The sequence below is a fragment of the Poromitra crassiceps genome (genome assembly GCF_964638095.1).
Source record: "Poromitra crassiceps genome assembly, chromosome: 21".
Taxonomy (NCBI): Eukaryota; Metazoa; Chordata; class Actinopteri; order Beryciformes; family Melamphaidae; genus Poromitra; species Poromitra crassiceps.
Window position 1 is genome coordinate 11,559,284 of NC_139638.1, and position 128,026 is coordinate 11,687,309.

At 42.9% G+C, this 128,026-nt stretch overlaps 5 protein-coding genes across 8 annotated transcripts; 1 reads left to right on the forward strand and 4 right to left on the reverse strand.

The window, feature by feature from the left end:
* Positions 1–33,149: 33,149 nt before the first annotated feature.
* Positions 33,150–58,173, reverse strand: slc30a5 (solute carrier family 30 member 5). Its single transcript, XM_083657921.1, has 16 exons — positions 57,772–58,173; positions 56,905–57,027; positions 56,594–56,660; positions 55,140–55,225; positions 54,279–54,366; positions 52,889–52,976; positions 52,711–52,787; positions 51,127–51,297; positions 48,783–49,071; positions 44,382–44,590; positions 42,447–42,604; positions 42,206–42,335; positions 41,440–41,677; positions 35,814–36,040; positions 34,015–34,143; positions 33,150–33,428 (listed from the first exon to the last, which is right to left on the reverse strand). The coding sequence occupies exons 1-16, from the start codon at positions 57,840–57,842 to the stop codon at positions 33,258–33,260; spliced, it is 2,322 nt and encodes a 773-aa protein (XP_083514047.1). The 5' UTR covers positions 57,843–58,173; the 3' UTR covers positions 33,150–33,257.
* A 3,573-nt stretch (positions 58,174–61,746) lies between these two features.
* LOC310795205 (annexin A1-like) lies at positions 61,747–72,597 on the reverse strand. 3 transcript variants are annotated; one of them, XM_083657270.1, is made up of 12 exons: positions 72,512–72,597; positions 72,267–72,348; positions 71,855–71,960; positions 71,494–71,588; positions 70,765–70,878; positions 70,372–70,462; positions 69,348–69,484; positions 69,150–69,243; positions 68,032–68,127; positions 67,203–67,261; positions 65,801–65,923; positions 61,747–62,020 (listed from the first exon to the last, which is right to left on the reverse strand). In XM_083657270.1, the coding sequence occupies exons 2-12, from the start codon at positions 72,336–72,338 to the stop codon at positions 61,964–61,966; spliced, it is 1,044 nt and encodes a 347-aa protein (XP_083513396.1). In that variant the 5' UTR covers positions 72,339–72,348; positions 72,512–72,597; the 3' UTR covers positions 61,747–61,963. The 3 variants fall into 3 exon arrangements, with proteins under 3 accessions (XP_083513396.1, XP_083513397.1, XP_083513395.1); XM_083657271.1 differs by having other exon boundaries at positions 72,267–72,369; positions 72,512–72,526; XM_083657269.1 differs by lacking the exon at positions 72,512–72,597 and having other exon boundaries at positions 72,267–72,430.
* Positions 72,598–74,925: 2,328 nt separating this feature from the next.
* Positions 74,926–95,589, reverse strand: tmc2a (transmembrane channel-like 2a; the record flags this gene model as incomplete). The annotated part of the gene is made up of 20 exons (XM_083657309.1): positions 74,926–75,248; positions 76,104–76,215; positions 77,264–77,342; positions 78,199–78,324; positions 79,320–79,559; positions 80,446–80,513; positions 80,660–80,788; positions 81,602–81,760; positions 81,927–82,106; positions 82,785–82,973; positions 83,861–84,008; positions 86,176–86,318; positions 87,013–87,111; positions 87,404–87,510; positions 87,619–87,700; positions 87,799–87,889; positions 88,383–88,544; positions 94,476–94,962; positions 95,287–95,325; positions 95,559–95,589. 20 exons carry the CDS (start codon positions 95,587–95,589, stop codon positions 74,926–74,928), a joined length of 2,994 nt encoding a protein of 997 aa, XP_083513435.1.
* Positions 95,590–102,276: 6,687 nt separating this feature from the next.
* LOC310795486 (AN1-type zinc finger protein 5-like) lies at positions 102,277–110,908 on the reverse strand. 2 transcript variants are annotated; one of them, XM_083657542.1, is made up of 6 exons: positions 110,661–110,908; positions 107,226–107,407; positions 106,894–107,038; positions 104,928–105,034; positions 104,623–104,751; positions 102,277–103,814 (listed from the first exon to the last, which is right to left on the reverse strand). In XM_083657542.1, exons 2-6 carry the CDS (start codon positions 107,377–107,379, stop codon positions 103,666–103,668), a joined length of 684 nt encoding a protein of 227 aa, XP_083513668.1. In that variant the 5' UTR covers positions 107,380–107,407; positions 110,661–110,908; the 3' UTR covers positions 102,277–103,665. The 2 variants fall into 2 exon arrangements, with proteins under 2 accessions (XP_083513668.1, XP_083513669.1); XM_083657543.1 differs by lacking the exon at positions 110,661–110,908 and adding an exon at positions 108,759–108,769.
* A 5,779-nt stretch (positions 110,909–116,687) lies between these two features.
* ccnb1 (cyclin B1) lies at positions 116,688–120,715 on the forward strand. Its single transcript, XM_083657481.1, has 9 exons — positions 116,688–116,743; positions 116,999–117,130; positions 117,327–117,446; positions 117,687–117,878; positions 117,980–118,138; positions 118,318–118,554; positions 118,920–119,060; positions 119,295–119,405; positions 120,332–120,715. Exons 1-9 carry the CDS (start codon positions 116,723–116,725, stop codon positions 120,434–120,436), a joined length of 1,218 nt encoding a protein of 405 aa, XP_083513607.1. The 5' UTR covers positions 116,688–116,722; the 3' UTR covers positions 120,437–120,715.
* Positions 120,716–128,026: the final 7,311 nt, after the last annotated feature.

The following is a 128,026-nucleotide window of genomic DNA, read 5'->3' on the forward strand; positions in this document are numbered from 1 at the left end:
TAAAATCGACTAAATATCAACGTCTGATGATGTTAGAATTTAATGTTGTGTGGACGTTAATATTGCAATGTTTAACAGACGTAGGATTGTGGTTACTTAAAAACATATTTTAAAACCAACAAAATATAAACGTCTAATGATGTTGGGATTTTACGTTATATTGACGTTAATACTGGGACGTTTAGAAGACGTTGGATTTTAGTTTCTTTAAAACACAACTTAAAATCAACTATATATCAACGTCTAATGATGTTAGAATTTAACGTTATGTGGACGTTAATGTTAAAACATTTAACAAACGTTGGATTTTGGTTACTTAACAACACAGCTTAAAATCAACATAATCTCAACGTCTAATGATGTTGGGATTTTACGTTATATTGACATTTATATTGGGATGTTTAGAAGACGTTGGATTTTAGTTACTTTATAACACAACTTAAAATCGACTAAATATCAACGTCTGATGATGTTAGAATTTAACGTTGTGTGGACGGTAATATTACTACGTTCAACAGACGTTGGATTTCAGTTACTTTATAACACAACTTAAAATCGACTAAATATCAACGTCTGATGATGTTAGAATTTAACGTTGTGTGGACGTTAATATTGCAATGTTTAACAAACGTAGGATTTTGGTTACTTAAAAACATATCTTAAAACCAACAAAATATGAACGTCTAATGATGTTGGGATTTTACGTTATATTGACGTTAATACTGGGACGTTTAGAAGACGTTGGATTTTAGTTTCTTTAAAACACAACTTAAAATCAACTAAATATCAATGTCTAATGATGTTAGAATTTAACGTTATGTGGACGTTAATGTTAAAACGTTTAACAAACGTTGGATTTTGGTTACTTAAAAACACAACTTAAAATCAACATAATCTCAACGTCTAATGATGTTTGGATTTTACGTTATATTGACATTAATATTGGGATGTTTAGAAGACGTTGGATTTTAGTTACTTTATAACACAACTTAAAATCGACTAAATATCAACGTCTGATGATGTTCTAATTTAACGTTGTGTGGACGGTAATATTACAAAGTTTAACAGACGTTGGATTTTTGGTTACTTAAAATCACAACTTAAAACCATCAGAATTTCAACGTCTAATGATGTTGGGATTTTATGTTATATTGACGTTAATATTGGGACGTTTAGAAGACGTTGGATTTTAGTTTCTTTAAAACACAACTTAAAATCGACTAAATATCAACGTCTGATGATGTTCGAATTTAACGTTGTGTGGATGTTAATATTACAATGTTTAACAGACGTTGGATTTTGGTTAATTAAAAACACAACTTAAAACCAATAAAATATCAACGTCTAATGATGTTGGGATTTTACGTTATATTGACGTTAATATTGGAACGTTTAGAAGACGTTGGATTTTAGTTTCTTTATAACACAACTTAAAATCGACTAAATGTCAACGTCTGATGATGTTAGAATTTAACGTTGTGTGGACAGTAACATTACAACGTTTACCAGACGTTGGATTTTGGTTACTTAAAAACACAATGTAAAACCAACATAATATAAACGTCTAATGATGTTGGGTTTTTACGTTATATTGATGTTAATATTGGAACGTTTAAAGACGTAGGATTTCAGTTTCTTTAAAACACAACTTAAAATCGACTAAATATCCACGTCTGATGATGTTAGAATTTAACGTTGTGGGGACGTTAATATTACAACGTTTAACAGACGTTAGATTTTTGTTATTTAAAAACACAACTTAAAACCAACATAATATCAACGTCTAATGATGTTGGGATTTTACGTTATATTGACGTTAATATTGGGATGTTTAGAAAACGTTGGATTTTAGTTACTTTATAACACAACTTAAAATCAACATAATCTCAACGTCTAATGATGTTGGAATTTTACGTTATAATGACGTTAATATTGGGATGTTTAGAAGACGTTGGATTTTAGTTACTTTATAACATAACTAAAAATCGACTAAATATCCACGTCTGATGATGTTAGAATTTAACGTTGTGGGGACGTTAATATTACAACGTTTAACAGACGTTAGATTTTTGTTATTTAAAAACACAACTTAAAACCAACATATTATCAACGTCTAATGATGTTGGGATTTTACGTTATAATGACGTTAATATTGGGATGTTTAGAAGACGTTGGATTTTAGTTACTTTATAACATAACTTAAAATCGACTAAATATCAACGTCTGATGATGTTAGAATTTGACGTTGTGTGGATGTTAATATTACAACGTTTAACAGACGTTGGATTTTGGTTATTTAAAAACACAACTTGAAACCAACATAATATCAACGTCTAATGATGTTGGGATTTTACGTTATATTGACGTTAATATTGGGATGTTTAGAAGACGTTGGATTTTAGGTACTTTATAACACAACTTAAAATCAACATAATCTCAACGTCTAATGATGTTGGGATTTTACGTTATAATGACGTTAATATTGGGATGTTTAGAAGACGTTGGATTTTAGTTACTTTATAACACAACTTAAAATCGACTAAATATCAACGTCTGATGATGTTAGAATTTAACGTTGTGTGGATGTTAATATTACAACGTTTACCAGACGTTGGATTTTGGTTATTTAAAAACACAACTTAAAACCAACATAATATCAACGTCAGATGTCGTCAGTATTAACCGTCAACCTGACGTTGACATTAGACGTTGGACTGACATTGGATTATGGTCACGGACGTCACGACCTCCATCCAACCAAAGATCAACGTCTAATGACGTTGTGTGCCAGCTGGGTATGTGTGACTTTATTTTACACACATAAAAACCAAGCAGGACTGGACTCTCTACTCTCCCATGCTAACAGTGACCAGCTAACCTAAAGCCTCAGGAGTAGGCCGAAGCCAAGGCAAGAGCAGGTATTGTGAACAGCTATGCATGAGTTGAGTCCAGCACCAAAACACACCATAACACAGGTTTAACATAACTAATGACAGTTTGTAACCAAACCAAGACAAGAGAGGAGAGGAGTGAGAGGAGCAGCAGCACGGGTCTGCCACTGCCTGCCATCTTGACCACAGGCGTTAAGTAGGGCCTGTCCCTGGTGTAGCCAATCCCCATCAGGCAATCTCCATTGGCCAACCAATCCGCTACTGGAAACACACCTGCAGGAAATCTATCAATCACACCAAAGAAACAAAGATCCTCCTACAGAAGTGAGATCTCACTCAAGTGTTACAGAAATGTACAAGGTATCCACCTTATTTTTGAATGCCCCACTGTAAAAAAGAAGCGTGGGTACAAGGTCCGGTTTAACGTGACTCATTGTTGCCGCTTGCCATTTCCTTTGTTATACTCTGGCTGCAGACCCGAATTATAAACCGGAAGCTGGAGTCCGTTATAAAAGTTATAAATATAGTCACGTTATAAACAACTAACCAACGCTGGAGGTCCGTATGGAAACTCGAAATGTGTGTTACTCGAAATGGTTAAAAGTTAAATCAATTTGGTGGCGTTTTACTGCCATGTAACATAGCTAGCCGCTAACATTAGCCACAGTTAGTAGCCGACTACCCACAATGCATTACGTTATCCCAGCACCCGAATGACACGGTTGTAGAGCAGAATGGCTCTGCTGTAAAAGGGTAAAATCCTCAGACGTTTTTTTTGTCAGGGGCTGGGTTATCTAAATTGGTTACACCGGAAATAGAACCCATACTTAACGTAAGGCAAAATGGCCGCCAAAAATAAGGTGGATAAAAGAATACAATTATGGCCTATGGCCGTAACACACACTAACTCAAATTAATAACTCATTAACTCAAATCAACTCTCAATAACTGTCAAACTACTCATCGTTCATCTAGTTTGACAGTTATTGAGAGTTGATTTGAATTAATGAGTTATTAATTTGAGTTAGTGTGGACCAGTGATGTCACTGGTCCACACTTTAACACTCAATAACTGTCAAAGTAAATGAGACTTCAAAACCGTTTACAGTTTTCTGATATACTACTGATATTAAATGATACAAAGCTGGTTGAAAATGGGCGGAGTCTTCCTTTAAGTAAGAGTAAAATTTGCTACTGCCTGCCTCTCATTTGCCATCTTCAGACTGGAGCATATGAAGGAGACTGTGCCAATCAGCTGCCAATCAGCAACAGCCACAGCAGTTCTCAATCTCCAATCTTCTTGCCAAGCCAACCAATCCAGACAGGCGATGACTCTGTAGGAGGACAGTCAAAGAAACTACAAAGACCAAAGTTCACACACTGAACAAAATGGCGATGATTCATTTAGATTTAGCAAAACTACAACACAATAGCGCCAGCTGTAACACCCCCCACCTTAAGAAAAAACATCTTTCCCCAAAGCATGTTTTGTAATCAGGCTGACAAAATACAGAATTGCAAAATACTATTACAAAATTACTCACAGAACCCAGGCCTAGGCAACACACAGGATACAGTACTCACCACCTTGGGGTTAGGAGGCTACAAAGACAACAACTCCTCCAAAAACAAATCACAAGATTTAACACGGGCAAAATATATTCACAGGCAAAATGTATTTTTTGGTTGGCAGATTCAACACTAAGAGCTTTAACACAGGAACAACTGAAACAAATTTAACTTCCACAACTTAGTTTTAGCACCACAGCAGTTTGAACGCTAACAAAACAAAGCATTTTGTCCACTGACATTAGTATGCAGGGTGGGAAACCATAAACTCACCAGGGTAGACTGCAGACATGACTTGAGCAGACTCCTTTTCGGACATGGAGATACATGAGTTGCGCAACCTCAGCCATCTCACGGTCCCTCGCTTCCAGCTCCACCTCTCACGTGGAGGGCGAGTCCCAGGTGCTCTGTCGTCTCTACCCCGGCCTCCATTTGAGCCATCGGATTAGTCTGGACTTGAGTGGGCAGCAATCGTCACCACTGTCCACTCGTCCGGCAGCAGTCCTTGGTGTGGAACGGGCAGCCTCAACCACCCCTCCCACACTGAAATGCTAGACACTGCCCCGACAACACCAAATGCTGGAGCGCAGGAACTATTCCTTTCCCACCACAGCAACCAACCATCTGCTTTTTACACCCACCTTACCACAAGGTTGGGCCAAAAGCCACACGAAAAACACCGGAAAAACTCGACTCCAGCATGCACAGCTTCCGACGCCCAGTGTCACGACCAAATTGCCACAGCCGAACGGTCGTCAACACCGGCTACCACACGAGCTCACACAGGTGCATCTGGAAAACACTAAATCACACAACAAAAAACTGTCAAAACTGCCAAGCAAAAATACTTACAAGTTGTTTCAGGAAACTGAATGTCCCAAATTTGACACAGGAACTAATGAGGCCACAATTAGATTTGGACGAGCCCCCAATTGTTATGACCCAGTCTAGGGGTTTGGATCACAACATAAACCAAATACAGACAACCATGAAAAAGTACATGTGAGTTTATTTCCACACAGTAAAAAAACATATGATGCTGGTTCGCTACGCTAATCAGCTAACAAAAACAAGCTAACCTGAAGACTAGGCCTTAGCCCATTAGTTTTAAAGGGTGTCAGCCAACGCTGGAAGAAGGCAGCAGCTATACAAAGGAATTGAACCCAGCACCACAACACATAAACATAACACTAGAATTAACAAAACTAATAACCAAACAGAGTTGGTCAACCAAACGGGAGGAGAGAGTGAGAGGAGCAGTAGCACAGCTCAGCTACTGCCTGCCTCTCATTTGCCATCTTCAGACTGGAGCATATGAAGGAGACTGTGCCAATCAGCTGCCAATCAGCAACAGCCACAGCAGTTCTCAATCTCCAATCTTCTTGCCAAGCCAACCAATCCAGACAGGCGATGACTCTGTAGGAGGACAGTCAAAGAAACTACAAAGACCAAAGTTCACACACTGAACAAAATGGCGATGATTCATTTAGATTTAGCAAAACTACAACACAATAGCGCCAGCCGTAACACCTATGGCCGTAACACACACTAACTCAAATTAATAACTCATTAACTCAAATCAACTCTCAATAACTGTCAAACTATTCATCGTTCATCTAGTTTGACAGTTATTGAGAGTTGATTTGAATTAATGAGTTATTAATTTGAGTTAGTGTGGACCAGTGATGTCACTGGTCCACACTTTAACACTCAATAACTGTCAAAGTAAATGACAGACTTCAAAACCGTTTACAGTTTTCTGATATACTACTGATGTTCTAATGATACAAAGCTGGTTGAAAATGGGCGGAGTCTTCCTTTAAGTAAGAGTAAAATTACAGACTTGAAAAAATTACTTTTAAAAGTACAAGTACCCAAAAAAAGTACTTAATTACAGTAACGTGAGTAGGCCTAGTTGTAATTCGTTCCTTCCACTCCTGGATATATGACAGTCACAATAAGCATGGTTTTTAAATAGTCAGATACACTAGTAAAGCAGATGGTTACACTGAAACCACTGTTTTGTGTGTAAAGACACTCAGGTAACATTGCCCTCAAGTTGGACTCATGGAGACTCAAAGATAGTTAGAGGACATGGCCCCAAACATGGAAGAGCAAGAAGAGGGGAAACCCAAAAACAAGACTATAATGTAGATCAAAACCTAGTAGTATATGGCTGGACCCACAGCCTGAGCTGAGCAATGTGTAACTTCATCAGTCAGTAAGTCAGTCAGTGACAGGGTATATATATAATATGTGTGGTGGTCTGGACAGGGTATATGTGTGGTGGTCTGGACAGGGTATATATATAATATGTGTGGTGGTCTGGGAGAAGCCTTAGTGGAGGGGAAGAGAACGCACACCGCAGAAAGTGTCAGTGAGGTGCTGGCAATGGAGCAAATGGTCAAGAAGAAGGGGAGAAGGGGCAACCATTATAAAGACAGGTGGGCTGATTGAATGGACAACACCTGTCCTGTGAAAGCACACCTGAGTGTGATTACAATAACATCATAGGATCAGTCATGCAGTAATAGGCTACATTTAGACAGTAGATTAATCAAAACATTGATGTCAAGGGTAGGCTGTATACCATATATCATGAATCTATGTGAATAAATAGATATATATTAATAGTAATCACAGCCTAATGCATAGAGATAAATCCTGAAACAATAAGAAAAAAGAAGAAAAGAGCATACAGTATATAGATATAAGGGTTTGTGGACTACACACAATCTGACCAACTCTAAATACAGAGCTGAAAAAAGTATTTACAAAATATACAAGATAGAAACACAATACGGCTGAAACATCAGACCTGAAAGGGTATCATAAGCTGGTGTGTCTATCAAATGAATGAAGATCCGAGTGACATCAATGTCCCTATCAATAAGGAGACAGTGTTCAGGTAATGAATGTAGAAATTCTCCCTCCGAGATAGAAGGTTGTCAAGATCTCCACCCCTGGGAGAAGCCTTCACATGTTGCTCAAGATTCAAGATTCAATAGTTTTATTGCCATAACAACCAAAATTGATTGGAATTTGTCTTGGCATGCTCAAACAGACAACACAATCACAGTAACAGACCATGAAAGACAGACAATACAACTACACATCTGCTGCAATGTATAAAAAGTAGAGGAACATGCAATCAAAAACAACTGCAGAATGCAAAACAGTATGCAATACAGTGTACAGTGCAGGGTAGGCACAGGCGGCTAGTGCAACAAAAAAAAGTGCACGATGCATTAAAGTGTCTGGTGCATTAAAAGACCAGGGGGTAAAATTAAATTGGGGTGGTGAACTGAACTGAGGAGGAGTTAAGGGCCCTCACTGCTTCAGGGTACGAGCTGTTACGCAGACGAGTGGTTCACTGCTTCAGGGTACGAGCTGTTACGCAGACGAGTGGTTCACTGCTTCAGGGTACGAGGTGTTACGCAGACGAGTGGTTCACTGCTTCAGGGTACGAGGTGTTACGCAGACGAGTGGTTCACTGCTTCAGGGTACGAGCTGTTACGCAGACGAGTGGTTCACTGCTTCAGGGTACGAGCTGTTACGCAGACGAGTGGTTCACTGCTTCAGGGTACGAGCTGTTACGCAGACGAGTGGTTCACTGCTTCAGGGTACGAGCTGTTACGCAGACGAGTGGTTCACTGCTTCAGGGTACGAGCTGTTACGCAGACGAGTGGTTCACTGCTTCAGGGTACGAGCTGTTACGCAGACGAGTGGTTCACTGCTTCAGGGTACGAGCTGTTACGCAGACGAGTGGTTCGGCATTTGATGCTGCGTACCCTTCTTCCCGAAGGAAGGGGGGCAAAGAGAGCATTGGCTGGATGGGAGGGGTCCCTTATTATCTTCAGCCCAAGCTTCAATATGCGCTCGTTATAAATATTGCATATTCTCGGCAAATCCTTAACTATGATCTTCGATGCCGTTTTCACGACCCTGTTCAGCTCTTCTCTGTCTTCAGCTGAACAGTTACCAAACCAAACTGTGATAGAGAATGTGACTGTGAGCAAACTCTCTATCATAGCTCGGTAGAAGTGACACATTTGAAACTTTGAATTTCCTGAGTTGCCTCAGGAAGAACAAACGTTGGTGGGCTTTCTTTACGATAAGGCTCACATTGACGTTCCATTTAAGAGAAGAGGAAATCATGGTCCCCAGGAATTTGAAACGTTCCACCTTCTCAACAGCCTGATCATTTATGATTAAAGGCTGGAGTTCAGCTTTATTTTTGCGGAAATCCACAATCATCTCCTTGGTTTTGGAGATGTTGAGGGTTAAGTTGTTCTGGACACACCACTCGACAAGTGAGGAGACTTCTGCTCTGTAAGCTGTTTCATCATTACAGGAGATCAGACCTGTCACAGTGGTGTCATCCGCAAATTTAAATATTTTGACTAAGTGGGAAAGCGAGATGCAGTCGTTGGTCTAAAATAAATAAAGTAAAGAGGACAAAACACAACCCTGGGGAGCACCCATGCTAATGGCCAGTGGCTTGGATAGCCTATTATTGACTTTGACCACTTGTGACCTGTTGGTCAGAAAGTCAAATATCCAATCACACATGGACTTGTTAACGCCCATCTGAAGGAGTTTATCGCACAGCCTAGCTGGAATTATATTATTAAAAGCAGAACTAAAATCAATAAACAAAATGCGTAAAGTAGAATTGGCCTCAAGGTGCTGCAGGATGGAATGGATACAGAGGGATACAGCATCCTCTACAGACCTCTTCTTCTTAGACAGATACTTGGCTACTAGCTTTTCAAATACCTTCATAATTACAGAAGTCAAAGCCACAGGTCTGTAATCGTTTAAACAGCTGACGTGTTTTCATAGGTACAGGAACAATTATAGCTGATTTAAAACAAGCAGGGACTTTACACACATTGAGGGACAAATTAAAAATATCAGTAAAAACCAGAGACAATTTGTCTGCGCACCACTTGATAGTGGCTGCAGAAACCAGGGGCCGTATGCACAAACATTCTGAGAATCCTCTCAGAGAGCTCCTAACTTAGCCTAAAAACTTCTAGCCAGGAGTCTTAGTTAGGAGTGATTTCAGGAAAGTTCTCAGAGCAACTCTGAGGAAGGAAATGAGGAGGTGTGGTTGACCCCGTTGCTGGGTATGACTCATTATTTTAGAAGCTGTGATTGGTTGATCAACAAAGAAAAAAGAAAAACACACAGTGATAGAATGGACAGTGAAATAAACCATTCATAGAATTTAGTCTGTATTAAGACATCGTGAAATTATGAATATTATTTTATGTAATGAACAACTCAAATAAAGTAATAAATAAAAAATAAAATAAAGTAAGCCAGACTTTAAAAGTAGCTACTAAATGTTTGAACACAGACTTGTGCAGTATTCACATGCTGACAGTTAATATATTTATTGATATGTTTATTTGCCATGCTGGTAATTTCAGGGGAAATTGACTCACCTGTCATCTTTCCTTGATTGCAATGGAAACACGCAGAACAAGAAAACCTAACTGGACGGAGGAGCAATGCTTACTGTTAGCACAATTCAGAGTTTGGAGAATATAATGTATCCTACCTCTCTGTCTTTTCACCATTTTCTCCTCTGCTAAAGAAATTCAGTCTCAAGCCTCTTAAAAGTCCTCCTCCATCCTCTTATCAGTTTTCCACCTTAGGAGCTCTCTTAAGGGCTAAGATGTTTTGTGAGTAACTTTTATCTTTACCAGGATCTAGTCCTAACTTTAAGGGGAAATTCTTAAAAAATGTCATAATTCTAAGAATTTTCTTAGAATTCCGTCACTAAGAGCAACTCTTGGTACTAGGAAGCTTCATGAATATGGCCCCAGGTCGGGACCAGTTGCCTTTCTAGAGTTCTGGGCCCGTATTTATCAAGCGTCTCAGAGTGCCATTTTAGTCATAAGTGCTGAGAATTTGTGAAATTTAGTCCTACTCTCACACTTAAGAATAAAAGCTTTTTATCAACCTTCTTAAGACTAGGAAACACTCCTACTCCCCCAGCTATTTAGGAGTCCTCAGGAGGTGTCCTAAGTGGTTAGGAGTTGCCAGCAGGGCAATGTTGACATCATGTCATTCAGGAGACAGAGACGTGCGCGAATCTTCAGAGAGCGGAAGGATGTACTTGAATTATTTGACAACGAGCAGTTGATCAAACGACATCGATTACACAGAGCGGGCATCATCTATGTGACCGATTTGATTAGGGCCATCATCACACCACTGACCCTTCGCAGCAATGCCATAACAGCAGAACATGTTTGCTCATCATACAGCCTATAGAACCTGGCTATATAGGGTAGTCAATTGACAGCACACCAGTTTCGAGTCAGTTGTGGGATTAGGTGAATTGGGTGGATTAGGAAACATTTAGCCTATTCTTGAGTCATTTTCAATGTAGGCTATCTTGTATTATTTTGTTGATAATTTCTTCTGAAATTATTGGTGAATATATGCTACACTCCCATTGTGCATTTCACTGTTGAATCATCTCTATTTAGGATATTCGTGCATAAGGGATTCCATTCAGCGATTGGCCATTCCTGTGTACTTGGAATTGCGTCATCAACATTTCCCTTTACGGCACACACACCTGTCGTAAATCAGCTCTGAGATTGACACTTAGGATTCAGTGCTACACCTTGCTGAAAGAGGGAGTGAGATGTATAATAACTGACTTTTAAGTGCAGCTTTTGGCTGGGAATTTTTTTGCTCATAAGTGTACTCTTAGCAGTGTTCTTAGGAGTAATTCTAGGAAGCTTGATAAATACGGGCCCTGATGTTTTAGCAGATTCCTAACTTCATGTTCCTCTATCAGGAACGGAGGATCTAGAGGCACAGTAGAGCTGGAGAAGCTAGAGTCAGCCATAGGCTGAGCCTCAAATCTACAGTAGAACTCATTTAACTTGTTAGGGAGTGAGGGGTCGTCGTCTAGGACGGCATGATTAGTTTTATAATTTGTGATCTGTTTTAGGCTATGCCAGACTCCCTTACTGTCGTTGGCATTTAGTTTAGATTCTAGTTTGGCCTTATAGCTGGCTTTAGCCTTCTTAACTGCGCTTTCAAATGTATAGGCTACTTGGCAATTTTATATTGGGCCGTGTCCCTGGACTGAAAAGCCTTTGTTCTCTCTAGGTAAAGTAGTTTAATCTCATTGCTAAACCACGGTTTGTTGTTACTATAGACAAACACAGTCTTAGAGGGAATGCAGATATCTTCCACAAAGTGGATATATGAGGTCACACTCACAGCATCAGAGTATTCATCTAGATCATTATCTTTAAAAACAGACCAGTCAGTACAGTCAAAACAGTCGTTAAGGCAGTAGCAGCTTTCAGTTTTTGACGGTAGGTTACCTGGGAATGAGGAAGACCACAGTGTTGTGGATGTGGTCCGACTGACTCAGCCACGCTACAGTGTGGCAAGCGTCGGGGGTGACCGGGATGACACAGTAGCAGCTACACATTGTTTGTAATGAGCCAAAGAATGTTGAAAATGACTTTTGCATTTTGAGATTTTGAGTGATTTGATGGTTTTGGTGGAATGCCACTGGAGAAAATATTATGTTGTGGAATGTTTAAAGCCGTTTTAGGCACGTTTTACTTTTAGACACATAAACAAATACTAATTAAAATACTCATAACTTTTGATCTGAGAGAGCTATCACAGTCATTCAAAATGTTTTATATTGGGGAGAGTTTCTAATTTATGGAAATGTCAACAAATGAACATGTCAAATTTTTACCATGTGAAGGGTTTCTGCAGGCCACCCCATGTATAGACCCATTTCACAGCAACCATTTTGAGGTCAAACTACCCAACAAATTAAAAAATATGTCTTTTATTAAAGTAGAATGTACTGTAGTAGCATGTAGTAATATAGAAAATAAGTCTGTTTACACCAGGCCCGGCCTGGGCGTGAACCTATTAGCCTACACGCTTTTGCATCAGCAGACGTGTAGGCGTGCGGTGTGATCACTTCTCACTTCTCTTTTTCTGATCCCACTCCACTTCTCACTTCTCTTTCTGATCACACCGCACGCCTACACGCCTGCTGATCGCAAAAGTGTGCAGGCATTAGCCTGCACACTTTTGCGATCAGCAGGCTCACGCCCAGGCCCCCCCGCACTTCCTGCAGCCCATAGGTAGGCACAGCGCGCGGTCGCCTTTGCTGATCGCACCTGGAGCCGAGTCACAAGCGCCTCTCCTCTCTCCCATATAGTTTTCCATTGAGAGGTCATGCTGAGCTGGTCTGCACACGGCAGTGATGAGCAGGCCAGGGGAGAACAGCATGCTTATGACTGTTTGATTTTATTTTATTTTGCACTGTAAAGACAATACATGCCAAGTGTATTTCACCTGGAGGGGAAATTAATAAAATACAATACATATCAGTGCATGGAGAGGTAAGAAACCCTGGAAGGGCTTATCGAGAACCTCACCATGTAAAAAAAAAAATATATATATATATATTTCTAAAAATATATATATATTATAACCAAGGAGATAGTACAAATAATAATACATAGATAGTACAAAACTAGGGAACAGCGTACCTACTGTTTTGTTCAGTACTCTCCTTTGGGCTGCCATTTTGAACAAATAATCAAAAAGCACTGGCACATTCTACAGTCTGACCCCTCTCTCCGTGATTCTTTTACAGCTCCTCCTCGTATTGTATACAGACGACCACCCAATCTGAGGAATCAACTAGTCAGATCACACCTACGTCAGCCCACACCCTCCCATTTTTTGACACAGATCCCAGATGGTAATTATAAATGCGGCAGATGTGCACAATGTAACTTCACGTACAAATGTAACACATTCAACCATCCTGTTACTGGGAAAAAGTTCAAGATAAAAGGCATTATCACTTGCACTACGTCAAATGTTATTTACATGATCATGTGCACCTGTGGGTTAGTCTATGTAGGTAAGACGTCTAGACAAATCAAGACGAGGATCTCTGAACATAGGAGTAACATCAGAACACAAGACTTCAAGAATCCAGTGGCCTTACATTTTGCTCAAGCACAACACCCCATTTCATCACTCAAATATATAGGTATTGAGCAGGTCACGACGCCACCTAGAGGTGGAGATATCAATCTTTTACTTCTCAAGAGAGAGGCTTTTTGGATCTCCACTTTAGATACTGTTGCTAGAGGGCTCAATGAGTCTTTTGACCTCAGACCTTTTCTGTAGGCCAACTACCCCCCCCCCCCCCTCCCTCCAATTACAGGGATACTGTATGGCATTGTTTTTCTTGTTTTTCTTTTCTTTCTACCTAGGTTATCTAAAAAAAATTTTTTTTTGATTGCTAGGTTTAAAAAAAAATTCTACCTATGTTATCTCAATTTCTTGATTGCCAGGCTTTTGAATCCTATTCATTGCATTTTGGTTAATTTTGATATTCCTTAACTTTAGTTCTACTGTATTGTATTAACTATGTTTCAGTGGTAGTAGAGTTCCATTTAATCTCTTCCTCATTGTCTTAAAAACATGTATTGTGTTCGCATTGGTTTTTTGTATTATGCATTTTGCAATATGTTATTTTGTAATGTGTTTTATAATCAGTCGTGTGGAGTATGATGACAGAGCAGGACCTATGGACACACCCTCTAAACAATTAGTGAACACACCTGTGAGCTACTAAGTGAAATGCTGTGATCGGCTGGGCTGTTCCATATATGTGAATGTTTGTCCTGTTTGTCTCCATTCTGATGAAGGTTGTTGAACCGAAACGTTATCAATAAACTCCAAGTCTTAAGTATGCTCCAGAGTGCAGACTTTTTTCTTTTCACCCCATGTATAGACCCATTTCACAGCAACCATTTTGAGGTCAAACTACCCAACAAATTAAAAAATATGTCTTTTATTAAAGTAGAATGTACTGTAGTAGCATGTAGTAATATAGAAAATAAGTCTGTTTACACCAGGCCCGGCCTGGGCGTGAACCTATTAGCCTACACGCTTTTGCATCAGCAGACGTGTAGGCGTGCGGTGTGATCACTTCTCACTTCTCTTTTTCTGATCCCACTCCACTTCTCACTTCTCTTTCTGATCACACCGCACGCCTACACGCCTGCTGATCGCAAAAGTGTGCAGGCATTAGCCTGCACACTTTTGCGATCAGCAGGCTCACGCCCAGGCCCCCCCGCACTTCCTGCAGCCCATAGGTAGGCACAGCGTGCGGTCGCCTTTGCTGATCGCACCTGGAGCCGAGTCACAAGCGCCTCTCCTCTCTCCCATATAGTTTTCCATTGAGAGGTCATGCTGAGCTGGTCTGCACACGGCAGTGATGAGCAGGCCAGGGGAGAACAGCATGCTTATGACTGTTTGATTTTATTTGATTTTGCACTGTAAAGACAATACATGCCAAGTGTATTTCACCTGGAGGGGAAATTAATAAAATACAATACATATCAGTGCATGGAGAGGTAAGAAACCCTGGAAGGGCTTATCGAGAACCTCACCATGTAAAAATATATATATATATATATATATATTTCTAAAAATATATATATATTATAACAAAGGAGATAGTACAAATAATAATACATAGATAGTACAAAATAAACAAACTTAATTGAGCAATACATCAAAAGCGGAAGCTGAAAGCCAACTTCTTTATGACTCAGATCTCAAATGCTAAAGGAAATGGGAAGAAAGTCTGGCAAAATATAAATAAACTAACTGGTAGAATAAATAAAAAGAACTCAAATGACCTTGAATTAATTATAAATGGTCAACTGGTTGACAACCCTGTCACCGTTGCGACAGAGATGAACTCCTTCTTCGTAGAGTCTATTCAGGAGATAGCCCAGCTTTCCCCCCCCTCTAATCAAGACTCCTATTGTCCAATAAATGACACGCATCCTATTTTTTCCTTTAAAGAAATCACTGAAGCTGAAACAGCCAAAATTATTGGCAACTTGAATAACTCTAAAGCTAGAGACGACTATGGTCTCGACTGTAACTTTTTGAAAGTATATGGAGATAACCTGATTTGCCCTATTACGCATTTGATCAATTTGTCTATTAAGCACTCTGTCTTTCCGGCAGCTTGGAAGCTAGCCATAGTAAGCCCCATACACAAATCTGGTCATAAAACGGACCCCAAAAATTATAGACCCATTAGTATACTACCCATATTTTCCAAAGTAATAGAAAAATTTATAACTAATCAATTAATTAATCATTTAAATAATAGTCACAAGCCCCTGCATCCTATGCAATTTGATTTTCGCTCTCATCACTCAACAGAGTCTGCCACCTTACTTTTTTTGGAAAAGACAAAGTGCTTTTTAGACAAATATAAATTTGTGTCTTGTGTATTTCTAGACCTCAGAAGAGCATTCGATACTGTCAACCATGAAGCCCTTCTAGCTAAACTTTCCCACTTTAACTTCTCCACGACAGCCATCTTGTGGATGAAATCCTATCTCTCAGATAGAAAACAGTGTGTAATGGTAAAGGGTGTTAAATCTCCCTATATAGAATGTACTACAGGACTGCCTCAGGGTTCCATTTTTGCACCTATATTATTTTCACTTTATATTAATGATTTACCAGATGTATGCCCTAGTATGAACACCTTAATGTACGCAGATGACGCAGTAATCTTCACTCCATCCAAAACTATGGAAGAAGCCTCTAACACCCTCTCTGTAGCCATGACTCAAATTCAGGTCTGGCTCGAAAAATCTTATCTTGCATTAAACACCAAAAAAACAGTGGCTATGGTTTTCTCGAAAAAACCCATCTTAAACCCACATCTTAACATCCTTGTGGGAGGGGTGGAGATAGAAACTGTGGATGAATTTAAGTATCTTGGGCTCACTTTGGACTCCACACTCTCTTTCAAGAGTCATATTAAAAGGGTATCGAACACTCTAAAATTCAATCTCTGCAATTTTAGGCAGATTAGAGCATCTCTGACTGACAGTGCGGCCCTAACCTTTCTTCACTCAATGATTTTTGCACATATAGACTACTGCCTCACGAGCTGGTCCTTCTCAGGAGCAACCACCTTGAAGTCCATCGAGTCTCTATATAAAAAGGCCCTGAAAATTTTGGATAAGAAACCTATATCTTACCACCATTGCAATATACTTCTAAAGTTTAAGCTCCTCAGCTTCGACAATTATAGAAAATTTTAAATTGCTTGTATGATTTATAAGGTTCTTCATGGGCTAGCACCACCTCCTTTAGAATGCTTTATCAAACGGAGAGCTACCCAGAACATCACGCGAAGCTCGTCGAGAGGCGACTGTGAACTACCTCTGAGACGGTCCTCTATCGGACAAAATGTTTTGTCCTATGGGGGCAGCAAACTATGGAATAGCCTACCACTGTCAGTCAGAGAGAGTAGCAGCTTTCACACCTTTAAGGGGCTGTTAAAGTCATGGCTCAGATCAAATCAAACCTGCGATCACATTTAAACCTTTTTGTTTTATGTGTTGTTTTTGTATGTCCTTGAAAGTCCTGTGTCCACCTTGGTTAATATCCCTAATGTTCCCTGTTTTTGTTTCATTTGTGTAGTGTTGTTTGTGTTTACCCTATGTGTATGTATGTGTCATTTACATTGCTGTATGTGTATGAATGCCCTACGTATGCACTAATTTTCTTATTTCTTCTTTTAAACTTTTCTGTACCTCACCTGTCAAGGGACTGCGGATGGAAATTAGCTAAGGCTATAATCCGGCACATTTACATGAAAATGTTCATTAATGTTGCACTGTCCCTGAAATAAATAAATAAATAAAATAAAATAAAAAGAAATAAAAATTACAATGGCAACAGAAAAGAAATTTGCACAATTCCATTGAGGACAGATGTTCTTTTAGTTTCCTTTTGTAGACGGGTAGGGAGGGTGAGCTGTCCATCAGGTGGATATAGTTGTTCCATAAGATAACACCTTTGTATTTGATGGATAATGATGTTCGCACCTATGTGGTGGTGACTACATTGGCAACCCCCCCTCTCTATAGAGGGTATGCATGTGATGTCACAGAGGCAGAAGTCACTGTGGGGTCACGCCCACTGAGTCACAGCAAGACTGAGCTTGAATGCAGTAATCAACCTAGATAACTGACACCTGCTGCTCAGGGAGGAACTTGACACTCATTTTGACACTCGTTCCCGATTGAGGGGGCGTGTTCCAGTGGGTGTGCATACCCTCTATTCTCACATATTACCTCTTTACACACTTCAGTTAGAGCAGTTACAGTAGACTCCTATCACACATTTTTTTGTTTTTTCTGCCTTTTCTTTCTCTTGTTTCTGTCTGGTTTCTACCCCGTCTGTTTTACTTCCTGGTCTCTGTAAAACACTTGATCAATTATGTATTTATTATTATTGATTGACACAATCAATACATCATTATGTGAGTGTAATAAAGTGCAGTGTATAAACTCTCCTCCATCATCACTTCATTTCTCAGCAGTTGTGGAGAACTATATCACACAAATCATTAATGAAAGTATGCTCTTTATACATCTTAAAGATAATATAACACTTGTCTTTACCAGTCGGCTAAAGGGCCAGCCCGATGCCTTTTCCGAAGCCTACAGTATCATGCACCCAGCACACAGGCCCTGTGAGGTGAGGCCCTTCTGGCCCATCGGGCACAGAAGGGTTTTAGCGCAGATCATGTGTGGGGCCTTAAGAGATGACATAAATGTTCAGATGCACCTACACCACAACAAATGCAGCTCACACCAAGGTCAAATCAATATATTCACATTTATTTGACATGAACCACATACAGTACACATATACATTTCAGTGAAAAAGAGTGAGAGAGGGAGGAAAGTTATACGTTTAATTTGGTCCCACAGACACAAGTTACATGATACACGTTCCATCTTTTAGGTATTTCATGGACTCCATTTGTTGCGTCATGGCCAGAACTTCGTGAAATCCTGTGCTGAGTCCAGACAATAAGCATGGTTTTTAAATAGTCAGATACACTAGTAAAGCAGATGGTTACAGTGAAACCACTGTTCTTTGTGTAAAGACACTCAGGTAACATTGCCCTCAAGTTGGACTCATGGAGACTCAAAGATAGTTAGAGGATATGGCCCCAAACATGGCAGAGCAAACAAGAAGAGGGGAAACCCAAAAACAAGATTATACTGTAGGTCAAAACCTAGTAGTATATGGCTGGACCCACAGCCTGAGCTGAGCAATGTGTAACTTCATCAGTCAGTAAGTCAGTCAGTGACAGGGTATATATATAATATGTGTGGTGGTCTGGACAGGGTATATATATAATATGTGTGGTGGTCTGGACAGGGTATATATATAATATGTGTGGTGGTCTGGACAGGGTATATATATAATATGTGTGGTGGTCTGGACAGGGTATATATATAATATGTGTGGTGGTCTGGACAGGGTATATATATAATATGTGTGGTGGTCTGGACAGGGTATATATATAATATGTGTGGTGGTCTGGACAGGGTATATATATAATATGTGTGGTGGTCTGGACAGGGTATATATATAATATGTGTGGTGGTCTGGACAGGGTATATATATAATATGTGTGGTGGTCTGGGAGAAGCCTTAGTGGAGGGGAAGAGAACGCACACCACAGAACGTGTCAGTGAGGTGCTGCCAATGGAGCAAATGGTCAAGAAGAAGGGGAGAAGGGGCAGCCATTATAAAGACAGGTGGGCTGATTGAATGGACAACACCTGTACTGTGAAAGCACACCTGAGTGTGATTACATTGACATCATAGGATCAGGCTACATTTAGACAGTAGATTAATCAAAACATTGATGTCAAGGGTAGGCTGTAAAGCATATATCATGAATCTATGTGAATAAATAGATTTATATAAATAGGAATCACAGCCTAATGCATAGAGAAAAATCCTGAAACAAGAAGAAAAAAGAAGAAAAGAGCATAATAGTATATAGATATTAGGGGTTTGTGGACTACACACAATCTGACCAACTCTAAATACAGAGCTGAAAAAAGTATTTACAAAATATACAAGATAGAAACACAATACAGCTGAAACATCAGACCTGAAAGGGCGTCATAAGCTGGTGTGTCTATCAAATGAATGAAGATCCGAGTGACATCAATGTCCCTATCAATAAGGAGACAGTGTTCAGGTAATGAATGTAGAAATTCTCCCTCCGAGATAGAAGGTTGTCAGGATCTCCACCCCTGGGAGAAGCCTTCACATGTTGCTGCTACACATTGTTGGTAATGATGAGCCAAAGAATGTTGAAAATGACTTTTGCATTTTGAGATTTTGAGTGATTTGGTTACTTTCATGTCCGTATTAAATCATGAGGAATAATTATTTTCACAAAACAAAAGGGAAAGTATTTATTTGTATGGTTTTGGTGGAATGCCACTGGAGAAAATATTGTTGTGGAATGTTTAAAGCCGTTTCACTCACGTTTTACTTTTAGACACATAAACAAATACAAATTAAAAAACTCATAACTTTTGATCTGAGAGCTATCACAGTCATTCAAAATGTTTTATATTGGGGAGAGTTTCTAATTTATGGAAATGTCAACAAATGAACATGTCAAATGTTCACCATGTGAAGGGTTTCTGCTAACCTGACGCTGCCAGATGGATGTAAATCCGTTCACATTTGTAGGTGGGATTGTGAATTTGTGGAACAATGCCACCCCCATCTGGCGGAGTCAGGCTAGGTTTCTGCAGGCTACCATATGTATAGACCCCTTATACAGCTTGTCAACATGGAGCTGCGCACGCATCGTGTAGGCAAAAAGCCCGGAGCCGCTCATTGACACAGACAGAGCTGTGTGAAAGACGCCGCTGTCAGGACTGCTCTGTGCTCACTTGCGACACACAGTTAGATTTTAGTTTTAAAATGCAGTTCTCGGCTTACTACCACTGCTTATCGCCTAGTGATAAGCAATGTTATGCATCGAAATTAACGTTGGTTAATGGGATACGTCTTACAGACCCATACCATACGCACTGGCGCTGTCAATTCGCCAAGCCTAGAGTGGCCAGCAATACATATATCGTGCATTCCTTTATAACTGGGGATAGCGTAGATAATTATTCTGTAACTTGCAAAGATATATTGTTATGTTGATAATGCACACAACTCAATAATGACATTATGTAACGTTACTTGGTCGTTCTAACCGAGTGATGTGGCTGAGCAGCCTACAGTTTCAGGCAGCTTACCTGATTATGAAGAGCACTACATTTCGGGCATTTTTAATGATGTCCTCGTTCCAATCAGTTCAACTCAATAATGACATTTGATTTAACGTTACTTGGTTGTTAACTAACCGAGCGATGTGGCTGTCACTAGCAGCCTACTACAGCATACCTGATATGAAATGAGCGAGCACTGCAAAGTCGGGCATTTTTAACGATTTCCTCTTTGGGCTTGCAACCAAAGACACCTACGGTTAGCATTAAAAGCAGTATGAGTTGACGGGATTCGGTAAAACTTTAGTCCTTGCTTTGTTGATAGTGTAACAGACTGTTCAGTGTTGTGTTGTGTTCTATTGCGTGTGTGCGAGGCTGTGTATGTTCCCTCCGGTTGCCGTAGAACAGGATATGTGGGGAGAATAAAGGTGAAGCTGGTTATAACGTTACAGCCTGGCTCTATCGTTTATTATTTTATTAACCAAGTGTGAATAGGCAGACCCGAATACTCTGCTACAATAGCTTTCCGATTCTGGCATCCCACTGTACAACACGAAGACATGTCTTGCTCGAATAGTTTTCGGACCACTGGAAAACTACTTGACAGGGCTGCGCGGAGTCTGTCTTTCTGCCTCCGTCTTGCGCATCTGACGCTGTTTGTTGTCATTGTGACGTAGGCGTATAATTGGTCTATAGACCCATTTCACAGCAACCATTTTGAAGTCAAACTACCCAACAAATTAAAAAATATGTATTTTATTAAAGTAGAATGTACTGTAGTAGCATGTAGTAATATAGAAAATAAGTGTTTACACCATGAGGACGAATCGTTATTCACTTCATCAAATGTAGGCTATAGATCTGTGTCTGTTCCAGCACTTCCAAAGTACACATTCATTAATTCTTTGTTTCATTCATTATTAACGGGTTCAATGTCACTGACCTGTCGTGATGAAATATGGGAGGCAACACCAAACTTTCTTAAATAAAAAATATTTTCAAATATATTCCAAAAAGGAAGACAGAAGGAATTAGACTGATGAACAGCTCTGGGCACTGGGCAGAAAACAGTACTATCACTGATATTAACGGTATACAACACAATACAACACAGCAGCAGCCGTCGCCGTGGGAACACTTCAGTCTGATTATTAGCTGATGAACCAGAACTAACTGTATTTTCATCCAAACAATGTTTTGAGGAATAAACATTTCACTTTTATTCAGTTTTTTTTAAGGAGATATTCACACATCCAATAGACTACTTGCACAACTCTACTACTTCCTGAAATGAGTAGGGCATCTTGGTTTCCTGTCCTTACACTATTGGATGAACTGATTAATGTCAGGTGTGCCTGATCACTGTTGTTGTGACTGCAGCAGTCAGGCACACCTGACATTAATCAGTTCATCCAATAGTGTAGGACAGGAAACCGAGATGCCCTACTCATTTCAGGAAGTAGTGGAGTTGTGCAAGTAGTCTATTCCCTCTGGTGCAGGTGCGTTGGAAAGTATCAGTTGAGTCTTGAAGGAAAAAGATCCTGCACACTGCTCTTTCTCAGCATCACTTTTTTTATTTTTTTATTAAACAGACCCAACGTTTCGGTCCACCTTTGTCTTTTTAAGATCATTGTGGCAGAAATACTGTAAAACACTTTGAAACTTGTATTCAGTTTGAAATATCGGTGGACAAACGGAGGAAAGACAAGTGTATTTGCATAACATATTTCATACACAGAGGCAATTCAAAGTGCTTAAAAGATGAAAAGAAAAGAGTACAGAGAAATGGAAAGATTAAGAAAAAAGTAGTACAAAGCAAAAAATAAACAAAAACATCAAAAAAGTCACGATGCAATTTGGACACTTCACACCTCACATAAAAATACAGTGTAAACATAAAAACAACAGCATGGGATAAGCTAATTCAGTGCAAGATTCTCTGATTCGTTTCCTGTAAGTTTGGGGAAATATTGGCATTAATATTGTGCAGTTTGCAGTAGATGTTCTAACTTCTATCTAGGTTATGGTCAATCACACCATTGATGTTCAATGTCATGAGCTTCAGCCAGGGCTTTGGTCATAGCTTGGTGAAGATCTGTGCTTGCTGAAAGTGCAGTACTGCCATCTGGTGTTACCCCAGTGCTGTAAGAGTTTTCCATTGGCAGAGGGAGTAGCACCGTTCTTCTTTAGGAGTCATTTTGCATGTAATGTTGCCCTAAAAGTGCTCCAGAGGCATCACTGATCACACAGAGTCAGTTATATACGTTTTAGGGACGGAGCTGCTGGGAAGTGATGCCAACTTTAAACCTGAGAGCCCAGTGATCAGAACAGAGTCTGTCCTCTAGTCAGGTCTGTCTTTAAACCTGAGAGCCCAGTGATCAGAACAGAGTCTGTCCTCTAGTCAGGTCTGTCTTTAAACCTGAGAGCCCAGTGATCAGAACAGAGTCTGTCCTCTAGTCAGGTCTGTCTTTAAACCTGAGAGCCCATGATCAGAACAGAGTCTGTCCTCTAGTCAGGTCTGTCTTTAAACCTGAGAGCCCAGTGATCAGAACAGAGTCTGTCCTCTAGTCAGGTCTGTCTTTAAACCTGAGAGCCCAGTGATCAGAACAGAGTCTGTCCTCTAGTCAGGTCTGTCTTTAAACCTGAGAGCCCAGTGATCAGAACAGAGTCTGTCCTCTAGTCAGGTCTGTCTTTAAACCTGAGAGCCCAGTGATCAGAACAGAGTCTGTCCTCTTGTCAGGTCTGTCTTTAAACCTGAGAGCCCAGTGATCAGAACAGAGTCTGTCCTCTAGTCAGGTCTGTCTTTAAACCTGAGAGCCCAGTGATCAGAACAAAGTCTGTCCTCTAGTCAGGTCTGTCTTTAAACCTGAGAGCCCAGTGATCAGAACAGAGTCTGTCCTCTAGTCAGGTCTGTCTTTAAACCTGAGAGCCCAGTGATCAGAACAGAGTATGTCCTCTAGTCAGGTCTGTCTTTAAACCTGAGAGCCCAGTGATCAGAACAGAGTCTGTCCTCTAGTCAGGTCTGTCTTTAAACCTGAGAGCCCAGTGATCAGAACAGAGTCTGTCCTCTAGTCAGGTCTGTCTTTAAACCTGAGAGCCCATTGATCAGAACAGAGTCTGTCCTCTAGTCAGGTCTGTCTGACAGCGGAATGTGCCTCCCTGCAGCCACTACATATATGGACAAAAATACAGTTAGGGTAATATTGTAATGTGAGCAGTAGTAACAGGAATAGACTATTATTATTTTTCACATCTCTAGGTCCCTGAGATAACTTGGTACTTCAACATAACCAATCATATACCCAATCATATACCCATAGCCACAGTTGTATCTGCTTCACTCTGTCTGACCAACTCAGCTGGCCAGGTCCTGAGTTTGAGAGAGAGATATGCAACTCCTGAGAAAGAGGAATGCCACTAACAGAGAGCTGAGTATGGATCTGAGTTGACTGGGACTGATCAATATGGATAAAGCAGCTAGTAGAGTTTGACTCTGCAAAGTCTACTTCCAAGATGATCCCACAAGAAGCCGATGGATCTCGCCTCAGGAGGATCTTCTGAGAGCCGCTTCCCAGAGAAAGAGACTGATGGTGAACCGTAAACTCAATGACTGAAATGAAAGACACAAAAGCACAGAGCATGTGACGTGCTGCATATATTTTCACCATCTGTATGAGCCAAAAGTGATGAAAATGTATAATTTACTGTTTCAGCAGAAAAGGCATAAGTGAACCTGGATTACAACTGTGCTGCTGTTTATAGTGTTTTGCCATCGGGTAATCATCATTTCATCAAACTAAAAGAGAGAATTGCTGAGCATAAATATGCAGCTCACTTAAAGCCGTAGGTATAGAGGTAATAGAACTGTCTAAAAGGGGAGGAGATCAATTTAAAAAAAAACTGCTTCAAAGAGAAACTTTTGGGATTTTTAAGGTAAGGGCCACTAAAAGTCCAGGCCTAAATGAAGAACTGGACTACCTACCCTACCTCTAAAAACTTGCAATGTTGAGTTTTGGTCTAAAGCTGTAAATTTGTAAATATCTCATTCAGTGTGTCCCCCTACCCCATTCCCCTCTCTCCCTATTCTCATCCCCTTTTGGTAATCTGTTTTTTTACTCTCAGGTAACCAGGGATGTTTGGGAACCAACATTATATTGTCTTTATGTATTTTTCTATTAAACTGTGTTTCTATATGATTGATTTTCTATTTGACAATTTGTGGTTGTTTGATGCCTATATACTTGATTGTGTACACACCCACCTGGTTAACTCCACCTGTGTCAATTATTCAACCACAACTCTGATTGGCTGTAGTAGCCACCAGCCACAGTATTTTTGTGAATGAGATTCACTACATAAAGGCTTTTTAAAAATTCTGCAAACAGTGTGCCTTGGTAGTTTTTTGGTTCTGACTCTTCACCAAGTTGAATTTACTATTAAGTCAACCATCTTTGTTTTTACTTATTTCCCTTGGATCCAATGAGCACCTGTTTTTAACACCTGCAGTCGTGAAGCAGCACTCCTCTGTTTTTAACACCTGCAGTCGTGAAGCAGCACTCCTCTGTTTTTAACACCTGCAGTCATGAAGCAGCACTCCTCTGTTTTTAACACCTGCAGTCATGAAGCAGCACTCCTCTGTTTTTAACACCTGCAGTCATGAAGCAGCACTCCTCTGTTTTTAACACCTGCAGTCATGAAGCAGCACTCCTGTTTTTAACACCTGCAGTCGTGAAGCAGCACTCCTCTGTTTTTAACACCTGCAGTAATGAAGCAGCACTCCTCTGTTTTTAACACCTGCAGTCATGAAGCAGCACTCCTCTGTTTTTAACACCTGCAGTAATGAAGCAGCACTCCTCTGTTTTTAACACCTGCAGTAATGAAGCAGCACTCGTCTGTTTTTAACACCTGCAGTAATGAAGCAGCACTCCTCTGTTTTTAACACCTGCAGTAATGAAGCAGCACTCCTCTGTTTTTAACACCTGCAGTCGTGAAGCAGCACTCCTCTGTTTTTAACACCTGCAGTCATGAAGCAGCACTCCTCTGTTTTTAACACCTGCAGTCATGAAGCAGCACTCCTCTGTTTTTAACACCTGCAGTCATGAAGCAGCACTCCTCTGTTTTTAACACCTGCAGTCGTGAAGTAGCACTCCTCTGTTTTTAACACCTGCAGTCGTGAAGCAGCACTCCTCTGTTTTTAACACCTGCAGTAATGAAGCAGCACTCCTCTGTTTTTAACACCTGCAGTCATGAAGCAGCACTCCTCTGTTTTTAACACCTGCAGTAATGAAGCAGCACTCCTCTGTTTTTAACACCTGCAGTAATGAAGCAGCACTCCTCTGTTTTTAACACCTGCAGTCGTGAAGCAGCACTCCTCTGTTTTTAACACCTGCAGTAATGAAGCAGCACTCGTCTGTTTTTAACACCTGCAGTAATGAAGCAGCACTCCTCTGTTTTTAACACCTGCAGTAATGAAGCAGCACTCCTCTGTTTTTAACACCTGCAGTCGTGAAGCAGCACTCCTCTGTTTTTAACACCTGCAGTCATGAAGCAGCACTCCTCTGTTTTTAACACCTGCAGTCATGAAGCAGCACTCCTCTGTTTTTAACACCTGCAGTCGTGAAGCAGCACTCCTCTGTTTTTAACACCTGCAGTCGTGAAGTAGCACTCCTCTGTTTTTAACACCTGCAGTCATGAAGCAGCACTCCTCTGTTTTTAACACCTGCAGTCATGAAGCAGCACTCCTCTGTTTTTAACACCTGCAGTCATGAAGCAGCACTCCTCCGTTTTTAACACCTGCAGTCATGAAGCAGCACTCCTCTGTTTTTAACACCTGCAGTCGTGAAGCAGCACTCCTCTGTTTTTAACACCTGCAGTAATGAAGCAGCACTCCTCTGTTTTTAACACCTGCAGTCGTGAAGCAGCACTCCTCTGTTTTTAACACCTGCAGTCGTGAAGCAGCACTCCTCTGTTTTTAACACCTGCAGTCGTGAAGCAGCACTCCTCTGTTTTTAACACCTGCAGTCGTGAAGCAGCACTCCTGTTTTTAACACCTGCAGTCGTGAAGCAGCACTCCTCTGTTTTTAACACCTGCAGTCGTGAAGCAGCACTCCTCTGTTTTTAACACCTGCAGTCATGAAGCAGCACTCCTCTGTTTTTAACACCTGCAGTCGTGAAGCAGCACTCCTCTGTTTTTAACACCTGCAGTCGTGAAGCAGCACTCCTCTGTTTTTAACACCTGCAGTCGTGAAGCAGCACTCCTCTGTTTTTAACACCTGCAGTCATGAAGCAGCACTCCTCTGTTTTTAACACCTGCAGTCGTGAAGCAGCACTCCTCTGTTTTTAACACCTGCAGTCGTGAAGCAGCACTCCTCTGTTTTTAACACCTGCAGTCGTGAAGCAGCACTCCTCTGTTTTTAACACCTGCAGTCGTGAAGCAGCACTCCTCTGTTTTTAACACCTGCAGTCGTGAAGCAGCACTCCTCTGTTTTTAACACCTGCAGTCATGAAGCAGCACTCCTCTGTTTTTAAAACCTGCAGTCGAGAAGCAGCACTCCTCTGTTTTTAACACCTGCAGTCGTGAAGCAGCACTCCTCTGTTTTTAACACCTGCAGTCGAGAAGCAGCACTCCTCTGTTTTTAACACCTGCAGTCATGAAGCAGCACTCCTCTGTTTTTAACACCTGCAGTCATGAAGCAGCACTCCTCTGTTTTTAACACCTGCAGTCGTGAAGCAGCACTCCTCCGTTTTTAACACCTGCAGTCATGAAGCAGCACTCCTCTGTTTTTAACACCTGCAGTCGTGAAGCAGCACTCCTCTGTTTTTAACACCTGCAGTCGTGAAGCAGCACTCCTCTGTTTTTAACACCTGCAGTCGAGAAGCAGCACTCCTCTGTTTTTAACACCTGCAGTCATGAAGCAGCACTCCTCTGTTTTTAACACCTGCAGTCATGAAGCAGCACTCCTTAGCCAATTTATTGGCATTTCTCCTCTCTACTGATTTAAGTTATGTATTGACTATGGAAGAATGGAGCTGTAAAAGGAAAAATAAATGGACAATACTTTTGACAAGAAAACAACCTTTGGACATTTGATCTTTAGTGTGAGTCTGGATTATTGTCAGTCACTGCCCACTGTGGCTAAGGAACTTTTGAATTAAGGACAAGAAGCCACTACACCATCCTTAGCAACTTATTCATTGGAAGACAGGGAAAATGCTGCAGAACTCTGATAGGATAATGAGAAAGTACAAATTAACATTGTGACATCATCAGTGACATCATTACGGACCAAAATCATCACAAATCTCACAATGTGGGACAAGAATCGTGACCAAAATCGAGGACAGACAGACGCCACTTTGGCAATTTTATGTATTATGATGATGATGATGATGATGATGCTTTGCATAAGATTTTCTGAAAAGAATTGTCTTATTAATGTGGTAAAATCAACTGGGGAAGTTTCATGGTGATATCAGTTAAAATTGTTACCCTATTCACCAGGGGTGTCTCACCTTAAATTAATTTGATTGGTGGCTCTGGCTGTAGGCTAATTAATTAGTGACCTACTGACCGTCTTTGTGTTTTTGGTGTTTGTCCACAAATGGGCGCAGGAGCTCCTGGACCGCTGCGTCCCGTCTGGGAATCCGCTCCAGGATTTGCTGCATTACAGAGATGGATTCTTCTGTTCCCAAGTGCTCGATGATTCTTTGGGCCACCTCTTCTCTAGAGATGCTTCTCTTCACACTCTGTGGGATTCTGTCCAGACAGTCACACCACAGCATCTTTTGGTACTGTTCAGCTGATAACTCCTCGATGATGCAGGTCAGCGCTTGCTTCCAGTCTGCTTCTGATATTTCCCCCTCCATCTCTAAAAACACAGAAAGAGAAGAGAGAAGTTTGAAGTGAGAAAACGCTGAAGGGACGATGAAGCTAAACACAACAACAAAACACATGGCAAGTGAAGAATAGGCTGCTCACATTTCTCCCAGGGCATCAGAAACGGTTGTCCGCGACGCGTACAGTGTTCAACACAGTGCTAGCGATACTTGGCTTATATAGGCAGCCAGCCTACTGGGAATTCCCAGGGATCCCTTTAGTACTACGCGTAGCAGGCTTGTGAAGCAACAGTGGGCAACAGAGGGGGCGGGGTGGAATTTGACAAAGTACAAAGCTAGCCAATTGAGCTCGTCCTAGGACCTATCCTACCCTTCCTGTCCTCTTCCACTTCCTCTCTACCACCAATTTTCAAAGAAGCAACGTAAATCTAGTTACTTCCGGATTTCCACGCCCACCAAGCGTCAAGCGTCCATACCATGGATGTATAATGCTCGTTTGAGATGACTGCCACCTCGCCTGGAAAGCAGACGAGAGCAGGCGAGCACAGTCAGGCGAGGCGTCAACAAGTCGAACACCCCCGACGGCACTAACTGCTGCTTTTCTTCTTCTACAGTTTGGTTTAACAGCGGTTTGTAAACAAATTAAAACATGCATTAGCGCCACCCACACTCACTGCTCAAATAACACAGCCCTTCAGATTCCTTATTTTTATTTTAATGTAGGCATTCCAGGTGGTATTTATGTAAAATATGGAGTGACAGCTTGGAATAGATATAAAATTGAAGTTTCTACACTTCACTGTGGGTTTGTGATGCACCTGTGTTGAACCAATGGGCGCTCAGCTTGATGCGTTTCTCGTCATCCTCTGTCATCCACAGTCGGGCGCAGTTGGTGGGGAGCAACTGCGGCGCCTCGCTCCAAATCTGCGCCCGCCTCGCTCTCGCGAGAGTCACGTGACTCACGCAGTCGGGCAGGATGGAGCAAGTCGGACAACTTTCTAACCATCATGCAACGGGGCAAGCAAGGCGCTGGCCGAATCTGCGCAGAATTTGCTCATCTCAAACGAGATAGGGGACCTGCCACGCCCACCCATGCATTCGGACGGAGGTAGCTCATTGGCGCATGAAGCCATCATGGGGGCGTGATTTCTAACCCCACATAGGATAAGCAATAACCACGCCCTGTGGCACCGGGATTGGCCAGGAGCATTGAAGCTTGGGAATAAAGCACCTGGGGTTTTTCATCTTTTAAAATAAAGATGTTTAAAAAACTATTGCTTGTTACATTTTCAGTGCTGTACCTTTTCTCTGGGTAAGAATTGAGCTTGAAATTAACGATACATTATATTATGAGCTATGAACGTGAACACAACACCGTTTATATTATTGCATGTTTTTGTAGATTGTGTAGATTGTGTAGATTACAATTATTATGCTTATTATTATTATTACTATGCTAAGGAAGGTAGGTGACCATAATTCATTTCAATGTCCGCTCTCAATATCGCTGTCTGTTCTCAAGAGCTATTCAGTTGGTTCATGAAATCGCTGGGCTGCGTGCCCTCCAGTGTTGCTCCTGGCCAATCCCGGCGCCACAGGGCGTGGTTATTGCTTATCCTATGTGGGGTTAGAAATCACGCATCATGGGGGCTTTTTCTTCCTGGTTTTACTTCCTGACTATGCAGCCCAAGGCGAAGTGCGCATGTGTGCCATGACGTGTCCATGACGTCTCCCACCCCTCCCCATAGATATATATAAAGGCTAGATAGCTTACCCGCGCTGCCGGCCAATGGAGAGCGACGTCGTCGCATGGCGGCCATCTTGCTACAGGGAGCTACTAGGAGTTATGAGCATCTGTTGTTGGGTTAGTATGGCAACATCATATGATCATAACTCCTAGGGAAATGGATGAAACTGCATGAAACTTTGTGCCTGAATCCCTCTCATGGCATAGATGCTTCGGTTTAATTTTGGTGTAATTTGGAGCTCATCAAAAAAATAGTGTTTTTAGTGTTTTTTTTTTTTTTTTGGTCTATCTCGGGAACGGAATATGCTTGTAATAAACCAAACCGTTTGTAAATCCGTCAAGATTTCAGCGAGTTATGAGTATTTTTGTCTGTGCAGGTCACCAGCTACCATAGAACGTACCAGAAAGGCACTGTAGCAAGATGACGGCCGTTCAACGACGCTGCTGACTCCGCCTTAAGCCATCTAGCCTTTATATATATCTATGCCCCTCCCACCCATGGATTGTATTACAAGAAGAAAATACCCCCGTATACGGCTCTTAGTGGCTTCTGAAGAAAAAAATGCCCCATAAAAAATTAGTTGATAATTAAAAGAGTCGTTTTATACTTTGAGTGACACCCGGAAAAATTTCCCCTGGGTTTAACAGCTGCCGGAGTCCCCATGCAAGTGGATGGGAATTTTCCTTTCTGGGCTGCATGGCATCACGTGACTTGCAATACAGAGCTTCGCCAGCATGTTCAAATGGCTTCAAAGCCCAGCGCTATTGCTGGGGGCTTGGTCCATACAGCCAACGGCCCAGCCACATCTACGCGTCGTTTGACGCGGGGCTGACGCTGCTGCCCATCCACTTTGTATTGGAACATGCTGCACGCGTCGTCTGGTCTCCCACGGCCCGGCCACATCTACGCGTCGTTTGACGCGGGCTGATGCTGCTGCCCATCCACTTTGTATTGGAACATGCTGCTCGCGTCGCTTGGTCTCCCAGCATGCTTTGCGAGGCGTCGAGCAGCATGTTCCAATACAAAGTGGATGGGCAGCAGCGTCACGGCCCGGCCACATCTACGCGTCGTTTGACGCGGGGCTGACGCTGCTGCCCATCCACTTTGTATTGGAACATGCTGCTCGACGCCTCGCAAAGCATGCTGGGAGACCAGACGACGCGTGCAGCATGTTCCAATACAAAGTGGATGGGCAGCAGCGTCAGCCCCGCGTCAAACGACGCGTAGATGTGGCCGGGCCGTCAGCCCGCGTCAAACGACGCGTAGATGTGGCCGGGCCGTGGCAGCATGCTTTGCGAGGCGTCGAGCAGCATGTTCCAATACAAAGTGGATGGGCAGCAGCGTCAGCCCCGCGTCAAACGACGCGTAGATGTGGCCGGCCGCAAGCGTCAGCCCGCGTCAAACGACGCGTAGCCACATCTACGCGTCGTTTGACGCGGGCTGACGCGTCAAACCCCCCCTGGCTTCTGACGGCTCGTGCACATCAGACATCTCCGGGCACCGCTCGTCCATGCGCTCGTCTCGTTCCCATCTCCCATCAGACTCATGATCAGACTGGAGCTGTGCGCATGTGCAATAAGCTTCTTCTTATTGCACATGCGCACAGCTCCAGGAACTAGTCTTGCTCCGAGTCACCGTGAGTCACCGTGCAGACCTCGCGCTAACCCCTTATTATGAGATAAGAGATTAAGCTTCATCTTCATCTTCAGCTTCATCAACAAACTAGGTTCTAGCTAGATTTAATGTTTACTAGCTACTAACTAACTAGCTACTAGCTCTCCATGACCACGTTTTTACCCTGTAGTAGAATTGTGTCTGTTACACGTCTGTATTGTGATGTAGTGTGGTGTGTTGCTGAGTTAGCTTCTTACCTTGTTTTTTGGAGGTTGAATACCCAGCAAAATACACAGTTGGCATCAGCGAAGGGGTTGAACTTTGGACTGAGGTATTTAGTACATGAACAAAAAATCTTATATTTTCATAATGGCAGCACTAATTTGCATAGTAGCATGCCACAGATACATGTGGCCACTTCAGGAATAGTTTTATTATGATCCTTGACCCTCAAAAGATGGGTCTAGACACCTTATTTGTTCAGTTATCTGCAATATTGGCTGAGATATAGTGAAAATATACTTTTTCTGTGAGGTGAGGCCCTGCTCTTCGTACAGCCCTGTGAGGTGAGGCCCTGCTCTTCCTACAGCCCTGTGAGGTGAGGCCCTGCTCTTCCTACAGCCCTGTGAGGTGAGGCCCTGCTCTTCATACAGCCCTGTGAGGTGAGGCCCTGCTCTTCATACAGCCCTGTGAGGTGAGGCCCTGCTCTTCATACAGCCCTGTGAGGTGAGGCCCTGCTCTTCATACAGGCCCTGTGAGGTGATGCCCTGCTCTTCATACAGCCCTGTGAGGTGAGGCCCTGCTCTTCATACAGCCCTGTGAGGTGAGGCCCTGCTCTTCATACAGCCCTGTGAGGTGAGGCCCTGCTCTTCATACAGCCCTGTGAGGTGAGGCCCTGCTCTTCATACAGGCCCTGTGAGGTGAGGCCCTGCTCTTCATACAGCCCTGTGAGGTGAGGCCCTGCTCTTCATACAGCCCTGTGAGGTGAGGCCCTGCTCTTCATACAGGCCCTGTGAGGTGAGGCCCTGCTCTTCATACAGCCCTGTGAGGTGAGGCCCTGCTCTTCATACAGCCCTGTGAGGTGAGGCCCTGCTCTTCATACAGCCCTGTGAGGTGAGGCCCTGCTCTTCATACAGCCCTGTGAGGTGAGGCCCTGCTCTTCATACAGGCCCTGTGAGGTGAGGCCCTTCTGGCACATCGGGCACAGAAGGGTTTTAGCGCAGATCATGTGTGGGGCCTTAAGAGATGACATAAATGTTCAGATGCACCTACACCACAACAAATGCAGCTCACACCAAGGTCAAATCAATATATTCAGATTTATTTGACATGAACCACATACAGTACACATATACATTTCAGTGAAAAAGAGCGAGAGAAGGAGGAAAGTTATACGTTTAATTTGGTCCCACAGACAGAAGTTACATGATACACGTTCCATCTTTTAGGTATTTCATGGACTCCATTTGTTGTGTCATGGCCAGAACTTCGTGAAATCCTGTGCTGAGTCCAGACATGTGCTGGAAATAGGCCTCCTTCTCCACTTGGACCGAGAGATTATTCACCCCCGCATCTTTCAAAATGGCAGTCACCTACAAACAAGGGGAAACCGCACCGTCAGAGACCAATCATATCTGTTTGTACATTCATACAGTACTGGTAGTTTCAGAATTTCTGGTCCAAAAATTAATTATATATGAATCATTCATAAACTAAACTCCAAAGCCCAGTTTGCACCAAAGATTCGCAACGAGATGAAAACGTTGCAGGGAAAGTTGCAGCGGTGTAAACTGGCCCGTCTCATCTCGACTCCAGCCAGCTGATGGCTTTGCCAGCAATATACCCTTCTCACAGGGGCCATTTTGTGTCAAAAAGGCAGGGTAAACACAGGTGCAAGCAAAACACTAATGAGGGTTTCAAACTGCCATGATTGGAATTTGGAAACCCTCATTAGTGTTTTGCTTGCACCTGTGTTTATTCTGCCTTTTTGACACAAAATGGCCCCCATGAAAAGGGTCTATTCAGCTTGTCAAGTTGCAGGGGCTGGTTGCAAGTAGTAGCCAGTCTCACTGTGAATCTTTGGTCTAAACTGGGCTTAACAACCCCAAAAATAATCAGAATCATGGGGGGAAAAAAGTAACCTGCAGTGAAACTCTTGATTCACTTATTTCTACCCACCTGTTGAACGATCCTCTGCTCCACAACATCTGACATAATCTGGAGGTGAATTGTTCCTGCAATCACACTGGCCGAATGCCTCCAGAAGTGGGGGTCTCGGTATGACAGCACTCCTTCAATCTTTTCAATCTGAAAGAACAGTCAGGAAAATCAATATTATGAATACAATGCAAATCAAATATCTTAACGAGTCATTTAATGAAGTCTTAACACATTCACTGCCAGCCGTTTTTTTTTTACTGTAGGTAGCTTCTGCCAGAGGGTTTTTTTGAGGATTCTGGCTCATTTTACAAGAGCCGAGGATTATTTTGCTTGGACTTTGTGAACACAAAGTTCACAAAAGTACTAATAGAATGTGTGCTTTCTCTGTCTAAAAGAGTTAGTTTGTAGAGTTAGTAGTTATGTAGATATTAGCCGTTGAGTACAGCATGGTTTCAGCGTCTGAGACTGAAAGCTGAGATAATCGCAGTTTTGTGAAATTCAATCAAACAGGCAGAACAGTCACTTTAACCATTTATTTTTGGCATCAGTGAGAGATCAGACATCTAAACAATATAGTTCTGAACGCCCTCTCCTTCAAACTCCTCCCTCCGTGGGCGTGTCTGGTGGCTTTCAGCAGCGTTTGTCACAAGCGAGTTTCTACTGCCTGTCTGAGCAGTGAGCAGCCTCCCTCCCTGGCGGGTGTGGATGGGGCTCACTCGTTTCTTGGGTTTGAGAGCTTTGATGAAGCTTTGTGCGATTCTAGGCTTTATGCTGCGTGTTTCAAAGTGTGTTTTCCACCCAGTCTATTTTTGGAACCCCCCACCGTTGTGCGCCCGTGTGCACCAGCGTGAAAGCGTTTTCGCCTACAGTATGAGAATGAGGCTCGTTCGTTTCTGGGTTTTCGGTTGAGCTCTCAGCTGCAATGAAGCTGCCTGCGTGCGATTGTGGGCTTTCTGCCGTGTTTCAAAGTGTGTTTCACCCATAATCTATTATGCAAATTTGCAATCCCCCACCGCCAGCTCCCAGCGCGATAATGCGCCAAAGCAAAAGCGTTTTCGCCAATCCATTTTACAGTATGAGAGAATGGTTTCCTCGCGCGTTCCCCTGCAGTTTTGGCTCTGCTTTTTCTAGTTTGGAGAGCACTGTCGCCACTTAGTGGGTCGGTGGAATGGGTTGTACACGTTCGGTGGCTCCAATATTTTTATAGGAGACGTGGGGGGCGTTGATCCACGTCCCACCGTCAATTTTTTTTTAAGACGAGATATCTCGTCATTGGCAGTCAACCGTTGGATTTTGTAAGCCGAGATATCTCGTCAATGGCAGTGAACGTGTTAAAATCATTCTTTTTCTAGAAACAAGCAAGAAAATCTGCTAATTTGGGTCACATAATTTATACTGCTGCAATTCAAGATTTATCTTGAATCATGTGACATAATCTTCATGCTAGTGGTGTGATCTACCTTACCTCTGTGAAGGAGGTTATGTTTTCTTATGTTATGTTATGTTATGTTTGTTTGTCTGTTAGCAGGATTACAGAAAAGCTACTGGGCCGATTTCGATTAAACTTGGTGAGAGGGTGTAGCAGCGGCCAAGGAAGAACCCATTACATTTTGGCACGGATCTGATCCGGGGCGAGGCTAGGGAAAAGGGACTGTAACTAGGGATAGGAAGGTCATAGAGATTCAGGATTCCAGGGGTGGGTAGGGGGAGTGGCTTAGTGTATACAATACTAAAATACAAGACTAAATCACTTGTTTCCCAAATGACAATTTTGTAGTGTAACTAATCATTATAAATAATAATTGGTGGCATCTCACCTTCTCCAGCGCGATGTTTAGATCCTTTTCGTTTTCTGGAGGAGTTCGTAGAAGAAGAACCTCACATGCGTCCTTTAGCAGAGGGATGACGCTGAGGAAGATGAGCGTGGCAATGAAGAGCGAGCAAATAGGGTCTGCAATCAACCAGCCAAACTGCCGGATGAGGATGGTGGAGATGATGACACCAACGCTGCCCAACGTGTCAGCCAGGACATGGAGGTACACTCCTGGAATTTAGGACAGAGACAGAAACAACGTGTCAGCCAGGACATGGAGGTACACTCCTGGAATTTAGGACAGAGACAGAAACAACGTGTCAGCCAGGACATGGAGGTACACTCCTGGAATTTAGGACAGAGACAGAAACAACGTGTCAGCCAGGACATGGAGGTACACTCCTGGAATTTAGGACAGAGACAGAAACAACGTGTCAGCCAGGACATGGAGGTACACTCCTGGAATTTAGGACAGAGACAGAAACAACGTGTCAGCCAGGACATGGAGGTACACTCCTGGAATTTAGGACAGAGACAGAAACAACGTGTCAGCCAGGACATGGAGGTACACTCCTGGAATTTAGGACAGAGACAGAAACAACGTGTCAGCCAGGACATGGAGGTACACTCCTGGAATTTAGGACAGAGACAGAAACAACGTGTCAGCCAGGACATGGAGGTACACTCCTGGAATATGGGACAGAGACAGAAACAACGTGTCAGCCAGGACATGGAGGTACACTTCTGGAATATGGGACAGAGACAGAACGTGTCAGCCAGGACATGGAGGTACACTCCTGGAATTTAGGACAGAGACAGAAACAACGTGTCAGCCAGGACATGGAGGTACACTCCTGGAATTTAGGACAGAGACAGAACGTGTCAGCCAGGACATGGAGGTACACTCCTGGAATTTAGGACAGAGACAGAAACAACGTGTCAGCCAGGACATGGAGGTACACTCCTGGAATTTAGGACAGAGACAGAAACAACGTGTCAGCCAGGACATGGAGGTACACTCCTGGAATTTAGGACAGAGACAGAAACAACGTGTCAGCCAGGACATGGAGGTACACTCCTGGAATTTAGGACAGAGACAGAAAACAACGTGTCAGCCAGGACATGGAGGTACACTCCTGGAATTTAGGACAGAGACAGAAACAACGTGTCAGCCAGGACATGGAGGTACACTCCTGGAATTTAGGACAGAGACAGAAACAACGTGTCAGCCAGGACATGGAGGTACACTCCTGGAATTTAGGACAGAGACAGAAAACAACGTGTCAGCCAGGACATGGAGGTACACTCCTGGAATTTAGGACAGAGACAGAAAACAAAAGCTTTTCAAATTCAAATGCTTTTGTCTTGTGCTAAATCACTACCTTTTTGTGTTTTATTTATGTACAGAACAGAATAACTGAATAAGACACAAAAAAGGAAATACATAAAATAGACTATAAAATACATTGAATAGCCTATACAAAGAATAACACCAGGATGTAAGTAACCATAGTTATAATCATAGATAAGATACAATATTGTTTATTGTTTATTGAAAGGATCCCCATTAGCTGACGCCATGGCGACAGCTAATCTTCCTGGGGTCCACAAAAAAAACACAACAAGACATACAAAGTACATGCAATACAATACATAACATAGAGCATACATTAAAATGATACTGAGCAATCAAATGCTTAGGTGCACAGTATCAGTGCAAACAATACAATAGAAATTAGAACAGAATAGGAGAAGTATTAACTACATTTGGTTCAGTCACATGGTCAGCTGCATTAGGTGTGTCTTGAGTTGATTTTTAAATGACGATTTATTTTGTGTCTGAGTTATATGAGGAGGTAGTGAGTTCCAGGATGTTATTGAACGGTAGATAACTGCGTTTGAGAAGGTTTGTTCTTGGGGTTGGGGGTATTAAGTGTCCTGAGCTGGCATTCCTGGTGTAATGTTTGTGTCTGCTGCTTATGTTGACTATCTGATGGAAGAAATATTCAGGTGTCTGATTAAATAATACATTTCTAAAAAACATGATGAGGCTAAAGTAAAGTTTAATTTCAACGGGGAACCAAGACAGTCGATCGTGCATATATGCTATATTTGTGCGTGTTGAGCAATGAAGTGCCAATCTGGCAGCTCGATTTTGAACTAATTGTAATTTGTTTATGTCTTTCTTAGCTGCTGCTGACCATATGACTGGACAGTATTGCAGATGACAAAAGACCAAGGACTGTATTACTTGACAGATAATAGAGGTTGTTAAATAAGCAGAGCACTTTCTAATCATTGCTATGCCTCTCCCCATTTTGGTTACAATGCCGTCAATATGATCAGACCATGACAATAGTTCATCCAACATAACACCTAGTAGTTTTGTCTTCTTGACCTGTTCTATCGCCATCCCTAATCTTTTGAGCCAAAAACAATACTTTTAGTTTTAGCAATGTTCAGGACTAGTTTGTTATTTTTCACCCAAATAGCCACGCTCTCTAGGTCCTGATTCAGGATGGTTACAAGTTCATTTTTAGTTGAAGCAGTGCTATACAGTGTCGTGTCATCTGCATACATTACCATGTTGGAATTCTCAATTGCAAGAGGCAGATCATTTGTGAAAATAGAAAAGAGTAAGGGGCCCAAGCAGCTTCCTTGTGGAACACCACAGCTGTTGTATATACACTCTGATAGACTACCATTAAAAAAGACTCTCTGAGATCTCTCAGAAAGATAGCTGACCATCCAAGAGAGTGCTGTTCTACTAAATCCATATTTCTTTAGTTTAGCAATCATTATATCATGGTCTATTACATCAAATGCAGCGCTGAAGTCAAGCAGCACTGTACTACCATTTTCTTGTTATCCATTTGCTTTAGCCAATCATCAGTTAGCTGGGCTAGGGCAGTGGCTGTAGAGTGATTTTCTCTGTATGCGTGCTGGGAATTAGTGATCAATTTATTCCTGGTAAAATAATCTTGAATTTGCTTGAAAACTATTTTCTCCAACAATTTGCTCAGGACAGGAAGTATGCTTATTGGACGACTGTTAGTACCTGTGAAGGCTGATTTATTATCCTTTGGTATTGGAATCACCTTTGCCTCTTTCCAAACCTTTGGGCAAACCCCATACATGAGGCATTGATTAAAGATGTGACAAATTGGAACAGATACATGTGTAGAAGCAATTCGTAACAGTTTGCCATCTAAATGGTCTATACCGGCCGGTTTCTCATTTGGCAGAGACAACAACAGCCTTTCGATCTCAGCGGTGTCAACCTGCACAAAATCAAATTGACAGTTTTTATCCTTCATCATACAGTTCTCAATTAGTGTACATGGGGAGGAGCCATCAGTGGGAGTCAAGTTCTTTCTGAGATTATCAACCTTGTTACTGAAGTATTTATTGAAATAATTGGCAATCTCAACTGGTTTAGTTAAGAAAGTACCATTAGTTTCTATAAATGAGTTTTTCTGATGTGACGACCTTCCCATTATTTCATTCAATGTTTTCCATAGCTTTTTCCCATCATTTTTTGAGTCGTTGATTTTACTCTGGTAATGTTCTTTCTTTTTACTTCTATTTAGTTTGGTTACCTGATTTCTTAATTTACAGTAGTTTTTCCTATCAGATAGAGAGCAAGATGTTTCAGCAACTTTTTTCGCCTCATTTCGTTGTGCCATGAGAGTTTTTAAATCACTACTGATCCATGGGGCGCATTTTGCCCTCACAGTTGTTTTTTTCAGAGGTGCATGTTTGTCAGCAATTTGCATAAATAAACTCATGAATATACTCAGTGCCAAATCCGGGTCCCCTTCATGACACACTGTTGACCAATTAACATTTCTCACATCCTCTATAAAAGATTCTTGCTGGAAGTACTTGTAAGACCTTTTGTGTATGATCCTACCAGCTGCCTTAGGGACCTTAGTTTTCCTTTTGAGTGCAATTAGGTTATGGTCACTAAATCCAAGAGCTATTGATACTGCTTTAGAGCAGTGTTCAGGAATATTTGTGAAAAAGTGATCTATGCACTTGGATGATGATTGTCCCTTCTTATTTGTACTGGTTCTTGTTGGTAGTGTAACAGTTTGTGTTAAATTACATGCACTAGCCACTGCAAGAAGCTTCTTCTTTAGCGGACACACAGCAAACCAATCAATGTTCAAATCACCAACAAAATATAATTCACGGTTTTCATCACTAGATTTATCCAGCATTTCACAAATAGAGTCTAAATATTTCATATCTGCGCTAGGCGGCCTATAGCAGCAACCCACAAGTATTGGTTTAGTTTGTGGCAGGTGAACCTGTACCCACAATGCCTCTATGTCATTCAACATTAAATCCCTCCGTACTTTTACTGGAATGTGATTCTGCACATACAGAGCTACGCCTCCCCCATATTTATTTCGGTCTTTCCTGAACAAAGTGTATCCATCAACCGCTAAATCTGAATTCTCAAAAGAGGGGTCTAGATGTGTTTCAGATATTGCTAATATATGAATGTTGTTTGGCTGCATCACACAACTTAATATAAAATGAGTAGAGTATATCAAGTCAGAGTATAGACCATATTGACATCGTAAACGGTACAGTGTTTCTAATTGAGAAAAAACTGAATATCAAATTGTACTTGTTCTAATACTTCTCTAAAATACTAATCCAAAATCAAGTCCATGTTTTTTGAGGAAGATGCTAGGAAAATGGGAGGTTTAAAATACATACTACAGCATGCGCTGGGACGCGTCATCAGTGATGTTAGCTAGGGTTGTAAGGTGTTTCGGGTCTCAACATCATACACCCTCGCCCAGTAGACCCAGCCGAGGCTGATTAAGACCCCAAACCGCATCCCAGAAGCAGCCGCTCAAGGATCAGCCTTACTCTGTCTGCAACGTTGCCCGCGGAAGGGTTGATCACGCCCAATCCGCTGCAATAGAGTTAGTGCTACACCGCAGTATTGTAAGACCCTTCGATGCATGGAGGGTCTAGGCCCTGTGTGGGTGACTCCAGGCCGGGCTCCTCCTACGTCTCACCAGACCCTCCTGGGGTAAAGGCAATCCTACCATGGGCAGAGAGGACGCCTCAAGAAGGCCTGTGCGCTGCATGTCATTCGCCTGCGACGAGCACCTCGCTCTAGCCTGAAGGACCCCAGGCTGCACCGATCTTTGCACAGATTTTCAGGAGGCTAATCCGTAGCGTTTGTGGATTTCTCCCTCACGAGAGAGCCAGGCTGGGGTGCTAATCACATCCCGTACCGGATGTCGTCTCTCTGACCATCAACTGTCTCTCCAGCTTGTCACCAAACTATACTTGGTTGTCACCTAGTCTATTTCTAAGTGTCACTGGCCAGGGGAGCCAGGATTCTATGTTTAAAATATACATACTACAGCATGCGCTGGGACGTGTCATCAGTGATGTTAGCTGGGGTTGTAAGGTGTTTCGGGTCTCTCAACATCATAATTTACCAGATCTTTCATTTACAATGAATCAGAATTAACTTTAGACCAATTCCTTGTCATTTGCTAAAGTATGGATGGTCTTATTACCAAAAACAAATACAGGTCCCTCTTTTTGATCTCATTTGGTGTTTTCCCCTAAAGGAAAGAAAGAAAATGACTCCTCACCTCTCATGTTGGCGTTCATTCCTCCGCCCCCTGAGCCGTGTGACTGCCCGTGTCCGCCGTGGGCGCCATGCCCCCCGTGTGAATGGCCGTGCCCCCCGTGGCTGTGCTCGCCGTGGCTGTGCCCGTGGTGGGTGTGGCCGTGGTCATGTGACGAACAGGCTTTGCCTCCGTGGGTGTGGGCGTGGCTGAAAGCACAGATGCCCACCAGGTTGACCAGCAAGCCTCCGACCGACACCGGCTGCAGGAGACAAAAACAGACGCCGCCGTTAAGACAGTTGATGTCTAGTGAGATACCATGAGACAATTAAACCCCGAAATGAAATATAGTAAGTAGGGGAGGGGCGATTATGCTTATCTCATGATACGATTTGATACAAGAACAATACAATAATAAATAAAAGTTTGATGCCAACAAAATATGACTGTGCAGAATTTTTTTTAATTTTCTGTGACACAAATTTCATGATTTGAATTGGTTTGCTAGAATATAAACTACTATTTAAAAATATCAGTACAAAGTGCAAATATTACAATTTAGATGGAGCAAGCCATCTCATTTGTGATTAATACAGCTGAATAAAATGTTGCTAATATCACAATCCATTTTTATGCCCCACAATACATATTGTCACATTCTTGTATAGCAATATATCCTCCTAGTAATTGTTGTAAAACATTACAAGCAACATTACCAAGATGGGGCAAATGTACTGTCTGTCATGTATTCACAAGCCTTTACATGAAGCTGCAGAAGCAGTTGACTTACAGTCAGCATGTCTGTGTTTATGTTAGGAGGATCCACCAATCGTGTGACGGACTCCATGAAGACAAAGAAAGCTATGACCATCAGGAACAGGCCGTTGATGAATCCAGAAAGAAGTTCAACGCGACCATATCTGCGGGGGGAAAAAGGACGATGAATGAGTGAATGTTGAATTTCTTTCTCGCCCTAAAATATTCCAGCATCTCCCACCAAAGCCCTTTCACATCTTCTCAATGGACTTTACCCGTAGGAGAAGATCCTGGTAGCTTTCCAGCGGGTCATGAGGGCAGCAAAAAGACCCAGGACTAAGGCAGAGCAGTCAAACAGCATGTGAAAGCCATCAGATATCAGGCCCAGGCTGTTGGTCCACACGCCGTAGAACAGCTCCACAAACGTAAAAGCCTGGAACATGAGGAGCAAAACATGTCACTGACAATTACGAGATCCAGACTCAAAGTCACAAGCACGCAAGGTACCACTCACTTCTACAGAGCAAACATGGTAAATGGCCTGCAGTTATAGCGCTTTTATCCAAAGTGCTTCACAATGAGTAGGTACATTCACCTAGCCTGGCTCCAGAACTAACATTCACACACCAATAGTGGCAAACTACCACGCAGGGTGCTGGCACAGCCATCAGGAGCAATTTGGGGTTCAGTATCTTGCCCAAGGACACTTCAACATGCAGACTGGAGGAGCTGAGGATCGAACCACCGACCTCTTTTATCCAAAGCGATTAGTGGACGACCCGCTCTACCTCCTGAGCTACAGCCGCCCCAAACATCACACCACTCAAAAAAATTATTGAATGATTGATTGAATTCAAGTTTCTTATGACAAAGGTTACATTTAATTTACATGCCGAAAAGACATTAAGACTATTAGGAAAGCTTTAAAGAAGGGTAGGCTCACAACAGCTGCTTGTTTATCTACTTTTAAGTTCCATGCTCATCTAATCACATTTGATTACATACAAGTTGGAATAAACTAGGACTTATTAGGATTGTGGAACCCAGCCAACAGTTTATGACACTAACAAACAGACTGTATAAACTCATACCTTCAGTGTTATTGTATTGTGTCTATTATTCTCTATTGTACCTCTAATATTCATTCATCCACTCACAGTAATTTCTGTTCTTTTTTATTATAATATTTACATGGCTCTGATAAATATGATAAAAGCATGGCATTGTTTGTCACTTTGGGCAAGCGTGTGTTGGCCAAATGACAGATGTTACGTGTTAAGTGTTATATGATATATATGATAAGATGTTACGTGTGTTTGTGTCTTGCAAGTGAGGATGTGGACTATCAGCTTATTAGCTTCCTGCAAAACAACCAGGGATGCGTCTGTCTAGAACAGTTGCAGGGGTGGGCAACTAACCCTAACCCATGCACCCCGCGAGCGCCCCCTGTGGCCCACGCTGGAATTGCAAAAAAAAAAAGAAAATACATGCAACATGCAAGATACCCATTGAATAAGTGTCCAAATGTTCATGTCATTCTGGCCAATACTCCACTTCTGTTATAACATTTCAGTCTAGAATATGGAATATCTTTCAATAATCTTTATGACTAAAAGGCTAAAAGTAATCTCATGTGTAAGAAATGACTGTTCTACATTGAAGTAAAATTTTAAATAATTAACTCGTTGGTTTTGGATTTATTTAGCTTCAAGAGTGCATTTTTGTTCTTGTGTGACCCTCAACACAGGCTTTGAGAATCCCGGGCCACTTACTGATACGTATGCTTAAATTAACCCACTCATATTCTGGTTTATTTCAAGAAAAACATTTCGGCTAGTGGAAATTCTAATTGACTGGTAACTTTAAAATCTAGCAGCCATATTGGCAGGTGGTCAAAAAAGTGAATTTCAAGCCCTGCAGGGAGAACAGGTGGTGACATAGGAGTGAGTGAGGAAAAGGATCAAATATTGGTGGTTAAGACTGAATAATGACATCACAACTGTTAATTTAAAATGAGTTATTCCTCTAAACCTGGCTTCAAATGCCCCAAATTTTTGGCGCTGGCGCCGTTCGGCCCTGAGCAAAAACTGGCCCTCTGGTAGCGAGGACATTTTTTTGTGGCCCTCTCTATCATCAAAGTTGCCCATCCCTGAGTTCGGGTAAAAAACAAAATAAAATCCATTGGGCTCTCCTGCATAAGTGGTGCTTACCAGGTTGAGACAGAGAAAATAGAAGATCTGCCTGGAGTCGTACTCCTCCAGGATCTGTTTGAGTGACTCTTTGATGAAACGAGGGAGGGACTGGGAAGTGTGCTGCAGGGCGTCTCCCATGAAGTTGTAGAGAGGCGTCCCTTCAGGTGAGTAGCCCACCAAGGTGCCCTTCTGACCTTTCCTGGATGGAGAGGAGAGGATACTGGAAGCTGCAGACAGAGACGGGGATGAGAAATCAAAGTTTATTGGTCAATATAATATATATAAAATATGAAATGGTGATACAAATGTTCAGAATGAGTCTTAAGGTCCTTACACATCAAGAGCGATGCAAATATACGGCACGAAATTGCGATGCGAGTTTTGACCTACCTGTCAATCACAGCCACAGATGTGTACACGTCGGAAGCGAATTTCTGAAAAATCGAGCGTGGTTCGAAAAAATAAACGCCGCAATAACGCTCAGCGAAACTTCGCCGTTGGTATGCACGGTTGCATTGACTGATATAGGTTCGGAAAATATTATTGATGTGCAAATTAATCGCACGAAAAAGAACGCTCCCAATGTGTAAAGACCTTTATACTGTTACATTGGGTAAGACAAATCCATCTGTCATTCAACAGTTAAAAGGAAGTATCCATGTGAAAACCACTCTAAAAAACAGGCATTGGTAATGCACTTTAAGTTAAATTAAGTTAAGTACCGGTAATGTACTTTGAAGTTCTGGGTACTTTCTTCTTCTTCTTCTTTTTGGTGGTGGTGGTATAACCAATAGACCCGTGCAACTTTCAAACAGGCTCCTCCAGTCAGTGGTTCTCAAACTCTTTTGTCTTCAGTTCCCACTTTCCCTGACTTCTGAATCCAAGTACCCCCGTTACCAGACTACAACATTTTGCTTAGAAAACTGCAAGAGAAAACTAGAGCATATGATCCAATACATGAATGATAACCAACCTTTTGAAGAAATTACAAAATAACAAATGGTAAAATGGTAAATGGACTGCATTTCTATAATAACGCTTCTATCCGAAGCGCTTTACAATGTGCCTACATTCACCCATTCACACACCGAAGGCGGCAAGCTGCTGATTTCTGTCACAGCCATCGGGAGCAATTTGGGGTTCAGTGTCTTGCCCAAGGACACCGACATGCGGACTGGAGGAGCCCTGGATCGAACCACCAAGCTGACGTTCGAGTATATACATCCAGCTGCCGTCTACCAGGCTCCAAGTCGAGGCTGATGCACAAGCATGTTTTCCGCTTTAGCCAGACTAGCAACAGAAATACCGCAATTTACTTTCAGAATAAAAGGCAATCAAATTCTCACCTTTGGACGAAAAAAAGTATTTCAACGAATGAAACAGAAAACTTGAATATAAATACTTGTGATGTTGAGATTACATATGGAGTGAAACTGCGGCTGTAAAGTATTACTAAAAATCAATATAAAGGTTAAGGATTTTATTTTGAAAGCCCTAAAGCAGAAGACCTACTTTTACATTCTAGCTGACTTGACACTCGTTCAGTAAATGCTGGAAACTCATCTCATCCAAGAGACGCTTTTTTCTTTTTTTTTCTGTTGGCATATTCTGCCATTTGGATTCCATTGGACATGTAAAGTCAGATTTCAGCCTGTGGGAAGCATTGATGTCATCAAGAGTCAAAACAATACTGTTTCCAGCTGGTGTGCTAATCAGCTGTCACTAACTGCTTTGTAACGTTTAGACCGAAGAAAAAGCCAATAGTTTGTGGATATTACTGGGTTTTTGGGCCCATCTAAAAGGGGTCAGGGATCAACAGGTTAATCCCTGGTTATGACAATTCAGATCGGACCTGGGTCACAACCCGGGACAGATGCAGAACAATTAGGCCTTGCATATTAGCATAACAAATAGCAACCCGGGTGGTGCCGTTCACACTGAAATCAACCCTTGTCCGACCCTGGTCCAGTTGCCAAGCCGAGTCGGGCAACCCGGGTTAACCCTTTCATACCCAAAACCAACCTGGGAATAACCCTAGTTGGACACTGGGTGTGAAAGTAACCCCGATTTCTTGGTGGGTAGCTTTCTCCAATCACTCTGGGCTCTGGCAACTGTGCGGATTCACAGCGGACTTTTACTCTGTTTGCATTACACAAATGTGTCCCCTGTAAACAATCAAACGATGACAGGTGGGAACTAAAATGACCTCGTCCTCAGGCAAAGTATGAACCAGTCCCATGCTGCCATCTACTGTTAAGAAGAAGACATAGCAAGTGTACTTCCTTGTCATAGAGAAACAGTATTCACCACAACTGATTACTGATTTTAAATTACAACCAGATAGACATTATATGAAAATAGGGCTGCAAGATATTGGAAAAAACTGACATTGCAATATATTTTGTTTCTGTGATATATATTGCAATATGAAAAAACACAGGAATTTAATTCCCCCTGCTGCCCCACCCCCTTCTGGGGAGAGCAGTAGACACACACATGCTTCCTCCGATACATGTGCAGACAGTTGCCAGCTGCTTCTTTTCAGCTGACAGCGGGGAGCTTCACCGGCAGGACGTAGCACGTGGGAGGATCACGCTGTTCACCAGTTCCTTTCCACCACGAATAGGCGCCCCGACCGACCAGAGGAGGCGGTAGTGCAGCGACCAGGACACACAGCCCCAATCCGGCTTCCCACCCGCAGACACAGCCAATCGTGCCTGTATGAACGCCTGGCCAAGCCGGAGGTAACACAGGGGCGCGAACCTGCGACCCTCATGTTGTTAGGTTGGGAATCTACCGCTACACTACCCGGACGCCCCTGGGCGATTGTAGATAAAATGGGAACACCAAAACGGTAATTGCAACGTTCATCACAAAATAATTCCCCCTGAGCATAACAGATTGATGGTATTTAATAGTGTGCGAGGATCTGTAAGATGAAGACTATAGGGTCTTTCACACCGGCCATGAAAGCCGAAAAATGCGCGGAGATTAGGATTCGCGGCTCCGATGTGAAAGGCATGAACGCGCGTTGGTGGGTAATTCTTGTACGCCTTTTGTCCCGGCACCAAAGGTTGTCACATCGCCGTATTGGCAGACAACCCGCCTCCACTTGAAAGGTCGTCGCAGCGAGCCGGAAAAGGTGCGAATGGTCAGCTCATTCATAAAAAAATTACAGGGGAAATCACCTCATGTATCAAGAAAGTGACGAGTGAAAGTAAAAAAAGTAGACTGATAGACAGACCTATCTCCACACACCACACTGTGCGAGGCAGCGCTTCATACGAATCGCTCATAAGATCGTGGTGTTTTTGCAATGTCAGCGTAGGTAATTATTATGTATATTAACTTTATTACAACTTTGGCATGACAATATCTGCTGCTTTACCTTAACACAGTGTGAGTGTTACAGTTACAACAGCCAACTAGTCCGCTGCTCTCGCTTCAGGCAGCCTCGCACTGTCCCCCTGTCTAGTGCAGGCTGCGGCTGAACAGAAAGCACTGAGGTGAGGTGTCAAGATTTCATCTCTGAGCTCTCTGATAGGCTATTGCTTGATGTGTAACCAATCAGATAGCGCTGTGGGCGGGACATTGCTCCAGACACAGAACTACTGTAGGAGGGGATTCTTCCAGGTGCAGCAGCCGCAAATTAGCGCATTTTTTTATTAAGTTATGATATCGGCAAACAGCCAATGAAAATGCCGATACAGATCTCCTCAGCGGACTAGGAGAAGGAGGAAAGTCTGTTGTTGAATTGAATTCGTTCATCATACAGTAGCCTAGGCTACACTAACCTATGAAAATATTAATTTGGGCTAGGAGGAGCTGGAAATCCCTCTGCTCGCCTTTCAATGCGGGAGCGGGGGATTTCACCTGAAAGTACAGAGCAGCACGGTAATGTGGCCGTGCTGCTTGGCTCGTGTGAAAGCAATTTCTGTGGCGAGGCGGCTGGCTTTACGGGACTCCTAAACGGCTATTTTTCCGCGATCTGTGTATGAAAGAGCCTTATGATTTAGATTAAATTCCATCTCAGAAGAGTCACGGCCGTCACTTACACATGATGAAGAAGAGGCCATTTACACCTGGCGTTAACATGTGTTTTCTGTGATCAGATTGCAATCAGATTGTGTTTTATCACTTGAAATGCCAGGTGTAAATACCCCCAAAACGCATTGAAGACGGATTGCAATCTGATCGGCCAAACCACCTCCGGAGGTGGTCAGGGATGCATTGTGTACACATTGAACACAAGTGTAAATGCAATGTGTCCTCTCAATCTGGATACAGCAACTTTATGCGGATTTGAGAGGACAACCATTTCTGCAATCTGATTGCAATCAGATTGCAATCAGATTGCAGAAAACGCATGTTAACGCCAGGTGTAAATGGCCTCGAGGAAGAGTCACGGCTGTCACTTACACATGATGAAGAAGACGGCGCTGACGAGCACTCCTCCGGACAGCACGTGCTCGGTGCTGTCCTGCTGGGGCGGCTTGCTCATGGAGCGCAGCTGGTGGGTCAGCGGGTGGGTCCAGAAGTTGGCCAGCAGCAGGGCGCTCAGGAGGAGGCACATGGTGCCGTAGCGGGCGCACCTGGGCGCCTCCATCTTCGCGCTGCAGATGGACTCAACGTAAAACTCCAGGATCATCACAGAGAAGATAATCATCCCAAAAGGCAGGATGAGGGACGACCATGAGTCCACCTTGCTCTGTGGTAAAGAGGGACAGAGAGAAAACATGGTCAGTAAAGAGATTCAATCAATTATTTGAATGACAAAGCGAAAGGTAAATTACCGATAAGCCATATTTGTGAAAAAGGTCTATCCCCTGCTCACAGATCCCCATCTAAAATATATCATTTATGAGAGCTAGTTATGTTCGATATATCAGCTGTCTCCACTTCCAAAAGACTGAAAACTGTTAAGAAGTGATTATTTCTAATGCATTAGGCATAAAGTGAGCAGTACTAGGCAATCAGTTGTACCTCTCATGTACCCAAATTGGCTGATTGTAGCTATAGACCTTATTCGCTAACCCCGGACAGCGCCACATTGTTGACATACCGTCCTGCAGCTGACAACTATAGTAAATGCCTTATTGTCGTTTCTGTTCCATTACAAAATAGCAATAGTGATGACAGCAATAAAAAACCCAGAGTTGTTGTTTGTATGCTGCCGTTAATGCCTGTAATAATAAACAAAAGAAAAAACGAGGTGAACAGACTTTGCTGTGAGGAGCTGTCAGAACGTTTCACCTGTCTCTCCTAACTATCCACACATCTCCTGTGCTGCTGACGTATCCTCTGTCTCGCTCCCTTCACGTCTGTGGACGGTAGAGATAGAAACAAACCACGGGGACTTTATTGCTGTCATTACTACAGCCATGCCTAACGCAGGTCACCATCGGAACACAATTGGAACGATACAGGTAACGCTAACGGCGGCTAGCTTCCTATAAACGCTGCTCTCACATAGGCTGTCACTTAACACGTTAACTGCCAACGACGTACTGATACGTCAAGCAGAATCCAACCGTTAACTGCCAGCGACGTATGGATACGTCAAAAAAATCGTTTTTTTTTTTTTGACGGTGGATCGTTGATCTGGCCCTTTTGCATCTTCTATTATACTGTTAGAGCCGCCGGGCGTGTGCAATCCATTCCGCCGACCCACTGAGTGGCGACGGTGCTCAGACTATTGAGTGTTGTTTGGCCAGAAACGCACGCATTCCAGCTGAGCTCAACCGAGGACCCAGAAGCGAACGAGCCTCATTCTCATACTGTAGGCGAAAACCTTTCACACGGGCGCACGGCGGTGGGGGCTTCCAAAGGTGGACTGGGTGGAAAGCACACTTTGAAGCGCGCAGCATAAGCCTAGAGTCACACAAGGCTTCGTCAAAGCTCTCAACCGAAAATCCAAGAACGGATTAAGCCACATCCACGCTCGCCGACGAGGGGCCGCCAGAGAGAGAGGCTGCTGCTCACTGCTCAGACAGGCAGGAGAGACTGGCTTGTGACTGACAAACACGGAGACACGCCCACGGAGGGAGGAGTTGTAAGGAGAGGGGGTGCGGGTGCTGCTATGGAGGAAATTACTGTTCAGAACTATATTGTTTATGTCTGATGTCTCACTGATGCCAAAAATAAATGGTTAAAGTGACTGTTTGATATTGAATTTCACAAAACTGCGATTATCTCAGCTTTTTGTCTCAGACGCTGAAACCATGCTGTACTCAACGGCTAATATCTACATAACTACTAACTCTACAAACTAACTCTTTTAGACAGAGAAAGCACACATTCTATTAGTACTTTTGTGAACTTTGTGTTGACAAACTCCAAGCAGAAAATTATCCTTGGCTCTTGTAAAATGAGCCAGAATCCTCAAAAAAACCCTCTGGCAAAAGCTACCTACAGTAAAAAAAAAAAGGCTGGCAGTGAATGTGTTAAGAGCTGCAGCGCTATGTCGAGAACATGGCGGCGGTGGGCGTGAGTACGTGAGTGACGTCAATCGAATAAGGTCTATACTGTAGATCAGTGGTTCTCAACCTGTAGTACGGGTACCACTGGTGGTATGCGTGGCTCCCTCCCTCTCATCATTTCATATGGTGGTAAGTTCTGGGGTGGTACTTGGTGTAAAAAGGTTGAGAACCACTGCTGTAGATAATGCTAGCCAGTTCCACAACAGATTGAACAGAAAAGTGCCCAAATAGGTGATGTGCATCTATATATGTCTCTTCTTGTCACAAATGCTCTGTCCGCTTACTTCTGTGGTCACTGAGAGCACGATGACCCAGGGCAGCAGCACCATCACAGAAACCAGGTTGTCGAGGGCGTAGAGGCGCTTGGCTCCTCCGATTTCCACCGACAACTTCCGAGAAGCGGTGTGGAAACCCACCTTCAGGCACAGGGAGACGACTAGCAACACAACCCCACCCTGATGGGCAAAATAACCCAGTGGAAACAGAAAGAAATGAGGTAAAGGAGGAAAAGGGAGATGTAACTTTTGCATGGTTCAGACCTCGACTCATTGAATAAGAGGTCCCACAAAAATCCAGCTGGAAAGTAAATTAAATATTACTAGGGATGCACCGATTGCCATTTTCTTGGCCGATTCCGATTTCCGATTTTTGAATAGTCTGACTTGCCGATACCGATTTTTGCCGATTCCGATTTTTTTTTCTAAAAACAACAATTGACAGCTTACACAAACGTTTTTGTAACTTTGTTTGAAAATTAAGATTCAAAGAACAATTCTTACATCTAATGGGGATCCAAATAAACAAATAAACAATTCTTATCATTTGCATGAAGTAGGACCATCTCACTCAAACACATCTCAAAATAAAAGTGTTCCAGGTTAGGCTACTGGACAGAGCTTTTTGTGCAAATACAATGAATACAAAATTGGATTTATTAAATTAAATTAAATTAAATCCAATAGCCTATATCCCACAGCTATCATGCATTTACTTTTCCAAAAGAAAACAGGTGCAACAGAACATCAAAATGATCCATGGACAAGGAGTTTATAGACTGGCTCCAGACCAGTCCTCTTGAGTAGAGGGGAAATGAGTTTATGAGTTACAGTAACGATCTTCAGTCTGAATATCAGGCGGAGTTTACACACAGTCCGAAGTTTGGTATGCGTATTTTTATCTGCCATCCGAAAAAATATCGTCACGCACACAAACCTGGCACACTTGTGAGTCCGATGCATTTTTATTATTATGTCCGTCGTTCTCATGTCGTTCTATTTGCAATACGAAACAAATAGTCTCTTCCACGTTACAACATGAGTGACAGGCTGAGGCAGCAGCGCTGATGTGGAATGAAGAATGCAGGTCGGGGAATGGTTATACTGGACACAATGCTCACGTTCACCTCGCCAAGCCGGCTGTGCGCGGTGGCCGGGTGCAGCAGCACTGCTTCCCGGGGAGAGAGAGCAGAGAGAGAGGGGCCAGTGAGGTGAAGCGAGCCGCTCAGACTGGACTCCAGCCAGCGGGACTCGGCCGCACCTCTGTCTCCACGGCTCATTTTCGACTTGCATGTGTGACAAACTGCGAGCTTTGTCTACTTCACTGACGGTGAAAAGAATCCACAACAGGAAGGTATGCTGGCGTGTGTGCCTGTCTCGGTGCTTTGGGGTGCGCGCACGTCTTGTGAAAATCAGCTCACTGAAACGGCTATTTAGAGTGACCGGCGCAGATCACCGATCGAGGCCGATCACGTGAAAATCGGCCATTTCCGGTCACGTGCCGATCGATCGGTGCATCCCTAAATATTACTAAATGTAGATAGTAAAATAAAGAGTTAAATGTGTCAGTTGTACCGTGTGTTGCTTGCTTACCTTATGATCTGCAACCCCTAAAAATGCGATGGCCGTGTAAAGGAAGTGAGTGAGGGCGCTGTCATGATGTCCCTCAGCTAGTTAAATGAACAGTCAAGGCAAACACAACATAGAGGAAGAATATGGTGAAAAATGGCAGACTTGGTCAATAAACAGCATTCATAAGAGGAAAGGATACGGTGCTCTGCCATCTTTGCCATGAGATCATCGTTGTCGAAGAGGAGGAGACAGATCACAGCGATGATGAAGACGGCAGCACCTCTGGTCTGCAAGATGGTAAATGGTAAATGGCCTGCATTTATATAGCGCTTTTATCCAAAGCGCTTTACAGTCAGTAGGTACATTCACCCATTCACACACCGATGGCGGCAGGCTGCCACGCAGGGTGCTGGCACACCAACGGGAGCAATTTGGGGTTCAGTGCCTTGCCCAAGGACACTTCGACATGCAGACTGGAGGAGCCGGGAATTGAACCACCGACCTCTTTTATCCAAAGCGATTAGTGGACAACCCGCTCTACCTCCTGAGCTACAGCCGCCCCTAAAGATCCAAACACCCACACTTCACATGTTATAAAGCTTTCTAACACCCACACTTCACATGTTATAAAGCTTTCTAACACCCACACTTCACATTATAAAGCTTTCTAACACAGTTGCAAAATTCGATTTCATGTTTATTTTAAGTGATAAGAATCAATGAGGGTCACCTACCACACTGGAGAGTAACTTTCTGGGATGATAAGTTTGAATGACTCAGTTATTTACAGTATTTTGGTCTTTGCCTGTTCTCAATCTTTGTCCCTGCTGACCACCGTACACCATCTCTCTGACCATCAACCAATCAAACTGCTTCAAAATTCAGTCTGATCATGAATTCTGTTGAATTTCTGTTTCATGATTAATTACAAACGTGTATAAGTAAATGAGCAAGTTTTAAATTAAAATACAATATTTGATTCTATACATGAAATAGTATTATAATTAAGGTAGTCTCGCTGGCCAGCCAATAGTGGGATTGCGATGGGCGGCGCTTAGCTTCAGTGCCCTTAGAAAATAGTTTCCAACAATCCAATTTGCCGTTTTCACCGTGTAGCAACGAGCTATCGTATAAGTTTCTGCCGTTAGCTTGATAGCTAGTTAGCGTTGTTTTTTTCACTCAGGCGGCAGGGCACTATTTACAGCGACACACAGGGAGGAGGGAGCGGAAGCCGCTCTGATTGACATGGTTGGAGCCAATGACAGAGCTTGTAATAAGCCGGGAGCGAACATCCGGCTGCCACCGAAACAGTCGCTCCAATGGGAGAGCAGAGTAGAGCAGGGGAGGGTTTATCCCAGTTATCGCCAGACTCCTCGGACGGAAGGGAGAGGAGGCTGGCCAGCGAGACTATAATTAAGGTGACAGATTTCTATGAATGTAGTATTCTTGGCAGATACATCTTTTGAGTTCACCAGTCCGTCGCCATGTGAGAGAGAAAAAGTGAATTTCTAAGAAGTGCAAGGCATGTGAATGTGTGTCCTCTCCTACCTTGGAGGGGCGGGCTCCTGAGCTGGTGAACAGTCTCTTACCTTGGAGGGCCCGCCTCCTGAGCTGGTGAACAGCACACTGAGGAGAGCGATGACGACCACGTCACTGTGCTCAAACAGCAACAACGTCCTGAGAAAGACACGAGCTAGTCTTCCATCACATTGTCAAGACAACAGCTTGTGATGCATGAGCACACAGATATAAACACAGAGTAGGCCTGGGCAATATATTAATATGATATCGATATCGTAATATGAGACTAGATATCGTCTTTTGGATATCGTAATATCATATGACATAAGTGTTGTCTTTTCCTGGTTTTAAAGGCTGCATTACAGTAAAGTGATGTCATTTTCCAAACTTACCAGACTGTTCTAGCTGTTCTATTATTTGCCTTTACCCACTTAGTCATTATATCCACATTACTGATGATTATTTATCAGAAAATCTCATTGTGTAAATACTTTGTGAAAGCACCAATAGTTATCCCTAAATATTGGTGCAAAATCGATATTGAGGTATTTGGTCAAAAATATTGTGATATTAGATTTTGTCCATATCGCCCAGCCCTACATCTCATGTGTGGCTTTGACTTACAACTGCACATTTAGCCCACTTTGTAGAAAATACAGATAAGTTATGTATCGCCATTCAGCCTAAAAATACAGAGATATGATTTTTGGTCCATATTGCCTAGCTCGAACACACCGTTAAAAATGAGTGTGCTTACGTGCTCACTTAACTATTGTGGTATTTAATTGCTATGTGATAGACACACATTCATGTGATAGACACACATTCATGTGATAGACACACATTCATGTGACACACATTCATGTGATAGACACACATTCATGTGATAGACACACATTCATGGTGAGGTTGGACTTGGGACATTTTACCTTAAAGGTCCACAGAGAGTGAGACCGAAGAAACCCAGGAGGGATATGATGCAGCTGATCACAGAATGCTTTAGTAACTTTATCCACTAAAGTGGGAAAAAAGGACACAGAACAAACAAAAAAGATTTGTTATGAGGCAGGTTGAGCTGATGACGTAATGGTGCAAGGACACAGCGTATTTCATTAAAACATTTAATAAAAACATATTCATTTTTGGCATTTATCCAACACTTCTATCCAGAACAACTTCTAATGAAGGCAACAGTAGATTCACCTTAAAGATTCTTGAACAATATTGCATTCAGACAACACACAGGCATGCAATGGTCAAAGCCTCTCAGGCAACAGATTTAATCATATTTGTGTGTCCCTACAATGGTCATCATGACATGAATGATAGAAAAGTGCTCGCTAAAGACGCAGCCAAGGATAAAAGTATCATTATTTTTCTCAGTTAACACGTTCACTGCCATTGACGAGATATCTCGGCTTACAGAATCCAACGGTTCACTGCCAATGACGAGTTATCTCGGCTTAAATTTTTTTTTTTTTTTTTTGACGGTGGGACGTGGATCAACGCTCCCCACGTCTCCTATAAAAATATTGAAGCCAGCGAACGTGTACAACCCATTCCACGGACCCACTAAGTGGCGACAGTGCTCTCCCAGACTAGAGGAAGGCAAGCAAAAAGCATGTGTGAGGAAGCCATTCTCATGAAAATGGATGGGGGAAAACGCTTTCGTTTTCGCGCTGATTGCTGGCGGTGCGGGATTGCAAATTTGCATAATAGATTACGGGTGGAACACACTTTGAAACACGCAGCATAAATAAGACCAGAATCGCAAAAGCTTCATCAAAGCTCTCAACACAAACCACAAGAAACGAGCGAGCCGATCCAGACTTGCACAGCGGCCGCCAGGCAGACAGGCACAGCAGCAGCAAAGCAGTGAGCCTGGTGACGCGAGGTTACAGACACGCTCGCTGCAGCCAAGAAGAACACATACGGAGGGAGGAGTTTGAAGTAGAGGGGGGTTTCCTGCTGTTATGGAGGAAATTACTGTTCAAAACTATTGTTTAGATGTCTGACTCTTACTGATGCCAAAAATGAATGGTTAAAGTGGCTGTTCTATCGAATTTCACAAAAAGCCGTTTATCTCAAAATAATTTTTCAGACGCTGAAACCATGCTGTATTCAACTGCTAATGCTTACATAACTACTAACTCTACAAACTAACTCTTTTTGACAGAGAAAGCACACATTCTATTAGTTCTTTTGAGATATTGTGTGTTCACAAAATCTTAGCAGAAAAGAATCCTCGGGTCTTGAAAGATGTCCTCAAAAAAACCCTCTGGCAGAACCTACCTACAGTAAAAAAAAACGGCTGGCAGTGAATGTGTTAAGACAGGAGCACATTCAGACACAAGTGGTAAAAGAGGGGGTGAAATCAACAAACCTGTCTTTTTGAAATGACTTTCCCAGAAGAGAAAGGCTTTTGAAAGAAAAGCAAAATAACAGCACTCCTGCCAAAGAAGGAGAATGATTGTCAGCATGCTGTCATTATAGAGACATGGATTCATATATACATTCATATACTATTTAATACAGTAGCTACATAATACTTTACACCTCCACACACACCAACGGTGCTGAATGTCTTTTTTATGATAACAAGAACAAAAACAATGATGTTGCACTTTAGTTACAAAGAGCTGTATAATAAAAGGACTGAAACAAACAACACATAATAAGCTTATATATACTCACCCTAATTTTAGTATGAAGATGAACTGGACGATGTGAACCACTTTGAGAATATCATACGATTCAAAGATCCCAAGAGCCTTGAGGACTTTGGAGACGAGCAGCAAAACTAAATACTTGGTTAAGCTGGAAAGGAGAAAGACAAAACCATCTCTTAGTATTGGAGCAGACTTATTATTAACGCATGTGCATGACATACTGTGGGCTAAAAGATGTTGGTGCCTGAGTTGCAGCGACTATGACAGGTTGCAGACAAAAATAGTGTAAAAAAGACATACATCGTGCACAAATATGTTGCATCAGCCCATATTCTGACTGAGTGGCGCTGTGGTGTTTGGAGAATTTGTGTGGGTGTGTGTGTGTGTGTTTACTGATATCCAAACTAACTAAATAACTAAGTACAATATTAACTCAGTGACATTAGCTCTCGTCAGAGTCCTTCTCTGCAAAGTCCTATTAGGACCTGCATGAACAAAAATATAAATGAAACATGTAAAGTTGTGGTCTCATGTCAATAGCTCAAATAAAATATCCCATCCAGGAAAGCTTATTTCTCTCAATCTTGTGCACAAATTTGTTTACATTCCTTTTCTTAGTGAGCATTTCTATTTGCCAAGAATTTCTTTCAAAATGAATTTCTGTTCAGTGAAATTGACTTTTATGAAGCTTTTACAGTTTACTGATAATGTATATCATAATCAATCAATGTCACAATGAAGAATGCTGTTTGACCATAAAAGTAGCTAGAATTGATTATACAGTACTACATCGAATCCCAATGACGTTACAACTGACAAGTGTCAAAGTAACGTTAATCCTGTGTGGATTAACGTTACTTTAAATCAACATGATACAGTCGACAGACTTTACCTGGAATTGGGCACCTCCACCATGCCCAGTTTCCCACTGGAAAGTACGTTGCTGCTGTATTTCTCCTCCATTTTCCCAGGACGCAGGACATAGGAAAACAATAACTAACGTTACCTTGAAAAAAAGCCAATGTAACGTTATAAAAGCAAAGCAAACAGTTGGTTAGCAGTAACGCTAGCTAGCCTCTTAGCTAGCTAGCTTAGTTAGTTAGCCACCTGGCATGTCAAAGAAATGTACCCAGTTTATATCCGCACCACGCGCTCTATGAAGGTCGCAGGGCAAACTCATACATGTTGTCACTTAACGTTATTTAAAACATGAAAAAAAATACATGACGGGCTTTTTCTCTGCCTCGTTTAGGTTGAATTCTACAGTCCCGAAATGAAAGAAGAACATCCCAGCTGTGCCACTTCCGGACACGGTAAACATTCCACGTCACGAGCGTGTGTTCGTGAACGTTCCTCCTGCGCAGTTGATGAGCTGCGCAAAACCTCTCTCTTCCTCCTCCTCACACTACAGGGCCAACAGCGGTGCCCAAACTTTTAATTTAATAATAATAATAATAATAATAATAATAATAATAATAATAATAATAATAATAATAATAATAATAATAATAATAATAATAATAATAATACCAACAACAATAACAACAATAATTCGTTATATATATATATATATTGTAGCGTTTCAGGTAATCCAAGTATTACCTGTAATGTGATGTGCAATAGAAGTGTCTAGATTGCACCTAGGAACTAATGTGTGTGGGTGTGTTCCTAGGGGGAAGGGGATATATGTGACCAGCGGCCGGGGCGGAGGCCAGTCAGGCCATGTGGGCGAGCTGACCGGGTGGTTGCAGAGCTAGCAGCGAAGCTAGCTGCTAGGAGCTATATTGTGAAGACAAGAATAAAAAGCCTGTACCAACTTCAAGTCTCCAGTTCCTTGGACAAATACTCACTTTGTTACATTGGTGTCAGCAAGTAAAGCGGTAACGCCTCTGATTCGGCTGAGAGGGGAGAGGGTGAGAAGGAACGGCAAAAGAGACTGGGTGGTGCGGTTTTTGGGCTCTAGATCTAGCGCTAGTAAGTTAGCTACCAGGGGTGCTAACTGCTAACTGCTAGCTGCTAAGACCACGTGCGATGGTGCGCGGAGAATGGCCATCGGTGAACGGGAGGAAAGGGGAGCTGACGGCGGGGATCAGCTCGATGCTGGCGGGCATGGAGGCCCGTGTGTTGAGAGAGGTCGGACGGCTGGTGGAAGAGACTCCTGCCTGGGCAGTAGAGGTGATGCGGGCGCTGCGAGAAGTCATGCAGCGGGTGGACTTGATGAGCGCGGAGGTAATGCAGCGGGGAGAGCGGCCGGAGGAGCCACGGAAGAGACTGTGTTGGACCTGCAGAGAGCCGGGCCACGTGGCGAGGTGGTGGCGAGGTGGTGCCGAGGCGGTCCCGGGAGACGGACCGGGTATGCGGGACAACGACATGGACAGCAGGGAGCCTGCTGGGCATGTAGCGCGATCGGACATCTAGCCAGAGAGTGTCCAGAGGCTGTCGGAGATCGGGGGACAGCGGGAGAAGAGAGACGTGCAGGCGGCGGGCAGGTGAGACTCTGCTGGACTTGCCAGTCGCCGGAGCACTTGGCCAGGGACTGCACTGAGAGTGTGGAGGCCGGAGGTGAGACGCAGGCTGGGAAGAGTGTGAGCAGTCGGGGAGAAGAGAGCGTTGTGACGGATGGGAGAGCGGTGCTGCAGGGGAACAGCCAGAGGGAGGAGAGGGACATCGTCTGCAGCGTTGTTACAGTCGGGAGAGCGACGCTCGTGTCTCCGAGTGAGCGAGAGGGGTTACCGCCGGGGGAACCGGCCCAGCCTAACCGCTATACACCCCCTAACGTTGCACTGCGGAGAGCCGAGGGGAAGATCGACGCCGGTGGTGTTCGCTCTGCTGTCCTCAACCCTGGAGGAGGGGGACGGAAAAACGAGCGGAGAGCCGAGGGGAAGATCGACGCCGGTGGTGTTCGCTCTGCTGTCCTCAACCCTGGAGGAGGGGGACGGAAAAACGAGCGAGTGCGAGGCCGGGAGGACGACGCCAGGGTCATCTGGAGAGTCGACGGGCGCGAGTGGAGACCGGAGGACGAGGATGTCGATCCGGTGCTCGTTCGTGCATTTGGCTACTGGAACAAACAAAAGGGGGGACCGAAAAGAGTGCTTCAGGTGGGACAGAAGCTGGGAAAAGGGGGGGATGGAAATGGGGTTTAAAAGGAAAGTTAAGGAAAATGTGGGGGCTTGTGTTTAATTGAGATGTGGGGGTTATTGTTGAATGGGAAATGTGGGTTGAATTTAAATGTGTGAAAAAGAAAGGAAATAATGAAAAACTAGACATTATGGAGTGCCTAATGGGAAACTAGACATTATGGGGGTACCTAATGGAAAACTAGACATTACGGAGTACCTGATGCAAACTGGACATTATGACGGGGGTGTTGGAAAAAAAGAAGGGACTAATTGTGGGGAGTTGAAATGTTGTGGGGTTTGTGGGAATTAGAATTTGATGTGGTGATGGGAAAAAATGTTGTGTTGGGTGTGTTTTGGTACAGAGGGATATGTGTGGGTTGTGCATGTCGCGTGGAAGCGACATTAAAGTTGGGTGGGGGAAATGTAGCGTTTCAGGTAATCCAAGTATTACCTGTAATGTGATGTGCAATAGAAGTGTCTAGATTGCACCTAGGAACTAATGTGTGTGGGTGTGTTCCTAGGGGGAAGGGGATATATGTGACCAGCGGCCGGGGCGGAGGCCAGTCAGGCCATGTGGGCGAGCTGACCGGGTGGTTGCAGAGCTAGCAGCGAAGCTAGCTGCTAGGAGCTATATTGTGAAGACAAGAATAAAAAGCCTGTACCAACTTCAAGTCTCCAGTTCCTTGGACAAATACTCACTTTGTTACAATATATATAAGCAACATTAAAGAAAAATAAGTACAACAGTCAAATTATTTTCAAGTCATTATAGGTTGCCTGAGGATTTATGGATGATGTGTATTATTTGTTTCTGACAGCCTACAAGGATAGTTTTTGTTTATTTATTCCTTTATTTATTGTAGTTTTTAATATATGATGTAACAGTAGCCAGCGGGTAGTGCTGTGTAGTGAGTAAACCTCACTCCCAGAGAGCCTCCTTGCTAGAGCGCCCACCTCCCATGCCGGAGGTTCCGAGTTCCCAGTGGCGGAGGACTACACAACGCGGGTTATATATAAAAATAAAAATAAAACACGATTTCAGACGGCAGCCCGTCTTTATTGTCACACGAACGCACTACAACACATGCATGCGGCCACAACACACACTCATGCTGACGGTAGCCGGTGAAATATGTCCTCTGACCCATCCAGGCTTGTCCTTTCCTCCAGGGGGCAGGCCAGGAGCAGTGGTCGCTATTTCTTTCCAGCGCCCGGGGACCTTCATTGGACCAACTTCAGATGTTGTCGTCACTGGTCGGATGACGATCTTCTGCATGTTTTTAGTGGGGGGTTATGTACGGAGGAACCCCCTGGGGGGTACGGGGAGAACATGCAAACTCCACACAGAAAGGCCCTTTCGACGAGATAGCCCACCTGGGCAGTAGGCACTGAAGATATGGGGGGGTCACAACTCCAGCGCCCACAGCGTCCCAGGTGGGAATCGAACCCAGGACCTTCGAGCTGTGAGGCGACAGCGCTTACCACTGCACCACTGTACCCCTATAATGGAGTTAAAAGAAATAATAAGCTTTTAAGTCTGTACAAAATCCCCAAGTATTGGCTTTGGGAACCATCCTCATCATCACCCTGGACTTACATGCATGTATGTTGGGGGGGAATAGCCATACAAATTTAAGATCATGATAAGCTACGACATACCAGAAGTCATGCAACAACAATTTACTCCTAACAGAAAAATAATTATTACTAGGACGGGTTATTGAACAAATGAAGCAGCCACTTATGATATAACAGCTTTATTGGAACATCAATTCAATAAGACAGAGCTAGTATATTTTGGTCACGTTATTCTTAATATCCTGAAAACAAACATGGGACTTCTGTGGCCAAAGCCGGCTGTCCTCTGCAGTGAAGTGAGACCAGATCACAGCAGCCCTCAGTGAGGTCCACACAGGGCCAGCAGGACCTTCTCAGTGAGGTCCACACAGGGCCAGCAGGACCTTCTCAGTGAGGTCCACACAGGGCCAGCAGGACCTTCTCATAGTGTCCCTTAGTGTCCAGCTGTGAAACAGAGGCAAAAGGCACAACCAGTTAAAATACTGTGACTGTGATTGCAAGGGTACAAGGAGCTAGCGTAATTACATCTACACCTGTTACTAGCCTTTTATTTGTGCTTTTGTAAGTATTTTTTTAAAGTCAGTATTGTACACTATTTTGTAATTTCCAATTAAAGTCATCTAATTTGAACTCTGTCTTCTCTCCTTTTAGAATGACACAGAAAAGATCAGTTCCTTTTTCCTAAAAAGTAACTCAGTATCTTTTACTCTGGGTAGGCTACATTTTGAATGTACAATTTTACGCTACACTTTTATTTACAGTATACCAGAGTAAAATATCAGCAAAGTAACAATACATCTACTTGAGTAGGACACGACTCTAGTTGGTACATTTTCCACCACAGAACATTAGAAACTGTTTGTATTACAAAACAATTCTGTTGCTAGGGAACCGTTTGGACCCAACCGTATTTCCTGTCAGCTATTGTATTAGCAAACACTGCAACAGGAAATACACTTTACCATTTGGAATGTTTATGTTGTCAAGTTGAACGTGTGTGTGACAGAATGTTTATGTTGTCAAGTTGAACGTGTATGTGACAGAATGTTTATGTTGTCAAGTTGAACGTGTATGTGACAGAATGTTTATGTTGTCAAGTTGAACGTGTATGTGACAGAATGTTTATGTTGTCAAGTTGAACGTGTGTGTGACAGAATGTTTATGTTGTCAAGTTGAACGTGTATGTGACAGAATGTTTATGTTGTCAAGTTGAACGTGTATGTGACAGAATGTTTATGTTGTCAAGTTGAACGTGTGTGTGTGACAGAATGTTTATGTTGTCAAGTTGAACGTGTGTGTGACAGAATGTTTATGTTGTCAAGTTGAACGTGTGTGTGACAGAATGTTTATGTTGTCAAGTTGAACGTGTGTGTGACAGAATGTTTATGTTGTCAAGTTGAACGTGTGTGTGTGACAGAATGTTTATGTTGTCAAGTTGAACGTGTGTGTGACAGAATGTTTATGTTGTCAAGTTGAACGTGTGTGTGACAGAATGTTTATGTTGTCAAGTTGAACGTGTGTGTGACAGAATGTTTATGTTGTCAAGTTGAACGTGTATGTGACAGAATGTTTATGTTGTCAAGTTGAACGTGTATGTGACAGAATGTTTATGTTGTCAAGTTGAACGTGTGTGTGACAGAATGTTTATGTTGTCAAGTTGAACGTGTGTGTGACAGAATGTTTATGTTGTCAAGTTGAACGTGTGTGTGACAGAATGTTTATGTTGTCAAGTTGAACGTGTATGTGACAGAATGTTTATGTTGTCAAGTTGAACGTGTATGTGACAGAATGTTTATGTTGTCAAGTTGAACGTGTGTGTGACAGAATGTTTATGTTGTCAAGTTGAACGTGTGTGTGACAGAATGTTTATGTTGTCAAGTTGAACGTGTGTGTGACAGAATGTTTATGTTGTCAAGTTGAACGTGTGTGTGACAGAATGTTTATGTTGTCAAGTTGAACGTGTGTGTGACAGAATGTTTATGTTGTCAAGTTGAACGTGTATGTGACAGAATGTTTATGTTGTCAAGTTGAACGTGTGTGTGACAGAATGTTTATGTTGTCAAGTTGAACGTGTGTGTGTGACAGAATGTTTATGTTGTCAAGTTGAACGTGTGTGTGACAGAATGTTTATGTTGTCAAGTTGAACGTGTATGTGACAGAATGTTTATGTTGTCAAGTTGAACGTGTATGTGACAGAATGTTTATGTTGTCAAGTTGAACGTGTGTGTGACAGAATGTTTATGTTGTCAAGTTGAACGTGTGTGTGACAGAATGTTTATGTTGTCAAGTTGAACGTGTATGTGACAGAATGTTTATGTTGTCAAGTTGAACGTGTGTGTGACAGAATGTTTATGTTGTCAAGTTGAACGTGTGTGTGACAGAATGTTTATGTTGTCAAGTTGAACGTGTGTGTGACAGAATGTTTATGTTGTCAAGTTGAACGTGTGTGTGACAGAATGTTTATGTTGTCAAGTTGAACGTGTGTGTGACAGAATGTTTATGTTGTCAAGTGAACGTGTGTGTGACAGAATGTTTATGTTGTCAAGTTGAACGTGTGTGTGACAGAATGTTTATGTTGTCAAGTTGAACGTGTGTGTGACAGGGTGTTTATGTTGTCAAGTTGAACGTGTGTGTGACAGGGTGTTTATGTTGTCAAGTTGAACGTGTGTGTGACAGAATGTTTATGTTGTCAAGTTGAACGTGTGTGTGACAGAATGTTTATTTTGTCAAGTTGAACGTGTGTGTGACAGAATGTTTATGTTGTCAAGTTGAACGTGTGTGTGACAGAATGTTTATGTTGTCAAGTTGAACGTGTGTGTGACAGAATGTTTATGTTGTCAAGTTGAACGTGTGTGTGACAGAATGTTTATGTTGTCAAGTTGAACGTGTGTGTGACAGAATGTTTATGTTGTCAAGTTGAACGTGTGTGTGACAGAATGTTTATGTTGTCAAGTTGAACGTGTGTGTGACAGGGTGTTTATGTTGTCAAGTTGAACGTGTGTGTGACAGGGTGTTTATGTTGTCAAGTTGAACGTGTGTGTGACAGAATGTTTATGTTGTCAAGTTGAACGTGTGTGTGACAGGGTGTTTATGTTGTCAAGTTGAACGTGTGTGTGACAGGGTGTTTATGTTGTCAAGTTGAACGTGTGTGTGACAGAATGTTTATGTTGTCAAGTTGAACGTGTGTGTGACAGAATGTTTATGTTGTCAAGTTGAACGTGTGTGTGACAGAATGTTTATGTTGTCAAGTTGAACGTGTGTGTGACAGAATGTTTATGTTGTCAAGTTGAACGTGTGTGTGACAGAATGTTTATGTTGTCAAGTTGAACGTGTGTGTGACAGAATGTTTATGTTGTCAAGTTGAACGTGTGTGTGACAGAATGTTTATGTTGTCAAGTTGAACGTGTGTGTGACCGAATGTTTATGTTGTCAAGTTGAACGTGTGTGTGACAGAATGTTTATGTTGTCAAGTTGAACGTGTGTGTGACCGAATGTTTATGTTGTCAAGTTGAACGTGTGTGTGACAGAATGTTTATGTTGTCAAGTTGAACGTGTGTGTGACAGAATGTTTATGTTGTCAAGTTGAACGTGTGTGTGACAGAATGTTTATGTTGTCAAGTTGACCGTGTGTGTGACCGAATGTTTATGTTGTCAAGTTGAACGTGTGTGTGACAGAATGTTTATGTTGTCAAGTTGAACGTGTGTGTGACAGAATGTTTATGTTGTCAAGTTGAACGTGTGTGTGACAGAATGTTTATGTTGTCAAGTTGAACGTGTGTGTGACAGAATGTTTATGTTGTCAAGTTGAACGTGTGTGTGACAGAATGTTTATGTTGTCAAGTTGAACGTGTGTGTGACAGAATGTTTATGTTGTCAAGTTGAACGTGTGTGTGACAGAATGTTTATGTTGTCAAGTTGAACGTGTGTGTGACAGAATGTTTATGTTGTCAAGTTGAACGTGTGTGTGACAGAATGTTTATGTTGTCAAGTTGAACGTGTATGTGACAGAATGTTTATGTTGTCAAGTTGAACGTGTGTGTGACAGAATGTTTATGTTGTCAAGTTGAACGTGTATGTGACAGAATGTTTATGTTGTCAAGTTGAACGTGTGTGTGACAGGGTGACAGGGTGACAGGGTGAGATGCAGGCAGCCATGCTGGAACATCAGAATGGCCCACACACACACACACACATCAACATCAAAGGTCTTTGGCATAGCTTTACCAGGATGTCATCCTGCAGAGTGGTTTTGTACATGGCCTTGTACTCGTCCATGATCTTCTTCAGGTCCATCTCAGAGCGGCTCACCATCACCCGGGTCAGCATGTCTTCACATGTGCCGTGGCCCTGCGGAGAGCCAGCACACACATCATCATCACACACACACACCATCACCCGGGTCAGCATGTCTTCACATGTGCCGTGGCCCTGCAGAGAGCCAACACACACACCATCACCACACACACACACCATCACCCGGGTCAGCATGTCTTCACATGTGCCGTGGCCCTGCAGAGAGCCAACACACCCATCATCATCACACACCCATCATCATCACACACACACCATCATCACACACACACCATCACCACACACACACCATCACCCGGGTCAACATGTCTTCACATGTTCCGTGGCCCTGCAGAGAGCCATCACACCCACGGGCAGCAAGTATCAATGCATGCTCAATTCTTCACTCGACAGAGATCCTACAATGTCTGAATGATGCATGTTGGATGATCATTACAAACATGTTTCACAGCCAAACTTTCTTCAAACTCACAGAACTTTATTTTAAAATCCAATGTTTGCAAAGATACAAATGATATCAGGCTGAATTACAGGGAAATGTGTATAAAATGACACACAATTATTGAGTTTTTCCATGTCATGTAATGGTGCATAGAAAATGGCAACCTTGGGTTTGAATAAAAATTCAATCATATAATGGGGGGGTCGGCTTGCGGAAAAATTAGGCCAATGCGGAAGTGCCAAAAACTGCAGTTCCTCAAATGGCCACTTGAGGTTGGCTGCAAAAGGGAGTCATTCCCCATTCATCCCCATGTTAAAATGCTTGCCTTTATAGCAAAAATAAACATGTTTACAGCCTGGTTAAAAAAAGATCTCCATAGTTAATTTCACCTTTTGTGACAACTGAAAGGAGATGGGGGGGGGTGTTATACTGTATAATTGACCCATTTAAAGTCAAATAGATGTGGGTGTGAATGATTGACAGGCCGTCTGTCCAGTGATCGTGATGCGCAGCTCGCCAATCACGGACCAATATCAGGCGGCGCTGCTGTGGCTCTATGGGAAACTCTTGGTCTCGCGCGAGCTGTGCGAGAACCAAGATGGCCGCAACCACAATGCCAAACTAGAGGCTTCAAAACGCGAGTCCACAAACCAATGACTCACTACGTCCATCTTTTTTTACAGTCTGGTTAGAACGAGCAGTATGTGACACTGTTGTATACAGAGAGAGAGACAGACATAGAGAGAGAGAGAGAGAGAGAGAGAGAGACAGAGACAGACATAGAGAGAGAGAGGGACAGACAGAGAGAGAGAGAGAGAGACAGAGAGAGAGAGAGAGAGATAGAGAGACAGACAGTACAGTGGTTGACTTTACCTTCATAGACAGGTGGAGTTTCTCGGCGAAGAAGGCAGGTTTGCTCCAAGCACACTTCACTACACACCAAATAAACAAGAACCCAAATCATCATGAAGCAAGCGCTCAGTTACTTTGTGTGTTGTAGATGTAGATCAATCTGTAGAGCCTGCAGATGTCCAAATTATTGATTTTTTACTTTTCCCTTCGTACAGTACATGAGGTCCTGTTGCCTTTGTGCCACCTGTTATAGCCAGGAGCCTACATAATACTACACAGAGAATGATTTGTGTTCACTCTGGAAGTGTTAAAAAGCAACACTATGTGCTTCTATTTGGCAGATTTAAGTGAGTGTGCAATATGGAGTTGTTTTTATCCCTATGGTAGTCTACATATACTGTATCTTTCAGATTGTTATTTTATTTCATTTTATGGTATTTTATTTGCTTCTATGTCTTAGCCTGTTTCCTATGTGTTGACGTGTTTTACATGTTATGGTTTATTTGAGCCATTCTTTGTCCCCATCTGTCTGTCTAGCTTGTCAAATCAAATCCCCATCAACCATGTTGAGATGGCAATGAAGTATTGAACTCCAAGTCCAACAGCCATCAGAGTTAATTTCACATTTTTAGATGGCTTTGAACAGCTGGCCCAAAGCCATATCACTATATGAATGAACAAACACTCCAATCAATACTTTTCAACTCCAAATAATTGTCAGTGAAAAATCAACATGTGAACATCTGCTCCAGTGTCACAAGAGAGGATTACTTTACATTTATCGTTTGTTGTGATTCAAATGATGCTGAATCTGATAATATTAGCAAAAGTGATGTGATATCACCCTCACCAATGTCAATGAGGCAGTCTTCAATGTCTCCCTTCAGCTCCATGTCCAGGGCTTTAGGTAGGTTCACATCACTGATGCTGGAGTATTTCTGGAATGCTATGAGGTAAACACAACAGGTATTTAAAGCACATATGTCATTACCGTTACAGACCGAAACAATGAAGCGTTGTGTGTGTGTGTGCGCGTGTGTGTGTGTGTGTCGGGGGGAGGTGAAGATTCCTTGGGCATGAAACTCAGCCAATAAAATAAATGTCTTTGTAAACTATGTAAACAATTTAGTTTATCTAATAAAAGATTTGCAGTTTCAAGGAGTTCACACAACAGCAGCATTTACAGAGGTTTCTTACATGTAGATTTAGTATGTATGACGAAGTCCAACCAAATCTCTGATTCCTGAAAAAGTTATTTTGAATAATCCAATTTCATGTCATACAAGGATTAAGGACACAGCTTAAAGCAGGAGTCCCCGATCTTTTTTTAGGATGAGAGCTACTTAGACAAAAAAAATAAAAGTACTAGTACTAGTACTAATAAAATTAGTCGCGGGCTACGTATTTGGCACATTTTAACATTATTTAGTTATAATGTTAAATAGCTCTATCTGATTTATATCCGAGTTATAATAGTAATGTAGATAGTTAACTATACACGAGTGGGATTTAGTTCATGAATGAATAAATAAATACATTTGTCCGACTTTATTATCCCAGTATTGTTGCTGGGTGTGTTGCTACCTGTTGCCTGTCCAAGTGCGGTTACACCTGTTTGTCCGGGTGTGTCCGTTCACTTTAAATGGAGGTTTTGTGTGTTAAAATGTTCATATGGTTTAATGTGGATTAACGTGGTGTTAGTACCGGTGATTCTGACTTAACAGGTCTGCTTAGTGCAGCTGATACATTCAAACATGTTTTAAATAAGCTAACCTTTAGAGAGCTGTCAGCTGATACATTCAAACATGTTTTAAATAAGCTAACCTTTAGAGAGCTGTCAGCTGATACATTCAAACATGTTTTAAATAAGCTAACCTTTAGAGAGCTGTCAGCTGATACATTCAAACATGTTTTAAATAGGCTCACTTTTAGAGCTGATACATTCAAACATGTTTTAAATAGGCTCACTTTTAGAGAGCTGTCGGCTGTTCCTGGTTGTGAGGATGTCGATGAAGACGGCGATGTCGGTTCCTTTTGTGTTCTCGCCCGCCTCAAACAGAGCCTGCAGGGTGATGTAACATTACAAGTTAATACATGTGCTCTTTGTTACTGTGTTTTGATGAAAGTACAATCATATGTTGAGAGTAACGAGGGGGAAAGTGTTACCTTTGCATCCCGTCTGGCCAGATCCAGGTCCACTTCGTTGCCCTCGTCCTTGTTGGCTTTCAGCATGGCCAGAAGCGCCAAAGTGAAGTCGCCACTGGTATCGGCCTTGAGGACTTCCTCCAGCTCCGCCTGGTACTCTGAGGGAGGAAGAAAGATGATTTTAAGATTGTATTTTTATATAAAATGGCCTGCATTTATATAGCGCTTTTATCCAAAGTGCTTTACAGTCAGTAGGTACATTCACCCAGAGCCGTATAATAGAAGAGTTCCGACATCTCCATTCACTCCAATGGACCAGTTTTTTTCCAGGAAGTAGAAAGTGGAACTCGAGTAAAAAAAAGCAGCAGTGTCAAGTTGCAGCAAAATAGACAGTTGGTGTTGTACTTTGAAAGGGTGTTTCATCCCTTGAATCAAACTGTACATTATCAGCTTTATTTTAGCATGCAAAAGTAGCGCAAGACCCATTCCTGGCTAATGAGTCTCGCATTTTGGTCCTCCGCTGACGCCACTCTCTTACTAGAGGACACTACATTCACCCATTCGCACACCGATGGCGGCAGGCTGCCACGCAGGGTGCTGGCACACCAACGGGAGCAATTTGGGGTTCAGTGTCTTGTACAAGGACACTTCGACATGCAGACTGGAGGAGCCGGGAATCGAACCACCGACCTCTTTTATCCAAAGCGATTGGTGGACGACCCGCTCTACCTCCTGAGCTAGAGCCGCCCCAATTATATAGATTATATTATATAGATTTTTTTATATTCATCGTTTTGACTTGAATCTGGAAATCTGTATTATTCTGTTGTTGCACTCATCATAGCTAAATGCCTAATGTAAAATGGGATGACGTGCTTTTGGAAGGCCCAGTCCAATATGTACGCAGGGAAATCTCACACAACACACACACACACACACACACACACACACACACACACACACACACACACACACACACACACACACACACACACACACACACACACACACACACAACACACACACACACACACACACACAGTACCTTCTTGAAAGACTCTCTGGATTTCACGAATCTGTTGGTTTGATCTTGATGCAAGAATCTCCACCAGGATGTCCTCATGCGTGCCGAGACCCTGTTGGACAGACCAGTAATATAATCTATAATAATAATAATAATAATAATAATAATAATAATAATAATAATAATGGGCAAAGTATTTGCAGAGCTGTCTTTAAAACAGAAATGCAAATTGCTATAGATATTTAAAATATTATTAATTTGTCAATAAAGACAATGACAGACACAGAATTAGGTCAAACTTTATAATACATATACTGTACATAAATAAACAAATAAACAAACAAACAAACAAACAAATACTTTTTCAAAATGAACTCCACCAGAGCATAACGCATGAACAACATTGATGTTTACCTTTGTGGCTTTTCTGAGTTGGTGAGCATCAAACTGAGCAGGAGTCATGAGGAGAGCCAGAGCCACATCCTCCAGGTCCGAGCGCAGTGCCGACTTCAGAGCGTCAACCAGCGCCTGAAACACAGACAACACTCAGCACACTCTGCAGCCATCAGACCTGGAACACAGACAACACTCAGCACACTCTACAGCCATCAGGACACCACCAGGTACTGCTGCCATCAGGACACCACCAGGTACTGCTGCTCAGATCTAGTCATGATGCACTTCCTCTCCAAACAGAGTCATGCTTTGCAGACAATATAAAGCGATGTCAAATCCAATTAGGAAAATACTACCAATTAAAAACAGGGTTGCAGAAGACTAATATGCAAGTAAAAGAGGTAAACAAATTGTATAATAACCAACCAAGTGTCATTTGTGTTGCACATTTGTGAAATTGCTCAAAACATTTGTACATACAGTAGTGAGATCAGAGAGGAGACACTTTACACTTCAATATCCCACTATTCTCACACTTTAATTTATGAACTGATTTGTTTATGTTCAATATGATGCCTGCTGATTGCAGCAGTGTTGGAACAGTCAGTTAGGCGATATCCCTCTGAATACAACAAATATCACAATATGTGAAATGTTGCTTTTACAACGACATAAAATGTGTTTTTCTCCAACTGCACCACCTAATGACTCACCTCCCCAGTCCAACTGCACCACCTAATAACTCACCTCCCCAGTCGACACCTCATAAACGGTTTTGATCTGCTGCCTTTGATCATTGCTTCTCGTGGCCAGAACTGAAATGATCACGTCCTCATCTACTCCTGTGAGGGGAGAACATGTTGTGTATCGATGGATTAGATGTTGTATTAGACACGACTAGTCACTAGATCACAATATGTTGTAGGCTATTTATAAAGCCTCCCCAACGTGTGGCGTTTCCTGATGTGAAAATTGTGTAAATTTTTTTTTTTTAATCAAATCAACCACTGACAAGCTCACAAGAGTGGAAGAATTAAAAATGTTTTCACAGTCTGTCAGACAATAAACCCTAAATAAATCCCTTCCTTGTGTGCACAGTTCTTCATACCTCTGGTTTCAATGGCTTTCTGAAGAACTGAAGCATCACTGCTGGCACTGAAGTGTGGATACGGAGCGACGGTCCCATAAAACTTTGTTTTTGGTTTACCCTTCACCTGCAGGAACAGGCAGAAATAACAGTCCTTTAAATACTAGGCTACAGTGATTTTGCAAATCCAGATGAATTCAATGCCACATGTAGTTTTCCGTTTTAAGTATTATTTTGAAGGCACTCGGGAGTGCTTTCAAAATAATAGGCGGCCTGTCTTTCATCAGGAGGTTTACAGGGCAGAGTGACAGGGAAGATAGGATGATGATGTGACAAACTGACTCAAGTCAAAACAACACAGAAACAATCACACACAATTTCAATGAATGCAAGAAAGATCTAAGCTTGGGGCACCAGGTGAGCTGATACTCACTGTGACAGTGTCCTCATCCTCTGGGTCCCTCTTATGGATGACATTTTTGAAGAATTTCTTGAAGAATGACATCTTTGCTTTGCTAGAAATGTAAAAGAAACAGCTGAAGAAAAGACACAAGCTGCGGTTGAAAGAGATTACCATCTATCAGCATGACAGTGGAGTTGGAGGTATTTCAAAAAGTCACATTCAGAAAAGTAGCAAACAAACATTTTCCTTCATATCCAAACATCAGAAAGTCTTACCTGCTTCTCTAGAGACAATCTTCAGCCACAGTCTGTCAATGTTCAGTAGTGTGTAGTAGCAGACTTTCGGGGCGGTTTATTTTCACATTGTTGACCGGGTGTCGTTCAGAAAGTTGGCCAATCCTGTCCCATCCTTTCATGACCAACATTCCTTCAAGATGACAATCCGTGTGCCTCCGACTGGTTGGGTGACTATTGTACATTTAAACTTGTGTTTCAAAGTTTCTACTCAAAACACAAATCATGTGGTGTACGTATTAGTTGGTATAGAACCGTTCATATGGCAAGATGATTTTCAATCGTATTGTCACCTGTTCTCTGAATCTGCGGTGAACTAGTTGCCTCAGTCTGACACCTAAACACTTTAGACTAAAGACGGTTGCTTTTGCACAACCTGATGTTCTGCATTTTTCTCTTAAGCAAACAGCAGACAGACACACTAATGTACAAGAAAGAAATGCACCAAGGAGCAGAAATGCGAGGAATCATTGGTGACAAATTCCATTGTAGTGTATGTATATTTTTTCTTTCTTTCCATTGAGGGAAGGTATTTTTTAAAGCACTAAACTAAACTAAAGTAAATGCGGAAGACAATGAAGCACAATTCATTTAGGATAGAGATCAGATTCAGAGCATTATCACTACAAAGATGTTAGTAAAACATTTAAAACTGTATTTGCAAAGTCAGAATCATACCATAAATTACAATGTCAATGTAAGGGGTGAGTGGAATAGATGCGTGTCGAAAGTGAATAAAAGAGGCATGAGACATGATCACAGATCAATTATACCTGCAACACACGAGTAAGCTCAAAGTGTAGTTGGATCATTCTTCGACGTGGATAATGAGGCCATTAAAAATCATTCAGATTAAATTAAAATAATTGTTATAACATGAAAATATGTTTACATTACATCATTATATAATATGACAGCGCCATTTAAATGAGAGATATCTCATTTGCACTCTTCCACTTATCTTGTTCGTAGCATTTACAATGTGTTTGTACATGAGAGGAGGAGCTGTGAGTGAGGTCATCACGTCACTCAGTGAGTGAGGTCATCACGTCACTCAGTGAGGTCATCACGTCACTCAGTGAGTGAGGTCATCACGTCACTCAGTGAGGTCATCACGTCACTCAGTGAGTGAGGTCATCACATCCCTCAGTGAGGTCATCACGTCACTCAGTGAGGTCATCACGTCACTCAGTGAGTGAGGTCATCACATCCCTCAGTGAGGTCATCACGTCACTCAGTGAGGTCATCACGTCACTCAGTGAGTGAGGTCATCACGTCACTCAGTGAGTGAGGTCATCACGTCACTCAGTGAGGTCATCACGTCACTGAGGTCATCACGTCACTCAGTGAGAAAAATACATCTCCATCAGAAATCATCTGTATCTAATATCTGAGTCAAACATGCGGGTACTTCTACTCCTACGTCATGCACTGTATTTACCAATGATGGAAGTAGCTAATTACATTTATTCATGTTGCTGTAATGAATAGCTTTCTTGTACTTTAACTTTTTGGAGTATTGTTTAATCAGTAATTCTATTTTACTTAAGTACATTTTTGCTTAAGTAGGCTATTGTAATTTACATTTTGTGGGACTGTATGAGCATCAAAACCTGGAATGTCATAAATTGGCCAGTAGCAGCTACTCACAGTGACAACAGTAATCTGGATTGATTTTGTGCATTTTATTTTTCAAATTTTCCAATTAAAATGATCTAGTTTGAACTCGGTCCTCTCGTCCTTTTAGAATCACATGGGTAAGATCACAGCTAACAATGCTCTCTTTTCTAGAGAGTAACTCAGTAACCTCTACTCTGTGGAGTATGTTCAGCAACCTCTACTCTGTGGAGTATGTTCAGCAACCTCTACTCTGTGGAGTATGTTCAGTAACCTCTACTCTATGGAGTATGTTTTTAATGAGCTACTTGTACTTCAGTAGATGTGCTTTACTTCTACTTAAAGGAGTTCGGTATTTTCCAACCAAGTTCAGATATTGTTGTTCTGATTAGTCACTTAGACACAAAAAGTTATGGAAATAGGGTCCAGATTGACTTTAAGTAAAATATCAGTAAAGTAACAATACTTGAGTCGAACATTTAACTTGGTAAATTTAGTTTTTCCAAGACTGTGTTGCAAAACAAAATTGTAAGTCATGGGTTCTTTATCTTTAAAAAAAAAATGACTTCAGTGGTGCAAAGTCTGAATATCTCATGGATGTCTGATAAGTCCTAGTGACTGAAACGCCACATTTTTAATACCTCACTAAAATAAACCTTTTTTTTGTACGTTTTTTTGTATGTGCCTGTTGATATGTACAGTATGTCTCTAAAATGAATGGACATTTTCTCAGGAATGAGCACAAGCTGCAGGATACTAGCTGTCACTTTCTCACAGTGTTATCTTGGAGGGGGCCCTCCTCTGCCACGCCCTCCACCCGGCGGAGGGGGCCCTCCTCTGCCACGCCCTGCGCCTGGCGGAGGGGGCCCTCCTCGGCCACGCCCTGCGCCTGGCGGAGGGGGCCCTCCTCTGCCACGCCCTGCGCCTGGCGGAGGTTGCCCGTGGCCAGGCAGCGGTCCCTGTCCCCGCGGCCCTGGCGGCCGGCTCACTGGTTCTCGGGCGTTGGGATTGGGCGATGCCAGAGCAACGTCCTTCTGCAGGTTCACACCCTTACCGGGCTTCACCTTGGTTGGCTTCACCGGCACCGGCTCTGGCTCAGGTTCTGTTTAGAGGAAAAACATCATGATGATGATAATGATAATAATGATATTCACTGAACAACATCAACAAGAGTCGCATCCTCCATGCTCACAATTGTTTTCAATCCACAAGTTGCAGTGTTTAACGCGAACCCAAGACTAGTATCACGTGGTCAGACGGGTCAGATAGGTCAGACGGGTCAGACCCACGTCAGCGCGCTTCCAGCAACGGACGGTCTGACTCACAAGTCAGCATTTCCAGGTGTTGGCAGAGGAACTCCCCTGGCTCCAATACTATCATGGCAGAAGTCCGGCTCTCTGTGTCCATTGGTGCATCATTCAAAATGTACCGCCCACGAGTTGCATCACCTAAATAAGGAGGTCCGTGGTTCGTCAATTCATATGCCTGTCACACATTTTGTTTTGGTCTTAGGGGGCGGTCCTTGCACCAGACGTAGATATCTATCTATGGCTGGCTACTGCCAGACTAACCCAAGACTAACATAACATTAGCGATCAATCTACAGGGCCTCAAGAAATGTATGATCTTTGACAGATGGTTTTTTGTTGTCAGTTATCTAGATGCTTTTCAATGTGGTCCCATACAAGTGTTCATTTGATATCTTTGGTTGAAGCTTTGGTTAAGGTTCAGACAACTAAAACGATTCGATTAAGGTTTGAGTTTTTGTAGGTTTTGGTCATATGAGATAAGATTCAATTGGTCTTTGTTTGCAGTATAACTCCACTTTAAACACTTGACAGTAGGCTACAGTATGAGCTTATTATGGAGGCTCCAGTCAGAACCATGTCAATACTAAGTCATGTTCTACTCATTGAGCTGCAGAGGCCGAGCCGCTCTGCAGGATGTTTGTACTGACCGGGCTCCGGGGGCGGGGCGAGGGAGCGGTTCGGGAGCAGGTCCTCCAGGTCCATCATGACCTGATTGGTGCTGTTGGTGTTGTTCCTCCGGTTCTTCTCTTCGTCCCGAGCCTAGACGGGGAGAGAGACAGAGAGAGAGAGACAGAGAGAGAGAGAGAGGACGGGGAGAGAGAGAGAGACAGAGAGAGAGAGAGAGAGAGAGAGAGAGAGAGAGAGGACGGGGAGAGAGAGACAGAGAGAGAGAGAGAGAGAGAGAGAGAGAGAGAGAGAGGACGGGGAGAGAGAGACAGAGAGAGAGAGAGAGAGAGACAGAGAGAGAGAGAGAGAGGACGGGGAGAGAGAGACAGAGAGAGAGAGAGAGAGAGAGAGAGAGAGAGAGAGAGAGAGAGAGAGAGAGAGGACGGGGAGAGAGAGAGAGACGGGGAGACAGAGAGAGACAGAGAGAGAGAGAGAGAGGGGGGGGGGAGTATTTGACCCAAAATGTGTGTGTTCACCCATCATCCCACAGGCGTAATCCAAGAGAAAATGTTCAACACATCTGTAGCTACATGTTTTATATGTTTTCCTTTTTAATCTCATGTGTCGGTGGTGCTATATAGGGTACTCTAAATCAGAGGTTCTCAAATGTTTTTCAGCCAAGGACCCCTTACAAGATTTGTGATTTTGGGCTAAGCTTAATTGCTTCCACGGTAATGTGCTTGACTTTTACATTGATAAGTTTGTTAGTTTAAAATGTAATCTATGAACCATTTTAGATTTAAAGCATACAATATTTCCGTAGACCTTAGAAGCTTTTGCAAAAAAAAAAAAAAAAAAAAAAATCTTCCTGAAAACTTTTCGCGGACCACCTGGCAGAGTGCCACAGACTCCTGGGGGTCCCCGGACCCCCATTTGAGAACCACTGCTCTAAATATTTGGGTCCCACATCTGTCCCTGTTCTGATGCCAGCTAGCCTATAGTTTTAATGCAAACCATGGTACCAAAAAGCTTTTATTATAAAGAAAAGATGTATTAAAATAAAATATCCCATTGTTTTAGCAACGGTGGTAGCAGCGGTGGTCATGTTGGTGCTGTGGTGGCACTCCTCACAGAGGAAACGGCACACTGCAGAATACTATAATGGAAGTGAGGGAAGAATTTCACACAATCTGGTACTCACCTCCTGCATCTTCTTCTTCAGCTCCAGGTTGGCGTTCTGGTAGGCCTTAGACGTGGTGTTCAGATAGTAGATGGCCAGTCTGTTAGAAGAGATATCAGCATCAGAAGCACAGAATACACAGGAGTCTGCTTTGCCACATCTATAACCTAGAGAGTTTTGCAGACGTTCCCGCCACACATGGATCATCTGACACATAGTGCAAAGGGACAAGAGACACACTATGGCAGGGATACTCAACTTGCTTTGCCCGGGGGCCACTTTCGTGAAATGATAGGAGGCCAGGGGCCAGTTAATAAATAAACAATATACATTTTTCTGTAGCGCATTGTAGGTTTTTGGGGTGTCAGCCGGTGTTTAGTCTGCCAATGTTGTGCACACCGGATAGTTAGTTAGGTTAAGTACATACATAAGTGCTTGTTTAGCGAGCAGACGGCGGTATTTGACAATTTAGCTGGAGGTCAGTCAAACTTTATTTCACGTTAGTTTTGATTGTGAATTAGATTCTAATTCACAATGAAAACTAAAGTGAAATTATTCGAAAATGGTCAGGGGGGCCACTCTGCAGCGTGTCGCGGGCCGCATCTGGCCCCCGGGCCCGCAAGTTGAGTATCGCTGCACTATGGGCCTTTTCCATTGGCAAAGCCAAGTCCGGATGTTATACCGTCCCGCCTGACTCCAGAGACGCACCGGAAAGACAGCCCCACGAGGGGAGCCAAGTGTGTCAACAGCAGCGCTCATCAGCCAATGCACTACAGACAATAGGGTCAGTGGGAAACAGTCAAACAGCTGAACAACAGAGCGATCAGATCTCAATGTGGACACTGGACACACACCAGGTGTAAATGTAATCAGGTCAATGTGGTCAAGCACTATCCAATCACCCAAACAGGTGAACCCTAACCCGTTTGAAAGCAGGGCGTGGCATGTGCACTCACACCATGAGCAGCACCGCTGGCATGATGAGGCCGGGGTTGGCTGCGTAGCTGAAGAGCGTCGAGATGAAGGCTGGCAGGTCCAGATTAATCGTCTCCATGACAACATCAAACATCTTCTCCTTCCCACTGCAGACATCAAATACAATCAAATGTGTGTGTGTGTGTGTGTGTGTGTGTGTGTGTGTGTGTGTGTGTGTGTGTGTGTGTGTGTGTGTGTGTGTGTGCGCGCGTCGTGATTGTACGTCCATGATGCGTATTTGCGAGTGTGCTCATAGTTCCTAATCAATGTAATTGTTTTCACTTGTTAATATACATTTTTACAGAGAGACTTTTATATTTGACATGGGTTTGTACAGCTGTTTACAAAAGTAAAATACAAGCTCTTTCAAGGTACCTAAACCAGAAATCTCCAGACTCACAAAGCCTTTCTGATCATATCTAAATTGTTACTATAAATGCAATTGTGAAAAATAAAGTTGACAGTATTCCTTTACACCCACAGCAACCAATGGTGTCACTTTGTTTATTTGACCAGCTGTTCATATGAACTTTGATTGCATGTTTCCAGAGGGATCCACAATGTGCATGCACGCACAAGGTCAAAGGTCAGTGAACATGCAGATGCTCGCCCTCATGACGCGGAGCGAAGCATAGCTGATATGCTATTAGCATATCAGCTATAGCTCCGGTCCCGTGTCGTCTGTCCCGCGCCTTGTGGGAGATGCCAGGAGACAACAAACTAATATGACGACCACGAGATTGTTTCTTTTCAAATATTAAAAGGTTTTTTGGTTTACATGAGTGATTGTTTAAATGACACTTCAGATTATGCTGAAAATTAAGCATTTTTCAATTAGTATATTTGAATTCAAGCACTTCCTAACATTGAAAACATAACAGTTACAATTAAGCATCCCCCCCCCCCAAAACATTCAAGAATGAACCCTGATTTTATCTTCTTAAATCCTGCTTACTTCTGCTGCTAATTCCTGTCTTTGCTGCCTTATTTGTATTACCTTATTGGATTTTATTTGCTGTACTTTCTTAAGTTTTTTGGCGATATGGTGTATTGTTTATTTTTATTTTGTTAATGTTCTTCTTCCTTTTATTCCTATAAATACCTGAAGGGTCCACAGTCAAATGAAGGGGGCATGGTCATGATGGTGAAGATTACAGGTAGCAGGCTGAGGAAGAGGATGAGGAGGAGTAGACCCATGTAAAAGTTGTTGGACTTGGAGGCCTTGAAGACTCTTTCATGGGGAACGTTAGTGCACATCACAGCCCAGCACTGATAATACATGGAGGACAGCAGGCGAAGCACATTGATGAGAACCAGCCCCGGGGCATAGAACGAGCCCATCCTGAAACACAAACACAACGTGACACGACGTGACATCACTATGACATGATGCCATAGGCACTATGATGTCATAGGCACTATGATGTCATAGGCTATGACATGATGCAGGCGAAGCACATTGATGAGAACCAGCCCCGGGGGGCGTAGAACGAGTCCATCCTGAAACACAAACACAACGTGACATAATGCAACGCTGACGTAGCCTAGATCAGAATGGCGTGTATGTTACAAGTGATCTACCCCACTCTAATTCTATCGGCAAAACAAAAATCATTATTTTATGTTTTCGCTTTTTCTGTGTTCTGATCATTTATTGATTGGGATGATTATGTGAAATGTAAAAAAAAAAAAAGAAGTGTCATTACCTTATCACAGTTATTATCATTAACAGGTGTTTCTTTCTGGATGTCACAAAATGCTAACAGGCTAGCAAACTTCAATGCAAACTTCTGTTCAAGAGAGGAGTCATGCTAGCATTTCCCCTCAATTTCCCCTCGGGGATCAATATAGTTATTCTGATTCTGATTCTGATTCATTTTGAGACTTCAAGAAAATATTTTTGTGTGTGATCAGGCTGTTGTTTGACAGCCATAGAAAGGTAACAATGAACAAAATATTATACAAAACACAGTTAGAATTATTAGAACACAGAAAAAGCAACAATGGTGATTAGGATGTGATCAGAACTTCCTGACCACATCTGGAGGTAGTCTGGCTCACATTGTGTTCAGATCTCTTTCACCCCATATACACCTGGTTTTGAAATGCGACCTGTATCCAGATAACTTATCCGGATACAGGTCACATCAAAAGAAAACTGGTGTAAATGGGGTGTCTGTCTCTCTATGCAAGTTTCCTCAGAAGAAAAGCAGCAAGGAGTTCCCTACCAGATCATTCCTTGATTGAAGACCAACCCAAGGACATTGCCACTGATATCAAACTCTCCATATGAAGGCTATAAGGTGCATACAGACAATGGTTTCAAGTTCAGTCAGGTCACAACAATACAGTATCTGACATTCTCACACAAAACATTAGTAATAATAAATGTTGGCTCTAGCAATATAAACCTATTTTTGATGGCTTCACTTAATGACTTACAAATCCAGCCTCGAGGTCCCAGCACCAGCAGTAGTTGAGGAAGCGGACGATGACGGCTCTGGCAAAGTCACCAATCAAGATGGTCAGATAGGAGACCTGGATGTCGGACACTGTCAGCTTCACAAACTCCTGGAACATGAACAGCACAGGGAGAGGGAATGTGCTGATACACATCTGAGATTTCTGCCATCAGACAATGATCGTTAGTTTCAGCTATGAAACTAACAGAGAGAGTTGATTCCAAATCCGACGAGTATATTTGCAGGTCCAATAAATCAATCTAAAAGGAAAGGAATTATGTTTTTGGTGGTAACAGCAACAGAGTATATTGTTCAGCATTGCCGAATACCTACCTAGTTTAATAATTAGAAAATTAGATTGTTCTTGAGCCTGAGATGAGTGAAACTGGAATGCCTCTGTGGTTATTGCTCCAGAAATATCCAAATGTATCATAACAGTGTTGATGTTAACTTATATGTGATTTGGCACAAAATTATGTCATCATTCTCATTTAAGTGACTCTGAGGCCATTTACACCTGGCGTTAACATGCATTTTCTGCAATCTGATTGCAATCAGAAATGGGTGTCCTCTCAATCCGCATAAAGTTGCTGTATCCAGATTGAGAGGACACATTGCATTTACACTTGTGTTCAATGTGTACACAATGCATCCCTGACCACCTCCGGAGGTGGTTTGGCCGATCAGATTGCAATCCTTCTTCAATGCGTTTTGGGGGTGTTTACACCTGGCATTTCAAGTGATAAAACACAATCTGATTGCAATCTGATCACAGAAAACACATGTTAACGCCAGGTGTAAATGGCCTCTATGTTACCCGTTTTTGGCAAAATAACTAGAGATCCAAACCATGCATTCCAATTTCAGCTGGTAAACCAACAGACACGAGATGTAGAAGTGTAAATCAATATGTTTCCGTTACTATGCCGACGGCCGTCTCCCAGCAGGGTCCTCTGATGACATCAGCGGGGGGCATGGGGGGCGGGGTGGCCTCGGTGTTGTTGGGGTCGATGGTGAAGTTAGCGTAGTACTCCTTCATGGCCCACGCAGAGGCGTTCATAATGGACTGCTCTTCTACCAACTGAGGGTTAGAAGATACCAGAGTTCATTGTTAGTGTGCGTTCCAGTAACTACGCACAAACAAGATCTCATTGGAATCAAGGGTCTATTTTAAAGTCTTTTAAAGTTACACACACACACACACACACACACACACACACACACACACACAGACACACACACCATACCTTGTCATTGACATCATCGAACAGGGCGAAGAGGAAAGTGTAGAGGTTTCCCAGGAAGAGGGCAAAGATTCGGCCTAGCTGCCATTTGAGGGCGATTCGAGGATGGTAGTCCTCCAGCTCAGCGATGGTCTCAAACAGAGGAGGACACACCAGGCCCAGCAGAGACATGACGATCTCCAGCTAGAGGGGAAGACACCACATCCAGCAGAGACATAATGATCTCCAGCTATGCAAAACAGGAGCAACACGAGGGAAAAATATAACCTCTTTACATCACAACAAATAAAACCCTTAACAACTGACAACACATTATTTTATTTTGTCTATCTGTCTGTCTGTCTGTCTGTCTGTCTGTCCGTCTGTCTCTCTCGTGCGCGGAGTACGCGTGCGATCTGCAGAGGTCTGCCTCGCTGTGTCTCGCTCGACCATGTCTCAGCCTTAAGGTTGACAGCCTCATTGTCTTCTTCTAAGTTTTAAGCTCAGATTTGAGAGGATTTGAGCTCTTTTTTTGCATGTTATAGTACAATGTAACGTTTGTTTAGAGCTGTTTGTTTACTAGTTATTGTTAGTAGTAGTATAACTGAATGAATGTTGAGTCCTCGTGATATCAAGTTGGTTAAACTCACTCCCCCAGTATAAAGGCACGTTAATCAGCTCTGCCCTCTCTTGGTGCAGTGATTAGCGTGTCCGCCTCGTAAGACGAAGGTCGGCAGTTCGAATCCACCCCTGGGCAAGCCCTTAACATGGGTTGCTGCAAGTACCATCATTCATAGTGTCCTTAATTTGAACTCACAGAAAGGATTTACCAACGTGCAAAATAAACATGATGTTATTACATTTCCTCATGAGCAGCATTACCTCGTTCTTCTCGTACCAGCTGAGGTCGTCCCTGCCGGAGAAGTCCTGAGATCTCTTCACCACGAAGTAGATGAGGAATCCACTCCCTCCCAGGCTGCACAGGATCATGGCGTTGGCCAGGACTCGCAGGAACCTCCTCAGGTGGATGTTCTCATCCTTCTGGTTCTCCTGCTCATCCACAATCGACTCCTGTTCTTGTCAAGACAGGCACAGAATTAACAAGGGCAAATCCGGCCCAAGACCACGCGCGTCGTGTGGCAACACCGCAGGGGCCGGCATACCTGGGTTGTGGCTAGATGGGGTACAGCCACGGATGGAGTGACGCAAAATCGTGGCAATTGTTATTACATTCTATTTGTGTTAGTCCTCGGATAGTATAATACAAGTATAATACGTGTGTGTGTGTGTGTGTGTGTGTGTGTGTGTGTGTGTGTGTGTGTGTGTGTGTGTGTGTGTGTGTGTGTGTGTGTGTGTGTGTGTGTGCACCATAAAAATAAATAAAAAAATAAATAAATCCGCCATGTTTTTAGGAATAAAATGTTCTATAAATCAGGCTATGATGATAATATATGAACAAATCCCTTGGTTAAAAACCTTCAGAGTATAGTTAGCAATAAAAAAGAAAGTGGAAATGTGGGTGTATGTAAATGCTACTGAAGTGGAGATTATTGGCTCAGAGTATGAGAAAGAGAAAACAGACTTTTGACCCTTTTCACCTGCCATGTCTCTCCTTAACTCATTAATACCTGATGCAGCATTTGTGTGTGTATCCCTTTAAGACCGCGAACCGCGTTCTTAAAGGGATACACACACAAATGAGGGATATACACACAAATGCTGCATCAGGTATCAATGGGTTAATAATCTTAGAATAAGTTCAAGATTATTTTATATACCAGCAGTTAAAATGGATCGGTCACAAAGTTAGAATCAGCCTGAAAAGCGCAGGAATAATACTTGATCTATTCTAAGGACAGCAATAATAGTCTCTTGTGAAACTGCAGAACACATTAAGTAACAAACTAACTAACTAACTGGTCAGTGAGACAGTCAGTCTTTATGGTTTCCATGGTTACCTTGAAGCTGGTGGTGATGGAGGCATACTTGTTGTCGGCGGTCTCTGGGTTACCGATGAGGTAATCCCAGCTGGTGAACATCTTCCAGGCGAAGGTGAACTGCCCATCATCTCCGTCTCCCCCACCAACATCAGCGCCGTTAGCCATGCTAAACAGAAACACAGCGCTGTTAGCCATGCTAAACAGAAACACAGCGCCGTTAGCCATGCTAAACAACATCAGCGCTGTTAGCCATGCTAAACAACATCAGCGCTGTTAGCCATGCTAAACAGAAACACAGCGCTGTTAGCCATGCTAAACAGAAACACAGCACTGTTAGCCATGCTAAACAACATCAGCGCTGTTAGCCATGCTAAACAGAAACACAGCGCTGTTAGCCATGCTAAACAGAAACACAGCACTGTTAGCCATGCTAAACAACATCAGCGCTGTTAGCCATGCTAAACAGAAACACAGCGCTGTTAGCCATGCTAAACAGAAACACAGCACTGTTAGCCATGCTAAACAACATCAGCGCTGTTAGCCATGCTAAACAGAAACACAGACTAGTAGACATCAGCGCTGTTAGCCATGCTAAACAGAAACACAGCGCCGTTAGCCATGCTAAACAGAAACACAGACTAGTAGACATCAGCGCTGTTAGCCATGCTAAACAGAAACACAGCGCTGTTAGCCATGCTAAACAGAAACACAGCGCTGTTAGCCATGCTAAACAACATCAGCGCTGTTAGCCATGCTAAACAGAAACACCGCGCTGTTAGCCATGCTAAACAGAAACACAGACTAGTAGACATCAGCGCTGTGTTTCTGTTTAGCATGGCTGAAATAAATGAAAATAAATTAAAACAAAAATCACACCCAGCTGTTGCCATAAGTGGTACAGGTTTAGCGCAGGTCGGCCCCTTCTCCCCCGCCGCCCTCTCCATATGCACAGGTTACCCCTGATTGGTCTCTCATGCTACAAATGGACACTGTGCTACAAACGGAAGGACACAAATGTCACGCATAGAAGCATAGAAGCATAGAAGCATAGAAGCATAGAAGCATAGAAGCATAGAAGCAGCTGCAAAAAAAAGGGGGGGGGGAGTGGGGTCTCATGATTTTCACCAGACAACATCAACATAGGCCTTAGCAGCTAGGTTTTGACATGCCTCATGGAACCTTGGTGACAGTAAATGTCCGGCAGGGTAAATCTCCCTGAGAGTCACAGAGCAGAGCACCCTGAGAGTCACAGAGCAGAGCACCCTGAGAGAGCAGGGCACCCTGAGAGTCACAGAGCAGAGCACCCTGAGAGTCACAGAGAGTCACAGAGCAGAGCACCCTGAGAGTCACAGAGAGTCACAGAGCAGAGCACCCTGAGAGTCACAGAGCAGAGCACCCTGACAGAGCAGAGCACCCTGAGAGAGCAGAGCAGAGCACCCTGAGAGTCACAGAGCAGAGCACCCTGAGAGTCACAGAGCAGAGCACCCTGACAGAGCAGAGCACCCTGAGAGTCACAGAACAGAGCACCCTGACAGAGCAGAGCACCCTGAGAGTCACAGAGCAGAGCACCCTGAGAGAGCAGAGCACCCTGAGAGAGCAGAGCACCCTGAGAGTCACAGAGCAGAGCACCCTGAGAGTCACAGAGCAGAGCACCCTGAGAGTCACAGAGCAGAGCACCCTGAGAGAGCGGAGCAGAGCACCCTGACAGAGCAGAGCACCCTGAGAGAGCGGAGCAGAGCACCCTGAGAGAGCAGAGCACCCTGAGAGAGCAGAGCACCCTGAGAGTCACAGAGCAGAGCACCCTGAGAGAGCAGAGCAGAGCACCCTGAGAGAGCAGAGCACCCTGAGAGTCACAGAGCAGAGCACCCTGAGAGTCACAGAGCAGAGCACCCTGAGAGTCACAGAGCAGAGCACCCTGACAGAGCAGAGCACCCTGAGAGTCACAGAGCAGAGCACCCTGAGAGAGCAGAGCACCCTGAGAGTCACAGAGCAGAGCACCCTGACAGAGCAGAGCACCCTGAGAGAGCAGAGCACCCTGAGAGTCACAGAGCAGAGCACCCTGAGAGAGCAGAGCACCCTGAGAGTCACAGAGCAGAGCACCCTGAGAGAGCAGAGCACCCTGAGAGTCACAGAGCAGAGCACCCTGAGAGAGCAGAGCACCCTGAGAGTCACAGAGCAGAGCACCCTGACAGAGCAGAGCACCCTGAGAGTCACAGAGCAGAGCACCCTGAGAGTCACAGAGCAGAGCACCCTGAGAGTCACAGAGCAGAGCACCCTGACAGAGCAGAGCACCCTGAGAGTCACAGAGCAGAGCGATGCTGCTGCAGACTCACGTGCGAATCACAACCATCAGGCTGTAGCCGAAGGTACCGATCCCCACCATGAGGTAAGACAGAGGCAGCCTGAACTGCAGCAGCCCAATAGTCCTCTGGCTGTTGTAATATCCATAGAAAAGGACTGAATATTTGCAGTATCCCTGAAACAAGAAGAGACAACATTATTGCATTTTGATATTCAAATCAGACACATTTGATAAGGATACTATGTAAGCCCATTCCTGCCACCTGTTTAAAAATCACGCACTTTCTCATAATTATGAGATACAAATTCAGAATTGTAATACATTTCTCATCAATATATCTTAGTAAGCCAGTTTACTAAGTTAGTTACTATAAGTTAGCCTACCTAGCTACTACTCTAAGTACTACTAAGAACATTTCTCAAAATTATGACTCAATTATGATTTTGAGAAGCTTCCTCATTAATATGACTTAGCATCTATAGTTTCTCAAAATGATGAGATACTACAGTAAAGGTCTTTGCACACACAGTCAGCTTGTTTTTTAATCCGTCATCTGAAAACACAGACGGGTCCCAGCTCGCAAAAATCTATTGACTGATGCGAAAAACGCAGAAAATCGAACCTTGTCCGAAAACTTAAGTGGCGGACGTAATTGGCGGACTCGGTGTGTCAATGATGATTGACACAAATGAGGTCGTATTCTTTTTTTTTCTGTGCGTCAATTTCGGACGAAAATATGGACTTGGTGTCCAAAAGCCGTCACAATGTTGATTAAACAATGAAAAAATGTTCTGTGCCAGATGATTTTTTTAACAGGCGATGGAAATGGGCTTCCATCCATAGGGTATGTCATTTATATTTGACCCACGTCAAAGTCCATGAGGGTGGAGTAGTCCTGTGCCGTGTCCTGCTCCTCTCTGGGTACAGTCTTCCTGGGAATGGACCCATAGGGAAGGCCCATCAGAACCTGGACAAAAATAATACAACTGAATCAAATATAAACAAACTATTTTTGTTGGGCCATTGCCAACTATTGATATTTGATTGCTTGTTTTTGTGAACCAATTAATATTGGTTTAAATAATTAACATTTAGGTTTAAATCATTAATCTTAGATTTGTTAAACTGGGGTTAAATTGAAATTGTGCAACACAGCTCTGATCAGGTTAAAATCTGGATTAAGTCAATCTAAACCCAGTTTTACCACTAAGTTTAGTCCACCTATAATGTGCCATCAAAAGAGAAGGAGATCACTTCACCTCTGGGATGACCACGAGTCCAAAGGTGAAACCAAACAGGACAAGGTTCATGCCGTACATCCAGCGCAGAAAGATGAAGTAAGATGCCACAGATGACCCAAAGTGACCTGAGGATGTGTGGACGTTCAACAGGATGTGAGATGCAACACATCTCCACTAGGAGGCACTGCTCAGCTGTTGTTATAACTACAGAGTTCATCATAAACACAACTTACTTTCCACCTCTTTGATCTTCCGCTCCCATGGGATACAGGCTGATTTGAAATTGTCAAAATCCCTTTGGAACTTGATCCATTTCTGGAATTAAAAAGAGGTCCGGAATTGAAGACAAACAAACAAACAAACAAACACACGAACACACAATAGAAGGATATGGAGTGTCCTTTCATTCTAACCTTTGCCATCATCACTTTGAATGCGTATAACTTCTGGTTTTGTCCTTTGCCCAAAGCTCCTTCAAACTTTTCCAGAAATGCCTGTGACTCCCTGGGAAGAGATGAGGGTGGCATGTGAGACAGGAACACCTCAGCACTTTTCAATGGGATGGATTTACGCTGCACCAACATGTATCATCATAGCACCATAGCTAGCATCATAGCTAGCATCATAGCTAGCATCATATTTGCCTCTCAGGTCACAATAGGATTGTTATCAACACCAACTCTTGACAATTAAACCTTTAAAGAACCAATCAAGTCCATCATTGTTTTTAGAGTGACGTTTTAAATTCGTATCATTTAACGACTGTGAGTTAATGGCATGTGCACATTCATAGGTCAAGACGGTAAAAGGTTGTGACATGTAACATTCGCACTCCAAATGATCTGCAAATGAAGTATATGGGGCAGTAAAAAAGAAAGTTGAAATACTATAGTATTAGTATAGTATAGTATATTGCATTTGGTTCTGTCTATAAAGGCTTCAAATGTGGACTTGGGTTGAGATCAACAATTAAAGTCCTAAACCAGCAAGCATTTACTTGAGGTATGCAAGCCTCCTTTTCATCCTCCATGGCTTGTTCCTCATGGTGGAAATCAACTTCTTCTTCTCCTCCACCTCCTCCTTCAGCTTCTCCAGCTCTCCCTCTGACATGGAGTCGTCGTCCTCATCCCCCTCCTTATTAGAGTCTGAATCAGACGAACTGGAGGAGAGAGAGAGAGAGACAGACAGCAGAGAGGGGAGGGAGACAGACAGAGAGAGAGAGAGAGAGAGAGGGAGAGAGAGAGAGGGAGAGAGAGAGAGAGAGAGAGAGAGAGAGGTGGAGGAAGAGGGTGAGAACATAATAATGAGAGAGACAGAGCAGAGATGAGAGGGACAGAAAAAGAGAAAGCGTGAGAGAGAGAGAGAGAGAGAGAGAGCACAGGGACAGAGAGAGAGAGAGAGCACAGAGACAGAGAGAGGGAGGAGAGGGTGTGTCTTTACAGTCAAAGAGGACACTGAGGTAGCAGCACGTCTGACATCCTCAGGCAGGTTGTTCCACAGTGCAGGTTCTCAAACTGAGAAGGTTCCACAGTGCAGGTTCTCAAACTGAGCAGGTTCTCAAACTGAGAAGGCACTAAAGTGGCTTTTAGTTTTCAGTTTGCACTGTGGAACGACTAGGAACAACCCCCAGTTGAGATCATTGATATAGCTAATCCAGTGAATGGCTTCAATGTGTTCAGTAAGGCTTTACAATCTATCCTACATTTCATGGGAAGCCACTAGCCAGGGTCAGGGTAGTGAGGCCAGGATCAGGATCATGTGATCCGTTTACGGTTAAACTGTCCCTTTTTCCACTAGGGGTCCTTGATGGGGTTCCAGGGGGTTCCCACTCCCAGCAAATGAATTCATTCTTAAAGGAGAATTTCGTTTTTTTTTAACCTGCAGCCCTCTCCTCACATTAATTATGATCTGACGACTCACCCAGTGATTTTCCGCAGCGTTTTTGTCCGTCCTAGGCGTTGTTGTGATCGAAATAGTGTGCAAGCCAGTCCTAGAATGTAGCTCTGTGGGGGCCAAGTGGCAGCGTGTTTTCCTCCACCTTAGGGCTGTCACTTTTTCCCAAAATAAAGTTCGAACAAACTTTAATTGCCCGAAATTCGTTCGAATATATTCAAAGTTTTTTGGTTAATAAAAAAATAAAAGAAAAGAAAAAATCAGTCCAGGCCACCGGGCATCAGCCCGACGTGTTAGCTTGGATGCTCACAGTCACAACACTGCCTCACAAACTTGGCTGCATCCAACTCGAGACAACTTTTCAGACCCTGGAGACAATCTTTCTCAGAAGAGACTAACGCGACAAATCTGGAGACTTTTTCTGACATGGGATTAACATTACCAGCAAGCAGCAGTTGGTTAATTTTGGTTCATAAAAAAAAAAAAAAAAAAATCGAACAGTCAATTTACATATCGAACACGAACCCCTCCCCCACATTCGAAGTTGCATTCGAATTTCGAATGAAAAGTGACAGCCCTACTCCACCTAAATAGACAGTTTTATTCCCGTTTTTGGATCCCTAAAGAACCAGCAGACTGCTATTGTCCCCCGGGCTCTTTACAGCGGTAAAGAGCGCCGAGCGGTAGTTGTTACAGGCATGCCAGGAATCCCATTTCCGCCTGTCGGGTCAGTGAGACTTTCCTGACGAGAGTTGTGTCTCACTGACCCGACAGGCAAAAATGGGCTGCCTGCAACCACCAGTGAAAAGAGCCCGGGGGAGAATTGCAGTCTGATCGTTCCTTAACTCATTCACCGCCAATGACGTCTTTGACGTGTTATCAGAAATAGCCCTCCCCGCCAATGACGTGTTTGACGTGTTTTTGTTTTTATTGGTGCAGCGCCTGCAGCAAACACTTGCCCAGCCTGTGACACAGACACAGGTCCCTGCCTTCAAAGGGTAGCCGACAGCACGCGATCAAACACATACCGCAGCTGTTGTTTTGAAATTGAGCAAGAGGAAAAGCAGCAAAACGGGTAACGCTTCCTTGTGCAGACAGGAGAAACGCCATTGAAACGCCCTCGGCGCGCTGCACGAGCTGGAGTCGCCTTCCTCTGTGCCAGCCAGGAGAAAACGGGAGAAAGTAATCAAGAGATGTGTTTGATCATCGGAGGAATGAGGAAATGATCGATCAGTTTGCGAGGGCGGTGAGGACGTGTTGAATAGCCGAGGGGAAAACGGGAACGATCATAGATATGACAGGGAGACATGGACGAGGACGGGTGTACCAGAACAAATCAAAATAAACACAGGAACAGCTAGGCAGCAGCGGGCAGAAGGCAGTCACAGCAGCCCGCTGTCCTTCTCAAGAGCTCTTCAGTTGGTTCATGAAATCGCTGGGCTGCGTGCCCTCCAGTGTTGCTCCTGGCCAATCCCAGCGCCACAGGGCGTGGTTATTGCTTATCCTATGTGGGGTTAGAAATCTAAAAGGATCGTGTGTGTGTGTGTGTGTGTGTGTGTGTGTGTGTGTGTCTGTCTGTCTGTCTGTCTGTCTGTCTGTCTGTCTGTCTGTCTGTCGGTGTGTCTGTCTGTCTGTCTGTCTGTCTGTCTGTCTGCACACTCACACCGAGTAAACTGTATTGTTGAATGTAAAAAAAAAGCACTTCATGTGTATATATATATATATATATATATTTTTTTTTTGTCATTTGTGTCCTAACGAATAATATTTACATGTCTGATGTCAATACAGTTCAAAATAAAAGAATTGAGAGTGAGTTATGCCTGAGATTGTGCCCTTTTACAAAAATTGCCTTTTCTCCTGTTTATTTTCTCTGGGAGACATTCTGGGGGAAAACAGGGTGTATATAAATGGCTATAAGTAGAGTACAGAACATGCTAAAAGCTCACTTTTTTTTCCTGGTGAACCCAGAGACGTACATCTTCATTTTGAGGTATTGCAAATCACTCTGGTGCTAATAGATAATTTACTGTGGGTCTTGAAAGATGACCAACAATTATGAAAATCTTTGGCCTGTGCTAAATATTGGCAGTCCTAAACTGGCGGTGAATTAGTTAAGGAACAGTTTATGACGATATGCGTCGAAAACAGGAATAAAACTGTCTATTTAGATGGAGGAAAACACGCTGCCACTTGGCCCCCACGGAGCTACATTCTAGGACTGGCTTGCACACTATTTCGATCACAACAACGGCAACAGGGGCGGACTGGGATCATAATTCAGGCCGGGCATTAGATACCAAGCAGGCCAGGCCGATACGGGCCGGCGTGCGTGCCGGCGTCCGAAGGGCGGCGGCGAAAAATTTGGGCCGTTTGAAGCTCAATTTGGGCCGTTTGAAGCCCAATTTGGGCCGTTTGAAGCCAGATTTGGGCCGTTTGAAGCCCAAATTGGGTCATTTAAAGCCCGATTTGGGCCGTTTGAAGCCCGGTTTGGGCCGTTTGAAGCCCAATTTGGGCCAAGTCCAATTTTACAATGAGATGCACCCACTTTAACCCTGAATAAAGTAATAAAACCACTAGTAAACCAGTAGGTGGCGCCTGGCCTGCTGTTCAGTGAGTGGCCTGGCCTGGCCTGCAAAAAAAGTGAGTCGTCAGATCATAATTAATGTAACGAGAGGGGTCCAGGTTAAAAAAAAACGAAATTCTCCTTTAACTGCCGCGGTTCCGGGTGTTTTGCGGTGTTGTGACGTCACCCTGATTCCTCGTATAGATGACAATAGGAACATTTAGAACATTTCGAATTTTGGACGGTTTCCACTGACTTCAAGACGGTTGACATGCTTTTTCGGGATCGTTCCGGGGCGGCGATGCAATTCTGCTACTGCTGTTATTTTGGTGAAAGTAATGCCAAAGTAGTGTAACAAGTTACTCTACACAGACAGTAATATTGTAAATTAACGTATTACTTTCAAATGAAAGTAACTAGTAATATGTAGTGTATTACATTTTGAAAGTGACTTGCCCAACACTGGATACTACAGTACATTTATTGGCAATTAAATTGGAGATAAGTAATTTTGAAGATGCAAAGTAATCAGGAATGAGTTAAGGCAATAGCGGATTGGAAACGCAACTCTTCCTACGGGTGTCGGGTGATATTATACAGTCGGTAATTTCACTTTGTCTACGACAGTGATTCTCTTATTTACATTTGATCATATTTCATCATCTCTGGCTGATCCAAATCTGAGAGTATTTTAATGTTAGATAGGATTTTATCCAGAATTCCTTGACAATCTGTATTGTACGTAGAGAGATAACAGACTGTATTGTACGTAGAGAGATAACAGACTGTATTGTACGTAGAGAGATAACAGACTGTATTGTACGTAGAGAGATAACAGACTGTATTGTACGTAGAGAGATAACAGACTGTATTGTACGTAGAGAGATAACAGACTGTATTGTACGTAGAGAGATAACAGACTGTATTGTACGTAGAGAGATAACAGACTGTATTGTACGTAGAGAGATAACAGTCTGTATTGTACGTAGAGAGATAACAGACTGTCTGTATTGTACGTAGAGAGATAACAGTCTGTATTGTACGTAGAGAGATAACAGACTGTATTGTAGGTAGAGAGATAACAGACTGTATTGTAGGTAGAGAGATAACAGACTGTCTGTATTGTACGTAGAGAGATAACAGTCTGTATTGTACGTAGAGAGATAACAGACTGTATTGTACGTAGAGAGATAACAGACTGTATTGTAGGTAGAGAGATAACAGACTGTATTGTAGGTAGAGAGATAACACACTGTATTGTACGTAGAGAGATAACAGACTGTATTGTACGTAGAGAGATAACAGACTGTATTGTAGGTAGAGAGATAACACACTGTATTGTACGTAGAGAGATAACAGTGAATCTATGACCAAAACAGTCATTCTTCTACATTCTCTAATTGTGCTAACTTCTTGTATGAAATACATGTATTTGACAATTGAAGTTGCTCCAGACCCCCTGGAACCCCCTTAACTCATTGAGTGCCAATGACGTCTAAAGATGTCAATTCAAATAGTAACGTAGAGTGCCAATGACGTCTAAAGACGTCAATTGCGTTTTTTGACGGTGGGACGTGGATCAAAGCCTAATGCATCTCCTGTAAAAATATGGGAGATGTCGAATGTGTATAAGCTATTTTACGGACCCATTAGGTGGCGACAGTGCTCTCCAGATTAGAGAAAGGTGAGGAAAAAACAGAGAAGAAGTCATGGGGAAACGGAAACCGCATCGGTATGCATCGATATGCATGAAGCATAACGTTAGCTGTGCCTGTGAACAGCAGCCAATCTGCTGCCACAATTGAGCCCCTCCGTCTCCGCTGCGATAGCCCCTCCACATGATTAGTTGCTGACACCAGCGTCTTTCTGAAAAGTTACATTATTCTCAGCTGGAAGCCGGCAACAAAAACGGCGGAACGCTGTGATAAAGCTGGGCGTAGCGCACTTTTCAGTGCAGAGCAAACGCAGCAGAGAGCCACCAGAGAGTGTGCAGTTGAGGGGGGTGGGGCACGCAGGGCAGCATACAACACCGACCCAGACAGCAGGAGGCTCGATGGACAGATTTACAAACACAAGCTAGAATATCTGATGCCCACCAGCAGTAAATCAAGACCAGCAAGAAGGTGTAGGGTCTGCGCAGCAGGGGCCAGCGCTGCTGGTTGCAGCTAAAAAATATTATTTTGCCAAACAAAATTCCTTTGTTTTCGCTGTTTTATTGAAGGAAATTATTTTTGAGGTGTCACTACATCAGAAAATATTAGCTTCAGAGTCAGTGATGTGCTTGAAATGCCTTATTTCACAAAAGGCTGATTATCTCAGCTTCTAGTTTGAAACGTCTGTTTTTGCTGAAAACAACCTATCTTCTCCGGCTGATAACTAAAGAATGGAAAATGATATCAATAAACTTTTTTTTGCTGATGATAGAAGAGAGTCTCATCGTTCTTTGTGCGTGTTCGGTGTTTACATAGTAATATCACACAATATTCTGTGGGCCTCGAGAAATCACTGAAAACGCTCTGAAAGGGCTGGCACTGGGAGCATCCGTTTTCCAAAAGTGGCTGGCACTCAATGAGTTAAGGAGCCCTGGTGGTCGTCGGAGTTGGACCCCACATTGAAAGCACTCTGGCATACCTTTCGCCCTTCTTCTTCTTCTTCTTCTTCTTGTCCTTGTCATCCTCCTTGCCTTTGCCCTTCTTTCCCTTGGCGTCTTCCTCTTCTTCTTTTCCTTTCTTTCCTCCTTTCTTCTTCCCCTTCTTTCCTTTGTCCTCCTCGCTCTCCTCCTCCTCCTGAGCCTTTCCTCCTCTCTTCTTCTTCTTGCCCTTCCTCCCTCTCACGTCCTCCTCACTCTCCTCCTCGCTGTCCTGAGCCTTGCCTCCTTTCTTCTTCCGTGCCGCTGCTCCGCGCTTCCTCTTGGGGGCGTCGTCCTCATCCTCGTCCTCATCCTCGTCATCACGCGGCTTCTTCTTCTTCTTATTCGCTCCCCCCCTGCGTCCCCGAGGGGCCTCCTCTTCCTCCTCGTCTTCGTCGTCCTCGTCGCTGCTGTCATTTTTTTTCCCCTTGCCCTTTGCCCTTGCGGCTCTTCCAGCGGGTTGCCTGTTTTTCCTCTGTCTGCCTCCATCTGTATGCAGAGCAAACACACACACACACACACACACACACACACACACACACACGCATAAACACACACACACACACACACACACACACACATGCACACACACCCATGCACACACACACACACACACACACACACACACACACACGCATGCACACACACACACACACACACACACACACACACACACACACACACACACACACACACACAATGCCATATTTGGTGTTGTGAAAGTTACAGATCACTACAAACTCTCACACTCGCACACAAATAAAACGGCATGAAAAGTGGTGAGTGACTGTTTGTGTCAACATCTCCACTTACCATCACTGTCACTGGCGTCCCCGTCGATCTCTATCCCAACTGAAGAGCACACAAGCAAGACAGCACAGGCGTCAAATACTCCAGCGCTTCAACAGACTATGAACACGTGAATCTCAAGGCCACAAATCACAATTCCGTTGTATACGATCAATGATGAAAATACTATGAGTCAAAACATTATCCATTTCAAAAACGAAACAAACGACACAATATCATATTAAAAATCCTAATCAATTCAACGCTAGCTCCCCTGTGGGCTTTTTTCAACTCACCGTCCTCGATGTCGGCACGTTTTCTAGGCATGATGGGAGATGAGGCTTACAGCTCTGTTGAACCCTGCACTCACAGCACAAGCTGCTGGTCCGCTAAGCTCGGCCTCCAGCCAGACAGACACCAGACTCAGGTATCTGGCGGTACCGTCACCAAGGCAACTGGCTGTGTGTGACCTGCTCTCCACAGGTGCTGCTGCAAATTCTACAAACGGGGCAAAAATGACATTATTTTGTATTCCTGCTCAGTTAACCCATTGATACCTGATGCAGCATTTGTGTGCGTATCCCTTTAAGACCGCGAACCGCGTTAACGCGGTTCGCGGTCTTAAAGGGACACGCACACAAATGAGGGACATACACGCAAATGCTGCATCAGGTATCAATGGGTTAAAGGAACAGATAACCCAAGAATGAAGATTCTCTCATCATCATCATGTCAGTTGAAACACAGGAGAAGTGTATCCATATAAAGACACAGGGAGGATGGCAGCCCAGCACAAGTGGAGAGGAAACAAGTCTCTGTTGACTTCAGTTGTGAAGTACTGGCTTACTTACACGATATCGCTTACTCAAGTCCACGCTGACTGCTTTTCTCTCCAGTTGTGCTGTGTTCCAACTGGCGTGAGGAAGAGGAGACCATGTCGACAGAATTTTTCATTTTCGGGTGAACTGTTCCTTTAATGAAAAAGACTGTTGCTCACCTGGAGCGAGGATGTGAGTTTGTGTTTTAGATGAAGCAGGTCCTGATAGACAGGAGTGATATACAGGAGTGATATACAGGGGTGATACACAGGAGTGATATACAGGAGTGATATACAGGAGTGATATACAGGAGTGATACACAGGAGTGATACACAGGAGTGATATACAGGAGTAATATACAGGAGTAATATACAGGAGTGATACACAGGAGTGATATACAGGAGTGATATACAGGAGTGATATACAGGAGTGATATATGGGAGTGATATACAGGAGTGATACACAGGAGTGATATACAGGAGTAATATACAGGAGTGATACACAGGAGTGATATATGGGAGTGATATCCAGGAGTGGCCCCCCGAAAAGCATCAGGAGCAAAAGAGGGACCATCACAAGCCACAGTATTCATATTCCCATGATATCAGATGCATTACCGAGCAATTTGGTGCTTTTATATAGACGGCTCGTTGGCTAGGGCTGTTATTTAACTACAATCACCCGTGAATTTATTACAATCAGCAGTTATTTTGCTACCATGGCTGCGTGTTGATGCAATGAATACAACATGCGTCTGTCTAATCAGGCAGAAAATTAAATAGCGTGTTGTGCTTGCTTTTTACTGACAGCCACTACAATTAAACGGTGATGCACTCTCACTCGTCGGGTTATTGGAGAGCACACAGACACCACAAGACTGAGACGCGCTAAACATTTAATGAAGGCTTAGGTTTCTGTGTGCAAGACCCATTAGACCCAACGGCAAATGCTTTGCACAGACTTTTCAAACACTTTCAAATATTTTGATATCTCGAATTGAAATAGTGCGGACGAGTCAGCAGACGTGACGCAGAGAGAGGATGAACGGCAGCTTTGCCCGTGTGTTTTTGTGAGAAACCCGGGCAGAGAGAGAGAGAGAGAGGCAAAGAGGCAGAACACCTCAAAGCCCCATTAAATAATAGAGTGGAGCTCATTTTTCACATCCAAATTTCTTCCATTACACAGCCATTAGCTAGCTAGCCACCAGCTCAACCAAGCGATGCATCGATCACACCCTGTCAGACTGGACTTCACACATATTGTGTTGTGGCCCTGCCTGCTCATACAGACAAATGTGACACATGGTAATTCATGTTATCTTTTATTTTGAACACTACAGGACACACTACAGGACAGGACACACTACAGGACACACTACTGGACAATAGGGTTATTGAAACAACACACTGGATTATAATCATTCAAATCACTCAAATGGAAAATGATGAACAAGGAGTTAAAGTGGGAGGACTGAAATTGGTTGTTTCAACATGGATACCCGTTTACTCTGATTACATTGATGCTGCTTATTTGATAAATTATTTAATATTTATATATTTATATTATTGAATAAAGGTAACTTGAACAGCACCTCCCAGAAGTCTAATTTGCAGAGGTGGTGACTCGAGTCACTGACTTGGCCACGAGTCAGAACTTAAGAATTGCTTGAGACTTGGCCCCGATGCATCAAGAGGAGACTTGATCACTTGACTTGGGGTTCTGGTGACTTGACTTTGTATTTTGATGACTTGAAAACATTTCTGAAGTCTTGACAACAGATTGTGTTTGTGTAAATGACAAACTGATGAGATTTCTTCCAACAAACAACTGAATTTCTAATTCTGTATGGAATAATTGAATTTGAAACTGATTATAAAAATCTAACCCATGATGCACTTACCCGGTTTTTATCCTATTATAAGCATATTGTATTGAATAGTCCTAGATCTTTATTTTTCTTTCAGATCTTAAATTGATACTGGACTCTTGATTGGTTATGACTTGACTTTACATTTAGACTCGGGACTTGACTTGAGACTGACTTTGGACTTGTCTTGAGCAAAGTTGACATGGTCACACCTCTGCTCATTTATAGTGAATGTACGATTACTGATTAAAAAAAAATATATAAATACATGACATTCTCTTTTGGGGTGGATTTCCCTTCAGATCCAGTCACCTCGCTGGTGCCACCACCAGTTTCTAAACACCTTCATGACTCAAAAACTCTCCGATGTTTCTCCATCAATAATTAATTGCATGATCATCATGAAATATGCTCCAGTGATTAAAAGTTAATGCGTCTCTGAACTAGAGAGTGCGGTAACAGTAATTTACGCGTGGTAGGTCAAGAGAGGTTCATGCACCGCACTGGGAATGGAAAAAAACCCGACAAAATCCCCCCACACACAATTTACAGGTTTTCAATGCAGAGCATTTTAAAATGTGCAATGTGTTACTTCTATTTCAGCCATGTCAGAATTTGTGAATGGTGTGGACTGCACAGACAGAATTAGTGTATCGACCTCTAACATTAAGGATGTTTATTTATGGCATTAGAACATTTATTTTATCTTTCTCCTCAAGAGTTTGATCATGTTAGACCAGTGGCTCTCAAACTTTTTCACCTCAAGGACACCTGGTCCCGACCATTCAGTCCCTCTCCCTCCTCACTGACGCACCCTTTTATTCTGTTAATTTGTTTAATGTGGTCTGTGTTGTCTTGTTTGTTCCCTTAGTTTTAGTTAAGAAATAGTTTTAACTTTGACTTTGGCGTATGGCTCCCCTCAATCTGTTACTTCCTTGAGCCGGGTTGTAACATATGAGGGGAGTCATACACCAAATTAAAAGTTAAAACAATAATGTATTAACTAAAACTAAGAGAAAATAACTAGACAAAACAAACAACAAATGAACAGAACCACAGGTGCATCGGTGAGGAGGGAGAGAGACTGAATGGTCTGAATTCGTCTTAAGCCCAATGAGTGCACCAGGCCCAGGGGCACTCAATCTTTAGCCGAACAACCCCAACATCAAGCTCCTGCAAGACAGGGTCAGGAGATTGCTAGGGTCGTCACAATTGTAATGTTTTATTACAGAAAGTGTATGAATCCATGACCAAAATAGTCATACATTGTCATTGTGTTACTTATGTTTGGAATTCTAGTGAAAATAAATTACCCTTTTTGCTGGGGTCTCCATGGAACGGGAACCCCCTTCAAGGCCCTCGGCTGGACCCCACTTTGAGAACCACTGTGTTTGACCCATCAACAGTATAGTTTAACCGCAACGGGACCAAACAGTAAATGTAATAGTCTGTTGTGCCACCTAGTGGCCATTTCATTTCTAACAATAAGAGCCACAGTGCTTTATGAAGAAAAGTCATTAAATGCAATAGTCTGGAACTTAAAGCTTCCAGAGATCATGCTTTTAGTTCCTGGGTGTAAATTGTCTTGCTACACTTTTTGTTGTTGCAACAATTTTATAATTTGACCAATCGGAGGAAAACTGACACTATTAAATTCAATGCTATGCTGAAGTTGCAAAGAAAAAAAATGGTTACCTTTTTAGACAATCCAGCAGCAGCCATTGTTGTGTGGCACAGGACAGATAGAGTGGGTCCAGTCTCCAGTCAGCTGCCGAGTCAACAGACACAATGAGCTGCAACAAAGAAACACTTGTCTGCAGTATAATACATGAATACTGGCTTGTTCTAAACTTTCTACCATATTTAATAACCTACACTTCAGTTACTTATATGTTAGGCATTTAATTGGAATGCTTACACACTTGCAGATTTTAAGCATATTATGCCTCAAATCATAGATTGGCAACATTAGAAGCAAAAAGCAGTGAGGAGTGTGAATTCAGTCTGAATTCTTCAGACCTCCTGTCAGACTAATGCTGTGAAAATAAATAAGCTGAGCAGTAAGAACAGTATGGACCAACGGAAAAGATAGAAATGGTAGGTGACTAACAGCATCCCATTAGCTCCTCCCCTTACAGCAGCCAGAAGATGTGAGACACCATTTTTTTTGTAGTAATCCTCATGGGGGATGCTGACTGAAGTGCTATTACGGTATACAAGAAACCACGTGTTGCTTGTGCTGATGACGATGATCAGCAGTGCACTGTGTGTGTGTGTGTGTGTCAGTATCTCAACACAGTGTGTGTGTCAGTATCTCAACAGACAGTATGTGTGTGTGTGTCAGTATCTCAACAGACAGTATGTGTGTGTGTGTGTGTGTGTCAGTATCTCAACAGACAGTATGTGTGTGTGTGTCAGTATCTCAACAGACAGTATGTGTGTGTGTGTGTGTGTGTGTGTGTCAGTAACAGACAGTATGTGTGTGTCAGTATCTCAACAGACAGTATGTGTGTGTGTCAGTAACAGACAGTATGTGTGTGTCAGTATATAAACAGACAGTGTGTGTGTGTGTGTGTGTGTGTGTGTGTGTGTCAGTATCTCAACAGACAGTATGTGTGTGTGTGTCAGTATCTCAACAGACAGTATGTGTGTGTGTGTCAGTATCTCAACAGACAGTATGTGTATGTGTGTGTGTGTGTGTCAGTAACAGACAGTATGTGTGTGTCAGTAACAGACAGTATGTGTGTGTCAGTATCTAAACAGACAGTATGTGTGTGTGTGTCAGTATATAAACAGACAGTATGTGTATGTGTGTGTGTCAGTATATAAACAGACAGTATGTGTGTGTGTGTGTGTGTGTCAGTATCTCAACAGACAGTATGTGTGTGTGTCAGTATATAAACAGACAGTATGTGTGTGTGTGTGTGTCAGTATATAAACAGACAGTATGTGTGTGTGTGTGTCAGTATATAAACAGACAGTATGTGTGTGTGTCAGTATCTCAACAGACAGTATGTGTGTGTGTCAGTATATAAACAGACAGTATGTGTGTGTGTCAGTATCTCAACAGACAGTATGTGTGTGTGTCAGTATATAAACAGACAGTATGTGTGTGTGTGTCAGTATATAAACAGACAGTATGTGTGTGTGTGTCAGTATATAAACAGACAGTATGTGTGTGTGTGTCAGTATATAAACACAGTATGTGTGTGTGTCAGTATCTAAACAGACAGTATGTGTGTGTGTGTCAGTATCTCAACAGACAGTATGTGTGTGTGTCAGTATATAAACAGACAGTATGTGTGTGTGTCAGTATCTCAACAGACAGTATGTGTGTGTGTGTCAGTATCTCAACAGACAGTATGTGTGTGTGTCAGTATCTCAACAGACAGTATGTGTGTGTGTGTGTGTGTGTGTGTGTGTGTGTGTGTGTGTCAGTATCTCAACAGACAGTATCTGTGTGTGTGTCAGTATCTCAACAGACAGTATCTGTGTGTGTGTCAGTATCTCAACACAGTATGTGTGTGTGTCAGTATATACAGACAGTATGTGTGTGTCAGTATATAAACAGACAGTATGTGTGTGTGTCAGTATCTCAACAGACAGTATATGTGTGTGTGTGTCAGTATCTCAACAGACAGTATGTGTGTGTGTCAGTATATAAACAGACAGTATGTGTGTGTGTGTCAGTATCTCAACAGACAGTATGTGTGTGTGTGTGTCAGTATCTCAACAGACAGTATGTGTGTGTGTCAGTATCTAAACAGACAGTATGTGTGTGTGTGTGTCAGTATCTAAACAGAGTATGTGTGTGTGTCAGTATCTAAACAGACAGTATGTGTGTGTGTGTGTCAGTATCTCAACAGGCAGTATGTGTGTGTCAGTATATAAACAGACAGTATGTGTGTGTCAGTGTCAGAACATGAGCCAAGGCCATCTTACAACAAAGGGTTCACCAAACTGTTGAGACACGACTCCCGTGGGAATGAACTTCAGCTGGATATTGTAGATTGCATCAGAGAATGTCCAAGGTATGAGGCAGCAATATTATGGGTCAAAAGCAAATTAAAGAGTTTAAACTGTGCCTTAAACAAAAGCAACAGAGGTGGCCAATCACATCTCCTGTGTGGTTAGTTAGTTGTTGCACCACAGTTGAAAGGTAAACAGTTCATCACCTTCTGTCTGTAGACTTTGCAGCAGAACGGCAGATCCGAGGCTACCCGTCCAAACGGGGAGCTAAAAGATGGGAACTAGAGGACAATGTTTGATGGCTAAAATGGAAATCAGATTAAAACAATGAAAGGCCTTGGATTCTTAATTCTATATCTCTGAACATAATTTATTTACATCATACAAGTTACTCTTTTATTGGTAATAGCACACTGCAGTATATAAATAAAGATGTTTGTACAAACTTGCATAACTAAGGGATAAAAAAAACAAACGCACAGATTAAGCAGCCAGACTAGAAATTAACGTGAACGGAACATATTCGATCTAAGTCTCGCTAAGTCACGCGGCCTCACCATACTCCCTGTCCATCCAGAAGAGCAGGGTAACACACTCCAACAGGAGAAATCTGTCAGCTCACACGTTAAAAAAATTAGAGGAAAACGCAAACATTCAATAAGGAAGTAAAAGATGAAAATATTAGTGGAGCTAACCCTTCCAAAAAGGCAAAAATTAATACAAGTTTAGGCTACTTGTCATACAACAAACCCACAACATCCTCACCACCTTCTGGAAAACAAAGCAGGAAAAAGGAAAGAAAAACAGATCATATGGCATGTTCTGTCATGTGACTTCATGTTCTGTCATGTGACTTCATGTTCTGTCATGTGACTTCAGTGGAGGGTTGAACGCTCATTTGACCCAAGCAGCAGGATGTCAACAGCCTCACTTCCTGGGTACAAACACATCACAGCATTCAGCCCTAGAGATCCATGACGTCAACAACAACAAACAAGAGAGGGGGGAACTCAGCCTGCCATGTTTCTACTGCAGGAAGAAAGAGCCAGCAACAAAAGGCATCAGACGTCTCTTTTTCAAAGTCACTTCTCACATCGAGCCGAGCCGACAAGATCCCAGCGGCTCCGGAGATGCATTTCAGGGCGGCAGCACATCCAGACTCCACGAGCGAAACCCACCGTCTGACAGGCCAGGAGGGTTAAGTAGAACCATCCACTCCAACTGTGTCCGTCGAGGTGGAGGGGAAAACAAAGTCGTCCATTTTGCTACTCGAGCCAGCAGAGTGCGACCACTGCTGGGTTAGTGCTGCCAACCAGAGGCAGTAACAGTCTGAGAGGCTAAAGTGGCCAAGTCCTTCTCAACGAGAGAGAGAGAGAGAGAGAGGGAGAGAGAGAGAGAGCGCAAAAGCGTGTCAAAAGTTTTCTCAGGACAATCACAGAACGGCAGATAAACCACATTTCTGAACAGGAAATGCCACACGAATCCCCCCCCCCCCCCACCACACACACACACACACACACACTGTTTGTTCATTACACCTGCCAACCAAGTTCAGACACAAACAAAAAGAAACTAAATGCTCTTCCATGCACTGGGGACGGGGGGGTGGATCTGTAAAAGAAGGGGGAAATAGTTCTTCAGAATGCAGGTTGGGCTCAAGTCCATTTTTTAAAGCCAAAAACTCCCCAGGATTCAACGTCAAAGTCAGAGTCCAGCTTTCATATTCATATTTCATATTCTCTGGATCCTTCATATTCTCTGGATCTTGTCGGCGACAACCACAGGGTTCTCTTTGCGAATTTTGGCAGCAGCCTCGGCTTTGTAGTCATACGGGCAGTTGTGCTTATCGGAGTAACGGTGAAGTCCACAGAACAGATGCCCACAGCGGCAGCCAAAACCTGCAACACATCAGCAAGAGACAGACTGAGCCACAACAACAGGTCAAACACATCATTAACTCTAGATGCTACCAGAGTCCCCACGATACGATGATATCACGACACTTGAGTCACGATACAATATTATTGCAATTTTAAAAACATAATCATGTCTGAAGAAGCTCGAAATATCAGATTGGGTTATCCAATAAATTGTTTAATGCTGACCTCTGTTCTTTGGATTTTAGAAATATTGCCATATATCACGATTTATTACCTTTTTTTCAACTGCAAATGATGTCCCAAAAGGGGACATAATAATCCCTTTTATATATTATTATAAAAGGGAGCATGTGGGCAATCTCTGTTCTCCATTTAAATTTTTGTCCCAGTGATGATGTCATCAGTGATGTCATAAATCACTGATGATGTCATAAGTGATGTCACTTGAACAACTGCGGCAAATGATGATGTCATAGTGACATCACTGATGATGTCATGTCATCAGTGATGTCTAGGCATCACACAACAGCAACACACACACACGAGAGAGAGAGACTGAGGGAGAGGGAGAGAGGAGAGAGACTGAGGGAGACATTGCGTGCGCGCCAATAAGCCGAGCTGTGGGCGAGGACTTTTTATCCAGACTAGACAATTTATAATAAAATATCGCAATACCTGGCATTTGTGCGATACGATATTGCTACACCAAATATTGCGATACTATGCTGTATGGATCCCCCCTCACCCCTACTAGATGCCTCCTGCAGAGTTTACAGTATCAATATATTGAAACAATGCTCACAGGTATTGTAGAAGCAATGCTCACCTGTATAGCCAACCTTCTTGCGGCACATGAAGCAGCGGTTCTTCTTGGGTTTGGGAGGCTCAGGGCTTTGGGACTCATCACTGCCAGCAGTGGCGGGTTGGGAAGTTGAGGCTGTAGGCTGAGTCACCACTGAAGGCCAAGAAAACACACTTCAATCATCACTGCAGCACTTGACTACCTCACCCCCCCCCCCCCCCCCCCCCTCACACACCTCCTTACATGTGATTCCACACTCTTCAAAACAAGATGTTCTGATACCCACCAGGCTCTGTGAGCTCCACTTAACAAGATGTTCTGATACCCACCAGGCTCTGTGAGCTCCACACAGCTGCCCGATGCTCCTTTCTCTTCACACGAGAGGCTCATCTCTGTCAGCTGTTGGGTTGTTACACAAAGGGCGGCTGAAACCCCACTATCAGGAAGAAAGAGAACAAAAAATAACACATCAGGGTTCATACACATTTTGACCAATTGATTTCCATGACTTTTCTGTGATTTTAAACCAAATTTCCATGACCATGGTCTGTTGCTATGGCCGTAAACCGTTGCGCTCTGCCTAGCAACGGTTTACAGCTGCCGTAAACCGTTTCGCTCTGCCTAGCAACAGACCCAAAACAAGAAGGACGGCTTTCCACGCTACTTCACAGGACTTTCTACACTCGCAAACATCTCTCGTTATGTTCTGACAGTTTGTTTGAAAGTAATTTTGTGATTCTGGCTGAAGTGGCTGCCGTAAACCGTTTCATTTCACTTCCTGATCTGCCTGCCCGCACACAGACTATAATCATCAAGACAGCACTCGCCGATTCACTCGGCATTGGTCTCATCTACTATTAGAGGTAAGATGTGAGGCATCAATATTACATTTAGACTGTTTAGACTGCTAGAGTTCTAACGAAGACTAAGAAAGCTGATCATATCACTCCAGTTCTTAAGTCCTTACACTGGTTGCCAGTGTGTCAGAGAATAGATTTTAAAATACTGTTATTAGTCTATAAATCACTTAATGGCCTAGGCCCAAAATACATAGCTGAATTGCTCCCACGCTACGAACCGTCTAGAACTCTTAGGTCAACAGGGTCCAGCTTATTAACTGTCCCTAGGATCAAATCAAATCACGGGAAGGCTGCATTTACCCACTATGCTTCTGCTAGCTGGAACAAATTGCCTTAAGACCTCAGATCTGCCCCAACCTTACTTACTTTTAAAAATAGACTAAAGACTTTTATGTTTACCGTCGCTTTTAACTGCTGACAGCTACTATGCAAACCCAATGAGTCCTCTATAAGTTTTAGCTCTTTCTGCAACTGCTGCGCCTGTTGCTTATTGCACTTTTTATACTCTTTTTAAAGTTTTGTTGTGATGCTTTTAAATGTCCATTTTATTTCTTCTTTTCGTTTATTTTCCTGTCAACCATTTTATGTGCTTAATGAAGTTGCTTAATGCACTTTTTATACTCTTTTTTTAAAGTTTTGTTGTGATGCTTTTAAATGTCCATTTTACTCTCTTCTTTTCTTTTATTTTCCTGTCAACCATTTTATGTGAAGCACTTTGAATTGCCTCTGTGTATGAAATGTGCTATACAAATAAACTTGACTTGACTTGTTTAACAATCGAAAATCTTGCTCGTAGCTGCCTTAAATGTATAGAGATGAATTACTTTGACATTTCTAACTATTGACAACAAGAATGCATTTCAATCAACTTTTTCTGACATAAAATGCTAAGTTAAATGAGCCTGAGGTCATGTTGTGTATCTCTCTCTCACACACACACAGACACACACACACACACACACACACACACACACAGCTCACGAATGTTGATGGCTGTGTGTTACATTGGCATTTTGATGGAGCTTCTGGTTCGTTAGTTTGACTCGTGAAAATCCATTTGCTCGCGCGCGCGCACACACACACACACACACAAACACACACACACACACACACACAGGCATCGTTCGAACCCTGGGAATTCATGCATTCATGACCTTTATACATTACGTCATTTGGCAGACGCTTTTATCCAAAGCGACTTACAATAACACATTTTTGTCAGCAATAGAGCAATCAACTATGCAACACAGTCTATGACAGCTACAACTTCTGAAGGAATAGTGGTAAAAGTTTAGCTCGGGTTAGTTTAGAAGTTGTTGTTTTTTTATATGGCACCGAGGCACCAGTGAGAGATGATAGGGGATGTGACTATTTGGCAGCCTGTGTATGTGAACACACCTGCTGCCAGGTAACATGAAACTGACCGCCCCCTCACCTGAGCGCTCCGGGGGCACCAGCCTCTGCTGCCACCTCCGCAGCAGCAGCAGCAGCAGCTGCAGCTGCAGCATTGTTGAAGGTGGCCTCTAACCTCTGGATGGCGGAAGCCTCAGCTGTGGGGCCACTGGACACAATGCTGCCACCTAGGGGGAGACAATCGCAACAAAAACCATGGTCAGACTTTTGGGGGGGGAGGCTGTGCAGGTGCAGAGATATGACTACGGTATGTATTATTATATTATATATATTATATATAATTATTATATTACTATGTATTATTGTACAAGTGGAACAAACGATGGAAAGAGAAGAAGACACAGGAGGCCCTACCCACTGCACTCCTGACTCCGCCATTGTTTTGTCTTGACAGGTGCTCCTTGTGGCAGACCGAGCACATGCCATTGGTCCTGGGGTTGCCATAGAAACCACAGCCATTGGCACAGAGCATAGGAGGAACTGGGCTCTGATTGGTCTGCTGGGCCATGATGATGTCTGCTGCCTGGTAAGCTGACCTGGAGAGCCAAACGAAGAAGAACCTTTAAGTGACAAGTGTGTGGATCAAATCAACAGAGGGGAAGAAAGAAATCGGGCCAAGAGACTTGCTGTGTCTGTTGTGAAGCTGGCTACTTGTCGTGGACTGACTATGTCACGTGGTGTCTCCATGGAGATGATTTTCGCGATCCAGGAGAATCATGGCGGAGCTGGGGGTTCCCCCCAAGCGCCAGTTGCCAGCTAAAAAGCCGCCTACTGGCCTCTGTCTGGCCGGCTGCCCCTTTAGATTTAAAAATGTGGGGGAGTTTGGGCCGGTAGTGTCAAGCTGTTCAACTGAACATGATGATGTGAGACAGTAGAAGTCAAACTCCTGCTTATGCTCCCGGACCTCCCAAGAAGGTCCAAGGTCCATCCCTTAGCCGGCTAGTTTTCCTATCTGGCTGGCTACTTGGCTAGCGAAAACTGTTCAACCAAACAACTCATCTAAAGTATGGGAGCACTTATTCTGCAGTAAAAAGTAAAAAGTGTGTTCGCTGCAAACTACGTAAAATCGATCTTGCATGGCACGGAAGCACCACGCTCATGAGGACAAACGTAAATGTAACATGACTAACGTTAGCCATGGATGACCGGGACTCAACAGTCAAGCAGGGTAATTGGTTAAGGTAATTACTAAATCTTTTAATTAAGTAAACAAGATTAGACACATGTGCTTTGCGATTTGAAATGAGGAAACATTCATCTCACGTCAGTCTCGTTTAATGTTCTCTAATAGCCGGTGTTTGCTGCTTGTGATCCAGCTCGATGTGTCTGTGTGTGTGTGAGAGAGTGAGAGTGAGAGAGAGACAGTGTTACTAATAAGTAACAAATCATGTTATATCATGTAGGTATATCAATATCACTATATCACTATCACTTAGGTACTAGTGATTTACGTTCTTTTTATTCTTATTTATAATGTTTAATTATTGTTTAGACACTTTTGTGCAATAATATTGTCAATTTTCGGACAACATTTGGCTTTTGAATAAAATGATGGAAATAAAATCTGCGCATTTGCTTTTATCCGATTCAGCGATAAATCGAATCAATAATTGACAGATGAATCAATTACCAAAATAATGGTTAGTCGCAGCCCTACTTTGCATGGCATTGAAACTCTGGCCCCAGCATCATTCATGAGGAGTCCTTGGTAATCCACGGGCCAAGATGGCCTAAACTCTTCAGGCAGTCTTGGCATGGCTGCTGTATTTGGCCATAAAGTCTCACTCAATCAACTGAACACACTGAGCCTACACTGTGCATCATGAGGGAGCAATTATTTATAGGTGCAGCGACAGCTCAACATCAGTCACAGGCATTAACACATACCCAGCGGCAGGCAGCGCCACCGATCATTTTAGCTTCATCAGCTGATGATCTTGTCATGTAATCAACAACTGCATTGTCCTCGTCTACAAGGTCACCAAGCGAGACAGGTGCCTTCAAAACAGTTGCTGGCATCGTGGAAACAGCCGAGCATCGCCGACAACAGGAGCCAATTTACTAGTATCCCTATGGTAACCTGGAAGAAAACAAGCAAACTGATGCTGTGACACTTTGGCCTCTGGTTTAGTTGATTTAATGGCAGAAGCATTAACCCATGATATAGTCTCGGCTCCCAGACAATTGGAGATCTCTCCACCTACCAATAGTCTGGGAACTCCTTGTCCTTCGGGAGCAATTTGGGGCTCACTTAGTATCTTGGAAGAGCTGGGGATCAAACCGCGGACCTCTTTTATCCAAAGCGATTAGTGGACAACCCGCTCTACCTCCTGAGCTACAGCCGCCGGGGTAGAAGTTGTCTCAGTTCTACGAAACAGCAGGAACATCTACAGGAGAACTCACACCAAACCGTTCAGGACAAGTCGCTCTCTGGTGAAGTGCGTCAGAGGTTTCCCCTCCCAGAAAGTCACCACCACACTAGTGCCATCTGCACCTTCACGTGTCTGTCAGCCTGCTGACTGTGGTGTTCCGTGGATCACATGCACCAGTGTATTGGCTTTCCTCTGTCACAAGAGTGCAATGTGACACGCTGATATCAAGGCACACAAGCTCACCAGCTAGCACAGCACAGCACAGCACAATAAAGACTATTTATAGGCAACCTTTGGAGACCCGGTAAGGTTCGGCGACATCACAGAAACAGTAACTGCAAACAGCCGGATTGTACGCCGATCGAGGCACGTTTGCCATGGTGACACAAGCCAAACTGATTCATAATCCTAAATTGTTGCAGCATGCCAACAGAACACACACTACTTGGTAACGTTAACTAAGCTAGCTAACATTAGCCCCGGGCCATAACGTTCGTTATCACTAATCATTCACCAGATCTAAAGTGAGTTGCAATGCAATGTAAGCTTAATACAGGTGGCTGGCTGTCTTCCACCCCGAACCCAGCTGCAGTCCTCGGATGCTTCCTGACAAACACCTGGGCCACTCATTGCTATAATCCACTGAGTCATGCTAGCGAGCTAACACTACTGCTAACGGGCTGCTTTACTGCGTTAGCATTTCAATCCCAAACACTGACACCGGAAAACATAATAGCACATGAGAAATATGGAAAATCCTCAAATTAGTGTTGGGGGGGGGGCTTAAATCTTAAATGATGATTTATCCTGCTCGCATGCTAACCTAAGTAGCTACCTTGTGAGTGAGGCTTTGTGCGCAGCTAACGCTAGCTTGCTAATACATGTTAGCATGTCAGCTAGATTTGATAGCCATCTTATTGCTTTCGTTTGATCCATTCTAATAATTGTTTTTGTCCCAATCACCAACGGACTAGCCTAGCTAACGACGTTATAACTAACGTTAAAGACGAAATGCCTCGGTAACGTTAACCGGTGTTAAATTTGGAACGGTATCTTCACACTGAAACAGTGGCTAATGTCAAGTAACAAGCTAAAGACTGGCGGTGCCGCTAACTCAGTAGTCTATACATACCTTGACTAACACAACGTTTAAGAGAAGCTAAAAAAGCATGCTAACTATTTATTTAAGGGTAACGTTGATCTCACCGAGGAAAATTGTGTTAACGTAGCTAGTTATTGATGTCGACACGTGTTAGCCAGTCAACTTTAGGCTGTTGTCAAGAGTCACTGCTTTACTATTTTCTAGTTTATTGTTATATATTTTTTATCCAGTGGTTTATTTCAGTCAGTAACGCCAAATCCCACCCATAGCTTGTTAATGTTATCAAATAACGGTAGCTTAACGTTAGTCACTTACCGTCTGTATGAGCGACTTGTTAGCTAGCTTTTGGAGAAACTTTTGCTGGCTGACGGTTCAGTTCGAAACTAACAGCTGCATAGATAAAACGTCCGTCTGTCCCGTCTTTTTCCCCTCGTCTCTTTTTCACGCTGGCTGTGTGGACTCGTCAGGGAGTACATATACAGTCAACGGTGCTGACTAATTTCGTTGACGTCCTTTGTTGATGAATACTCTTGCCTTTTGTATGCGTGGTGTGTTTGTGTGCACTCCACTCACTCTTTGGTTTTGGTTAAGAGAAACCAAAGAGTATTGGAGCAAGAGTCGATAGCTATTTTTTTACAGCAGCTCTGCCGCCATTTTGGACTGAAAAAACCTAATTGGCCAATGGGACAATAGCAGAGAAACATGACAGTCAATGAGAGGCGTCTTCTCCAGGCCAAAATGGAGGATTTGCTCTGCGTTGATGTTGCAATGGAATAATAAAATACACATCACTTCTAAGTTCTTTGGAGAAACGTCGCCTGACGTATCTCCTGCTCCGCCCCCCTCCTCCTGCTTCTTCTTCTTCTCCTTCGTCTTCGTCTTCTTTTTCTTCTTCTTCTTCTTCTTCTTCTTCTTTTACTTCCAAGTTTCCGGCAGTGTATTAGGCCTACTGCCCTCCGCTGGACAAGCACGGAAATACTGATCCTCTGATTGGAAGAAAGGAGGTTTGGGCCCCAGCCACTTTATATTTATTCAGAAATCAGCAGGGATCGCGGAACCGCCCGGGCCACCCGGGCCGCGGCCCGGGTACTTTTCAGTTCCCCCCCCCAAAAAAAAAAAAAAATTTTTTTTTTTTTTTTTTAGATTTTTTTTTTTTTTTTTTTTTTTACAATTAAACCTCATTTACTTATTACACTCGACTGGTTGTTTTTCAGATGTGATGTGAATCTAAAGTGAACTAAACAAGTCAGATCCACTATAAATGTTTTTCAGTAGATGCTGTGATGTAGCCACAAGAAAGGTGCAATATTAATGTTTTTCAGGAGATGGCGATGTTGCTAGCTATAGGTTCTAAACAAGAAATGTGGTTCAAATGTTTACAGTAGTTTTCCTTTCTGGCTGCACTACAATGTTACAATGCTGTGAGACAGGCCCGGCGTTGGAGGGGGGCCTGACCGGGCCGGGCCCCCTATTCCCTAAACTGGCCCCCCCATTCAATTTTTTTTTTTTTTTTTTTGTGTGTGCTAAAAACGTTTTTCCGTTTTTCTGTTTTAAAGTTTAAAACGGAATCTGGCTGTCATTAGGCATTGATTAACTGAATGCTATTGCTAACTGTTACTTTGAACCTCCATTTGCAATGATTCTGGCTGGATATTAATTAACTATTGTAAATTTGTCACAATGAATGCAATTTGTGCACAATGTGTAAATACATTTAATATTAATTGTTTAGGCCTATTTGTAAAGTCACAACACATTAGAGATGTGTGTAGTTCCTCATAGATTTAGCCTCTTCCTTTTGCTCTCAAATGCACCAGTTTGACGAATTTTACTTTAAAATGTACAAAATCTTCTTCCGGGGGAGAATCCCCCCGGACCCCCCTTGGCCCCCCCAAGCTAGGGGCAGGCCCCCTCTGTAATTTGGTTCTGGAGCCGGGCCTGCTGTGAGACGGAGCGAAACACAAAAGATGCAATATTAATAGTTTTTCATGAGATACTCAGTATTTAATATTAATACTAATACTAATAATAGAAAAGGAGAAGATACTGAATAATGACATCACAACAGTATAATCCTAATGTTAATTTAAAATTAAATATTCTTCTAAATATGGATAAAAGTCCAAAAAACATAAAATTTTCTTCGGCGCTGCCGAGATTCGGGGGGACACGCCCCCCCGACGGGGGGACACGCCCCCCCGACACGCCCCCCGGCCCCCCCAAGTTCAGATGCGTTCCGCTATCCCTGGAAATCAGGATAATCAAAACAGAAAATCAATCAGAGCAAATGTAAACACTTCCATGAACTGAATATAATATTGACGAAAGCTGGCAAAATACAGGAGAAACATTGTCCATAGACCATACCAGCTTGCCACACTAAAAATAGATCAAATTGTCTTTTAGCGGGTTTATTAGGCTAGTCAGGTGAGCATCTGAAGACCCAATTCAGAGTTTAACAGCAGTGGTGGTCTAAAGGTTAGAAGCGAGCTTGTGACCGGAATGCCATCTGTTCAATCCACCAGGACCGGCAGGATCAATCTGGGTGGGGAAAGTGAAAGGCAGTGCTTGCCCCTCCCTCGATCATTACCACCACTGAGGTGCCCTTGAGCAAGGCCCCTAGCCCCAGTGGAGCTGCACAGTGGCCAGCAGATCAGACTGTGGTTGTACTCGTCAGCTTCCAGGTGTGAATGTGAACAGGGCGCTCCTGAAAAAGAGAGCATTGCTCTCAGAGAGACTCCACTATAAATAAAGAGACTTAAATAAAAAATGGCACACTACCATGCAAATGAGAGCCTATGTGAGACCCGGGTATAGTTTTAACATTTTCGACATTTCTGTCTGTATCTTGGAGCTCTTTTAAGCCAGTGCATTCAACATGTGATATGAACTAGTTAGGCTGCATGTATCTGCTATTACATGGTGTAGCTGTTATCTGTCATGGTCAAGGCATGCTAGAAAGACTATTGTGCAATCTTTATATCTGTATATTTGCACCATGGTACTTTTTCCCTATCAGGACACAAGGCCTGTACCTTCAGGCAGGGGGACTAAACAATGAAAATCAGTCTTGTGACTGCAATTGTTGTGGATTTACATTTTGCTAAAATGTTCATGAATGTACACTGTCCCCTATTGAACAAATAAATTGAATTGAATTGAATTGAACTTTAATAATGTCTTGATTATGGTGATGTATAATACATCCATGCTTCACCTTCAATGCTGAAGCCTCTTGATGCAGTATTTCATAGTTCTCTGCTGTTTATTACTGCTGATGGGTTTCACACTCATCATTGTGTTTTATATGAATGCTGTTCGAAGAGATCAACATTGTCTTTTGTTTATTTATAAGGCCTTGAGTGGCAAGCTTCCATTTGATTTGTTTAAGTTTGTATTAGGTTTCAGTGCTCAGACACGCTCGCAGACACACATTACATTACATTACACTCTCCACGTATGAATAGTGAGTCAGGAAAGACCGCTTTCATCTTTTATGCTCCTGAACAAGATTCAGGACTCTCTCAAACTGGACCGACTGGTCTCCATAGAGATGTTCAAGGTGCTACGTGAGGATGTATTGCATAGGGATTGCACCTGCTTTACGTCACCCTCTTATTTGTCTGCATCTGTGATTTTCATGTGATTTTTATTGTTTTTTACTGTATGTACCGCAATTTTGTAATATGCTGTAATCAGAGCATCCTTGAAAAAGAGCTTGCTCTCAAAGGTTCTCCCTAGATAAATAAAGGTTAAATAAATAAATTAAATAAATAAATGAGCGTGCGAAGCGTGCAATATTTATAGTCTCTGTAACACAAACAGAAAATGACATGGTTCAGTCTCAAACACAAGGAGTGAAATGTTACAACTCACCCCATAATCCGGGTGAGTTGTTTCATAGGCTCCCCTTGGGTGAAATATAACATTATGAAATAAGGATTAAGACAAAAGCTTAAGATATTGAAAGTTTCCAAAACTTAAATTACTTTTTAATATAACTTGTCTTTGTTTTGTACCGTCAGTCACAGTGGTGACAATATGTGGCACTCCTGAAACAGCTCTGGAGTGCAGGCTGCCTCATAGGACCACAGAGTAGCCTACAGGTCTTACACAAAATAAAGCCTTACTTACACTAACATTCGAAAATAATAATAAAACTGAACAAAATGTGCAAATGTGGCCCATCTTCAACAATTGAACGTGTGTGACGTGTGTTGTTACAATGTTACAACTAACCCAGCTCTTAAGTTGAGCTAACTACTAAAACCTTAGCACTAACAATTTGCATGAAGGATATCTACATAGACACATAATTAATATGATTTAAGTTCGATGAGTTATAAAGCAGGCAATGCTATCACAAAAATAAATAGAGCTGTAAATAGTCTAATTGGATTTGGCTGTTCAATACAAATATTCAACTATTCTTTTTTTCTCTCTCTTTTAATATAAGACTATCTAGCAATAAGAAAAATCCATTGGCAGGAGCTTGTTTGACTTGGTTTTAGTCTATCACTGATACTTATACCAATATATATATATTATGATCTATTGGGAGAAACCAAGCAATTCTATTTCAAATCAAACATTCAGCACCCCCATAAGCCGGAATATAATGATGCTCGCAAAATCTGGTGTGGTTATTAACCACATTTTGCCACTATTTGACTCTGAGATTGGCAGTCGAATCAGGCTCCTTCAAATTAATTGTTGAATTGTCGAATATTGGGGTCAGCCCTAAACATAAATTAAGTCAACAAAAATACTTTGTTACCTCAACATTTCCATTTTTCCTTCTAAAATTGGCTGCCACAGGGTGCTACTTCTTCACAGACAAAGGACTAAACTGGGCATGTGCAGAGTGAATCAGGTGTTGTAACTTGTTCCTGATTGGATAAATTGAAAGTGTTACAACTGACCCGTGTTACAACTATACCCGGTCTCCCCCCTACCAGAAAATACTGGGCTACACCAGGAGTTTTCAAAGTCTGAGACTGTGGGCCTCGCCCAGACAAAGCTTGACAAAAAGTAGCCCCCCCCCCCCGCTCAATTCCTCTGATTTCATTTTAATAATGAATGTAAAAAAAAGTTAACTTCCATTCACTGAGCCTCCCCTGAAACTGCTTGGAGCCCCCCTGGTGAGGCCCGCCTCCCACTTTGAAAACCCCTGGGCTACACCATCCTAAATCTATAGCACCAGGCAGTAACATTCACTACACCAAGCCTCAGGGTGAGTGATGTCAATCATTGGGGCAAGGTTATTATTGGGTGGACACCCTCGTTCACTGATGGTTCATTGAATTAGGTCCAGAAAACCTGGAGAGGCTCAACAGTGACCCCAGAAACACCCTCTCGCTCCTTGCCCATAGACTCAGCAGACCCAAGTCCTCATAGTTCTGGGTTCCTTCCCAGATTGCAGTTACTCTTGCTGTCACCTGCACCTTGCTATCAACATTACCATCAATATCTTGTCACATTCAGAACTTTAGTTTTGTGTGAACTTCAGCATGTATGATGGATTTAATAAACTACTATGGTGTATGTGAAATGATATGTTATTATTTGTACCTACTTTTTTAAAGTAATCTAGGCTATCCTATCTGACATATCTGACTGGGTAGCCTATCTGTGGCCTCTCACTGTGAAAAAGTATTTTGTAATCCTTTTATTTGACTCTTGATTGTTTGAATGTTAATGATTCTCTTTATTGTGATAAAACTGTAGAATAAACATGATAGCCTACAGCAAATATTTTTAAGCCCTTTTTTAAACATGTTGTTTTATTCTCATTTGTCTGTTGGCTGCATTTACTATGTTATCACTTTGTAACGGCTGTTTGGAAAATAAAGTAAGTAAAAAACAAAGTATGACATGATGACTATGCATCCTTGTACACGTTTAGCCATGGCATGTGTGAAATTGACTACTTCTTCTTCTATTTTATTTGTGGATTGTAGCCAAATGTGGAGCATATTACCGCCACCATCTGGAGGAAAGTGGAATTGATTGATCTACACGCATTCTGTCGTAAAAAGCGAAATTAAATGATTCCTTTGCGACTCAGTTGTTCCTTTTGTACGCTATTCTTCCCTTATCTGTCATTGTGTCTGTTCCATGAATGCTTTTGATTCTGATTACTAGCACAGTAAAGTAAAATAAATTGGTATTAAAAAAAATCTCTAACGGCAGGAAGAGGAAGTGACATAGGTGGGCGGGTCATAGGAGCGCTTTCGACGCTCATCCAATCAGACGCCGGGGAGTTTACAACGCAGCGAATCAGATTCAAGCGTACGAGCATTTAAAGCAAGCAAAGAGTTTGTGTTGCCTACTGCACCAGTTTCTCCATTTCTCCCCAAGCAAGCACATCTTACGAAATGGCTCTCCGTGTGACAAGAGTAAGTATTTTACAATGCGCGCTGCATCCATTTTGTAATGGCGTTTGACTGTTAGTTATGTAGCAGAGATTTCGCCTGTGTGTTTTGTGTTTTTTTGCAGTTTTAAATGCATGGAATGTGTAATGGCGTCGTGTATCTCCGCGGTGTGTTCGCCTTCTACGAAGCAAAATAGTTGTAAAAACGTAAACCTTAAGCCTTAAACCTACAACTAGCGCGGTAGATTTTCATTTTGCTTTCTTTATTTGTCGTTTGCAGAACCGCTTGGCTCCTAAAACTGATCTTGCTGGCAAGGCAGGCCCGGCCAACAAGCCAACACTGAGGCCGCGGGCGGCGTTGGGGGATCTCGCAAACAATGTGGTGGCCGTTACCCAACCGGGCCCTAAAAAGGTAAGATGGTAACTTGGAATTGTTGTGCCCCAGTGTATTTCGGTTAGATGTACATTGTGTTGTTCGGTTACTTAGGTAATTAAACCTGCTTAATATGGACCCAGGAAGCTCCTCTTATTATGAACGCTCACAGAATTGTATCGAGCTAATCTGTTGATACTGAAAACACGAACCTTCTTGCCTTTTGTTCGGTTAGGATGTGAAGACAGAAGCCGCAAAGGAGACCAAACTCACCACTAAAGTTGAGAGAGCCCCTTCTGTGAAACTGCCAAAGAATGTTGAAAACATTAAGCCTGAAGAAGTGGAAGAAGTGGAGGTAAATCACGTTTGTATTCTCATGTCCTTATGCTAAATGGCTCTTAAAGGTGCAGTAGGCAGTTTGAAACAACAGGAATCTTAACCATAGCAACATAGCAGAGAGTAGAGCCTGAATTACCATGTTTGTTTGCTGTGCCTGTTAACCCTATTGTGTTTTGCTCAGACCTACAATCATAATTAATAATATTGCCGATTGTGGCCATTTTGTTGTCAACTCATGCTTGGTTTCCATTGTCAGGTTTTGCCTGCTCTGCCCATGTCTCCCACTCCAATGGAGACCTCTGGCTGTGAGCCTGCTGACCTCTGCGAGGCGTTTTCTGATGTGCTGCTTGACACCGCCATCAAGGATGTGGATGCAGATGACTATGACAACCCCATGCTCTGCAGTGAATATGTCAAGGACATCTACAAGTACCTGCGCAAGCTTGAGGCAGGCCAACCTGAATTACTTCACAGTTGTTAACACTAGGTTAGGTTAGAAATATTCTGTAATTAAAGCCTACTAAAACATGGTCCTCCTTTGCTCCCTAGGTTGAACAGGGCATCAGGAGTAAATACCTGCAGGGACGGGAGGTGACTGGTAACATGCGGGCTATTCTCATTGACTGGCTAGTGCAAGTGAGCATCAAGTACGGTCTCCTTCAAGAAACCATGTACATGACTGTGGCCATCATCGATCGCTTCCTTCAGGTAATTGGCTGCTTCAAAGCTTGGCCGGTTGACGACCAACTTCAGAATCATTTTTTTTTAAATAAATGACGTTTGATCGATCTTATGTTGTGTGTATATACTTCCTTATTTATAGTTGGATGGTAAAACGATCCAGGCACACGAGCATAAGCTTTGCATTTGTTTCCATCTCCCAACAGGACCAGCCAGTTCCAAAGAAGCAGCTTCAGCTGGTCGGTGTGACCGCCATGTTCCTTGCCGCAAAGTACGAGGAGATGTACCCGCCAGAGATTTCCGACTTTTCCTATGTGACCGACCGGGCGTACACCACTGCCCAAATTAGAGACATGGAGACCAAAATCCTGAAGGAGCTCGACTTCGGCCTGGGCCGCCCTCTCCCCCTCCAGTTCCTCCGAAGGGCCTCAAAGGTTTATGAGGTTTGTCTTGCCATATAATACAAAGTCTAATGGGGAAACGGATTTCTGCAAATGTTAAGCTTATGTTGTAGCTCAGGAGGTAGAGCGGGTCGTCCACTAATCGCTTAGGATAAGAGGTTGGTGGTTCGATTCCCGCCTCCTCCAGTCTGCATGTCGAAGTGTCCTTCCTTGGGCAAGATACTGAACCCCAAATTGCTCCCGATGGTTGGCCATCAGTGGTATGAATGGGTGAATGTACCTACTGACTGTAAAGCGCTTTGGATAAAAGTGCTATATAAATGCAGGCCATTTAAGCGGTCTAGTATTGTAGCCATTTTGTTGTCTCAACATTAGTGTGTTAAAGGAAAAATGACTTGTCCCCTCAGGTAACTGCTGACCAACACACCATGGCCAAGTACTTTGTGGAGCTCACCATGGGGGATTATGAGATGGTACACTTCCCACCCTCCCAGGTGGCAAGTGCTGCTTTGGCCCTCACACTCAAGGTGTTGGATGCTGGCGAATGGGTAAGTTGATGCTACTTTGTGTGGCTCTTACAGCCAGGCAGGACATGTTGTTGTCTGTAGTGGCTTGATTCCAAATCTTAATGGTCTGGCACTTTCCAGGACTAAATTCTAGTTAAAAAGCCATTTCCTTCTAATGTACAGCTTTTTTTTAAGCCAATGTTGCTTCTACTTGCACTCAGGCCACTGCATTTCCACCTGGTTAAATCTAATGGGACTCCTCTGTTCTCTTCTCAGGATGCGAAGCTGCAGCACTACATGGACTACACTGCAGAGAGCCTGATTCCTGTGATGCAACACATCGCCAAGAACGTAGTCAAGGTCAATGAGGGGCAGACCAAGCACATGGTAAGTTACAACTTTAGATGCATTGGTAGGACTGAGTGTTACATCACCGTTCAGTCGCCAAAAATACATATTCCAACATCGGCAGAAACACTCATCACATACATGTTGTGACTCATGTACTCACCACGCAACAAAATAATAATCCAAAGTTGCATGAAAAGGTAATTTTCATAGTAAATCCACACACTGAGAACAAAGAGTAGCCAAACTAACAAGAGTATAACCATGTTTGCCATGAGGCACACGTGTGCGGTCATCAGTACAGCACACGTGCACTACACAGCGCATGCGCCTCATGGCAAACGACAAAGTAACTTCAGTTACTCACGGTTCATTTGGTTAATCTTTGTTAGTTCTGGGATTTACTTAGAGAATGACCGTTTCCAGTAACTTTGCATTATTTCATTGCGTGGCGAGTACATGAGTGTTTCTGCCGATGTTTGAATGTATTTTGGGCGACTGAACGGCGATAGGCAGCTGTACCGTTCACTACCATTGCAGGGAGGGCTGTACCGCTCTTTGTAGGCCACGCCCAGTGACTATAAAGGCACGCACATTCTCCGTTTACTGTCTGCAAATGGGCGAATCCACTTGGATGATTCATGCAATAAGCATTGCACTAACTGTTAAACTTTCTCCATATATTGAGGCTCATTACTTCATGCTTTGAGGTCATGGTACCACGTCGCGTCTACTTTTGGGACGTCCCGCAGCCGGTCCCCGACAGTCATGGTGTCTCATAGCATGTATTAGTAATTTAATCATATCTCAATATTGGTCCTCACTAAAGTTTCAGTGGAGTCGTAGTTGGTTAGAATACACTCAAACATTTGTCTAAACCGTATTAAAGCACGCTCTTAAAACTAGTAGAACCAAGGAACATCCGAATCAATATATTGTAAAACTTTTTTTCTCTTTTTTCCCAGGCCGTCAAAAGCAAATACTCCACTTCGAAGCAGATGAGGATTGCCCTGCTTCCACAGCTGAAGTCATCGCTGATCAAGGATCTGGCAATGCAGCTCACCCAGTGAGCATTTTAGCACAATGTGCTGTTTGTTGTAAAAATGTAACTTATGTTCACTTTACTTTTATTTTCAACTTTTATATTTTTTATGTTGGAGGTAGGTTGATCCTTTTGGCATTTTAACGGACTTTTAATGAATGCCTCGTTCAACTTTTCTATCTCAACTGTTTGTGGCATTTGACTTGTCATTAATGGACTTTTAATGAATGCCTTGTTCTAAACTTGTTTGACATTGACTTGCCATATATATCTTGATTCTGGCATTGAATCTGTCAATGTATACAGAAATGCATGTAGTTTTATTTTAATTTGTTAATAAAAGTTGCTTTACAACTAAAATTTTGCTCATTTTAACCACTAGAGGTTGCTATAAGACTGCACATTTGAAGCTGGTTTACCAAGCTAACTGCTGCCTGCCCCAATCATGTGCGGCAAGCACAGACCCTTTTCACGGTGGTCATTTTGTGTCTACAAGGCAGGATAAACACAGGCGTACCAAAACCTTAATTGGGGTTTCCAACTTCCAGTCCATAGGTGTACCAATGCTGGGTCCCTAATTAGGGAGTTGGGAGTGAGATGTTTATCCTGCCTTTTAGACAAAATGGTGGCTGGTCAGTTGAAACATCTGCAAAGATTCAGGTCAGGGGTCCAATCCTGTCCTCTTCAGATGGGGAGAGCCAGCCAACCCACTTGGCTGTGGGTGTTGATTCCAGAGGCTTCCTCACTGATCCAAGACATTTCTGGAAAAACATTAGCTTCAGTCCACAGAATAAAAAGCATGTGTTGTGCAGTGTTTCAGCTTGACCCAGTCAACTGAAAAATCATCACGTTGTCATAATATGGCAGCAATAAATTGACTTAAGTTGTGACTGGCTCTGGAACTTCTAGCCTCCAGTAACTGTACAAGATGGGATTTAGTTATGCAATCTGTATACAACTCCAGTATTTTGTCACTAAGTTAGCATGTTGCAGTCTGCTCTAAAATGTTTGTTTACACCTATTTTAAAATATTTTTTTCCCAATCACTCATCTATTCTAGTATCAACATGCTTCTGTGATGGCTGTACCACAGCCTTGCCAACATTTCAGAATAGTTTTTTTTAACGTCATGTTACATTGTGTACTCTGAAGGGGATACAGTGGTCCTTGATACAATACTCCTAGGCATATGCAGATCCCATCTAAGCAGCAGATGCCAAGGCTACGATGCAGCATACAACCTCAATTAAGATTGATCACATCAAGCCGCAAGTATTTAAGGCTAATGGACAAAGCAGAGTGTGGGAGCTGTTATCACTTTAACCCATCCACAGCTGAGGGCCCTGGGGGAACCTTGTGCACCATGAGACCCCCCTTCCCCACAGGGGATGATGCCCAGAGACCTTGTGCACCATGAGACCCCCCTTCCCCACAGGGGATGATGCCCAGAGAGCTTTGCTCTACAGGGCCACCTGCCATCCCCATGATGTTAGTTGCTGCTTTCATCACCAGTATCGTAGACCATCACTCACAGAAGCCTGTTGGATAACAGCTTGGCTACATCTGTTGCTGTATAAGCTGAGATCAGAAAAATCGAGGGGGGAGAGGGGAGGGGGGGGGGGGGGACAAAACATGTGGTACAGTGGGAATTTGGGTTTATTGCAGTTCATGTGCACAGTTCATCCAGTGAAATATGAGAAGTAAATTTTGCATATAAAAATCAGCACTGCTTTTTGCCCATGGCAGCAGTTGTCTTTTGAGGTTCAACACAGCCAAACCAGGCTCTGTGAACTTCAGAAGCACTGTAGAATAACTTTGTATGCAAAAAGATTGACCTGACTGAGATTTGCTGTCGGCTCGTGCGACTCCTGCGTATCCATCTGCTTCCTGATATGGATGACATGTAGACAGAAGGTGTGCTGGGTACCTTTTTAAGAGCATATTGCAGCTCCATAGCCTCTGTTTTCCACAGAGACAGATGATAATTAGTCTCAGTTAGCCTGGAACGCTAGGCTTTTAAACCCACAGATCATACTGAGAATCCATGCTTGGAGGCTGAGGTCATGACTGGGCAGCCATATCAGTTTACAAGACAGATTCCTCCTGTGTGGAGCTCCAAACCAAACACTTGCAGCTGCCTTGATCACTATTTTGGCCTTTTATACTCTTTGACAAAGATGCAGTTGTGTGACATTTGTTATGGTGGAAAATCAAGCGTAGTGAAGATATAGCTTCAGATGTTTAGCCATTGTTTATTGAAAGACCACATTTGCCAGTACTTATGTTAAATATAAATAATAGTAATGTCGAATTTTATCATACCAACTTGCTGACCTGTACAGTTCAGATTATAGAAGAACCCCGAATGACATTTAACATTTTAAAGATGTTTATAGGCCAAAGCAGACATACTCGGTTGCACCAAAGCACAAATGTGTCCTTTTCTGTGTTTATTCAAGTTCTCCCCATTAAGTGAATTCAGGAGTCAGCAGCACTTTGGTCCAGAAAGAATGCAAAGCTTGGCTTCAGACCTCGTCGTATTTCAGCAACGCAGAACTCACAGAACCCAAAAGTGGATATTGTCCAAGACCAGAGTGGAGAGTTTGGAACATCTCCTCAGTCTAAACATCATCCAAGATGGCCAGAGATTTAACAAGTGCACCCTTCAAAATGAGTCAATGCCCATTCTCACCTTCCATCCGCTTAAGTCTGCGTGTCTCAATTCAATCATGACTTGGTCAAACAAACAGCCGGGCTGCGGCGGCGTTAGCGTTAGCGTCAGGGTTCCTCTGGGGTGCTAACAGGTCGGCAGCTGGCAGGTAGAAGGAGGCCTCTGGGCTTGAGAATGGAGTGAAGTACAAATAAACACAGGGGCATTCATTTTCACAATTTATAGACTTTCAAATAAAAATCATGTGCTTCCTGACCTTTACTGACCTTTGACGCTCAATGTCACACGAGGGAAAGAAAGGCCCCTATTGTGGCCTGAACAGTGGACTGTTTCATCCAGGTGTGAATAGGCGCTGCTCCTCGGTTCGTTCCAATTCGCTTAGCGGGGTTTTCTCCAGACCACCTAACTTCTGCGTGAAGGCTTTGAGAGGCAAGCAGGAAGTCATCTTCTCCTCAAACAATCCAGGTTATATACTCCCAAATGTTTGCTGAATCACTGCAGACATGAGCAGCAGAGTGCTATTGGTCATCTTCTTCCAAAATACAGTGCATTGCATTGTGGAAGCAGTTTAAGGTCCTCATCAAACTGAACTTCTATCACCCAATATGGATAACAACAACAACAACAACAACACTTTTAACGAACACTAACTAACTGGTTGAGACTTCACTTGATTCATGGATAATATTTGAGTCAGGCAATTATTTGGTTCTGGTGACTTGGGACCCAACGGCATTTTCAACGCCTATTTAACTCAGTCTGTAAATCTCATGTAAATTCAACGTAAATTCATATTTATCATCCACAGAACACTTCACCACTCATGTACATATTGTATATATTGACTCGATTTGATTGCACTTGCAACTTTGTGATTGTCTTTAGTTATCTTCCTACTTCTTATCTCTGTATATTGATGTGACCGCTACGCTGCATACAGACAAATTCCTCGTATGTGACTTGCATACTGTGGCAATACAAGTGATTCTGATTCTGATTCTGATATCTGCTGTCTAATCAAACTCATGGACCAGATTTTTATATTCTATTAAATCCCTATAAGGCCTATATTGAAACATACTAAATATTAAATTCATTCTTTTACTGACACTTCGGCAGAAAAGTTGACTCGGTCACATCTTTCCTGTATGGTAATGATTTAGGCTACGTATCGTCTCTTGCTTTTGAGTAGCTGCTCTTGAGATTTCACTCTGGATTTGAGATGTAGCCTACTGATCTGGTAGCAGGAATGTATTGAATCACCAATAATTTGTGCTTTCTTGATGTGAAATCCTTCCCCTCTATTGTAGGTTAACGTCACTATACGCCCTAATAATCATGACTAAATGGCTATTAAGTGTATAACTATCAGAAGTTAAATCAATGCTGTTATACTTAGGGGAGCTGTATGTGTGTTTTTGTTTTGATTTCTTTTACGATATGAGAAATAATGAGAGCAAGACTGCCCATGAATCGTGTACTTTGAGTTTAATGCCATGTTTTTGTTGCTGCAATTGTTCCTGGAACTGCTGCCTTGTATACGATGATAGGAGGCCTTTCAGAGCAAAATGATGCAGGGCAATTAAATCAGTGTGTGAGCCATCATGAAACAATGTGTTTCAAAGACTAGCTCAAACCTGGTTCCAGTACATAATAAAATCACTGGGGGGGGGACACACCTCTATACACTTGTAGCCTATGTTGTGTTGACAGTAACCCTAACCCTACAGTATGTTGTGTTGACAGTTGTGGCAGCAACCCATGTTAAGGGCTAGCCCAGGTGTGGAGCGGGATTTGATCCACTGACCTTCTGCATCCAAAGCGCACACGCTAATCACTATGCCAAGAGAACTGGTAAACGGGTTAATGGTTCCTACGTGTAAAAGTCAATGGGATTTTTTGTGTTCAGCGAAATGAGGACCACTTTTATGATTTCCGAAGCATAAATGCGCGTTTTTTTTAAGGTGATTTTCAGAAAACGCTTCAAAAGTCATAAAAGTGGTCCTCATCGTGAAGATGATCTTGCTGAACACACAGTTCACTGTTTCATAAACTTTTATTAACCACAGACCTTATTTCGAGCATTTAACTGAAATTCCCGTACAAAAATCCCATTGACTTTTACGCGTAGGAACCAGGAAGTGCAGGGACTTCTGGGTATATTATGCCTACAAACTGCTGAGTGAGTTTAACCAACTTACTCGATATACCACTCACTCACTCACTCACTCACTCTCTCACTCACACTCACTCACTCACACTCACACACACACACACACACACACACACACACACTCACTCACTCACTCTGTCACTCACTCACTCACTCACTCACTCACTCACTCATTCTCTCACTCACTCACTCTCTCACTCTCTCACTCACTCACTCACTCACGAGGACTCACATTCTTCAATCTCATACTTATGTGCAGGAAAAAACAACAGCAAAACCAACATTTTAGCATGTGTTCATTTTCCACATAAATACAAAGTAACACGAAAACACAATGGTTTATTATATTAAGTAAGGCTTATTTATATTAGATATTTATATAGCACTTAGAAGCAATGCAAATAGCCTACATGTCTTTTACGACATGCAGTGGCGTCTGTGTTGTAATTGGAGCTGTTTGGTGAGTCAGGCTGCCTGGCAAATAGTGCTTCAGTGCTGTGATAAATCCTCAGGGTGTAGGAGTGAGGAGGGGGTGGGGGTGGTGTAGGAGTGGGTGGGGGTGGGGGCACTGCTGTCCCGCTGACACATTGTAAATCGACCTCTGGGGTCACTTGGTCATTTCCTTTGTTGCCTGCATGCGACAGACAGACAGGGGCGGGGAAGGCCACTGCATCTTGGCACCACTGATGCTCTCCACACACACACCTCTCCCCTGAAGACACCATCCAGAACTCACACGAGGAGATGGAGCTGAGCTTTGAGCTGACCCGAATAATAAGAATTAGGGGCTGGGTATTCGGTACTCAATACCCAAGGTATCGAGTATCGCCCGAAATAACCCAAACCCAGTACCAAGTAGTATTGAAACTTCTGCAGTCAAACGCTACATGCATTCCATCCTTTTTGTACACGGATCTAAAAAAAAAGAAAAAGCACTAGCCAATCACCGCAAGCGCTCTTCGTTTTTTTTTAACATATTTTTTTCCATATTTTTTTTATCCCATTTTTATCCCCCATTAGTGCTCATTTTAATTTATTTATCCTGGTTGATGCTCCACCCTCTGCTGATCTGGGGAGAGCCGAAACTGGCTCCATGCTTCCTCTGAGACATGGGCAGTTAGCCAGCCGCTTCTTTTCACCTGACAGGGGAAGCTTCATCGGTAGGACATAGCACGTGGGAGGATCACGCTATTCCAACCAGTTCCCCTCCCTCCGAACAGGAGCCCCTAACAACCAGGGGAGGCACCACATCAGCAACCAGGATATTGCATGTTTTTTGTGGGGTTCCTATATGAAGGAAACCCCCAGGGGGCACGGGGGGAGAACATGCAAACTCCAGACAGAAAGGCCCGTTTGACGACCCCACCCGGGCGGTGGGCACTCGAGGACATGCTCCTTCAGCGCTCACAGCGTCCCAGGTGGGAATCGAACCCAGGACCTTCTAGCTGTGAGGCGACAGCACTTACCACTGCACCACCATGCCCCCAGCGCTCTTCGATTTAATGTGTGATTGCCCCACCACTGGGTATACAGTCTGTGGTGGCATGGTGAAGTCGAGCGGTGTGTGTGACGGAGTTGGCAGCGCAGCGTGCCGAGACCGAGATACCACCAAAACAAACAAACATCAAAAGTATGGCAATACTACATGCTACAATACTACATGCTACAATACTACAATACTACATGCTACAATACTACAATACTACATGCTACAATACTACATGCTACAATACTACAATACTACAATACTACATGCTACAATACTACAATACTACATGCTCCAATACTACAATACTACATGCTCCAATACTACAATACTACATGCTACAATACTACAATACTACATGCTCCAATACTACAATACTACATGCTACAATACTACAATACTACATGCTACAATACTACAATACTACATGCTCCAATACTACAATACTACATGCTCCAATACTACAATACTACATGCTCCAATACTACAATACTACATGCTCCAATACTACAATACTACATGCTCCAATACTACAATACTACATGCTCCAATACTACAATACTACATGCTACAATACTACAATACTACATGCTACAATACTACAATACTACATGCTCCAATACTACAATACTACATGCTACAATACTACAATACTACATGCTACAATACTACAATACTACATGCTCCAATACTACAATACTACATGCTCCAATACTACAATACTACATGCAACAATACTACAATACTACATGCTACAATACTACATGCTACAATACTACAATACTACATGCTACAATACTACAATACTACATGCTACAATACTACAATACTACATGCTACAATACTACATGCTACAATACTACATGCTACAATACTACAATACTACAATACTACATGCTACAATACTACAATACTACATGCTACAATACTACAATACTACATGCCTGTGGACAAAGGTATCGAAGAGGCACTCCATTGTTATCAGTATCACATTAAGGGTGCTGGTATTGTTACGGGTATTGTGATTTTTTAAATGATACCCAGCCCAATGCTACCTGTTATGCTACCAATACTTGAATTGATGGATCTGCTGTTGCTGAATCTTGGCTGTTGAGTTCTACCAGGTTCTTTCAAACGGCTTTACAGTACCATGCTGAGTCAGGCTCATTTCTTTTTCGCCAGCTTTCACCTCACAAAGGTATGGGCTCCTCCTCTAAATGAGGTATGAGCTCCTCCTCTAAATGAGGAATGAGCTCCTCCTCTAAATGAGGTATGGGCTCCTCCTCTA

What these genes read in the sequence shown, in the direction of transcription:
- slc30a5 (XM_083657921.1), bottom strand. Translation starts at nt 57,842, where the DNA reads ATGGAGGAGAAATACAGCAGCAACGTACTTTCCAGTGGGAAACTGGGC. An exon ending in TAGGGGTTGCAGATCATAAG is followed by an intron (nt 51,298 to 52,710) that starts GTAAGCAAGCAA and finishes TTTGCCCATCAG; the next exon opens with GGTGGGGTTGTGTTGCTAGT. An exon ending in TGCTCTCAGTGACCACAGAA is followed by an intron (nt 49,072 to 51,126) that starts GTAAGCGGACAG and finishes TCTTTACCACAG; the next exon opens with AGCAAGGTGGACTCATGGTC.
- ccnb1 (XM_083657481.1), top strand. Translation starts at nt 116,723, where the DNA reads ATGGCTCTCCGTGTGACAAGA. An exon ending in GGGCCTCAAAGGTTTATGAG is followed by an intron (nt 118,555 to 118,919) that starts GTTTGTCTTGCC and finishes TTGTCCCCTCAG; the next exon opens with GTAACTGCTGACCAACACAC. An exon ending in AGGGGCAGACCAAGCACATG is followed by an intron (nt 119,406 to 120,331) that starts GTAAGTTACAAC and finishes CTTTTTTCCCAG; the next exon opens with GCCGTCAAAAGCAAATACTC.
- LOC310795486 (XM_083657542.1), bottom strand. Translation starts at nt 107,379, where the DNA reads ATGGCCCAGCAGACCAATCAGAGCCCAGTTCCTCCTATGCTCTGTGCC. An exon ending in CGGAGTCAGGAGTGCAGTGG is followed by an intron (nt 107,039 to 107,225) that starts GTAGGGCCTCCT and finishes GTCTCCCCCTAG; the next exon opens with GTGGCAGCATTGTGTCCAGT. An exon ending in CAAGAAGGTTGGCTATACAG is followed by an intron (nt 103,815 to 104,622) that starts GTGAGCATTGCT and finishes GATGTGTTGCAG; the next exon opens with GTTTTGGCTGCCGCTGTGGG.
- LOC310795205 (XM_083657269.1), bottom strand. Translation starts at nt 72,410, where the DNA reads ATGGTAATCTCTTTCAACCGCAGCTTGTGTCTTTTCTTCAGCTGTTTC. An exon ending in AGGATGAGGACACTGTCACA is followed by an intron (nt 71,961 to 72,266) that starts GTGAGTATCAGC and finishes CTGTTCCTGCAG; the next exon opens with GTGAAGGGTAAACCAAAAAC. An exon ending in ATGAGGTGTCGACTGGGGAG is followed by an intron (nt 70,879 to 71,493) that starts GTGAGTTATTAG and finishes TCTGTGTTTCAG; the next exon opens with GCGCTGGTTGACGCTCTGAA.